The following is a 144,179-nucleotide window of genomic DNA, read 5'->3' on the forward strand; positions in this document are numbered from 1 at the left end:
TCTGCCGCTGTCACGATTCCAGTCCACTCTTGGATGTCGCGCAGCCAAGACTTTTTTCTGCGAACTACGCCTCTTCTTCCGGCAACTTTTCCCATCATGATGTGTTGTAGGAGTTCATACCTCTCGTGCCTAAGCATGTGCCTCAAATATGCGACTTTCCTCATCTTGATGGCTTGCATGGGTTCGCGTTTTGATTAACGCGGCGCAGTACTTCCACATTCGATACCCACTTTTCGAAAGCTTCTATACGTATCCTGGGGTCTTCTTTAATAGTCCACGCCTCACTTCCGTTATTTATTAGTTTTTTTTAATGATAATAATGGACGAAACGAGCTGGACGTTCAGCTGATGATAATTGAAGTGCCATGCCTCTTACAATGCAGTGCCACTCAGGGTTTTTGAAAAACCAAAAAATTCTGAGCGGCACTACATTTTCACTCGTCACCCTGAGATATGAGATGTTAAGTCTCATTTGCCCAGTAATTTCACTAGCTACGACGCCCTTCAGAACGAAACACAGTAATGCTTACACATTACTGCTTCACGGCAGAAATATGCGCAAATGGGTGTAAAGCGAGGACTGAAAGCGCTGCCAATTTTGTTTCAAGCGCACAGAGACTCAAGCCTTGATCAAGCTGATCGTTATGGGGAAATAAAATACAGATATCTGATTCGTGTATTTGACGATGATGTTCCTCACCTTCTTTGTCGAAGACGCTGTGTATCTACCGTAAGAGCGCTTTCACGTTACGTCCTATCCGAATCCGATGTTTACACATTACTGCTTCACACAGAAATAGACGCCGTTGTGGCACCCATAATCTAGTCGGCATCCTATGCAAAGGAGCCTCCCACTGGTTAGTTATTATTAAGTTATTATCACTTCTTACATAAAACATTGTGTTTTTTTTAATTTTACTCTAGTTAGTATCAAAAATTTTGATTTAATGTGTTTGTGATTAAATAGTAAACACAAAAACTTACAATACTCATTTATTGATCTCAATCAACAATGGAAATGGAGAATTTTTATTCAAAACGAAGGGGAAATTGGAAAACTGATTCTGTGTACAGATATAAATATTATTCAGTGCTGAAATGATTGGTTTCATGAATAATTTACTTTTTCTAATATATACCAACAAATAGTGCGCAAATATCATATTTCAGGATAACGGGAAGTATAGTACCTGTGTTGGCGAAATCCTTTGAATAATAATTTTTTTTATTTATTTATTTTGATTAAAACGGTTACAATACCAATTACAATAATCAATAATGGCCAGGGGCGCGGAGAATGTTCAAAATACTATCTTCGCGCCTCAATAAGGCTACTGGAAACCCAAGCGCTGGCAGCTATTTCGGTCAACGGATCAGCCTTGCTATCCAACGCGGTAATGCTGCCAGTATTCTTGGTACGCTTCCACGTAATGATAGTTTTAATTTTATGTAGTCGTAGTATTGTAAATATAGTTTATTATAAGATTTGTTTTGATTAAATGGTATATATAAAATAATCAAGTACATTCAACTATTGTTAGACGCTATTATGCGAGGACTCATAAAGTTTAAGCAGCAACTGCACCAACACCTCAAGTCTATTGGTAAATAGATCACAATAAGGGCGGGCTTCGACGAGGTGCTTAAACAATTTCAAGAATCGCGGCACGGGCGCCGCAGTGCGTGCAACCGTGCGACACGCGGGTAACGCCACCAGACGGTGATTTCTACAACGAATATAATTGTCAGGTGTATACAATCCAATCAGCTCATTATGAATATCAGGGGCATCTATTAATGATTCGATACAGTTACTCTGCACGTAAGAAAAAAATATTTTGGTAGATATACAGCAAAGTAAACTTCTAAGAGTTCCATTTTTCCTTTGAACTCTATTAAAGTGAAACTTTCATTACATCGTCTCAAACTTTTTGTCTGTGTGTTGCCTGACGGTCGGGCGGCGCCTATATTTCGCAGCAGCTGACCGTGTAGTGTATAGACTATCACTCATTTGTGCTAGTGCTTCACGCTATTTTTAGTTAAATGTCTACAATGTGCAAGTTTCACTTTTACCTTGGTTTAATAAAACCACACAATCCTTCTTTTTTATCTTATTATTTTATTTATTTATCTTAGGTGCCACTATAAACTTACAACATACAACCGTGTAGAAAAATTGTTTTTTTATGACAGTAAGGAACGACGTTCAGCTGATGGTAATTGATACGCCCTGCCCATTGCAACACAGTGCTGCTCAGAATTCTTGAAAAAGCCCAAAAATTCTGAACGGCAATACAATTGCGCTCGTTACCTTGAGAGATAAGATGTTGTCTCATTTGCACAGTAATTTCACTTGCTACGACGCCCTTCAGACCGAAACATAATAATGTTTACACATTACTGCTTCACGCAGAAATAGACGCCGTTGTAGTACCGGGCTTTCAGGTCGTCTATACGTTAGTATATTCTAAACGTATGATAGCGTGAGTCCGTGCTTCTATCGACGAGCAATCTCCCGGGACCATCATTGTTCCTTCGACTCACTACGGAGACACTGCGCTCCGAGGCATTTGTGTTTGTGTGTTGTGTAAGACTTTGCTACAAATAGAATATTTGATACTATACCCTGGCCTATGCTGTGTTAGTCATGCCTATGCTATTATGCTATAGTTACGGCCATTCCCAATATACTATCTACAGATAGAGATAAATTACTACCTTCTACTGTCAGCAATTAGCTGTCAATAATCTGAAACTGTCCCAATATACCCGATAAGTCATTCTTATCGCCTTATATTGGGACGCGTGAATTGCAATTTCCATACAAAAGTCTATCGCTGGTAAGCTATACGTCGTCCCATTGACAGACAGCGTGTACGGATGAGGTGAGTTACCGTCGATAAGTTTATTGGGACAGAAAAGTAAACCATAGTTACGATTTTTATATCAAGTAGGCCACAACCGGAGATATACTGAATATTGGGAACGGCCGTTAGTCTTTCTGTTGCAATGCCTTCTACCGTATCTATTTACCTGATTCACCTAATAATATTATTATCCCAAACGTATCACAAATTACCAATATCAACATATGAGTGCATTTTTATAGGAAGAGGCAAACGGGCAAATGGATGGTAAATTCACCAAGTCAAAGTCAAAGACAAACAAAGCGCTTTTGCACTACGTCTGATCAGAGTCCGATCCGTATTCGTGAAAACACGGCCCGCAGTAATCGTAGAACTATTTCTGTTGTAAATTACGCACTAGTTCCGGCTTCCATGTTCCGATTTCTTTCCATCAACCGTAGAACTCATTTTATGGTAGTTTACGCACTAGATCCGGCTTTCATCTTCCGATTTCTTTCCATCAACCGTAGAACTCATTTTATGGTAGTTTACGCACTAGATCCGGCTTCCATCTTCCGATTTCTTTCCATCAACCGTAGAACTCATTTTATGGTAGTTTACGCACTAGATCCGGCTTCCATCTTCCTATTTCTTTCCATCAACCGTAGAACTCATTTTATGGTAGTTTACGCACTAGATCCGGCTTCCATCTTCCGGTTTCTTTCCATCAACTGTAGAACTCATTTTATGGTAGTTTACGCACTAGATCCGGCTTCCATCTTCCGATTTCTTTCCATCAACCGTAGAACTCATTTTATGGTAGTTTACGCACTAGATCCGGCTTCCATCTTCCGATTTCTTTCCATCAACCGTAGAACTCATTTTATGGTAGTTTACGCACTAGATCCGGCTTCCATCTTCCGATTTCTTTCCATCAACCGTAGAACTCATTTTATGGTAGTGTACGCACTAGATCCGGCTTCCATCTTCCTATTTCTTTCCATCAACCGTAGAACTCATTTTATGGTAGTTTACGCACTAGATCCGGCTTCCATCTTCCGATTTCTTTCCATCAACCGTAGAACTCATTTTATGGTAGTTTACGCACTAGATCCGGCTTCCGTCATCCGATTTCTTTTCATCAACCGTAGAACTCATTTTATGGTAGTTTACGCACTAGATCCGGCTTCCGTCATCCGATTTCTTTTCATCAACCGTTAGAAATAGTTCTACAACTACGTCGGACCGTGTTTTCACGGATACGGATCGGACTCTGATCGGACCTAGTGCGAAAGCGATCTTAGGCTTAAACTTAGCGTTTTTGAATCGTCACTATAAATATTTAATTTAAAATGACTGAATCTACCAATGTTAGGAAAAAATAGAGCTCGCGAGAATCTTTTTAATCACATATAAGTACTTTGGCTGTAGTATAACAAATTAGTTTGTAAGGTGCTGCATGGAATAAATGAATGACGCTCAAAGTTAAAAAGCTTTTTAAATATGAAATGTTTAATAAAAAGTAATAATAAATAAATTGTTTAAATTATCGTTTATTGGATGCATCGAGTTTCGCAGCTTGATTTCTCTGTTTGTGTAAGGATGCTTCATGAACATGATGGTCGTGATTATTGTCGTAATTAGTTAACTAACTAACAAATACAATTTTTAGTTACTGTAACCGATTTATACTAACTGGTAGTGCAGGCAAGTATGCTCTAATCTTGAAGGTCCTATTGGTTAGAGAAAACTCCAGATGGTATTTATTGAAAAAAGAGACGGTTAAGTGACGTAGATACAGTTCCCTTAGCATAATATGCTATATTAGGTCTGAGAATCAGCTACTATCTATTTTTCATACCCCTAAGTGATAAGGGTTGTTCACCCTTAACATTTTTCTTTTAATTTTGGACAACATTTTTGTTTGTATATATCTATAATGTGGTATAAAAATACATACAACCCTAAATTGTATCACGATTTTTATATTATTCTGTTCCATCCACAAATCCGCTATAGGGTTGCAAGATGGCAATGGATCAATACTTACAATAATTGTAGTACGATAAATTTGGTAGGTCTGAGAATCAGTTGCATCTACTTTTTACACCCCAAAAATTTTTATTACTTTATATGACAATACAACGTTTGCTGGGTCAGCTAGTTATAAATAATAAACTGTTTTTTTTATGAATTCATCAATAATATTTCGTAACATCAAGAAATATTTTGTAAAGTATGCTTGCTGTTGTTGAAACGAAATTTTTTCACAGCAGAGCTGTCAAACAGTGCGTTAATAAATTCTCTCATAGAAAATATGTCCATACAAAACAAATATTGGAGATAAAAATAATTATGGGTCCCAAAACGAAATAGAAACTATCCTATCTCTCAAGTTGGACTTAACTGCACTCCATGAAGTAATCCCAATTAAAATCCGTTCATTAGTTTAAGAGTCAAACAACGTGACACGTAATTTATATATATTAACTGTCCTATTCATAATAACTTAGCGGAGATTTAAAACATCGCTAATATACGCTTGTTAAAAAATGGTATTCATAATCGCATATTAGACCTAAAACGCTCATTATCTCTTCGATAAAGCTGACGTGACTTATAGTAGCTAGGATACTTCTATAAACCTATTTGAAGCATTCGAACGCAAAAAAACATGGCCGACATCGATCAGCTGTCTCTTATTTGAGTTTAAATAATGTGATAAATAGCTTCCCGCTCAAAGTTGTTGGATATCCGTCATAGATTGAAAACCGACAGACTTCAAAACTTTGCTTTTCTATTAAACAGCTTGCCTGAGGACATCCGACTAGAAACCAGTAAAAGAAAATTTAAAACTAAACTTAAGAAATATTTATTGTCAACACTGCCTTAAAATTAAAATTAGATTTTTATTATATTTTTATCAATATTTGTTAATTACACTTGTATAAAATCAATGTTCTAATAAGCATTAGTGTATTACAAGAGACTTGATCCTGCAGACAAACTGTCCAAACAGTTTTGCGGGACTCTGTTAGCTTTTAAGATTCTTTCTTTAAATGATTAATAGTATAAATAAATAAATACTAATAATAGTAATGGTAAAGATAATAATTGAATAACTATTGAGCAAATATCTACTGTTCGTGATCCAATAAATAAATAAATTAGTTAACGTAGAAGTATTTCGCAGTGTATGTTGTAGGGATTCAGTAAGGAATGAATAATTCAACCGACCTAGACCAGACTCATTAAGCCGATATTGTAATCTTACCGGAACGAACCAATCACCACATCAACGGAACCACAGGGAGGTTCCTTTGCACAGGATGCCAGCTAGATTATAGGTACCACAACAGCGCCTATATCTGCCGTGAAGCAGTAATGTGTAAGCATTACTGTGTTTCGGTCTGAAGGGCGACGTAGCTAGTGAAATTACTGGCAAATGAGACTTAATATGTATATCAAGGTGACGTGCGCAGTTGTAGTGCCGCTCGGATTTTTTTTTTCAAGAACCCTGAGTGGCACTGCATTGTAATGGGCAGGGCGTATCAATTACCATCAGCTGAACGTCCTGCTCGTTTTGTACCTTATTTTCATTAAAAAAAAACGCAATAACTTCAGCACAAAAGTACACGTTTATACCGAAGGACGCCTTGCAAATATTATTTTATAGCCGTGATGCTATAAAGATTGTTGATATCACCAGTAAGTCGAGCACGCTTTGGTATATATTTTGGTATTTATTGATTGTAACTAATTCTAGTAGGCTTCATAAGATACATAATAGCTTTATTCAAATTCAAATATTTTTATTCAAAATAGGATGTGAAATCACTTATTATAAGTCAAAAAAACTACCACCCATTCCAAAGTGAATGCCTCAGGCCTGAGAAGAATGGGCGCAACAAACTCAGCGGGTTTTTTTTTTCATCAAAAATATGTTTTACAATTAAAGTAACATTTACAAAGTAACATTGTACAATTAAACTTATTATTTAATAGCCTGAGGGCGGTCGCTCCATTCCCAATCTGTGGTATCATTAAGAAAGTCATTTATGTTATAGTAACCTTTACCACACAAACGTTTTTTAACAATTCTTTTGAATAACGTAACACCTTTGTTTTGAACATTTTCTGGGATCTTGTTGTAAAAGCATATACATCGCCCCACAAAAGACTTACTAACTCGACTTAGCCGAGTAGTAGGCATCATCAGTTTATGTCTGTTCCTGGTGTTAACATTATGGCTATGACAGTTTCTGGCAAATTCACTTATGTGCCTATGAACATACATTACATTATCAAGAATATATTGAGAAGCAACAGTCAAGATGTTAATTTCTTTGAATTTTGCTCTCAATGATCCTAGGACCTAGGTTATATATAGCGCGAATAGCCCTCTTCTGCAGCACAAATATTGTATTAATATCGGCAGCGTTGCCCCATAGCAATATACCATAGGACATAATACTATGGAAATAACTAAAGTATACTAGTCGCGCCGTATCTATGTCAGTTAATTGTCTAATTTTTTTAACCACTCATTTAAGATCATTTATATAGATAAGGAAGAGGAACGGTCCAAGAATAGACCCTTGTGGTACCCCCATACTGAGAGGAGTCCCAGGAGATCTCCTGCCATTCACGTCGACCCTCTGAATTCTATTGTTTAGATATGAAGTCAGAAGTTCGAGCGCAGTTCCTTTTATGCCACAGTGGTATAGCTTCCTGACCAGCGTTGAATGTTGAACACAATCAAAAGCCTTAGATAAATCACAGAAGATGCCAAGTGCATTCTGCGATTCCTCCCAGGCATCAAAAATATTCTTGAACAGCTCAACACCTGCATCCGTTGTTGAACGTCCCATAGTAAAGCCAAATTGTTTCAAATGAAGTAACTTATGAGAGTTAAAGTAAGTAAGCATTCGGCTTAAAATTATTTTTTCAAAAATTTTACTAAGGGTCGGCAAAACCGACACAGGACGATAGTTGTTCGGGTCAGAAGAGCATCCCGACTTAAATATTGGTATAATTTTACTATGTTTCAGAAGGTCAGGAAACACGCCACGATTAATACAATTATTAAATACTATTGCAAGATATGGTGCTATGACATCAATTATTGAACTTATTATTTTAACAGAAATGCCCCATATATCAGCAGTTTTTTTCATGTCTAGAGATTTAAAAGTTTTAATTATTTCTCCAGGGCTAACAAAACTAAAATTGAAACTTTGTTGACATCCTATAACATTTTCCAGAAGAAGTGACTCAGCAACACTGGTGGAGGAGATTAGAGTGTTTGTGATAGAAACTGGAATCTCAGAAAAAAAATCTCAAAAGCAGTAGCAACTTCCTGCTGAGATTGAATTATTGTATTGTTTATTGATAGATTATATTCAATGTTGCGGTCTTTCAATCTTCCAGATTCCCAGTTAATAACATTCCAAGTCATCTTTATTTTATTTGGTGCATTTTTAATTATTTGTCTGATATGCATAGACTTTGCAATAGAACAAATACTTTTAAATAATTTAGAGTATTTTTCAACATACTCGAGAAAAGATGCATCATGATTATACAATGATCTCTCACTATACAGTTCATATAGCCTTTGTCTGCTCCTATGAATGCCAGCTGTTGCCCAATCATTAAATGACAGGAGACCACCTGATTTGACTGTCTTAGAAGTAAATATAGAAGCAAACTCTGTTTTAATTATTTTAAATAACATATCATACATTTCATTTGGATTAATATTATATTTGAATAAATCCAAATATGAGAGTTTAACTGACACATTGCCTCTATATTTCTCCATTCGCCTATTATTCACAGGAACAAACGTAAACTTTTTAATTTTAGTACATTTATTGACCTCAATATTAAAAGAGGCTAACTGACCAAAGTGGTCTGAACTCAGTTTGTTAATTATTGCCTGAGAAATGGGTTTATAATTGGTAAATATGTTATCAATACAGCTTTTGGAGGTGCCAGTTACTCTAGTAGGCTCTAAGAAAATATTGGTTAAATCATATGATTTGAATAAAGATCTGAATCTAATACTGGTTGAGGATTTTTCTAATAAATTAATATTAAAATCACCACATATCATGATATACTTTTTAGACTCAGATACTTTTAATAAAACCTCCTCCAATACACTTTCAAATAATTCATATACTGCATCTGGGGGTCTGTATATACTAACAACAATGGCGTGCTCGAGCTCTGCACAGGCTATTTCAATTGTTGAGAGGCCCACAATATCTTCTCGTTCTTTGAATTTAAATAATTTACTTACAAGAATAAGAGAGCCACCACGTGTAGCTTTTTCTCTGCTAAACGCACTTGCCACCTGATGACCACTGAAGTTAAAGATGAGCTCATATTTTCTGAGCCAGTGCTCTGTTAAACATAAATATGTATATCTTTATGATTTATAAATAACTCCATTTCAAGTTCTTTACCTAATAATCCTTGCATGTTTTGGTGCATCAGGTTTGCAATTTTACAATTATTACTTATTCTAGTACTTGTTATATTACATTGTGTTTTTACACTGCTAGAGGAGTCCCCTATTGTCTTATTGTTTAATTTTTTGGAAAATATTCCAAATCTTTGCTTAAATTAGTACACTGCTCAATAGAAGCAGTGGTTATTAAATTAATAATCTGCTCAATAGAAGCAGAGTCCACAAAGTTATCACACTGCTCAATAGAAGCAGTGCTTATCGACTTACAACTAAACTGCTCAAAAGAAGCAGGGGTTGCCAAATAGTTGGCTGTGTTATAGTATAAATAATATGATAGCGATTTTGCTATCTGTCTTTTATAGAAATTAGATAGGTGTAACCTATCAAATGTCAAAACCTTACATTTTTTATAATTAATTATGTTATTAATGTCTATTATCTGTATTTTATTAGATAATATATTATTATTACGGGTAAGGGTATATTTAAGGGTAAATATATACACTTCTATAATAAAGTCCCAGCCACTGTTCAGGCATTATCTATAAATAAATTTAAATGTTTTGTAAAAAAAATGGATCTGTCGTTAATCCTATTACTCCACTGCTGAATATCTAAATGATCGGACAGCCTGGGACTAGATTGTGATTATTTTATATCGATAGAAATGACTGTACAATATTGTATATTTTTATTGAAAAGAGCGCAAAAAAAGAATGCTGGGAGAGTTTCTTGCGCGGCTTCTTCTCTCTCAGAGCGCCATTTGTTTCCGAAGCGGTAGTAGTATCTAGTAGTTATTAGAAATGACATCAAAAAGAATTCTAAAGGAATCAATTTTGAGAAAATAAATGCCTTTTATTATGCTGATATTCTAATCTTACCGGAACATAATATAACTTCAGCAGAAAAGTACACGGTTAAACTGAAGGACGCCTTGCAAATATTATTTTATAGCAGTAATGCTATAAAGATTGCTCATATCGCCAGTAAAACGAGCACGTAACGTATATTACTACCTTCAGCGTCGATTTCATTATAATTGCATAATACCTGTTTGTATGCCTTTAATAAAACTAGAAGACTACTTGTATTATAAGTACCAGTTGGTCTAACTTTGCATGGGCTAATTTCATACATAATTATAGTTTAAAAACCATGCTTTGATAAACTACTAGATATTTTTTATGGATAATTCTTTCTTTAGTGATTGATATAAGGTCCTTGAATTAAATATTAACAACTGTCCATTATATTCTACTTTTCAATTTATATTTTTCGGTATTTTAATTTTTTTTATTTAAATAAGCAACGAGACGAGCAGGACGTTTGGTTGATGGTAATTAATAAGCCCTGCTCATTACAATGCAGTGCCGCTCAGGATTCTTACAAAACCCAAAAATCTGAGTGGCATTACAATTGCGCTCGTCACCTTAAGACAAAAGATGTTAAGTCTCATTTGCTCAGTAATTTGACTAGCTACGGCGCCCTTCAGACAGAAACACAGTAATATTTAGACATTACTGCTTCACGGCAAAAATATGCGCCGTTGTGGTATCCAGAATCTAGCCGGCATCCTGTGCAAAGGAGCCTCCCACTGGTAAATAATTGACTAACGCGAGTGTTAACACTTATTTATTCAGGGGGATTGAAAACGTGAGACTTTGAAACGTCGAGTTTAAAAAAAAAGATAAAAATAAAAATGTTACATTTATGCAAAAACCTAATTCAAAAGTTCAACTACAATTATATGTAATTTACTCCTTTAAATAGTACACTGTGATACAAGGGTTGAAATTAGGTTGTTGCAAACGTGGCGTTTTTAATGTCGCGCGTTTTTAACCTGCACCCATGTATTACAAGACTTTTTTCAATACAGTGGTCGCAAATAGTAAAAATTGTTATATCAGCATGCTTTCATAAATTGTCATTTTTTTGCAGTTGGATTTTTTTTTTCAAAGAAACTAGGCAACAGGATAGTCTATTAGATTTTGACAAACGTTGATATCAAAATAAATAAAGTAAAACTGGTTATTAAATTTGATAGGCGCGACTGGTATACTTTAGTTATTTCCATAGTACTATGTCCATGGTATGTTGCTACGTGGCAACGCTGCCCATATTAATAGTAAAATATTTGTGCTGCAGAAGAGGGGTATTTGCGCTATTTATAACCTAGTTCCTAAAAAATCACCGAGAGCTAAATTCAAAGAAATTAACATCTTGACTGTAATAATAATGTAATGTACGTTCATACGCACTTATGTGAATTTGCTAGAAACTGTCATAACCATAATGTTAACACCAAGAAACAGACATAAACTTATAATGCCTACTACCCGGCTACGTCGAGTTAGTAAGACTTTTGTGGGGCGATGTATATACTTTTACAATAAGATCCCAGAAAATTTTCAATACAAAAGTATTACGTTATTCAAAAGAATTGTTAAAAAACGTTTTGTGGTAAAGGTTACTATAACATAAATGACTTTCTTAATGATATCACAGATTGGGAATGGATCGACCGCCCTCATAATAAGTTTAATTGTACAATATTACTTTGTTATCATATTTTATCGATGAAAAAAAAGGCCGCTGAGTTTTCATCTCAGGTCTGAGGCATTCGTTTTGGAATGAGTGGTAGTTTTTGACTTTCAATAAGTGATGTCACATCCTATTTTGAATAAAGATATTTGAATTTGATAAGCAACCAGCCTAGCGAAACTCTCTGAGAAAAAAGCGATTAACTCGATTGTATGAAATGTGCAGTCATTGATAGATGACGGCTATAATCTTGTATAAAACGGAGAGATCCGAAATCCACTACGTTTAAAGCAACTGTTCGCTTTCAAACTTAGCCGGATTAAACTTCGTCGCCATATTGTAATAACTATTTCAAACATATGTCAAATCTCAGTGCACGTTTCATACTAAACTAAATTTCAATTTTTATTGCAATTTTTATTTAGGCAGTCTCGCCTCTTATTACGAAGTATTTACATCCTCTTTGATTCAATACTAAGACGCGTACGTATTAGCTTTGAGGCCGTAGCCTCATTAATTTTTCCTTGTATAAAGTCTATCTGATTTTCTTCTATATATGAAAATTCGAAGCTTATTATATCATATATATATGAAAAATATGTGACACCGGATGTAACGTGATATCAGAATTCGGGTGATCTTCACCCTCGTGTGAAATCATCTTATTTAATCCCTAGGGACTAGTCACACAATATAGGTACTAATTTAATATTTTTTATGACAATAAGGGATGAACAGGACGTTTACTTGATGGTAATTGATACGCCCTGCCAATTACAATGCAGTGCCGCTCAGGATTCTTGAAAATCCCAATAACTCTGAGCGGCACTACAATTGGGCTCCTCACCTTAAGACGTAAGATGTTAAGTCTCATTTGTAATATGTGTCCCAGTAATTTCACTAGCTACGGCGCCCTTCAGACGGAACCACAGTAGTGCTTACACATTTTTGCTTCACGACAGAGATAGGCGTCGTTGTTGTACCTATAATCTAGCCGGCATCTGGTGCGAAGGAGCCTCCCACTGTAATAGCAATTATACTATGGCTTTATTGATAATCTGTTGTTATTTAATTTGGTTAAAACGGGATATTATGTACCTGTATCTGTACCAGTACCTGATACATTATATAAACTAAGAAAACTGAAATGAAATTCCTTGCTCACTGTCCTATATCTATACATTGTCCTTGAAGGACGATATGATATGATTAGCTTGAAAAAACCTACAAATTATTATTATATTATCATACTTCCGTGGTGAACAATATTGTTCACCACGGAAGGGAAGACAGCAATTTGTAGGTTAGTAAATTTACTAAAGAATTGCGCATGATTTGCGATGTTAATATTAACATCATTCGTCCACGCGTCCTAGAGAAAAAGGGTTTTCTCTTCCTATTTCTTATCAAAACTTAAAAAGTAAACTAAATATTTACTCACCTTCAGCAGTTTGTACCAAAACTTTTGTTCTGGTACAAACAGCTGAATATCTAAGTGATCCGACAGCCTGGGACTAGATTATGATTATTATATTTTGTATATTGGATTAAAAAGAGCGCAAAAAAAATGCTGGCAGAGTTTCTTGCGCCGCTTCTTCTCTGTCAGATTGCCATTTGTTTCCGAAGCGGTAGTATTGTCTAGTATATTAGAAATGACATCAAAAAGAATTCTAAAGGAATAAATTTTGAGAAAATAAATGCCTTCTATGCCTTTTTATGCCACACACAGCCTTAGAATTTATTCGAAGGTGTAGGTTGTGTTTCCTCTCCAAAAGAGCGTCGAATAAATGGAATACACGAATTCGGAAAACCAAAAACCCATTGATCTGTGAGGGTCTTAAAAGCAAAACCGCAACTGTCCAATAATTCACCCATATCGAACTAATAATGACATCTGTTATATCGTTCGAGTGACGTATAATTTTAAAATCTTGTATGCTTTGTTCAACTCTCAGGTTGTGGCTTCATCTACAGGATCTACTTTACAGTTGATAACCTGCTCAACTCCAATATTTGCATATAAGAAGAAAATCTCTATACTTTGTTTACAAGTAATGTTAGCACTGTGCCATACAAAAACGACTCTTAAAATACATTTTGGGTGCAAACACGCTACTGTCCCTGAACGCTTAGAAACAACAACGTCGGGGATAAGATCGGCGCCTCGACAACAATAGGCAACGGTACTATAGTCCGTCTACTAAGTGCGCGACCGTCCCACAGGATAATGGGGTAGCGGGGACTGCGTACTAACGGCCTATATTCAGTCTATCTCCGTTTGTGGCCTACTTGAGATTAAAAAATCGTAACTATCGTTGACTTTTCTGTCCCATTAAACTTATCGACGGTAACTCATCTTATCCGTACACGCTGTCTATCAATGGGAGGATGTATAGCTTACAAGGGATAGAAGTTTGTATGGAAATTGCAACAGAGAACTGGTGATAAGAATGACTTATCAAGTATATTGGGACAGCTTCAGATTATTGACAGCTAGTAGTAGTAGATAGTATATTGGGAACGGCTGTAAGAAGTTAGCGGGTAGCGGGTTACGGAAGTCTCATGCGTTGCCCTTCCCCGCTATCCGCTGACATCTGTCACCCCGTGGGGCGGTCGCGCACGAAGTTGTCAGACTATGCTTACAACAACGATAGCAAAGATGTAGCCAATATTCTCAATGCTCAAAAAAGATAAATCGGCTTCATTTTGTAAACAGAATGGAGTGATATTCGATCTTGTGATAGCAGCTTAACTGACTGGCTTTATTCCAAGCGCAGTAAACGGAGCGACCGAAAGCAATCTCCAGAAAGAATCCACAGCAGTATTGCGATGGGCATATAATTTAAAATAAAATGTACATTTATCTAGAATATTGTAAAATAAAGGTATAATCATATTTGCTTGCATTTATTTTTATATTTGACGGATATTCTTTACACGCCATTTGAAATATATAAAAATATCCGTATTCCAGAAAATATTTATGTCCGAAAATTTATTGAAGTAGGCGTTACTTTGCGGAAATCCATCATTACTTAATACAAATGATTTAAGTTTTCTTTAGTGCTAATTCCGCCAATATTTGTTTTTAAACAATTCGAAACGTGTTTCGCCTCTACACGAGGCATCCTCAGGACGTGTTGTCTCGCTAAAATCTGGCACGAGACTCTCAACTTGATGTATAATTTCGCCTGTTCAGCTATACCTGCCGATTTAAGAAAATTTATTGAAATAGGCGTTACTTTGCGGAAATCCATAATTATACAAATGATTTAAGTTTTCTTTAGTGTTAATTCCGCCAATATTTGTTTTAAACAATTCGATACGTGTTTCGCCTCTACTGAGGATGGCGGAATTAACACTAAAGAAAACTTAAATCATTTGTATATTTATTTCCGTAAAAAAATTGCACAGACATAGTAGTGGATGTGACCTTCTATTAATAGAGGCTTATTACTTAAGTAAGGAACACCTGAGCCAGAACAACGCTCTCAATATTAATAAAATTTAACAGAACCGAAAATCGTAGGCTCACAACAGCTTCTATAGGAAACATAAAACAAAAATATTATAGGACCACTGAACAGGATATTTGTGTGTGTGTGTGGATGTGTGTATGGGTGTGCGTATATGTGCGTGTTTGTGCTTGTATGTGAGGTGTGTGCGTTTGGTCTCTTCTTGTGGCATTATTTTTATTCAATTGTAGCTGTTTAGCTATGCATAAAATAGACAAAATACACTCACAGATTGTGTACTGATAATACGGGCCTTAGTATGTAATAATTCAAATTCAAATATTTTTATTCAAAATAGGATGTGACATCCCTAATTATTGAAAGTAAAAAAAAAACTACCACACATTCCAAAATGAGTGCCTCGGGCCTGAGAAGAATGGGCGCAACAAACTCAGCGGGCTTTTTTTTTACATTTTTACTAAGTAATATAGTACAATTAAACTTATTATTTAATAGCCTGAGGGCGGTCGCTCCATTCCCAATCTGTGGTACCATTAAGAAAGTCATTTATGTTATAATAACCTTTACCAAACAAACGTTTGTAAAACAATTCTTTTGAATAACGTAATACTTTTGTTTTCAACATTTTCTGGGATCTTGTTTGTCAAAGCATATACATCGCCCCACAAAATTATACACCTAACAAACTTATTATAATCGATTTTATAATATATGATTTAATAATATATATATATATATATTAAATTCGCATTCATACACATAATATTGTTCTTATAATGTTTAAACTAAATATATTATTATGTTAAAGTAGTTTAAGTTGAAAACTCATTGGTTGATTTTTTGTTTATATAGAGAGACCTGTAATTGGCTATTTTATGTACACTAATTTTTATGACTCATTTGTAATATTTATGCTGTTGGTTTTTTCAATAAATAAATAAATAAAAAAATTATACTTACCCATAAAATTTTAATGTTTATTATTTATGGCATCAAAACAACAGTTTTTGATGAGGATGAATACTGACTATTTTTAAAATGTCTATCTGTTTCGGAGACTATATTTCTAATATTTCATTGACAATAAAATATGAAATAGCTTATTTTAAAAAAATATGCCGAATATTTATAAGCACATCGACATTTGATAGAGTATGTCGGTATATTACACACTGTATCATGCACCCAGCCAAATTGAACACCGCAAACTTTGTGCCAAGTAAGTCCTGTTAACGTACGTGGATACTGTGCTCTCTCTGGCATGCACCCAAATAATAGTCTATGATATATTATGTCATAACTACGGTTTCTTTGAAAAAAAAAAGTATCTTCTCATTAAAGATCAATCTTTTCCGAAGAGGTGGTAGATGTTACTGGCACGGACCCTAGTCTTCTCGATATTTTCGTACGGCGCTGAGACTTGGACACTGAAAGCTGCAGACCGCAAACGCATTGACGCCTTTGAGATGTGGTGCTGGAGATAGATGCTCCGTATCCCCTGGACAGCATTTCGATCTAATCTCTCCATACTGCGTGAACTCAGGATCTCCTCGCGATTGTCTTCCGAATGTTTGCGCAGAGTTTTAAAATACTTCGGTCACATCGCAAGGATCGCCGAAGCCCATGCTCTATTGCTAGACTTATGAAAGCGCTTTGTTTTTTTCCATTTGTATTGGTTATTATTATGGTGGCTTGGGGACGGGAAAGAACACTGGTGTGTGGGACGTCTTGCGTCGATACTCTCGCTCCTTCTTATGTCCAAGTTATTTCAGTATTTGATGGGGCTACTGCTTCGACTGCCGACAGCAAACCTTGCAAATATGTCGGTCTCAGCGAGTCATACATCTTTGTGCCGTTAGCTGTCGAGACTCGTGGCCCGTGGGGCCCAGAGGCGCGGAGAGGCTACTGGAATCCCACGCGCTGGCAGCTATTTCGGTCAACGGACCAGCATATCTATCCAACGAGGAAATGCTGAAAGATTTTTTGGTACACTTCCCCGTGGTATGACTTCAGTTTTAATTGAATGTTATCATAGTATAGTAATTATAGCTCTAAGATTTGTTTTGTTTGAATAACAAAAATACCATGCCTTCCTCTTAGTCCATTAGTTCTTGAAACTCACAATTTGTTACCGTCTTCCAAAGGCGTATTAGGCCGAATCCCCATTTTATGAGCAACAGTGACGATATGAACATTTATATACAAAACTTTGTTGATATGAAGATACGCTTATTATAAAAATTTATGGTTTTTTAGGGTATGTTTAAATTTAAAGCATTATAAAGAAATTTTATAAATATTGCAAAATAGAAGTACCTACTAATTCACAAATATGTTCGTTGTTGAAAACTTGTATTACCTTTAACAAAGGCTTGGCATTTATAGGGCCTTTGGGTTATGGTTTGGCCTACACTTATTAAATGAAGAGGCCTTAATAATTATTTTATTTAATTTCAAAAACTAAACATCTCACCGTTATTAAAGTGAAACTTTTATTACATCGTCTCAAACTTTTTCGCCTGTGTGTTGCATGTCGCGTGACGATCGGGCGGCGCCTATTGTTCGCAGCAGCTGACCGTGTAGTGTATAGACTCATTTAGTTGGAGACTTTGTCTACTTTTATTATTTCCCATTATCGTTCCAATCTTCCAAGTATAAAACTAAGACTGATAAAGCAATTTTTATACCCTTAATGGAATTTTATTCCAAAAATTTTTAGTTAAATGTCTATAATGTGAAAAAAAGTTTCACTTTTACTGTGGTTTCATACAACCACACAAATCTTTTCTATTTTTTTGAAATGTGTAAAAAGGCATTTATTTTCTCAAAATTGATTCCTTTAGAATTCTTTTTGATGTCATTTCTAATAACTACTAGATACTACTACCGCTTCGGAAACAAATGGCGCTCTGAGAGATAAGAAGCGGTGCAAGAAACTCTCCCAGCATTCTTTTTTTGCGCTCTTTACAATAAAAATATACAATTTTGTACAGTCATTTCTATCGCCATAAAGTAATCACAAACTAGTCCCAGGCTGTCCGATCATTTGAGAGCCATTTTTTTATAAAACATTTAAATTATTGTATCGTTGTACAATAATATAATATTATCAGAGTGATTTATTTACCCTTCCAGAACGTCATCGTATTTGAAACAGAGATGTTTTATTTTAAATAACCCCAGCTTACGTATTTGATTTATAGCTCGCATCTCCTATGCATAATTCATAGCATTTATATCTACCGGTTGGAGCTGGTACGCTCCAAATGGAAGCAATTCCAACGAAAATTCTTCAACGTTATTTATACTTATTTGTTTTACACTTTTCATCCACTGCATTTTACATTTAATTGATCGAAAATGAAATGAAATGAAAATGGAAGAAAAACTGATACACTCACACAAAAAAGTTAACGAAAACAAAATATATGCTTAATCTTAATACTTAACTTACTTAGTACAAAAGAAAAGAAAGCAATACTAAATATGGCAGTGGTCCTCCAAAACTAGAGTCCACTCAGTTACAGTTGTCTCCGTACATACAAAATGAACATAACACTGATTTTCAGTGACTCCATTGTGTGACGTTTGGGGCTGAACTGACATATTTAAAGAGCATAACATAATTAATTATTTTTGTTATAATCGAAAGTCTAAGATTCAGCAATAAGGACTTGTTATGTATATCAAATCAAATCAAATCAAATCAAAATAACTTTATTCACGTAGGTCACGAAAATGACACTTATGAATGTCAAAAAAAAATTTTTTCTTATTGGATTCATACCGCTACTTCGTAAAGGGTTGAGCTAATGAGAAGAAGTAGCAAGAAACTCGTTGCCACTCTTTAAAATTCAGATTTATAATTTCATAGTTTTACAAATCATTTAAATTACACTATAATATGTAAAATGATGCAACAAACATACTCAAACGTTAAATAGTCAATGCATTACACGAGTAAGTCAAAAAAGTAAATGTAAATGAAAACAAAAGCTATTGAGTACAGTAGCTCCATCAACCACATACACCATAAATAAATAATGGTATTCTGTGAGCATTTTGTAAGCGATTCTTATATATATACTAGCAGACCCGACAGACGTTGTTTTGTTAAAAAAAAACTCTCGCTGATGGAATTTTGTAAAATCCGAAATTCTAAGCTGACCTCTACTCGACGAAAGACATATTCCTACCAAATTTCAAGTCTCTACGCCATATGGTTCCAGAGATATCGCGATGAGTGACTATATATATAGATTGATCATGGGAAATGGATTTTCTAGATTCAGACCACAAACTTTCAAGAATTGGCCTTGAGATTTGTTTATGGTCACGGTGAATGCAAGACGGATCGGAAATTAAAGATTTGCGGGCTAACTCGACATGCAAAATGTTCATGAAGTAGTTGCTGCAGATCATGAAGAATTGCTATTATTATTGCTGCATTGATCTCTTCATATCGTTGTTCCTTCATGAAATATAATTGTTCAAATTTATGGTGTGCTTCTTCGAGAGATTGCAATGATTCAATTCGATGGTGAATCTGTCCTTGTATCTACAAAATTAAAAGCAAAGTCCGTATTACTGATTTGTAAACACTTATTTTTAGAATTAGCATACATAATACATAGGAATAAGTATAGTAGGTATGTTATTCTTCTACTGTATTGTGCGTAAGAATATAAATAAATTAATACCCTGAATGTCGGATTAAATCGTCGTTCTTAGATAATGTCTGCCCCAAATGAGGACATTTGGAAACAAACATTGTATTTTTGAGTGTTTGCTAGAAAATGTCGTGATTCGGTAGTTTCCCACTAAGGCAGCACAATCCTGGCGTTTCTCCGGAAAAATATTTGCAAACAACGTCCATTGACCCAATGTGAACGCTAGTATGCAAGCGGTAATCAGTACTGCAATCGTATCGAAACGCTGCTCGATTAAAATCAGTACTTCATAAATTTCTTCTTGTGCGTCGAAAATTATCTAGTTGTTGATCTCTGAGGTTTACTGGCTGCATCGCTTTGCTCTTGTGATTCAGAAACATAACGTCGAGCCCATACTAACGCGGTTCTTTTCACCTGCAATTTCTTGTTCTTCTTCAGTCCTTTCATTCGCAATGTTTCGAATCCTAGTTGCATTACGTCTATGACGGGAAAGATGGCACAATAAACTAATAGAAACTCGAACACACCCACCCAATGACATTTTATACATAAGAACGTCATTGCACCCACCAGTCAACGTGAATAACATGACGTGCACTGTCAGTTGTATTTTATTACTAATGTAGCGTGAAACTAACAAAAAACTTCATTGAATTCTTTCTATTCTCGATATGTCATGAAAATGTCAATCCAGACAAAATGTATGAGAATATAAATGTTTTTTATAATAATATTTTTTTGTGATTTTTTCGATATTTTATTTCTTATTATCCTATTCCGGACTAAGAGAAACCCAAAAAAATCAAACAACAGAAAAAATGGTTTAGCCGTTCTTAAGTTATAAATAGTGTAACTAAGACGACTTATATATATAAGAATCGCACCACAAGCAGCGCCCGTTCACGAGCATGACGCATGAGCCAGCCATTGCCTCCCTCAACCATATTTTAGGGAAGGGGACGACCCGCCCCATGTCGCCGCCACAAGCAGTGACAATTAAGCGAGCATGACGAAACCTGTTACGAGAACTCAAGCAAACAACAATAAAATAATCCTAATCTACATATCATGGAATACTCACCAAATACCTCTACTTACAATTTGCAAATTTTGCTTAAACTTGTAATTAATATTATCATCTGGAAAATTTAATTGTAGATGGTGGCGGTATGGTAAGAGTTTTACAAATATATTATTTACATAGTAAGATTAACAAATTAAAAATAGGAAGTCATGAAAAAGACACCCACTCAGCATATTTGGAATTTAAATAAGTACCCCAATTTCAACACTGATTTTCAGTACGTACCTACCAAGTCGACCTGTTGACAGAAGTCGTAGACAACACGGTTCCTTATGTAGGTCTTTAAAAAGTCCGTCTAAAAATAGTAGAAAAGAGATGAAACTTAAAATATTGAATTCGAATGGGGTTTTAAATTTTTTTTTTATTTTAATTAATAGGAAATAAAGATATTTTGATCTTTTTATTTATTGAAGCTGTTTATTTCTCTCTGAACCCTTTTGTTTCTCTAATACACAAGATTTCACTTTGTTTTTAAAAAAGAACAATTTTTCTTGATCTTTAATAGGTGGCGGCAAATCATTCCAGCATTTGGGGGCACTGTATTTAAAGCTATCTCTAAATTCTGCGGTAATTAAAGAGCAATGGCCATTGAATCAATTTTTGAGAAACCATTCGATAAGGCATGTGGCAATGTATAGTACAAAACACCAGATGAAAAAATATGGACTCCGTGTCACCTTAGATAACAGTGTAGCACCAAAACAAGCCGATTAACGTGTAAATACATAGCCCCACGCATACACTCACACTACTACAGGCCGATAGGCCATTATGAGAATTGTCATCGTCTGTGACAGATCAGTTTACGTTTCAATAAAATATTTTAAAAATGCCGTCGTGCGTTGTGAAAAAGTGTATAAACGATACTATATAAGTATTTGTGGCCATATATGATTATTTAAGGGAGAATAAACTGTGTAACTAGTATCCCCCGTAACCGCACACACACTAGCATAACGGTGCTTCACTTGGTAATATCACGGCACGGAGTCCTTCTTTTGTTCTCGTCCGTGATCAAACTGTATAATATTTGTCTTGACGTCGTTACGCAGGCCCAACACGGCTAAACCTGCATACGTTGCCAACCCGTACCTCGACGTAGTGCTGATCGAGCACCCATTGTCTTATAGATTTCTTTAGTTGAATTATAATATTGTTTAATCAGTCTTGTTCCAATTTATATGTGAGTAACATTAAATATTGTTAAATAAAGTGCTTTTTAAAAACTTAATTCCCGACGCCCGATACATAACTCGTCTCTTAACTTTTTTTAAGAGCAATATATACCGAACTATTTTTGCGTTGTGATCGTAGTACTATCTAGGCGTTCGAACTTGCGAAAGGGAGAAATACAGCCCATTGGCAGTGTGGAAGAAAGCTATTTTAATTTTGATATCAATCGGTTGGGCAAAACATCCCTTTGTCTGGGTACACTTTCAGCCGTACACAAAGAGACCATAGTGACCATCAGTGAGTCGGAAAATGCATTGTAAGCATGTTTCATGGTTTTCTTATTTAGTATTTTCTTTCATTGATAAAGCTAGAATTAATAGCCTTCTGCATATATAATAATTAGTATGAATTTTCTAGTTAATATTAATGTCAATATATATACTAAAATCGCTAACTATAGTCATATATACTTATAATCGCCAAAGTCCGAAAGTCCACTAACATAGCCCAAATGTTTGTGAAACTGAAGTGGCAGTGGGCAGGGCACAAACATATATAAACATACATACATACGCTAGATGAGGGCAGCGCAGGACCGATCGTCGTGGAGATCTTTGTCCAGTAGCGGACGTCTTCCGGCTGACGATGATACCTACTTGAATATATTTTTATCATATTCCAACAACTCTTCTATACGCAACAAATATGTGGCCAAATGTACTTCTTCTTCTCTTTCGATAATCTATTGGCTTTCTGTTTTTTTTTTAATGGAATAGGAGGACAAAAGAGCGTACGGGTCACCTGGTGTTAAGTGATCACCGCCGCCCACATTCTCTTGCAACGCCAGAGGAATCACAAGAGCGTTGCCGGCCTTTGAGGAAGGTGTACGCGCTTTTTTTGAAGGTACCCATGTCGTATTGTCCCGGAAACACCGCACAAGGAAGCTCATTCCATAGCTTTGTAGTACGAGGGAGAAAGCTCCTTGAAAACCGCACTGTGGAGGACCGCCACACATCCAGATGGTGGGGATGAAATCCTAACTTGTGGCGTGTCGTGCGAAGGTGGAATCTGTAGGTACATGAATAAATCATCCATTACGTGATGAACACATCCACGTGAGGATAATAATTAAGTTTGTGCTGTGTGGTGGGAAGACAGTATTGGGTGGAAGGGATACAGTTAAATAGCTCTTCAGAATACTTCCCGTGATAAAAGCGGGAGTAGACATTCAACTAAGTGACGGCTCTTTGCAGCGCCAACTGATAAAGCACAAGTGGTTTGGCGCACCCTTGTATCAGCTAAAACCATGTGTCTTCTACCGTATGATTCCTGCCGCCAAATTCCACCTCCGTACGACGCGCCATATCATCCCCACCATCAGGACGCGTGGCGGTCCTCCACAGTGCGGTTTCAGGGAACTTTCTTACACGTACTACAAAACTTTGGAATGAGCTTCCTTGTCCGGTGTTTCCAGGACGATACGACATGCGTACTTTCAAAAAAAGCGCGTACATTTTTTAATGGGCCTGCAACGCTCTTGTGATTCCTCTGGTATTGCAGGAGTATGTAGGTGGCGGTAATATAGAATACTGGATTTTAAAAAAGCATACCTGCGTTGCACGCGGGTAAATTCGAGGTGAAAATGGTGAGAACCAGATAAGAGAGAACAGAGATGGGTACAACTCTACATTTGTGGTGGGAGTGCTAGAAAATGGGCTGACTTGAAGAAATTAAGCAATTTTTGTGCTCCTATTTTCTTCAAAGCTAGTTTAGCTTTGCCATCCTTTTTTTCCTGCGGAATTGCCAATTGTTCGAAATTTCAAGACACATTTTGCCAATACTAGGCTTGACATAAAGGAGAATGTTACAGAACTCTGGTGATACGACAAATGTGGTGTTTGATGGTTGTTAAAAGGAACAAGGTTTTTTACTATACATTTATTATAGTTTAATGACATCCACAATGATATATAAGGAAAATGGTACAATATTAATTTGTACCAAAACTCATGGTCAATGCGGGACTCAAACCCGCGCCTCTTCGGTTAAAAATAGGGATGCCACTTAAAAATAATAAATTGCTTTGATTTGAAAGAGCAAGTTTGCAAGTCATTATCTTAATAATATTAAATTTTTGCAGTTGAGCAGGTTATTAACTGTAGAGTAGATCCTGTAGATGGATCCACAACCTGAGAATTGAACAAGACATGGCATTTGACATGAATTTTGGTCGATGTGTCACTCGGGGTTTGGGCTCAGTTTGTAAGAGCGTCGAGCAGAACCCGAGAGGGTTCGGTTCCCGCATCATCCATGAATTTAGGTATGAATAAAATTTATATATTTATTATTAAAATCCCAGAAGTCAGGGTTATCACTTAAAAATAACAAAATGGTACAACTTGAAATAAGACAACGTCATTATTAAATGTTCCTTTTAATTCTCACAAAATAAATAACTTTTTATTACAATCTCAGCATTCATTCATTCAACAATAAATAACAAAAATAACTAAGATAGGTAAAGAAGAGCTACACTTATTAGTAACACCAAAACGCTGCCTCTGAAGAGCATAGCAGAGCTTGGTTCTGGACAGGAGTCGTCTTGGTCTACCTGATCGAAGTATTCTGCTCTAAATTCTTCCCTGCCTGACATGTACTCGTTTATTGCAGTCTGGCCAGCTTCTAGCAGCGACCGGGTACGACTCAGTTTCCAGACGCTTACTGTAAAAGAAAGTTTTTATAGATTAGAGAACGATAAACAAACTTGCAAGTGAGTTCATGGAGCACTTAAGATCAGACGCAATGGGTGAGTATAAAACGAACTATAAAAATAATAAATTTTGCACAAACCTATGCCTTTGCTGACTAATTATATCTAGATTAGAGCCCGGTATCCACCGGAGAAGAGAGAAGATGTATATAGATTACCAATCAGATTTCGTTATTATTATATCTTCTCTCCTCTTAGCTTCGGTGGAAATTGATCAAGTGGAGAGGAGATGTCTCATTTGTCTATAGAATATTGTGCCGCATCGAGCGATCACGCGGCGGCACAAAATTCGCTCTCGCTCGCACGCCCTTTTCCCCTTAGCCTTCTCCCCGCGCCTCGCACACCTGAAAGCGTTTCTATAAACACCGCTCACCGGCGTAGGAACGTCGCTTCATTGTGTTTCTTTTACCGTATTTATCATGGGAAGTGTTCCGAAGAGCTGTTTCACCTTATTCCTGCCGCCGAATTCCACGTTCGCACTACACGCCACAAATTAGGATATCATTCCAACCATCTGAATGTGTGGCGTTCCTCCACAGTGCGGTTTCAAGGAACTTTCTTACAAGTACGAGTAAGCAGTGGAATGAGCTTCCTTGTGCCGTCCAGGACGATACGACTTATTTACTAAGGCAGCCCGCCCCCGTAGTGTTTACATCCTCTTTGCAATTAAACTGGCTGTATCATAGGTTAAAAAGAGTAAGAATAGCACTAAGCAACTTACTTTGACGTCGGAAACTGTCAAGGTTCCGACAGTTGTATACCAAAGAGTAGGAAACGTAGTCAGTCGTGAGAATATACAGACTAGTTGATCGTAATGCAGTTGCAGTGTCTGAAAAAAAATCATAGAGATTTATTGATTTTAAAACGAATAAGTAATTGTAATAACGTTGTCAGAAACCTTTACCACACAAACGTTTTTTAACTATTCTTTTGAATTTCGTAATACATTTGTTTTGAACATTATCTGGGATCTTCTTGTAGAAGCTCATACAACGCCCCACAAAAGACTTACTAACTCGACTTAGCTGAGCAGTTAGGCATTATAAGTTTATGTTTGTTTCTCGTGTTAACATTATAGTTATGACAGTTTCTAGCAAAATTCGCTTATGTGCCTATACATACATAGCATTATCAAGAACATATTGAGAGGTAACAGTCAAGATGTTTATTTCTTTAAATTTTTCTCTCAATGATTCATCAGTAATTGAAAGTACTCACCATTGACTCGGTTTAAGTTCACTTCCAGATAACCGCTGCCGTCAGTAGAGTTCACGGTGGCAGTTCCATCAATAGTATTTAAGACGCCGTTGACCACCTCCCAGTTAAGAACGGAGACCACTTCTGTGTTGGGGATCAAGGTGTATCTTGCACCAGTGCAGTTACCACTTTCAAATGGTTGGCGATACTTCTCAATTTGATACCACGTGCCTGAATACTATTGAAAAAAAAAAGTAATGTAAGTAATAAAGAATTTGTTATGTTTTTAAAATGATTACCCTCACTTCTAGGATTAATACTCAAATAAAAATTATGAACGATGCGGGACTCGAACCCACGACCTAACCGTTCGAGTGACGTATAATAAGTGAAGCCACAACCTGAGAATTGAACTAAGCATACTAGATTTTATGACGATACGTCACTAGAACAGTTAGCTCACTTGGAAGAGCACTCGCATGATACGCGAGAGGTCGTGCGTTTGAGTCCCGCATCGTTCATAAAATTTCGTTTTAAATTTTGTTTATGTAATAAAGCACAAAGATGGCGTTGGAAAGTTACCATCAGTGGGAGGCTCCTTTGCACAGGATGCCGGCTAAATTATGGATACCACAACGGCACCTTTTCTGCCGTGTAGCAGTTATGTGTAAGCATTACTGTGTTTCGGTCTGAAGGGCGCCCTAGTTAGTGAAATTACTGGGCAAATGAGACTTTCCATCTTATGTCTCAAGGTGACGAGCGCAATTATAGTGCCGCTCAGAATTTTTGTTTTTTTATTTTTTTTCAAGAATGCTGAGTGGCACTGCATTGTAATTGGCAGGGTGTCTCAAATACCATCTACTGAAAGTCCTGCTGGTCTCGTCCCTTATTATGATAAAAAAAGGTATAGGACTCCTTATAATATTTCGTTGGAAAGGTCTTGATGAGAAAAGCTTCAGATCGTTGAATTTGATTCACTTATTTAGGTTAGGTTAGGTTAGGTTAGGTTAGGTTACGTTAATAAATAATTCCTATTACATTATTGAGTTACATGGAAAATGACGTTTGTTCACTAGAACTTGATCTCTATCTACTATATATATATATATATATATATATATATATATATATAATGAAAATGGTCTTTGTTTGAGGCTCAATCACGTCTAAACCACTGATCGTATCTACATGAAACTATCACCATTCGATAGAAAATTTATCTTAGATGGTTCATGGCTACTTATTTTTTTATTGTCTAATTTCTTTCCTTTTAAAATTTAACATAAAGCGGGCGGGAACGACTAGTAACAATATAAAATAAAAATGAAGGGGATACGCGAAAGACGAGCGTGTCGTCACTAGTTAATTAATATACTTCTTAATGACGCGAGTGGTTGTTGAGTTGATTCTTGAGGATATAATTTAAACTTCGGCACAGTAAGTGCACAGGTTTTCTAGCTTTTGACTTTTTAATAAACTTTCTTTAATGAGGTTTAAGCTAAGCGCTTTTGAATCGCCACTACACAAATATTTCTTTTAAATTAGTGAGTTTACCATATGTTCGTAAATAGTTGAGCTCGCGAGAAGAAAATATTATTATAAGAAGCTCAACGGTCACTCTTTTCAATCAGAAAGAGTATTTTACAAAGGCTGTAATGTAAATAACAAATTAATTTCATAAGGTGCTGCATATAATATATGAGTCGTGTTTAGATAATATAAACTATTTCATAACTAGTAGCCTAGATTTTCACAGCTCATTTTTTTAGATATAGTTGAGTTGAGGGTAGACCGGCTAGCGCAAGCAGGGGACACAATAGATTCTAGGATTTAAGCACGGCGTGCATATCATATAGGCATTTAGGCATTGTCTAGCTCGTTATGAACCTAAATAAATATAGCACTTGTGTTAAAGTTAATTTAGTTTAATTTGGTTCCGTTATTTTACTACCAAACTTCTATTGATCACCCACTCATAAAAATTTTTCTTACGCTAGATACTAAATACCTGCGGTAAGCAATCTTTGCTTCTTCCAAAGCTCAACTACGACTAGTTAGATCCACAGTGCCTACCTTACTTGAAAACCAATGAACACCTCTGGATTTAAGTATAATTTAATTCCCAAATATTATTAACAAAGATAACAGTAATCTTGTATGAATTAATATAATGAACAAAAAAAAATTTAAAATCAAAATATTTATGAACGATGCGGGATTCGAACCCACGACCTCCGGCGTTCCGTGGTGGAGCTCCAACCAACTGAGCTAACCGTTCGAGTACCGCCTCGTTAAAATATTCTGTTTTCTTTGTTCAACTCTCAGGTTGTGGCTTCATCTACAGGATCTACTTTACAGTTGATAACCTGCTCAACCCCAATATTTGCATATTAGGAAATTGACTTGAGATGTCGCTCTTGTAAATCTAAACAATATGTTATGTTTTTAAAGTGATAACCCTCACTTCTAGGATTAATACACAAATAAAATTTGAAAACCAACTGAGCTATCATATGACGACCCGTATAGCCCTGTAGTTAGTGACCCTGCCTACTGAGCTAAAGGTCCAGGGTTCGAATCCCGGTAGGCGCAAATTTATGATGAATGAATGTTTGTTTCCGAGTCATGGATGTTTATTTGTATTTATGCATATTTAAGTAAGTATATTGTATTAAATATATCATTGACTTGTACCCATAGTACATGCTGTGCCTAGTTTGGGGCAAGATAATTTGTGTAAAAGTGTGTCAATATTATTATTATAATTACCTCAGGTACGCTAAACTGCTGTTGTAGCGGCAGATCTCTGCACTGACCAGGTATGACAATGAAGGCTCCGGGTTGTTCAGGGTAGTGGAAGCAAGTACTGTCACTCTGATCCACGTTCACGAAGAGGCTTTGATCCAAAACTCTCTTGTTATTGATAACTTGGTTGATAGCGTTCTGTGCAGCAGTGGTCAACGAGCGAGTTTTGCTGAGCTTTGCACTCCATACTGAAATGAGACACTTTTATTAAACTACCAGTAGGAGGCTGCCGTGAAGAAGTAATTTATAAGCATTACTGTGTTTCGGTCTTGTAGGTGTCGGTGAGACTTACATCTTATGTCTCAAAGAGAGGAGTGAAATTATAGTGCCGCTCAGATAATTTGGATTTTTCAGTAATCCTGAGCGGCACTGTATTAAAATTGGCAGGACGTATCAATTACCATCAGCTGAGCGTCCTGCTCGTCTCGTTCCTTATTGTCATAAAAAAAAACTATTATTTACTTTATACTAATATTATTTTGAAGGTGATAGCCGACAGACAGGACACATACAAAGCGCACTGGATGTCTGCTTTAGTTTGTAAGTTTATTAATTATATCAACTAATATAGAATAAGTTTGTTACTAACAGGTTAAGACTATTTCACTAACATTTAAATATGGACCTATTGTTGTCTAAAGTAAATAAATAAATAGTAATAAAAATTATCCAATAAATGGTTTTAGCCGGAAGACGTCCACTGCTGGACAAAGGTCTCCAAAGATCACCATTACGATCGGTCCAGCTGCCCTCATTCCACCTATTCTGGCCATCTTAACCAGATCGTCAGTCCATCTTGTGGGGGGCCTACCAACTCTACGTCTTACGAAATATTTCATTTACTACATTTTTTAAATTTTTCTTTATAAATTAATTTAATTATGATTAAGAAATATTTTTTTCAAATATAAAATTATAGTTAATAACATGCATATAAAAATATGGTTAACGAGTATGTGTTTGTGCTTTATTCAAATTTTTGCTTTGCGAGATAGAGACACAACACACTTCCTGTAACTTTGTATTTCTATGTTTGATTTCAATTGTAATTTTAGTTACAAAAACATTGTTGTAACTTATTATATAATAAAAAAATAAAAAAATGAATCAAATACCCACTTTAAATCTAAAAACGCCAGCCGTGCTATTCACGTAATTTCAAAATCATTGACGTTAATTTCCGATCCTATTTTTGTTGTATGTACTCTTTCGGTTGTGATTGTATTCTCCTATCATTTCCTTAGAAATTTAACTGAATCAGAGCGGCGTGTTACATTATTAATCTTACTGTGGTTTTGTGTTATTATTTAATAATAATAAAGAAGTAAATAACACTGAATAAAACCTAATGTTAATAATTTAAAGTTAAAAGAGTTATGTTTTGACATCTTAAAACTAAAAAGTAGCTCATTTGTATTTTAAAGTCAATACAGCCAATGGGAGCTTGTTCCTGATTGGCTGTTCGAGCTAGGATGGCCAACCTAAGTCTACTAAGGTTTCGTTGGTGCAGCGCAGTGGTGCATTATTATTCAGTTTTATTTAGTAGTTTATGTTTATTAAATAATAACATAAAAGATTAACTATGATTAGATAAGCTTAATAATCTAGCACGCACGCACAACGACATCTAAAATATATCTATTAGCTACTATTAAGAAGGTTATCTACGCTCTTGAAGTTTCTCAACTAAACGTCAAAATTTTGCAGAATTCGCATCTCCCAACTGATGTTCGATATTATTACGAGAATACGAAATTTAGCTTTTTGAAATGATAGATAGAGAATAGGGTCTCTGATGCATACATTCAATCTAAGAATTCTTTAGAACATACCTCGTTTGTAGTCGCTGTTTGCGTTTTGACAAGAGTAAAGCAGCGCGTACGATTCATAGTCCGTTGCCAGCACCCAGTACTCTGTAAAATAAAAGATAAAATTAAACATGAAAATATACTTCACACATCCGTCTTAATATTATAAATACGAATGTAAGTTTGTTTGTTATGCTTTCACGCCTAAACCACAGAACCGATTTTGATGAAATCTAGTACAGAGTTGAACAAAGCATACAAGATCTATCTAGACAAGAGCTTGGGAAAGGACATAGGCTACCTTTTATCGCGATTAAAAAGTTAGAGGGTTTGAAATAGGGGGTAGAAGTTTGTATGAAAGTTTGTCATTATCGAATATAACACCGTGAAATTCAGTACTTAGGCACTTGATAAGAAATAAATAAATATTTGTTCTAGCGTTTTTAAATTTAGACCTTTATGGCGTGAAAAAGGGGGATGAAAGTTCTATAGATGGTAGCTTATTAACATTTATTAACTACAGCAGTTTGTAGTGTATTATTTGCAAAGTGACTACTTATATTAAAATTAAATTGCTGCTCAAAATAACTATTGCACGTGCACGAAGTCGTGGGTATAAGCTAGTAATATATAGAACAGAAGAAGAAGATATAGAATTTATCTTCTAACTAGGTTCGGTTTTATAACCAGCGGTGATCATTTAACATCAGATGATGTTGGAAGTCATCAGTTGGATGACGAGGAAGATTGCTATAGCAAACTAGACCTACTATTGGTACCAATAGTTATAGCTAATCGACGTGAATTTCAAATTTTCACAAATTCCGCGGGAACCATTAATTTTTCCGGGATGAAATGTAGCCTATGTGCTTTCCCCAGCTCTGATGCTCTCTGGCGGTGATAATATAACTCTAATTCTCTAATTCTGTACCTCTGTACCCTCGTTTGTACACGTCTTTCATAAAGAAAATTATCATGTAAGTGGTCTTCTTCTCTATTACTTCAAGAATCGTCGGTAGCCCAATAGTTAGAACCGTTGACTATCACCGCACAGCCCCCGGTTCAATCCTCGCCCGCCACGTACCAATGTACGGCTTTTGAACTCATAATATTATGTACGTTTGTACGACGCTTTATAAGGTCAGCAATGCTCCTGTGATTCCTCTATTTGTTATTATAGAGTAAAGGTCGTGCTGATCACATACCATTATGTGACCCTTACGCTCGTTTGTTCTCATCTTCCATAAAAAACATTGCTTTCTTACTTTCTGTTACGCAATACATCCTTCTTATAAATAAAAAAATACCCCAAGAATTCTACCATAATAAATAACTATTCATTTCATATTCAGTAAGTAATATTTATCTGGTGTTGTAAATTTTACTTCAATTCATTAAAAACTATAAAGAATTAGGCCTCAAACTATATATTTTTAAATAAGCGGACAAAAACTAATAACAAAATAACAAAGAAAGATTTTCGAATGTTTTTTTTTTCGTTTTTGACGCCAAAACTAGCTAGTCCTATTTTCGTCCTAGATTCTAGTTCAAGTCAGTACCCTAAATGTTATATTTACCTGCTATGTGTCAAAATATTGCTTCAAAGGAAAATAGAACGTACTTTAAAAAAAAGGTCATTTTTATACGCTTTATATTAGCTTCACTTGTATGTTTGTATGTTTGTCTGTAACTGACTCCTTTAGACGTGATTTTGACCCACTTTAAACAGTCAGATTTCATTCAAACTTTGTAGATTTATCGAGTACCCATGACAATACACTAATTTGATAAGATTATTCCATTATTCAATTTGCAAAACTGAGTTTTTTGTCAATTTGTATAGTTTTTATCTATAGTCGATAAGTCAGGAATTGATGTTAAAGTACTTAATAGTTTAAAAAATACGCTTTTATAGAAAATTTTACTAAAAAATAGTTTAAGAACTGGAACATACCGACAACATTTCCATTACTGTACGTCTTTCGCAGCAATCCATTGTTAGAGACAGTCACTGTGCTAGTAGTTACATTAGCGATATTGTTGATGACATTTGTGTCAACAATCTGGAAGCCGTTGTCGACCTGTTGGAAGGTCAAGCTGATGCAGGAGCCAGGGTTGGTATCCGTTGGGTAACGTTCAATCTCATGCCACCAGCCAACAAACTGAAATCAGTGTACGAGGTAAAATTATTTTTACCGAAATAATCAAAAGATGCGTAGAATGAAATCTAATTAATTAAAATTACTGGGCTACTGAGGTTCAAGAACTTCTGTCTCTAACGGCCGAAATATGGAACATGCGACAAATTCGAATTCATGACAAGCTCGAATTTCTATTTCTATACATTGCCGCATTTACTCCAGTTGTTTAAAATATTTTTGGTCAATAAGCAGCAATGTAACACGCATTCACTTGAAGTTACGCGTGTTGAATTTAGAACCCGATTCGAACAGTGACAGTTGTCACACTACTAACGGCCGTTCCCAATATACTATCTACAAACAGAGAAAAATTACTACCGTCAGTAATTAGCTGTCAATAATCTGAAGCTGTCCCAATATACCCGATAAGTCATTTTTATCGCCTTATATAGGGACGCGTGAATTGCAATTTCCATACAAACTTCTATCGCTGGTAAGCTATACATCGGTACTATTGACAGACAGCGTGTACGGATAAGGTGAGTTACCGTCGATAAATTTATTGGGACCGAAAAGTCAACGATAGTTACGATTTTTATCTCTAGAAAGAGATAAATATTGGGAACGGTCGTCAGACAATTGTCAATCAGTTATTCGTGCAAAACTATATTTTTTCCCTTCAATACACAGTTATGAAAATAGTAACGAAAAACACTTTATCACAGTTTACGTAATTTGTTATGTTTTAAAGTGATAACCCTCACTTCTTTAATTGCACAAATAAAATTTATAAGCGATGCGGGACTGTAGCCACAACCTGAGAGTTGAACAAAGCATACAAGATTTATCAACAAAACGTCATTCGAATAATGGCTCAGTTGGAATAGTTCATAAATTGTGTTTTCAAACAGATTACGTATTGGTTTCAGGTATCACCTTATAGAATTACCAGTGGGAGGCTCCGTTGCACAGGATGCCGCCTAAATTATGAGTACCACAACGGCGCCTATTTCTGCCGTGAAGCAGTAATGTGTAAGCATTAATGTATTTCAGCCTGAAGGGCGCCGTAGCTAGTGAAATTACTGGGCAAATGAAACTTAACATCTTATATCTCAAGGTGACGAGCGCTATTGTATTGCGCTCAGAATTTTTGTGTTTTTCAAGAGTCCTAAATTTTTATTTTTATGCATCACAGAAGTGGCTCTAATGATTTTTAAATTTTATGATTTTAGCGCCATCTAGTACAAAATTAAGGCACTTGAACTGTTGCATTAATGGTTGTCAAACTCGCGTTTGAACCTACTCTCTAGAGTTCATGGCGAATCTAAAGAGATGTCATTGCTATATGAATATCGAAACTGATCAACAAGTTGATCTGTCAAATAAAGTAGTTCTAAAAATAGTAGATAACGAAAAGACGAAAAAAAAAAGTAATTTGTTCCAAAAATAGGAACCTACTTTATTTCTAAAAAAATATTTTTCTTACTTTAAGCCTTTATTAATAAATTTTGAAGTGAAAATTCTTTAGCGGCATTGAGCACTTTTCTTGGGATGGGTATAAAATGTACTGACAGTCGTTGAAATTATGGATAAAAGTTAATTTTTCTGAAGTGTTATTTTTTTTGTAATTGTAAATTGACATTTTTGTTAACATTAGCGCAATAAATGAACATTATATTTAACCACATAAATGCTAGTATTTTTATACTAATAAATAAAGCAATTCGGGTGAAACTATTCCCTAAATAAAACTTATTTATTCATTTATTTTTATTTTTAAAGAATTCCTCATAGCTTTTTTTGCAATTTAAATTTAAATTACAAAATACCAAAGTAGCTTTAAAGTTAGATAAATATTGTTTAAGTGTCAGTCTTAGTTCTATTTCTTTAATTATTAACATTATATAAAACTACATAGCAGACGGTAATCACTGGTTGGCTCTGCACAGGGTTTCCTAGTGAGCCATCCAGAGGAATTTAATTTAAAGGTGTAACTTTGTTTCTGTTTTTGAGATTGAGACTGTAAATTTATATTAGGCATGTAGAACAATGTATTTAATTATAATATATATATAAATAATAAATAAAAAAAAATGAGCTCAACTTTAATTAATTATAGACTAGCTCTATTGCGCTCATCTCTCCATTTGTTATGTTACAGAAAATATACCTCCGCTCTGTATTGTTGCCCGAATTAGGAGGAGAAATGTTATTACTTTCAAAGTATTTGTGAAATCTGCTTACTGAGAACTTATTGCCATTTTTCAACTGTAGTACTTTCTAGTAGTCTAGTAGTTATTCATTTTAGAAATAGAAAATAATCAACTTCTACTTTTCAATAATGGCTTTTGTGGGAGAGACAGAAATGACCTCTAATAAAGTGGGAAACTATGTTTATAGGGTTGGTAACTCTAGACACAATATATTGTATATTAAGTGCAATGACATTCTATACATATAGACAAATCACTTCGTACTAAAACAAAGTCGAAATAATATGAAGCATTCCACAAATTAAGCCATAATGAGCTTTGACTACTATATCTATACATTGCCGCGTTTACTCCAGTTGTTTAAAATATTCTTCGTCAATAAGCAGCAATGTAATGCAAACATTTATTTAGTTCAGTGTTGATTCGGACAGTGATACGACTAAGGAGAAAAGTGAGCTTACATAGTCTTTAAGCACACTTTTGCCGTTCCGCTATCAGACTGGCAATGATATGTCCTTATAATAAATAATAATATTGACACACTTTTACACAAATGATTTTGCCTCAAACTAGGCATAGACTGTACTAGTATAAGACAACGATATCTTATTATATATAAATAACGTGACACGTTTTTTGTCCGCGATGGATTCCTAGACTAATGAACGGATTTGAATGTGGATTACTTCATGGAGTGCAGTTTGGTCCAACTTGAGAGATAGGATAGTTTTTATTTCGATTTGGGACCCATAATTATTCTTCTTTTCAATATTTGTTTTGTATGGACATATTTTCTATGAGAGAAATTAGTGACGCACGGTTTAAGAAAATTTATTGAATTAGGCGTTACTTTGCGGAACTCCATAATTATACAAATGATTTAAGTTTTCTTTAGTGTTAATTCCGCCAATATTTGTTTTTGAAACAATTCGACACGTGTTTCGCCTCTACACGAGGCATCCTCAGGACGTGTTGTCTCGCCAAAATCTGGCACGAGACATAACGACACGTAACACGGTTTGACAGTTTTGCTGTGAAACACTTTTATTATAACAACAGGGAGCATATTTTACGAAATAATTCTTGATGTTATGAAATATATATACTTATTGACAATTCATATAAAAACAGTACTTTATTTAGTATGTACAGAACAATGTCTGTCGAGTCAGCTAGTTGTATATAATACAATAAACTTACATAAACATATATAAATAGTTATAAACATCCATGACTCGGAAACAAACATTCATATTCATCATATAAATGATTGCACGTACCGGGATTTGAACCCGGGACCTCTAGCTCAGTAGGCAGTGTCACTAACCACAGTAGATAGGGTCACTAACCACTGGGCTACAGGGGTCGTCTATTTATTGTTGGTATATGTATATTAAGTGGTTTAATTTTAATCACATACCCTTGTAGCATCAAATCCTTGGACACCTTGAACCTCTATATCTTCGCATTGACCTCTGAACAACGGTGCCTGGTCTCTGTCTAATTCCGGGACATAGAAGCATGCTTCATCGCTTTGACTCGTGGGCTCGTAGAAGTCCTCACTCAGGCCTCTTGTGTTACTGATGACGTTTGCCATTACAGCATTAGCTTCAGCACTCAGCGAGCGGGTCCTACTTAGCTTCCAGCTGGTAACTAGAAATTTAAATTTTATAATTTTAAAAACAAAATTTTATGAACGATGCGGGATTCGAACCCACGACCTCCGGCGTTCCGTGCCGGTGCTCTAACCAACTGAGCTAACCGTTCGAGTACCGCCTCGTTATAAAATTCTGTTTATAATTTTATGAATCATTTCACATGTGTAATACTCGTAAGAGTGTTTGCTTGAAATGGTTCACGCAAATGAAACTAAAAAATCAGGTATTTATTTAATTTCAAGGGATAAGTAACATCTGCTGCTTCTTCTGGGAGACAGGTGTGATTACAGGTATTCCTGTCCCAATGGGAGACTCCATCTTCTTTTTTCCACTAGCTTTTTAGTTCTGACAAATCTTCCTCATAATATTTTTAGAGCTATAAGCAGATTCTGTCTCAGATTTTGAAACAATAAAATGCACCCTAAACTAATGCGGGCATTGGAGTCGGAATTAGTTGATAATGAAGTTATTATCACAGTTACTTTGAAATGTGCTATTCAAAATTATTTGACAGTTGGACCTATTTCATTTATGGTTCTAAGAAAGTACTTTTGGGGGTATAATCTAAACCAAACTCTTTAAGCAATTATTGATAATCAATTCAATAATCACCTTCCTGATCTTCGTAGGGATATTAAGAAAATACTTTACCTTGACTTCTTCCGCCTTCCAAATTTCGACAACTGTACACTAGGGCGTAACTTGAATAGTCCGTAGCCAATATATAGTAGTTAGCAAGTGCTGAAACTGCAAAAAAAAATAATAACAGTTAATTTAATAATTTGAATGAAAACAATTAAGAACTTGCTGATGGTATGATACTTTCTAAAACTTCCCAGAATACTTTTTAATTTTAACACAGTAGGACAGATTAACAGGTTTATATGTCTTCTGTCTTGAAAAATTTATTTTAATACACAAAGTATTTAATTCTTCTACAAATCTTGATACAAATTTATTTGCTAAATATTTTGTTTCCTTAAATTTAATTTATCCCACACGTTCTATAGATAGTTACGTCTTATAATAAGCCGAAATATTGAACATGCCACAAATTCGAATTCATAACAAGCTCGAATTTCTATTTCTATACATTGCCGCATTTACTCCAGTTGCTTAAAATAATCTTGGCCAATAAGCAGCAATGTAACACACATTCACTTGAAGCTACGTGTGTTGAATTTAGAAGCCGATTCGAGCAGTGACATTTGTCACACGACTAACGGCCGTTCCCAATATACTATCTACAGAGATAAATTACTACCTTCTGACAATAATCTGAAACTGTCCCAATATACCCGATAAGTCATTCTTATCGCCTTATATTGGAACGGGTGAATTGCAATTTCCATACAAACTTCTATCGCTGGTAAGCTATACGTCGTTCCGTTGACAGACAGCGTGTACGGATATGATGAGTTACCGTCGATAAGTTTATTGGGACAGAAAAGTCAACGATTTTTATCTCAAGTAAGAGATAGACTGAATATTCGGAACGGCCGTAAGGAGAAAAGAGTGCTAACATTGCCTTTAAGCACACTTTTGCGGTTCCGCTATCAGACTGCGAATGATATGTCCTTATACACATATAACATATGTGACGTTCTATACACACATAGAACCTCATTGGTCCCAATACATATATGACATACTGTCAAATTAACTACATCGACGCATTATAAAAAAAATGATTAATACTCCAAAAACAAACAAAATATAATTACCTCCACCAGGGAAATTGAAGGTTACGTTGAGAACTCCTGAGTTATCATCCGACGCAACGACAGCAGTTCCGTACATCACATCAAGTGATTGGTTGTATACTTGTGTGTTTATTACAGTAACTACAATTCCATCTTCAGTTTCGTAGCGTGCGCGTGCGCAGTCACCAAATTGGAACGATTGAGGGTAGCTCGCTAATTCGTACCATTTACCAAGATACTGAAATAAAAAAATATTTTAATTTATATTTTTTACTTTTGCCGGATAAGTTCAGCATTAATGAGAGTCATTGACACGTCTCTTTTTAAATCAATATTTACAATTTCAACATTTCACATATTAAAATATTTTTATTCAAAATAGTATATGATATCACTTATTTAATACACAAATAAAATTTGAAAAACTAAATTTTATGAGCGATGCGGGACTCGAACCCACGACCTCCGGCGTTCCGTGCCGGTGCTCTTACCAACTAAGCCAACCGTTCGAGTACCGCCTCGTCATAAAATTCTGTTTGCTTTGTTCAACTCTCCACAGAAGCCACAATCTGAGAGTTGAATAAAGCAAACAGAATTTTATGACGAGGCGGTACTCGAACGGTTGGCTTAGTTGGTTAGAGCACCGGCAAGATGTCGTGGGTTCGAGTCCCGCATCGCTCATATAATTTTGTTTTTAAAATTTTATTTGTGTATTAATCCTAGAAGTGAGGGTTATCACTTTAAAAACATAACATATCATTTATTTAAGTCAAAAACTACCACTCATTCCAAAAGGTATGCCTCAGACCTAAACGAACGGGCGCAACAAACTCAGCGGGCTTCTTTTTTTGTTATAAAAAATATGGTTACAAAGTTATTTTTCTTTCTTTTCGTTTTGAGCTTTGGCTTAAACTACTGTTCGACTTTTACACCACAAAACGGCATAATTTATTATTTTTGTCGGTTTCCTATCAGGTTGCACGCTCTGTGTCCGAATGCCGACTGAACGCGCATCAAACGTCTCTTTGTTAGTAGAGGTCATTTGACCGCTGTACGGTTCAAGGGGAAAGCTTGGAGGCCGAGTTATTGTTAGTCTAATATCTTTAGATGTGTTAACTGTATATAATATAAGCGATTGAAGACAGTTTGAAGCGATATTTTTGTATGATTTTGCGTATCTAGGGTATCGACGGTATTAAGAGATCTTTGTATGCCTGTCAAGTAACGTAAAGTAAAGTTTGTGTTCTATTAGTGTTTGCTAAATATAAGCACATATTTTCAACACTCTTTCGATCTCAATAAGGGTTAAGACCTGTGGTGGAATGGTGGACAACGATGGAATTGGAAGTAATTAATGGAATTTTCGCTTGTAAGTTTATACCTAATATTCACATTGTGAATTTGGTGATCACATCCCATTACATAACCCGTTTGCATCATCGCGTGTCGTTCTCTTCCATTAAAAAAAAGAATATTGATAATATTAAAATATTAAGCAAATCACTCACATCACCAGCTGAAAAGTTAGGAACGCCGCGGATATTTTCATTACAGGGTGTTGAGAATACGATTTGATCAGGTAGAGTATCATATTGAGGATAGTAGAAGCATCCATCCGTTGTCTGGTTAGTATCTTCAAAGTAACCTTCGAATAAGTCTTCTGTTTGTGACACTATAGTGTTAATGTTAGACACAGCCTGGGCGGATAGTCCTTCCTGATTTCTGCTCAATTTCCAACTGTACACTGTAAATGATTTAAACAAGAATTAATTCATAGTGGGTGCTGGAATTCTTCCGACATATTGCTCGTTAAGATGGTCACAATCTTGAACAGCTGATGTTGACAGGCATGGTAGATGTCAAACGTCCCAGAGGACGCAGTCCCACTAGATGGTCGGACCAAATACGATCTTCTCGGAACATCAACTTCCACAATGCCGTTCATGAAGCTAAGGATCGCAGCAGATGGAGGGAAATCGTACGAGAGAAACTGATGCATCGGAGGAGTCACGACCCTCACTAATGAGGAAAACGAAGCGAGGAAGGCGAAGATTTCATAGTAAAAAAGTCATAATAATAATTAATTATAAGATTATATTAACACAGAAGAGTAAGACAAAATTGGCAAATTTATGCTGATAAAAATAGGATGAGCTACTTGACAAGAAATAAAAAATGCGTCAAAGCGTGTCACTATTTATTATCACCGAGATGGAAAAATAAGAAAAGTTCGTAAAAGAATTAAACCTTTTAAGGTATTGCTGGGAATAAAGATAATGCCAGAAATATAATGATTATGACAAAATTATCTTTTTTTCGCCTTAGTCTGATATTATTGATGTCAAAGAGATGTTTTTTGTAATATTGGAAAATATTATTTCAGTCACAAAAGGGTGTTAACACTTATAATTATATAAAAGAAATAAAAGTAAAATTTTTATTAATCGACATAACTTACTTTTTAAATCTAATCTAAATAGGTATTGCATTTTCAGCAGACCAAAACAAATACGTTTAACATCGAAACTAATTCAGAACTATAGCAGTCAAAACGGTAACAGAATAGCTGATTAGTTCTTTATATAATACAAAAAATAATTACCCTGTCTGGTATTATTTCCTACATTTCTGCAACTGTACAACAAAGCATAATCGTTGTAGTCGACGCTCATCACATACATTGTAGTCTCATAAGTAGCTGAAATAAAACAAAATGGACATAACTTGAAATATTGAAATACTAATTACTCATTGCTAGAAAAATTTCTCACATACATGAGACTGGGGACTGAACTTTCAACAGTGATGCTTTCAAAGGAACATACATTTCGTTTAAAAGATTTCTATAGTCTTCAAATTCCACTATTAATTACGCAATTCAATGAGCCATAAAATTGTTTATGTATTCAATTAAAAAAGTCAAGATGTAATTTGGACTGATTTAAGCTTTACCTCCAGAATTAATGGCCTATAAGGTATAGTATCATTCCGGGAACAACGCAAGGAAGCTCAGTTCAAAGATTGGTTGTGGTTGACTGAATAAAGAAATTTCCTTGAAAGCTACACTATGGAAGAACACAACACACTACTTTTACTACAAAACAAAACTCTGAGTATAGCCCTCTCCAATGCTCTCTGAGCTTACAGCTCTGACCTTTCTCAACAGGCCCATAGCTAGCGACCACGTAAGTCATCATTGGCAACATAAACTGTTTAAAAACCTTCGTCTTCAGACACTGTGGTATTTAATAGATTTAACAATGCATAAATAAGTGTTGCTTTTATTTCTTTGTTTTATAATTTCATAGTCAATTCTACAATTCATCTAGTGTTTTGGTACGCGGAATAAAAATTCACTGTAGTTATTTTTGATTTGTTACTCCAAAGAAGTAAACTAACGTCTTACGTGCTTTTTATATACAATATTAATTTAATTTGCTTAAAATAGTTTTAATAGAAATGTATCTTACCACCAGTATTATCCGAAAGCGATGCAGTCAAAACTCCCCTACCATCAGCAGCAACCGTAACAGGGCCATTGAATACAGATAACTTTTCTCCAACCACAAAACTCTTACTTCCATTGAATGTGTTTGCTGTGGTAATGTCGAACTCATTTCTAACACATGTGCCAGATGTCAATTCTGATGGGTAACGGGATACTTCATACCATGATCCAGCAAACTAAAATCATTTTATGTATTTGTTTAATTAATAAATGTTCATAAGACATGAGAAATTCTATCATAATACTGGGGGATAATGATCGGGAATATCGGAAGCCTTCGTGGTCCACCTTTCATAAGATGTGCTCATCTTCGTAAAAATTTATCCTGAGGTTTTGTAAGTTAATCACCAGCTTCTTACTTATCATTATCGACGGCTGCTGATTTGACCCTAAACTCACGTTCACTCACGTCTCTCTGGTACTCGCAAAGGTCAGATGCAAGCTTAGAGCTAAGAATATCTTCTGTATGTCAAGAGCTTATATGATAGTACTGGCGATGGCTAATATACTAATGATGCGAGAAATCGTTGACGGTTGCCGAAATATAGTTGTAGTTTCTTTAAAACCTTCCTTGAGAAGGTCGTGGGATTGATAAGTTGAGTTGTTTTCAGTGCAATGTGAATAATGCGGCATGAATTACCATATGTTTCAATTATGTTGATTTTATCACTACTTTAAGAGACTATAGACCTAGTAGACTATATAGATAAGATGTATGTTCCTGAAAAGTTTTCTCACCGAGTTCAGATTAAAGTTGGTTACAACGCCCGCTGTTACACTAGAATCACATTCTCCTTCAAGGAAGACTGGTCCTCCATTGTTATCTGGATAGTAGTAGCAGTCTTCGTCTGTATGTCCCCTTGGAATGTAGTACTGCTGTCTGCGTATCACATCTATTGTATTTGTGACAGTGTTGATGGCTGCTGCAGATTCCGCTGAAAGCGACTTGGTTCTACTCAATTTCCAAGCGCGCACTGAAACAGATTTTGATATTTTAGGCATAATATCATCACCATAGGAATCTACATAGTCATCGATTTGTTTAATATAGACAATTGAGCGATCATTTTTAGTATTTGAAAATGCGGAATTTTATCATTTGTTAATAGAAAGATCAAAGGTATTTGGGAAAAAAGGGAATTGATTTTTTTTTGCTGAAATAATCTAGTTAAATACACGTTTAATAATAAAAACTGTAGAGCAGATAAATTGATAAACTACTAGGTAATTTAGATTTTTTATTAATTATTTAAGTGACTTACCAGATCTGTATTCTGCATCAACATTCGTACAAGTGTAGACCAAGGCATAGTTGTTGTAATCTGTGGCGAGAACCCAGTATGGTGTTCCGGCCGTAACTGTAATACATTCAGCAAATTGTAGAAAATATAATATGACAATAATTAAGGAACAGCCAAAGTATGAATCATAAACGCAGAAATAATAATAGTGCGTCTTCGTTGTTAAAATCCTGGTTCTTTATTTATCAGACTTCTTTCTTTACCATTCATTCTTTATTTACCAGGAGGCTCCTTTGCACAGGATGCCGGCTAGATTATGGGTACCACAACGTCGTCTATTTTTGCCATGAAGCAGTAATGCGTAAGCATTACTGTTTTTCGGTCTGAAGGGCGCCGTAGCTAATGAAATTACTGGGCAAATGAGACTTAACATCTTATGTCTCAAGGTGACGAGCGCAGTTGTAGTGGCGTTCAGAATTTTTGGGGTATTTCAAGAATCCTAAGTGGCACTGCATTGTGATGGGCAGGGCGTATCAATTACCATCAGCTGAACGTCCTGCTCGTCTCGTCCCTTGTTTTCATAAAAAAGACTTAAGTTATTTAAAATTTTGAAATACTAATATTTATTTTGTTTGCATTTATATTGTTTATTGTAGAAGAAATTTGTTCTTGGTGTTATATCCTTAAATTATTTTTTTTCTTATTTAAAAATGTTTTAATATTAATTTCCTTAAACGTATGTGACGCTCTGTTTATGTCCGTTTTGTAACTTGATCTTGATTTGAACCTATAATTAGGGTGTCACCTAAATAGACATATATCTATGTAGTTATTAAAGAATGGTATTGGTGCTCACCCTTTTGGAGCAATAAATAAATAAATTCCGGAGCTCTAAAATTATTTTAACTTACTGCCTTGTCCAGGAATATTGAAGTAGACTGTCAGCTTTGCTGTTTCATCAGCTCCAGGTACAGCATATCCTTCAAATGTAATTAACCGTTGCCCCAATACTTCTGTGTTCACAACATCGACCACACTACCGTTAAGAGCATAATTAGCTGTAGAACAGCTACCGAATTGGAAGGCAGCTGGGAAGCTTTCGATATCGTACCAAGTTCCCATATACTAAAACAAATTTCTATTGTTAAATTGTGAGTTAAAAATAAGTTTACATTTATGTTTTGAATAATCCAGGTGCATGCATTGATTTTCTAGCAAGGTAGGCACAGTGGATCTAACTAGTCGTAGTTGAGCTTTGGAATAAGCAAAGATTGCTTACCGCAGGTATTTAGTATCTAGCGCAAGGAAAAAATTTATGAGTGGGTGTTCTATAGAAGTTTGGTAATTAAATAACGGAACCAAATTAAACTAAATTAAGTTTAATACTGCTGTATTTATTTAGGTTTATAAAGAGGTAGGCACTGCCTAATTGCCTATATGATATGCACGCCCCTGGAATAATCATATCATAATGTTAAACGTAGCAAAACTGCTTGTGATCTTGATAAAAACGAGTTATGAATAGATTATAATAAGATGAGAATTGTCAAATCAAATTAAAATATTATGATAATTCAAAATCACGTCAAAATCTAGCACCCATTCCAAAACGAATGTCTCAGTCAGGAGAAGAGTGGGCGCAACAAACTCAGCGGGCTTATTTTTTTTCATGAAAGAAATATTTTTACAAAGTAATATTGTGTAATAAAAGTTGTTATTTAAAAGCCTTAGGGTGGTCGCTCCATTACCAATCTGTGGCATCATTAAGAAAGTCATTTATGTTATAGTAACCTTTACCAAACAAACATTTGTTTTAAATGCTTTGGAATATCGTAATACTTTTGCTTTGAACATTTTCTAGGATCTTATTGTAAAAACATATACAACGCCCCACAAAAGACTTACTAACTCGAAATATTTAGGATGTAACATAGTGATTTCACATCCCAAATATTTGAATTTGAACAATTGACCTTCATTTCACCCAGAAGACTTCCAAAGCTGGACAAAAGCCTCCCCCAAAGATCGCCATGACGATCGGTATTGGGCTGCCCTCATCCAGCGTATTCCGGCAATCTTGACTAGATCATTGGTCCATCTTGTGACTACGTCTTCCGGTACGTGGTCGCCATTCGAGCAACATTACTGCCCCAACTGATCTCCGATCTCGATGGGATATGTTATCTGGCTTAAGGAAACTTAATTAGTTGATATTCAACTTACTCTTGTAGCATCGAATGGGCTGACAACCCTAATTGATTCATCACACTGTCCTCTAAATACAACAGGATTGCCGTCCGGTACTGGATAATAGAAGCAAGCTGCATCAGATTGGTCGGCAGCTATGAAGTATCTATTGTCCAACACATTGATACTGTTTATAACTCTATCAATGTTAGTGATCGCAGCTGCTGGTAATGATGCAGTGCGACTCATAATCCAACTCCAAACTGAAAAAGAATCACAATTTATAGCGTGATCATCTGCCAAATAAAATATAATTAAAAAAATGTAAAGAAAAAATATTACCTCTACGTTGATCATTATTAATGTTACTGCAACTATAGGCTATGAAATACGTATCGTAATCACTGTCGAGTATCCAAAAATCTGCTGTGGGATCTGAAATTAATAATGTTATAAGTATTGCTTAGATATGAATTATACGTTGACAAGTTTTAAAAATGAGGTGCTGGTGCAAAAAAACTGGAATATCATGAAAATATAGAGACAGCAGCGTCTTTTTTGCCTGCAATGAGTAGTCTAAGCAGAAAGTATTTTCTTTGATTAACGCGAGTGTTACTCATTTAAATAAAACAGCCCCCTTGAAAACGAGATCTGGAAAGGTCTTGAAACGTAAAATAAAAATGTAATTTTTACGCAAACATCTAATGTAAAACCAATTATATACATTTTAATGATTTAAAAGTATTTTATTTATAAGTCTAAGCAGAGTTTTTAAATTTGTATGTTATGTAAAAATTACTCTCAGAATTTAAAATTATTCAACAATCAAATATTTATTATTGTTAAGGTATAACATATTAATTTACAATCATGTTGAAGTCTTGTTTCCCTCTTCTTTTCTTATCGCATAAAACAGATACTTTAAAACTCTGAATCAAGCAACAATCTTTTGGAAGACCGCACATACTCTTCTGACGTATTTCATGGCAAATAAGCTTAATCCATAGAGAGCACCGTTGGCTAAAGTGATGTGGGAAGTTTTTTACTGGACCAAAATGAAATCTTATCAGATAAATCATTCTTAACTTTGAAAACTACATCAAAATTAAAGTGTTAATGCTTACTTGTAGAAATGTTGACTTGCAACTTAGCACTGTTATCATTTGAAACAACTGATGCAGTTCCAGCTACAGATTGCAACAGTTCGAACTCAACGTGTCGATTTTCCAAGTCAATATAATTGCCTCGTTCAGTATATATTGCTTCATTACATTCGCCTGATTGACGTTCAGAGAAATAGGATGAAATGAGACGCCATCTTCCTTGGAACTACGGAAAATAGACCGCATTAATAAAACAGCTTACAAATGTTCTTATTGATACAAAATTCCTACTAAAAATATTATAAATGTAAATTTAAGCTTGTTTGTTATGCTTGCACGCCTAAACCACTGAATATGACTATCAGTCATATTTATAGTTTTATCTATTTATCTATAGTTTTATTTAGTATAGAGACAGGGACATAAGCTACTTTTATTGCAAAAAATTAATAGAGGGGTTAAGAAGGGTGGCAGTTTGTAAATTCGTCAGTATCGAAGATAAAACCATGAATCTTTGAATTAAGAACTTGATAAGAAATAATTTATAAACATTTGTTCAAGCATTTTTAAAACTTTGACCTACATAGGGATGAAATAAGAGATTAACGTTCGCAGGAATATACTATTAAAGAAACTGCCAGCAGTGGAAAAAGCAGTTTGTATATGTATTATTTGAAAAGTATCCCAAAAAATAAATGCCCAAAGTAACTATACAACGCGAATGAAGTCGCGGGAAAAGATAGTAAGTTATAATTTCTTATTTAACACTAACGTCAACTTTCCACCATGTTTGTGATTAATATTCATGGTATCGTCTTCCCCTATTTGGATCTCTTCCTCTATCACTTAAATACCCCAATAAGGATGCTTACAATCATCTTGATATATATTGCAACATGTTTTATTAATATACGCAATACAATAACTTACCCTGGTCACATCAAAGTTCCTGAGTGCAGGAATAGTTTCATCGCATTGGCCGGGGAAGATAACGGGATCTATAGGAACGAAGGGTGGAAGGTAGAAGCAAGCGTCATCAGATTGGTCAATGAATTCATAGTACATATTGTCCAGAACTGGTATTGTATCAATAATGTTGTTAATCGTAGTATTCGATGCAGCCGAGAGAGCTTTGGTCCTACTTAGTTTGAAACTGAATACTGAAAATTGCAACATATAATTAGAATTTACCTTACAAATGAGAAAATATTATACTTTAGTTGCTTCACAGCGTTACAGATATTTTTGATTACCTCTTCTTGTCTCTTCCAAATTAACACAACCATAAGCTAATGCATAGTTGCTATAATCAGTGCTTAAAATCCAAAATGGAATCGCCATCACTGAAAATAAATGAGTTGTTTGTTAAACTTTGAATTTGATTTTTTTTTAATGAAAACCATTGCTGAACTTACCTCCAGCAGCAGTTTGTAAATTAAGAGTTAATCTTCCAGTATTATCGAAGCGGATAGCAGTACCAGGGATAGTAAATAGATCGTTTCCTTGTACATTCCTTACGGTCACTTGTAAGTTGTTTTCATTTTGAACGAGGTACTCAAAATTTATACATTGTCCCCTCTGACGACCTTCAGGATAAGATTCGATTTCGTGCCATAATCCCTCGAACTAAAAATTCATAATTTTTGATATGATATTTCAATAATAATCACGAGACTAAAGTAAATATGTATAAAAGATTTTAAAAAATTCAATGAAATTTTATGCTCACCAGAGTAACGTTAAAGTTTGGCATTGCCTGAATATTTTCATCACACACCCCCGGGAACTCCACGGGTACACCAGGTTGCGGCTCGGGGAAGAAGAAACAACCAGTATCTGAATGATCTCTCGTGATGAAATACCTCTCATCAAGCACCGGAATTGTATTCATTACATTATTGATGGCTGTATTGGCGTTTGCTGATAAAGCCCTTGTTCTGCTCAGCTTCCATGTGTTAACTGTACAAAGAAGATACAATTGGTATAGTATTTTATATCATTTTTAAAATTTCACCATATTGGAAAATGAAATCTATTACCTTGCATTCGTTCCGTGTCGATGTTTGTACAGGTATACATAAGCGCGTATGTGCTATAATCTGTTGCTAAGACCCAGTAGTCCAAATCTTCATTGTTGATTGTCACTATAAGTTTGCCAACATTCGCCGCGCCAGCTAATCTTGCAACACCAGTTGCTCGGAAGAGTGACTGGTTTATCACTTGACTGTTGACAACATCTAACAGATTAGTTCCATCTTGTTTCGTATAGGATGCGGTGTTACATGTACCGCCTTGGAAGTTGGAGGGATAAGATTGGATATCAAACCAGCGGCCTTCGAACTGCAAATTCCAAAATGATATTCATTAAATTTAAGGTTATTTGATAGTGAAATAAAAATATGTTAACTTAGCGTTCACACTCACGGAGTCAATATTGAAATTGTTAACCACATTGATATTTTGATCACATTGGCCTCTGAAGACAACTGGACTAGGGGTTGGTTCAGGGTAGTAGAAGCAAGCTGCATCAGACTGGTCTGCAGCTATAAAATATCTATTGTCCAAGACATCGATACTATCAATTACTGAATTAATACTGGCGGTTGCAGCTGCTGGTAGTGAATCAGTGCGACTCATTATCCAACTCCATACTGGAAATATACGTTTATTTACCAAAATTTATTATTAATATAACATCGACTCAATATTGATTAAGATATTCTTACCACGGCGTTGATCAGTGCCCTGATTGACACAACTATACGCAATGAAATACGTATCATAATCACTGTCGAGGATCCAATAGTCAACGGGTGGATCTGAAATTAGGTTAAATATATTAATTCACATTCTGTAATCTACGACATAAATTATCAATGATACGTAGTTAACCTGCATAAACTTACTAGTACCAATGTTGACCTGCAATTTTGCGCTTTCATCCGTAGAGACAATTGTTGCATTACCAGATACGGAAAGAAGCTGTTGATTGACGACATGTCGATTTTCCAAATCAATAACATTGCCCCGTTGAGTGTACTCTGCTTCGTTACATTCCCCAGATTGCCGTTCGGAGAAATAGGATGAAATGAGACGCCATCTTCCCGTAAACTGAAGCAAAGATGATAATTATACATCACACCGGCCATTGACAAATATATTAAACATTCGAATATTACTTACTCTGGCAACATTGAAGTTACGTAAAACTGGTATATTTGTATCACATTGACCCGGCATAATAACAGGTTCTCCAGGAACGAAAGGAGGCAAGTAGAAGCAGTCAGCGTCAGACTGGCCAATGGTTTGATAGTACCTGCTGTCTAATACTGGTATTGTGTTGATAACGGCGTTGATCGCCGTAGTGGATTGGGCAGTGAGTGTTTTAGTTCTACTCAGCTTAAAACTGAACACTGAAAAAATATAAAGCGACAATTATTTAAGTACGTCAAGTTTAATAAATTATTTTGGAGATAAAAACTATCAGTGTTTTGGATTATTACCTCTTCTTGTCTCTGCCAAATTGACACATCCATAAGCTAAGGCATAATTGCTGTAATCCGTGCTCAGTATCCAAAACGGAACTTGCATAACTGAAACAGTAATTTGGTTCAGATAGTTAATTACCAATGCAGTAAATTACATTTCAAAACATAGATTATTATTGAGGTACTCACCTCCAGCACCAGTTTGGAGGTTTAGAGTCAAGCGTCCAGAACTATCCGTTCTCACAGCAGTTCCGGGAGTTGCGAGTAGAGCTTGTCCTTGAACGTTATTTATAGACAACTGTAGGTTATTTTCATTCACCACGACATATTCGTAATTGATACATTGTCCTCTTTCTCGGCCTTCCGGATAAGACTCAATTTCATACCATGTTCCTTCGAACTGAAATTAATGAAATTTTTTTTGAATTGTCACTTAATTCTGAAGCGGTGGTAATGCTTTAATTTTTACCAAAATGAATTGCAAAATAATAAATTTTGATATAATAAATGCTTTTATTCCTTTTCCCTTAGTTATCATATGAATAATGATCAGGCTCCGTTTGTTTAATTGAAATAAGAATAATGAGGATTGCTATTAAAGATAATAAAACATTTATATTATTTTTAAGATTACCAGGTTCACGTTAAAGTTTGCCATAGCTTCAATATTAGTGTCACATTGTCCTGGGAACTCCACGGGTACACCAGGTTGCGGTTCGGGGAAGAAGAAACAACCAGTATCTGAATGATCTCTCGTGATAAAATACCTCTCATCAAGCACCGGAATTGTATTCATTACATTATTGATGGCTGTATTGGCGTTTGCTGATAAAGCCCTTGTTCTGCTCAGCTTCCATGTGTTAACTGTACAAAGAAGATACAATTGGTAAAGTATTTTATATCATTTTTGAAAATTCACCATATTGGAAAATGAAATCTATTACCTTGCATTCGTTCCGTGTCGATGTTTGTACAGGTATACATAAGCGCGTATGTGCTATAATCTGTTGCTAAGACCCAGTAGTCCAAATCTTCATTGTTGATTGTCACTATAAGTTTGCCAACATTCGCCGCGCCAGCTAATCTTGCAACACCAGTTGCTCGGAAGAGTGACTGGTTTATCACTTGACTGTTCACAACATCTAACAGATTAGTTCCATCTTGTTTCGTATAGGATGCGGTGTTACATGTACCGCCTTGGAAGTTGGAGGGATAAGATTGGATATCAAACCAGCGGCCTTCGAACTGCAAATTCCAAAATGATATTCATTAAATTTAAGGTTATTTGATAGTGAAATAAAAATATGGTAACTTAGCGTTCACACTCACGGAGTCAATATTGAAATTGTTAACCACATTGATATTTTGATCACATTGGCCTCTGAAGACAACTGGACTAGGGGTTGGTTCAGGGTAGTAGAAGCAAGCTGCATCAGACTGGTCTGCAGCTATAAAATATCTATTGTCCAAGACATCGATACTATCAATTACTGAATTAATACTGGCGGTTGCAGCTGCTGGTAGTGAATCAGTGCGACTCATTATCCAACTCCATACTGGAAATATACGTTTATTTACCAAAATTTAATATTAATATAACATCGACTCAATATTGATTAAGATATTCTTACCACGGCGTTGATCAGTGCCCTGATTGACACAACTATACGCAATGAAATACGTATCATAATCACTGTCGAGGATCCAATAGTCAACGGGTGGATCTGAAATTAGGTTAAATATATTAATTCACATTCTGTAATCTACGACATAAATTATCAATGATACGTAGATAACCTGCATAAACTTACTAGTACCAATGTTGACCTGCAATTTTGCGCTTTCATCCGTAGAGACAATTGTTGCATTACCAGATACGGAAAGAAGCTGTTGATTGACGACATGTCGATTTTCCAAATCAATAACATTGCCCCGTTGAGTGTACTCTGCTTCGTTACATTCCCCAGATTGCCGTTCGGAGAAATAGGATGAAATGAGACGCCATCTTCCCGTAAACTGAAGCAAAGATGATAATTATACATCACACCGGCCATTGACAAATATATTAAACATTCGAATATTACTTACTCTAGCAACATTGAAGTTACGTAAAACTGGTATATTTGTATCACATTGACCCGGCATAATAACAGGTTCTCCAGGAACGAAAGGAGGCAAGTAGAAGCAGTCAGCGTCAGACTGGCCTATGGTTTGATAGTACCTGCTGTCTAATACTGGTATTGTGTTGATAACGGCGTTGATCGCCGTAGTGGATTGGGCAGTGAGTGTTTTAGTTCTACTCAGCTTAAAACTGAACACTGAAAAAATATAAAGCGACAATTATTTAAGTACGTCAAGTTTAATAAATTATTTTGGAGATAAAAACTATCAGTGTTTTGGATTATTACCTCTTCTTGTCTCTGCCAAATTGACACATCCATAAGCTAAGGCATAATTGCTGTAATCCGTGCTCAGTATCCAAAACGGAACTTGCATAACTGAAACAGTAATTTGGTTCAGATAGTTAATTACCAATGCAGTAAATTACATTTCAAAACATAGATTATTATTGAGGTACTCACCTCCAGCACCAGTTTGGAGGTTTAGAGTCAAGCGTCCAGAACTATCCGTTCTCACAGCAGTTCCAGGAGTTGCGAGTAGAGCTTGTCCTTGAACGTTATTTATAGACAACTGTAGGTTATTTTCATTCACCACGACATATTCGTAATTGATACATTGTCCTCTTTCTCGGCCTTCCGGATAAGACTCAATTTCATACCATGTTCCTTCGAACTGAAATTAATAAAATTTTTTTTGAATTGTCACTTAATTCTGAAGCGGTAGTAATGCTTTAATTTTTACCAAAATGAATTGCAAAATAATAAATTTTGATATAATAAATGCTTTTATTCCTTTTCCCTTAGTTATCATATGAATAATGATCAGGTTCCGTTTGTTTAATTGAAATAAGAATAATGAGGATTGCTATTAAAGATAATAAAACATTTATATTATTTTTAAGATTACCAGGGTCACGTTAAAGTTTGCCATAGCTTCAATATTAGTGTCACATTGTCCTGGGAACTCCACGGGTACACCAGGTTGCGGTTCGGGGAAGTAGAAACAACCAGTATCTGAATGATCTCTCGTGATAAAATACCTCTCATCAAGCACCGGAATTGTATTCATTACATTATTGATGGCTGTATTGGCGTTTGCTGATAAAGCCCTTGTTCTGCTCAGCTTCCATGTGTTAACTGTACAAAGAAGATACAATTGGTAAAGTATTTTATATCATTTTTGAAATTTCACCATATTGGAAAATGAAATCTATTACCTTGCATTCGTTCCGTGTCGATGTTTGTACAGGTATACATAAGCGCGTATGTGCTATAATCTGTTGCTAAGACCCAGTAGTCCAAATCTTCATTGTTGATTGTCACTATAAGTTTGCCAACATTCGCCGCGCCAGCTAATCTTGCAACACCAGTTGCTCGGAAGAGTGACTGGTTTATCACTTGACTGTTCACAACATCTAACAGATTAGTTCCATCTTGTTTCGTATAGGATGCGGTGTTACATGTACCGCCTTGGAAGTTGGAGGGATAAGATTGGATATCAAACCAGCGGCCTTCGAACTGCAAATTCCAAAATGATATTCATTAAATTTAAGGTTATTTGATAGTGAAATAAAAATATGTTAACTTAGCGTTCACACTCACGGAGTCAATATTGAAATTGTTAACCACATTGATATTTTGATCACATTGGCCTCTGAAGACAACTGGACTAGGGGTTGGTTCAGGGTAGTAGAAGCAAGCTGCATCAGACTGGTCTGCAGCTATAAAATATCTATTGTCCAAGACATCGATACTATCAATTACTGAATTAATACTGGCGGTTGCAGCTGCTGGTAGTGAATCAGTGCGACTCATTATCCAACTCCATACTGGAAATATACGTTTATTTACCAAAATTTATTATTAATATAACATCGACTCAATATTGATTAAGATATTCTTACCACGGCGTTGATCAGTGCCCTGATTGACACAACTATACGCAATGAAATACGTATCATAATCACTGTCGAGGATCCAATAGTCAACGGGTGGATCTGAAATTAGGTTAAATATATTAATTCACATTCTGTAATCTACGACATAAATTATCAATGATACGTAGTTAACCTGCATAAACTTACTAGTACCAATGTTGACCTGCAATTTTGCGCTTTCATCCGTAGAGACAATTGTTGCATTACCAGATACGGAAAGAAGCTGTTGATTGACGACATGTCGATTTTCCAAATCAATAACATTGCCCCGTTGAGTGTACTCTGCTTCGTTACATTCCCCAGATTGCCGTTCGGAGAAATAGGATGAAATGAGACGCCATCTTCCCGTAAACTGAAGCAAAGATGATAATTATACATCACACCGGCCATTGACAAATATATTAAACATTCGAATATTACTTACTCTGGCAACATTGAAGTTACGTAACACTGGTATATTTGTGTCACATTGACCCGGCATAATAACAGGTTCTCCAGGAACGAAAGGTGGCAAGTAGAAGCAGTCAGCGTCAGACTGGCCAATGGTTTGATAGTACCTGCTGTCTAATACTGGTATTGTGTTGATAACGGCGTTGATCGCCGTAGTGGATTGGGCAGTGAGTGTTTTAGTTCTACTCAGCTTAAAACTGAACACTGAAAATATATAAAGCGACAATTATTTAAGTACGTCAAGTTTAATAAATTATTTTGGAGATAAAAACTATCAGTGTTTTGGATTATTACCTCTTCTTGTCTCTGCCAAATTGACACATCCATAAGCTAAGGCATAATTGCTGTAATCCGTGCTCAGTATCCAAAACGGAACTTGCATAACTGAAACAGTAATTTGGTTCAGATAGTTAATTACCAATGCAGTAAATTACATTTCAAAACATAGATTATTATTGAGGTACTCACCTCCAGCACCAGTTTGGAGGTTTAGAGTCAAGCGTCCAGAACTATCCGTTCTCACAGCAGTTCCAGGAGTTGCGAGTAGAGCTTGTCCTTGAACGTTATTTATAGACAACTGTAGGTTATTTTCATTCACCACGACATATTCGTAATTGATACATTGTCCTCTTTCTCGGCCTTCCGGATAAGACTCAATTTCATACCATGTTCCTTCGAACTAAAATTAACGGAAAAAAAATTTGAATTGGGACTCTTTTGAATAATAAGAAAAAGATAATTTACACCATGTGATCTTTTTAGAATGTCAATTAGATTTACTAGTTCTTCTGTCAATTTAACTTTTGGATAAGATGATAGCAAACTTGTTGGACAGCCTGGGACTTCTTTATTAGTTTATTTGTTTAGTAATATGAATTATGTTACAGTGCATTGTATAATTATTTTTTAAATAGAGCGCATAAAGAATATTGGAACTGTTTTTTTTCTCTTTGAATTGTCACTTAATTCTGAAGCGGTGGTAATGCTTTAATTTTTACCAAAATGAATTGCAAAATAATAAATTTTGATAAAATAAATGCTTTTTATGCCTGTTCCGTTTATTATCATATGAATAATTATCGGGTTTCGTTTTTTTAATTGAAATAAGAATGATGAGGATTGCTTTTAAATGTAATAAAATAGGCAAACCTATTATTTTTAAGCTTACCAGGTTCACGTTAAAGTTTGCCATAGCTTCAATATTAGTGTCACATTGTCCTGGGAACTCCACAGGTACACCAGTTTGCGGTTCGGGGAAGAAGAAACAACCAGTATCTGAATGATCTCTCGTGATGAAATACCTCTGATCAAGCACCGGAATTGTATTCATTACATTATTGATGGCTGTATTGGCGTTTGCTGATAAAGCCCTTGTTCTGCTCAGCTTCCATGTGTTAACTGTACACAGAGGATAAAATTGATAAAGTATTTTATATCATTTTTGAAATAACACCATATCGGAAAATGAAATCTATTACCTTGCATTGTTTCCGTGTCGATGTTAGTACAGGTATACATAAGCGCGTATGTGCTATAATCTGTTGCTAAGACCCAGTAATCCAAATCTTCATTGTTGATTGTCACTATAAGCTTGCCAACATTCGCTGCGCCAGCTAATCTTGCAACACCAGTTGCTCGTAAAAGTGATTGGTTTATCACTTGACTGTTCACAACATCTAACAGATTAGTTCCCTCTTGTTTCGTATAGGATGCAGTGTTACATGTACCACCTTGGAAGTTGGAGGGATAAGATTGTATATCGAACCAGCGGCCTTCGAACTGCAAAATTCCAAAATAATGTTCATTCAAGTTAAGATTATTTGATGACAAAATAAAAATATATATATGTTAACTAAGCATTCACACTCACGGAGTCAATATTGAAATTGTTAACCACATTGATATTTTGATCACATTGACCTCTGAAGACAACTGGACCACTGGTTGGTTCAGGGTAGTAGAAGCAAGCTGCATCAGACTGGTCTGCAACTATATAGTATCGATCGTTTAAGTCAACATAGTTGCTGATGACTTGGTTAACGGCATTTCGTGCAGTGGTTGAGATTTCACGTGACTTGCTGAGGATCCAACTAGTTACTGTAAAATGATAAAACATATTATTCAAATTATTATTAATTAATTAATTAAAATTATGCAATATTTACTCTTCGGAAAGAGTAATTTTAATATCAGCTTGCCCTCTGTAGTGTTTAAGGTTTTCAGTTTGGGGTTCGTTAGTTGAGCTGTATAAGTTTTCACATTGTCGGGGTTTCAAACTGATATTATATTAGATGATATCATCTTATAGAATCACTCAAATTTCCACCGTTGCATCTGTTCCTACGTCAAAACCCTTTTTAAGAAACATACATGGCATTTTGTTGATGAATAAGTTGAGATTGTCATCAAATACTAGCATGCGGTCTCTTGAAGCAAAAAAATCTAACGATTGATAGCTAATAAAGCCTTGTCATAGTAATATCACCTATACTTAGGAAAAATATACTAATGGTAGTGTTTTTTTTTTCTTTTTTGTTCAATATTAAAAGTATTATAGAGAAAATACATATATATACCCACAAGAAACCATGTAAGGCTTAACCGTGGGGATGAGATCGCTCTTAATTAACATTTTTATACTAAATTCTAATACTAATTATATTAACACGCCTTCCATACATAATTACATTGAAAATTGTTTGGTTAATAAATACTTTGCCTTTTCCGGTTTTTTCTCAATACTTTCTAAAGCGTTTGCTGGCAAACCATTTAGTGTGTCTGGCAATAAATACTCCCATTTCCGCCTACCATATGCATTGTTACATTTAGGTAATATGTATGTGTTTAGGTAGGACAGACTACGGAGGTGTGGTTTCCGTGACCGTCTTATTAAAGCCTTAATGTTTGAGATCTCTTCCATTATAACAGAGATTTTTATCTTATCGTAGACATTTACAATTCTGCAAAATTTAAACAAACCCATTTCGTTATTTTTATATTTCTTTCTAATGTGTTGCGGTACTATAGTTTTTAATATTTTAAGTTGTAATTTGTTAATGTTCTCAATGTAACTGTTATAAGTACGACGGTAACTACTCAAGCAATAATTAATTATCGACTCTGCTAATGCCATCTAGATAAGCCTAAGAGTTCTATAGGGTAACTTATATTTTAAAATATACAACTTGCCGAGTACTGATCTTAGCCTAGCGCAGACACTGTCAATATGAGAACTCCAGTTGAAACGATTATCTATAATAAGTCCCAAATACGTATGCTTATCTACTATCTCTAATGGCTCACACTGGCAATGTGTACGCGCATGATGGAAACAGTGGTGGTCATGAGCCTATGAGTATTTTTGTTCATTTTATAACGTTGCAGATCAATGCGTTTTTAATTTTTTTATATATTATTAATAAATTAATTACGCCCTTGTCCAGCAATGGTTATCTTCCGGATGAAACGATAATGATGAAGATGATTAATAACTATTCTATCTATCTTTTTGTTTAGCTTGATAGCTATTTCTTGTAACGAACTCATTTATAAATTATAATAATCATATTAATTATGGCCAGTGACCTGATTCTCATTTGTGACGTACGCTAATAGAAATCGACAAAAAAGTTTGTGGAACAAGAGCTAAAGAAAACATTTTTATAGTAAAATGTCAGCTGACGTATAATGATCGTCTTGACAGCAAGCACAAAAAACTGAATTTGCAAACTGCAAATTAGGTAGGTGTTGTGCCCCGCAACGAGACATCAATTAGAAAATTGCAAAAGGATTAAAGTAATATAATATTCTCTAGAACGAAAGGAAGAAAATTGTATTTAAAATAATCCCAAGGCGCTCTAGACTATAAATATTTTATTTAGCAACGCCTCTATTATCTATGTGTAAAATAAAAATGCAAATATATGCTAAATGTGAAATAAAAGCATAATAGTGTCTAGTTGTACGAAAACAAAACCTGAGAAACTACGTTTTAACATTTAGGATAGATCCCCCTAATACTGTCCACATAACCATCACATCATAACTACTCTTTGAAAGCGACGTTCGAAGTTCGACTAGCACTTATTTCTTCTTACTATTTCGTAATATTTATTTTAATTTGTTTGCCAATAAATGCTATGCAGCGTTATTTATTAAAAAAAGACAGCTTAAGTAGGTAATCGGGGAGCCACAATACATCCACTCTCGCTCAACACCTTAGGGAGGAGCGGATGGCTGAAAAACAGCGCATGGAAACATAAATCCATGATTCCATGTCAGGTGAAACTGAGCCTTTCCCTTTTGCCTTTTGTTTCATCGCGTATCCTAATTGTTCATTTTATATTTGTAACGATTTGTATGGCAATAAAGAATTTATTTATTTGGCATTGAAAAAATAATTTCAAATTTCCGCGACGGCACAACCTTAAATTTATTAATGTTGAATGAATTTACTGCTATGTTTTTGTTTTATGTTGTAGTAGTTTTCAACTAGTATATTAATTTGATGTACTTGACACAAACTGCTGTTTATTGTATATAAGAATGCAATTTAGTTTTAAAATGGTATAGTATGCAAGCATGTTGATATTTTATATTGACGACTTAAATTATTTTTTATAAGCTAATTACTGTTACAACATAATTTAACAAATATCTACTTTTATTTATCATAAAAAACTATAGGCTTACGGCCGGTATTGGATACATTCACCCTACGAATGTGTTAAGAACTTCTTGCCTGATTTCCGTTCATTTTATGATTATTGATTAACTTTTTGTGGGTGTGTTTTATGCATTTATTTTTAAATACTTTTAAAAATAACATAATTATTAAAAATAAACTGGACCTTTATCTGTTATGCTTTTAAGTCATTATATTTGGACTTCCTTTGTTTAGTTCCTGGTTCTACTTACAACAAAACAGGATCACTAAATGCAAATATTAAACAAGATATAATATTATTAGTAACTAGTTTAAAACGGTGTGCAATAAAAATCAAAACTCGCATTACATTTGAGCTTTGTTGTAAATGTAATCATATAAGGACATATTGTAATGTTTAGCAATTTAACAGTTTCTCAAAGGAAAATTTCATTTCTGCTCATTACAATGCAGTGCCTCTCAGCATTCTAGAAATATTCTGAGCGTACTAGAATTGCGCTCGTCACCTTTCCGCATAAGATATTCAGTCTCATTTGCCCAGTAATTTTACTAGCTACGGCACCCTTCAGACCGAAACACAATAATGCATACACATTACTGCTTCACGGCAGAAATAGGCGCCGTTGTAGTACCAATAATCCAGCCGGCATCCTGTGCAGAGGAGGTAAATGGTAAATGCCCTCAGCCTCTTACGATACCCTTGCGCCTGGGACTTTTTATGCCGCGGGGAGGGACAGGGCTTGTCTATTTAAATTTACCTTGCTTTTGGTTGCTATTCAGGTTCCTGCATGTGTAGGTTATGGCGTAGTTGTCATAGTCCGTCGCCAGAATCCAGAGTGATGCTTGATTGTATACTAAAACAAACAATAATGACAATTAATATATTTTAACTACACAGCAACCGCGATTTATATTTTTTTTTAATAAAGTCGGTGGTTTTTTATATGGCAAAGGAGGACAAACGCGCGTACGGGTCACCTGGTGTTCAGTAATCATCGCCGCCCATATTCTCTTGCAACACCAAAGGAATAACAGGAGCGTTGCTGGTCTTTATGGAAGATGCTTTTTTCCACAGCTTTGTAGAACGTGGACGAAAGTTCCTTGAAAACCGCACTGAGAAGAACCGCCACACATCCAGATGGTGGGGATGATAATATCCATTTTTTTTCAAAATTATCCTTTTCTTATTATATGTAAGACGTCAACAACAGCTGTACCTTTTTATATAATATGTCGTAGTCGAGAACGTCGAGCATAAGAAATAGCGAAGGTAGGTATAATCGACATGCGGTTCGAGAGCGGGCGAGAGAGTACGCCGGGCGAGCGTCAAGCAGTCAGTCATTAAAGAACTATCGAGCGAGGCGGTTGTTTCGCACGCACACTTAGGCAACAGTACGTCGTTATTACATATTCATGAGGTTTGTAAAGTGTACCTACCATTAAGATTGTAACGTTTGTTGCTAATAATGATACGATGTGTTTGTATGGCTGTATTTTACTGTCTTAAATGTCTTGTCATATTTCGTTATATATGTCTTGTGTTAAGAGATTAGGTATTGTTTCTTCGTTTTTTCTTCTTATTTCTTCTCCTTGTCTGAGAGGCGTAGAGGGTTCGTATTTCAAGTATACTGAAACTTAGCATGGGGACAAGACCAACTCGTGTCTTTAAAGGATAATATGAAGATAACTATAGTAGCAGTAGAACTAACAATATGTCAGATCGGCGTGATTATGGCGCGCGCTGCGTTCTTACTTCTGTCATTGCGTATTATTTTGCTTACAATTATGATGATGTGAGTGGATGTATAAAAAAAGCTACTGAAACAAGCTATAAGAGCATGCAAAATAAACCAAATGAAGGTCAGAACATGGTCAGGGCGTAGTGCCATACGACACTTTCGATTTTGGTGTATCTGAAACATCTAGTGACGGTTTGGAAGGTTAATCTGAAGCATCACCATTACCACACTTATTTATGCTGCAAATAAGTTATGTACCGTTGTTGGTGTTGTGACTGTGATAAGCATAAGAGTTGATACAATGGAAGAATTCATAACACAAACATTTTAGCATTAAAAGTTTGCTTAAATCCACACTAGAAGGAAAACTATATTCAAGACATGGTATGCACATAAATTGTCTTTTTATTTTCGGGCCAGCTGCGAACAGTAAAATAGCATACAACGTAAAAAAAAACTTGTTTTAATGTCAAATATTTACAACATATAGGAAGGTCGTACATCAAGCTGCATAAAATAGTTCTCAATCACTCTTTTAAACAAGATAAATTCTGACAAATTTATATCTAGACTTTGAATTATGACTGGAAATGGATAAAAAAAACTTGTGGGGCACTTCCGATCACATAAACTTAATTCTTTCGTATTGCGTTGAGATTTCAGTTCTCACTGCATTTTCTACTACATATATCACGGGGAGAACTCTGAGGAGTTCTTTGGGTTGATACCAGCGGTCAAATTCCACCATCTCATCATCATTAACGTCTGCCATTCTATAACCGCGCGTTTTGGAAGAAATATGCGCGTATTGCAACAAGGCGTTCTTATCCGCATATAAGAACTCGTTGTTATTTATTTATTTACAATATTAAAGTAAGTAATTAATAACAAATCAAAAGCTAAACATATTACACAAATAATCATTAATAAATACAAAGGTTACTGTAACTAACTAACAATTAATAAACATCCGAATACCGTTAAACCATTCCTCTCGCAAAAACGCAAGCACTCTGTTAAAATCGTCTGCCATCCATCCGCAAATATATCAAAAGCAGGGTTGGCTTCGAGAAGAGCGTTGAGAGCAGAGAGAGACCTCGGTATAGGTGAGTTGGTGCGAGTCACACTACGATGTAGCGGACTCGCGAACAATCTATGCCTGCGCCTCGAACAGTAATTGTTCGGTACAAAGATTCTACATAGCTTATCATGCAAACTCGGCACATTAAGGTTCGCCGTAAAGTTAAATAAAGAATGAGATTTAGTTCAAATTCGAAAATTGACGTGACTAAGAAAAACAATCGAGATAGATAGAATAGAAATAATTAGAAGTGAAAACGGTCGGTCTTCAGTCTAAGATATAATTAATATTTTTTTACATTATAGTATTATTTAGAATCAATTATACCAGTTACCAATCGCTCAGAATTTTTGGGTTTTTCAAGAATCCTGAGCGGCACTGCATTGCAATGGGCAAGGCGTATCAGTTGACGTTACCATCAACTGAACGTCCTGCTCGTCTCGACCTTTATTTTTATAAAAATAAATAAGTAATCAGTTAATTAAACAAATTTTAAGTTACTATAATATTGACACGGGAGTGGGTCAGGGATTGGAAATAATACTCCGCTTATAGGAACGAGTCTTTATTTGCGTTCACTTTTTCTGAACTTGCACTTGCCGGTCTGCCGCTGTTCCTTTTGTGGGCGGCAGTACCTTCAACGCGTCACACTGCACCGAACACTAGGTCTCTTCTATCTTCTTATTCTTGGAACACTTCCACTTTTCACTACTTCTTCTTTTATTCTTCTTCTTCTTCTTTACACTTTCGAGTCAGAACTAGAACTTATTATACTAGGCTTATATACCCCCGGATCTGTTCCATTTTCAAAATGATTCCCCCATTCCATCTTTAAATTTAAATTGTACTAGAAAATTCTTTTAACTATTTTTATCCTGCTTACACATTTTCCATCCCTATTTTTCTGTTCTATTTGATCCTGAACTTACTAGAAATTTCCATTAACTTTACAAAACCCAAAAAATTCCATACACTGGTAGGTGTATCGAACCCGGGTCTACAGCGTCTAAAGTAAACACTTTTCCGCTGAGCTACGAATATTGCTGACGGAGCTGTTGAAATTAACAATGTCTTGAAGTTTGACAACTCTCGTCATATACTTCAAAGCGTTGCTACACAACAATATAACGAAACCAAGTGTGAGGGAGGACTCATGCGTTACAATACTCAGAACTTAATGGTGTCTCTTGACCCCTGGTGATGCAGATGTTAGCCCCTTGACTGTTTGCCCCCTCTTATACAAAAATAAACAATACAAATAATGAATGCGATCACAAATCACCTAATTCGCTCGAAGTGTATGAAATAAGTACAACATTAATATACTAAGTATGATGATACAAAAACTTCTAAAATGTTTTAGAGAGAGACATTGAGATACATAAAATCAAAGTAATGAAGCAAATTATCTGTTAAAATTAAATATTATTGACAAACAAGATCAAGATAAAACGTCTGAGGCTGGCACATATATTATGTGGACGAACGAAACCAATGCAATGGCATGATTTGTGTGTGAGGAGAGTGAAAGAGTGGAGAAACCATTAGTTTTTATATGTGGGCAAGCCCATAGGTAAACCTTATGTTTTTGTATGAGTATCCGATTTCAAAAAGCAAGAAAAATCACACTAAGAAACAAAACCATGGCAATATATGAAGACTTATTAAGTCTACGCTTACAATGGAAATGGGCTGAATGTTTACAAAGATTTAACGCCGATTTATAGTCCAAAGCAGTAATGAACTGGTACCCTATAAATTGAAAACGTAATCGAGGCAGACCTCATTAAAGATAAAGATAATATAGCAGATATTGCAGAAAAATAGTGAACTAGACTTGCAAAATTTAGAAACATTTGGAAAGAAATGGAGACGGCTTCTGCCACTAAAGGCGGTCCTTATATAATGACAACTAATACCACTAAGAAAACACTTATATTATCAATTTTACAATAAATTACCACATGATGTTATAAGAACGTTAAATGCAGAGAAGGCAAAATTGCACTGAATAAAACTTCAACTCACTTCTATGCGTGATATGTAATAGAGGGAACTTATCAAATTTTATAGGTTACGTTATTTTCAACAACTAGAATTTGTGTACAGGAATAGAAAATGTTGTCAACTTACTAATGGAATTCTTGCAATTAAATTTTCTGTATTATAATTATTTCGTAGGAGAGGTGAATCTAGTAAAGAAAGTATAACCAACAAAATTGTAAAAGTTTGACCGTTAAACTGGTTTGAATGAAACCAGAACGTGGGCATCTGAACTTGTCTCTAGATTATTCTACCACATTTATAACCAAAAAGTGTCAAGTTAAAATTTCACAAAAATAATCTGGAAACATTTTTATTTAAAACAAAACTAAAATTCATGAATATTCTGTTCAACATTCTTAATTATAGAAAAGAAAAACAGATGAAATAAAAAATTGTATCAGTAAAGGTAAAAGGTGTCACTATCAAAGGTATAAATATCTATATCATATTATTTTCTGACATTAAAGGCACATCAAGACCAATTATTGCATATTTGATAACCTAAGACTAACCCAAGATACCTTTATTGATTCCATTAATCGAGCACTCAACTCGTGTTATCAACCGTTCAGGGATAATTTCCTGAACCATTGATAACGTAGAAGATCGACATAAATTGCAGCCAATTAATCAGCCTGTTTACAATAGGGCTAGCACATTATTTTAATAAAATGGCTGAAAAAAGCCAAGTCATTAAACATAACGTTTACACTTTAACTTTTACAACAAGATCCCAGAAAATGTTCAAAACAAAAGTATTACGTTATTCAAAAGAATTGTTAAAAAACGTTTGTGTGGTAAAGGTTACTATAACATAAATGACTTTCTTAATGATACCACAGATTGGAAATGGAGTGACCGCCCTCAGGCTATTAAATAATATGTTTAATTGTACAATATTAATTTGTAAACATATTTATTCGATGAAAAAAAGCCCGCTGAGTTTGTTGAGCCCATTCTTCTCGGGGTTGAGGCATTCATTTTGGAATGGGTGGTAGTTTTTGACTTTCAATAAGTGATGTCACATCCTATTTTGAATAAAAACATTTGAATTTGAATTTAACAAATCCCATATTTTAATTTGAGTTAGTAAGCTATGTCCAATGTGGTACCTTAGTTTATCTATGAGAAGCCAAAGCTTAAACTTTGAATAATGATAGCTCAATCAACTACCGGCCGGTATTCAATTGAATGCAGGCATTCATTTATTAACTGAATGGCTAAATAATGCTTAGCTATCGAGTAAACCAATTTCGCTGTTTGCTATTTAGGAATTTCATTCAATGCCAGCGTCATATTTTCACAAATAAAAACTAGAGGTTGAAACGCTGTCCTGTTCCTTAAAAAACACTAATTATGGAATTAAAAATTTAAAAGTACTTGCAACATAATTTCAAATGCCATGTTATTAACATTTCTATGCCTGAGCCAAGGTGGATGTTCTAGTGTGCTTCTAACAGTTTGTATGAGGCCGGATCTTCATAAAACTAAGGACGGCGAAAGAAAGATATTGTCAGAAAGAGAAAGAGTACGTGTAGCGAGGTGAATGAAAGAGATGGGAGACCCTTATCTGACTTTTGTTCCTCAGGCCACGTAATCGACAAGGCCTCGACCAAAAATTAAAACAACTCGTTCATATCTATCTCACTATGACGTCTAGACTAAAATATGTTTTCAATCGGATCCATTCATCATTTTAAACATTTAGTTTTTATTTAAATTACTTCGACACGTTCATGTTTCCAATCTACATATTATCTGCTTGAGTTGCAGAAATGAGACAAATTAAAGAACTCCTTTTAACACGGTGTTAAGGCACTTGGTTCCGTGAAATGATCATCTTTGAGGGCCTAATGCTCTGCAATGAGTTAGCTGTGAGATTAAAAAATATTTATTCTAGGGACTGATATGGTGACCAGTGGGAGGCTACTTTGCACAGAATGCCGGCTAGATTTTGGGTACCACAACGGCGCCTATTTCTGCCGTGAAGCAATAAGGGGTAAACTACAGTGATTCGGTCTGAAGGGCGCCGTAGCTAGTGAAATTATTATTATGTCTCAAGATGGTAATTGAGCCGCCTTACCCATTACAATGTAGTGCTGCTCAGGATTCTTGAAAAACCCAAAAATTCTGAGCGGCACTACAATTGCGCTCGTCACCTTGGGACATAAGATGTTAAGTCTTATTTGCCCAGTAATTTAGCTAGTGAGCTACAGCGCCCTTCAGACCTAACACAGTAACGTTTATACATTACTGCTTCACGGCAGAAATAGGCGCCGTTGTGGTACCCATAATCTAGCCGGCTTCTTGTGAAAAAGAGCCCACTGGTGTAATTTAAAGTGCTCATTAAAAGATATTATAGACTTCAATTAGAAAATGATGACTTTTATAGGATTAAAACGCGTACGATTGTTATTGTGTTTTTACGTTCAAGTTCGCGCAATTTTTATTATTATTTTATTTTATATATAAGAGGACGCAACCAGGCAAGAGACTCACGGGATGGGAGTGGTGAGGCAAGCGCGCATGGACATCCGCAACAACAGGTCTCAAGAGATCGGCTTTTAAGTTAGGAGTATGCTCTTTTCTTGAAGCTCCCTAAGTCATATCGGTTCGGGAAAACACAATTCCTCAAAGTGGCTGTGCGTGGCAAGAAATTTCTTGCAAAACACGCGGTTGTGGAATACCAGATGTCAACGTGATGCGGGTGGTATTTTGCATTTTGAAGTAATGTCCGGTATTGGAATTCGACCGCTGGAAGCAACCCGAACAGCTCCTCCCCGTCATAAATGCGGTAGAAGATGCAGAGAGAATCCACATTTCTACACAACGCCAAAGAGTCAAGCCGATCGGGGATGACTTGATCGTCTATGATTTCAAGCCGCTCTTCGTTGTACCGGGGAGCTGGGAGCAACCGCACAGAGCTGAGTGAGAGGCCGAATTTGCGCCTTATATAGTGGCAGTCATTGGCGTATAGTGAAGTACTGTCTCGCCTAACTGAGTACACCAAGCTTTTAAGAGAGTTTTGCCTTCTCTTTCAAGTGACCACGGAACTGAACGTCGCTCGATACATCGACGCCAAGTATGCCGATACAGGCTGTGGCAGTTAGAGGAGTGATCTCGAATTGAGGCGACACGACAAAAGGAGACTTTTTAGCTGTAAACGCACAAACTTGTGTATTCTTAAGGTTGAATTGGACTTAATTTTGTCAGTATCTTTGCGTAACTTTGCAAAGCATAGTCTCGATTTCAGACACAAGTTTGTTCCGGTTTTCGTCGACGCTATCCCGGGTCATGTTGGCACGGCCGGTATATGAAACATACTCTGTGCTGTCGTCTGCAAGCAATGAATACTGCTGATTTGCAGCATATCATCATATCAATGAAACTATCACAAGAAACAGTATGGGGGATAGCACGCAGCCTTGCGGGACACCAGCGTTTTTAGCTTATAAGTCGGAGCATAACATTGATAACACCTTAATGCTCCGATCGGCCAAAAAGCCAAAAAGTCACTCACTAGCACAACCTTTCAGGAAGCCCATAGTATGGCTGTTTCGCTACAAGCACTTTATGCCACACCCGATCGAAAGCCTTCGCTAAGTCCAGAGTTCAACATTTATACCCACCCGAAAAAAAGTGCTCAATGCCGCTAAATATGTTTTCTCTTCAAAAAACCAAATAATTAAATTTCTTGCGTGTTAAAAATGTTAAGAATAAAAGCTGTTGTAAACACTTTGTCATTAATTACGACGCGCGGCTAATAATCAGTAATTCTCAGCCGGAGGTAGAGAAAAACAAATCGAAATAACTAGGTTATCGCAGCATTGCCTAGATAACCTTAGTGTTTTTAGTTACCAAGATAATAATAAAGTTCACGTGATAGGCCACTTGATAACCCACCGTACTCTCCCAAGTTTTTTTTTTTGAAGGAAACAATCGTGTTTATGTGGAAATATGTTGAAATAATTTATTTATGTAACAATAGTTACATGTTAATGACCTACCATGAACTGGGCCCCATACTCATCTGTTGATGGCTGACAAAACATATAATAAGCTTTAATTTTTAAGAATATGAAGCAGAGTTTCTGGTGACACGAGTCCCGTTCACGAGCATGACGCGTGGGCTAGCCATCGCCTCCCCCGACCATATTTTAGGGAAAGGAATGACCCGTCCCATGTCGCCGCCACAAGCAGTGACATTTAAGCGAGTGTGACGAAGCCTGTTACGAGAACTCAACCAAATAACAAGAAAGAATGTTCATTTACTTATATATTATGCAATACTCCCTCAATTCCTCTACTTACAATTTGACCATTCTGCTTAACTTTATAATTATTAATATTATATTTTTATTAACAATAATTAAAATATCAAACTTTTCTTTATGATAATAAGGGACGAGACGAGCAGGACGTTCAGCTGATGGTAATTGATACACCCTGCCGCTCAGGATTCTTGAGAAACCCAAAAATTAAGCAACCAAAGAAAAGCGGCACCACAATTGCACTCGTCACCTTGAGACATAAAATGTTAAGTCTCATTTGCCCAGTAATTTCAGTAGCTACGGCGCCCTTCAGGCTGAAGCACAATAATGCTTACACATTACTGCTTCACGGCAGAAATAGGCGCCGTTGTGGTACCTATAATCTAACCATATTCCTGTGCAAAGGATAAATAATATTTCATCAGGATTTTAACCTTAGCATTATCTTAACCTTGATTATCAATCAGCTTATCTCGGTTTTGATATTTACGAAGTTCTGGTATGATGCAAGATAAGCGATATTACGCCTTGAATACATACAATAAAGCTGTTTATCGAGTGTAGTTGCACCCACACCTATTTTCTTGATGTATTAGTGACTATTCCGGTGCAGGTTTAATTAACGAGGAAATCTGATTATTTAATTGTAAATTGTTCACAATCTTAAGGTTTTTACGATGTTTCCCGATACGAAATGATGAGAAACAAAAGTGTGTATGTATGCACGCTAGAAGTTATACATCTTTGGCCTAACGAAGCAAAAATCGTTATAAAGATTTATTTGTCGTGCTATTCTACGTTTTTAGAAAGAACAATTTTGTAAAAAGATGGCTTTGACAATTAATTATTAAATAATGAATACGGCTAAATGGGCTTGAACCCTTTCCCTGTCCTAAGAATGGACGAAGAAAGCAAAAAAAAAAACGAATGACGCAAACGACAGAAAATTTTAGGAACTAACTTCAACCTGTTACTGTTTTTTTTTTATGAGAGGGGGCAAACGGGCAAGAGGCTCACGGGATGGGGAGAGGTGAGGCAACCGCCCATGGACATCCGCAACAACAGGTGTGTCAAGAAATGCGTTGCCGGCCTTTAAGGTGGGAGTATGCTTTTTTCTTGAAGGTCCCTAAGTCGTATCTGTTCGGGAAGACCGCTGCCGGTAGTTGATTCCACAAAGTGGCTGTGCGAGGCAAGAAATTTCGAAGAAAACGCGCGGTTGTGGAATGCCAGACGTCTACGTGATGCGGATGGTACTTTACACGTAATGTCCGATGGTGGAATTCGGCCGCTGGAATCAACCCGAACAGCTCCTCTGAGCACTCCCCGTGATAAATGCGGTAGAAGATGCAGAGAGAACCCACATCTCTACGCAATGCCGCAATAGAGAATCAAGCCGATCGGAGATGACTTGATCGTCGATGATTCGAACCGCTCTTGGTTGTATGCGGTCAAATGGAAGAAGCTGGTACTGGGGAGCACCCGCCCAGAGGTGAGAACAGTATTCCATGTGAGGCCGAATTTGCGCCTTATAAAGTTGCAGGCGGTGGCTTTTAGTGAAGTGTTGTGTTCCAGTCACGCGCACGAATCTTAAAATTTCACTTTCATCATTTTTTCATAACGAGCCTATAGAAGTATAACTTCAATAAACTACTTACTATATTTATGCAATACTTCAAATCCAAATGCATTCAAATTCGTATTAATTTATTCAATATAGTATTTCAAATCATTTATTGAATGTCAAAAGCTACTACCCAAATATATGTCTCAGGCCTGAGAAGAAAGGGTGCAAACTAACCGTCCTTTTTGTTATATGGGAATGTCGAAATAGTAAGTTATCACCATAGCTCTTAGGCCTAGATCACTATTAGAGAAAAATAAATTCGAAATACTCAAACATTATGCTAATGTGAGCGTATTGGAACGTAACGAAATTTTTGCAGTATATTAATATCAGAAAAAACGCTCAGGTCAGTGACCCCTTAGTGATATATAAATGAATTTACAATAGTTTTTTTATAAGTGACTAAGCGAACAAAATATGTCAAGCACAGTTGTTGTCAACCGAAATTATTTGCCCATAAGAGCACGTGTAGATCATAGATGATACCGTCGCGCGCTTACATCGCTCCGCAAAACTGTGTTCACGCGACGTTGCCAACTCTCTTTCACACTGCCGCGACTTTGTTGCCACACCGTTAGTAATAGTTGCCGTAATAAAAAAAGCTATTGTTAAGGAATCAATTTTGAGAAAAAAATGAATTTTATGCCTTTTTATGCCTTTTATAAACTTTCCATGGAATTAGATAGATAATAATAGTTAATAATAAAAGTAAATTTGAACATTCGAGACATTAGATAAGTATTGTTTATACAACTTTGATTAGAATAATTTTTTTCTAAACATCACGCAAGAATGATAAGACTACATATTCTAAATAATGTTAGATAAAACTAATTGGCTCTTTCAATGCTATCGCTAGGCGGATTCTCAATCCGCCTAGAGAAAATAAATAAAAAATTCTGTTTACGAATAATATTATGATAACCAAATGTGGAAAAGGTCACGTTAAAAAATAATAATATATATTATTAAACTATGTTTTTAAGCTGTATTTACTTAGCTAAGTTTGGTGAATACATATTTATAAATCACATTGCAATGAAAGAATTTGAATATGTCTAGTTTCAAGTGTAAGATATGTATAGCTTCAGGTGTAAAATATGTAAGGTTTCAGGTGTAAAATGGCCATATAAGTTAAAAATTACCGTTTGGTGTATTTAACCAAATATGAAAAATGTCACGTTAAAAAATAAAACATATTATTAAACTATGTTTTTAAGCGGTATTTACTTAGCTAAGTTTGGTGAATACATATTTTCAAATTCAAATTCAAAAACACTTTATTCATGTAGGTCACGGAAATGACACTTATGAATGTCAAAAAATAAATAAAAATATTGTTTCTTATTGAATTTACCGCTACTTCGTAAAGGGTTGAGCTAATGAGAAGAAGTAGCAAGAAACTCATTGCCACTCTTTTAATTCAAGATGTACATTTTAATTGATTTACAAATCATTTCAATTACAATATATGCGAAGTGACGCAACAAAAATATTCAAATGTCAAATACTGAAAGGCTTACACGAGTAAGTCAAAAAAAGAAAAAATAGTAAATTAATACTTATATACACAAGAGTTATTGAGTATAGTAAATGCATCGATCCACACATACCGTAAATAAATTGAGGCATTTATAAATCACATCGCAATGAAAGAATCTGAATATGTCTAGTTTCAAGTGTAAGATATGTATAGCTTCAGGTGTAAAATATGTAAGGTCTCAGGTGTAAAATGGCCATATAAGTTTAAAAATTACCGTTTGGCATCACTTCCAACGTCACTGTAAATCTTGCGCTACCGTCAGAGCCTGAAAAAGTGGCGTTTCCGCTAATTGTCTCCAGTTGCTGCCCAGAGACCTGACTGTTCACGACATCGACAATGGCTCCATTCAGAGTATAGCGAGCCCTTTGACAGGTTCCTTGACCGACGTTTGAGTGATAAGCAGCGACTTGGTACCACTCTCCTTGGAACTGTATGAAAAATAACAATGAACTTAGTTATCAGCAAATAAGTGATCACTTCCGTCTACTCGCAAAATCGACAACGATATATTCGGAACGATACGATAATAACCCGAATGGTCATATTCCATATCGTTTATCGTAACAACATCGTAACCTTAGACTAATATTTTGGTTTTTTTACGATGTTAGAATGAATTAATTTTGCGCAAACTATGTGTGTGTCGCTGCTAAGTGTCAAAAGTCAAAACATAGCTTAGGCGCTTAGGACCGTGCCAGACTCTGCACCACCAATTTGCATCATTTACACAAAATATAAATATTCAAAAATTATGTAATGAATATAATATGACTTGAAATAAGTACCATGTTAAGGGTGAACAATCCTTATCACTTAGGGGTATGAAAAATAGATAGTAGCCAATTCTCAGACCTACTGAATATGCATATAAAATTTACTAAAAATCAGTAAAGCCGTTTCGGAGGAGTAACGTAACTAACATTGTGACACGAGAATTTTATATATAAGATTTTGTATAGAATTGTCCCTTATAAAATGCTCACAGAATTCCTTTATTTAATTACGGTATGTGTGGATGATGCAGCTACTGTACTCAATAACTTTTGTATTAATATACATTTACTTTTTTGACTTACTCGTGTAAGGCATTGACTATTTGACGTTTAAGTATGTTTGTTGCATCACTTTACATATTATATTGTAATTGAAATGATTTGTAAAACGATGAAAATGTAAATCTTGATTTAAAAGAGTGGCTATGAGTTTCTTGTTACTTCTTCTCATTAGCCCTTTCCTTTACGAAGTAGCAGTAGATTCAATAAGAAATATATTTTTTTTTGTCTTTCATAAGTGTCATTTCCGTGACCTACATGAATAAAGGGATTTTGATTTGAGGTTTTGTTGATAGCACGCCTTGACTTAAACGTCAAATCTAAATCACCGTTTTCAATTGCCTGAAATGAACTTACCCTTTCTAGGTCAATTCCATTTACAACCGGTAAGTTAGGGTCACATTGTCCTGTTAAAATTACATTTTCTCCTGCCGGTATTTCTGGTAATTCTGTGCACGCATCAGCTGAATGCGAAGTGCCTGTCAATATGTCTGATGTGTACCCAAAGTTCGTAATTAACGTTTGATTCATCAGATTCAATATCATCTCACTTGGGAATGAAGTTCCTCTTCCCAGCTGCCAGATGAATACTGTAATAAAATTTTAAAGCCATCAAGAAAGAATCTTGTAAAAATTAAGTTTAAGATACTGTATAACCATAACAACAACAGGAACAGACATAAGCTTTTAACGCCTACTACTCGGCTAAGTCGAGTTAGCAAGTCTTTTGTGGGGCGATGTATATGCTTTTACAACAGGATCCCAGAAAATGTTCAAAACAAAGGTATTACGTTATTCAAAAGAATTTTTAAAAAACGTTTGTGTGGTAAAGGTTACTATAACATAAATTACTTCCTTAATGATAGCACAAATTGGGAATGCAGCGACCGCCCTCAGGCTATAAAATAATAAGTTTAATTGTACTATTGTATTATTTTGTAAACATATTTTTTGATGAAAAAAAAAGCCCGCTGAGTTTGTGTCGCCCGTTCTTCTCAGGCCTGAGGCATTCATTTTGAAATGTGTGGTTGTTTTTTTGACTTTCAATAAGTGATGTCACATCCTATTTTTAATAAAAATATTTGAATTTGAATTTGTGACGTACGCCAAAAACCTCTTAAATATGAAGTATTATTTTACATAGACAATAAATTAACACAGTATTGAAATATAGATCATTTTTGTGTAAGGATTGTTTCGTAAAAATGACAGTCCTGATTATTAAATAAAAATAAAAATTCAATATTTTTTATTAAAAATAGGATTTGAAAGTGAAAAACTACTCGGATACCCATTCGGAAATGAATGCCTCAGACCTGAAAAGAACGGGTGCAAGAAAGTCAGTGGGATTTTTTTTAAGAAATTTTGAAAGCAACAAATTTATAAGTTAAATAGCCTGACAGCCATCGCGCCATTCCCAATCTGTGGAATCATTAAAAAAGTCATTTATGTTATAGTAATCTTTACCACATCTTTTACCCCCTTATTGGTCCGCTAACTTTAAACAGCCGCTAAGGAGTGTTTTTGCTCACTCTGACTTAGGTCAATAGAAGAAGACAGAGTGAGAATTAGCAATGCTTTAAGTTAGCAGACTATTATGAATAAGGTTAATCTTTGTTGTTAATCTTTAGCAAGTCTTTTAACAATTCTTTTGAATTTCGTAATGCATTTGTTTTGAACATTTTCTGAGATCTTGTTGTAAAATCATTTACATCACCCCACAAAAGACTTACTAAAGTTAGAAATTAATGGTAAATAATTAGTAATTGCATCAATGAAACACACCAAACCATCGATTTATTAACTACAACCATTACAAGCAGTTCACAAGATAATGTATTTACCCGTCACCCATATTTAAGGAATGGAGACGACACAGCACACACTACAGTGGCTTTTTAAGTCTCGGAATTAAATAGAATAATATAGAATATCTTCAAACATTTTGTGACCAGGTAATAGGTAACAGAAATAAAATTTACTGCATTCTGGATAACATTTGTACGTAGTAATAAACCAAAATCATCTTAACAGACAAGTGTGCAAAATTAAACATATCGCTTAAACAGGGATAAGAATGATCTTCCTAGAAGTCAATAAGTGAGTGTTAAAAGGTAAAATACCCCTTTCGAATTTGGGTATAGATGATCCACAGTCATGTACGGTTTTGTTTGCGGTCTCAACATTAAACAACAATGATTTTAACAGACTAGTGTGCAAAATTAAACATATCCATTAAATAGAACTAAGAATGATCTTCCTAGAAGTCAATAAGTGAGTGTAAAAAGTTAAACTACACCTTCCATAATTGGGTATAGATGATCTACAGGCATGTACGGTTTTGTTTGTGTGGTCTCGACATTTTGGCTAAAGGTGATCTTTCAAGAAGTCAAGAGCTGATGTTTTCTACATAACTCTTTTTATAATCGGTAGAGATGATCCAGAGGCATTTATGTTTTTTTTTCCAGCATTTAGGTTAAAAATTATCTGACAAGAAGTCAAAAAGGTAACCCCATTTATATTTAGGCAGAGATAATACACAGGCACTTACGATTTTTTTGTGTGGTCCCAACATTTTGGCAACTGTACGCTAGAGCGTAGTTCTCATAATCTGTCAACATAACCCGGAACTCCAAAGCTGAAAAATATTAATTGGTTTGAATACAGGTGAATAAAATTATAATGAATTTGTTTAAAAATGTTCACAGTTGCACTGAAAAACTACTTATTTGAGTAAAATCTTAAGATTAATCGTCATAATATAAAATCTTTGCATTTTAGAGTATTTTGTACTTTTTTTCTTTGTAGAATTTTTAGGCCTACTGATTCTGTGAAGCTGATCATTTCTTTGGGACAGAAGACTTGAAGACGGAAGAATACAGTCCATTTCCTCATAGATGTTGGCTGTGCATTGCTTTTGCTTAGGATGCGACGTAGTGATTCATCCTTTTCCTGACAAAATCTTTATTATGGGACTTCTTCTTCCCTCCAACCCGATTCATCGTCATTCATACTGGTCCACTGGTATGCGTATTGGTATTTAGGCATGTCACAACCAGTTGTACTTGCTCTTAAAGTGCATCACGTCTTTGCTAATTCAATAGTGTATTCTTTTTAAGATATATTATATCAGAATCTAATAAAATTCACAACAAATATGTTTCAGGTGATTTTTATCGTATAGATATGTGAGCTACCTACTTAATCACAACAACAGATAGGATATAACTTGCGCTACAGATAATTATTATCATTTGCCGGTGAAGCGGCCTTGAATTTGTTTTCACTGCCATTGTACTCAAAATTTAAAGTTTCATTACCCAGAAAAGTAATGAATTTAACAGTTTAACTCTAACGACGTGGATAGAGAACTATTCTTAAATGGAATGATTGAAATGAAATTAAATAATTTCTTATGTTTTTAAAGTGATAACCCTCACTTCTTCCCGGATTAATACACACATAAAATTTGAAAGCAACATTTTATAAACGATGCGGGACTCGAACCCATGACCACTCGCGTCCCGTGCGAGTGCTCTTCCAACTTAGCTAACCGTTCGAGTGACGTATCGTCACAAAATCTTGTATGCTTTGTTCAACTCTCAGGTTGTTGCTTCATCTAAAGGATCCACTTTACAGTTGAAAACCTGCTCAACCCCAATATTTGCATATTAGGAAAAAAATCAAATTAAATACCTTGATAGCCAGGAAGGTTCATTGTGTAAATTGCATTTCCATTCTGAGCTGTTGCTGCTCCGGTGATATCTTCAGGGAAATTATCGACAACTGACTTGAGAACAACATTGAAGTTATTAGTTCCATCAGTTACGGGGGCTACAGCGTTGATATCAATATAGGAACATTCTCCTGTTTGCAAAGGACTGACAGTTCTTTCGATTACGTTCCATCTTCCTGCGAACTATAAAAGAAAATGACAGTTTAATATGTACACAAATAAAATTTGAAAAACAAAATTTTATGAACGACGCGGGCCTCGAACCCTCGACCTCCGGCATTCCGTGCCGGTGCTCTAACCAACTGAGCCATTCGTTCGAGTAACGTTTCGTTACAAAATCTTGTTTGCCTTGTTCAACTCTCAGGTTGTGGCTTCATCTACAGGATCTACTTTACAGTTGATAACTTGCTCAACCCCAATATTTGCATATTAGGAAATTGACTTGAGATGTCGCTCTTGTAAATCTATGTAAATCTAAACAGTATGTTATGTTTTTAAAGTGATAGCCCTCACTTCTAGGATTTATACACAAATAAAATTTGAAAAACAAAATTTTATGAACGATGTGGGACTCGAACCCACGACCTCCAGCGTTCCGTGCCGGTGCTCTTACCAACTAAGCCAACCGTTCGAGTAACGTATCGTTACAAAATCTTGTTTGCTTTGTTCAACTCTCAGGTTGTGGCTTCACGGCACGGCACGGAACGCCGGTGGTCGTGGGTTCGAGACCCGCATCGTTCATAAAATTTTGTTTTTCAAATTTTATTTGTGTATAAATCCTAGAAGTAAGGGTTACCACTTTAGAAACATAACATATTGTTCAGTTCAATATGTATCACCGTCCGCTGTTTGGCTAAAATACTAGCTGACCCAACAGATTCTGTTCTGTCAAAGTATGTTAACCTTAATAGATAGTCATATGCCATCGCAGACTTTTCTGTAGACCTGTATAAGATACACAATTCCTCTATACATTACTTTATATGTACTACGAATAAAAATAAAATTAAATCTTTGCAAATGAGAACATTGAAGCTATTAGTGAACAGAAATACAAAAAACAAACATAACGGGAACTATGAACGCTTGTTTAAAATATGTAATATTATTCCAATTGATAGAAAGATAAAATTATAAACATTAATTGAACAATATCAAGAATTAAATTTCGTAATAAAGAGCGTGCATACCTACTCAACTCAGCTATCTAACAAAAAGATACTAGTGGTACCTAAAATATGTAATTATTATGGTATGCGTACCATGCAATGGTATACCTACATTAATTTGTCACAATTGTCGAATTGCAAAACAAAAAAACAGGTAAAGAACTCATTGCGAAAGTTTTACTTAACACAATGTCCATAATAAATATACTTAAGAAATATTGGTAGGGACTATTAAATTGTCACACACAAAAACAAATTATTGGTTTGGAGACAAATATTTATAATATGCGAAACACTAGAATTGCTGCCGACAAACTGCTGCGCAGTTTGGCAGAATAGTATGTATATATCGCTATGTAATTTTGTTTCATAAAGGCATAAAGGCATAAAAGGCATTTATTTTCTCAAAATTGGTTCCTATAGAATTCTTTTTGATGTCATTTCTAATAACTACTAGACACTACTACCGCTTCGGAAACAAATGGCGCTCTGAGAGAGAAGAAGCGGCGCAGGAAACTCTCCCAGCATTCTTTTTTTGCGCTCTTTTCAATAAAAATATACAATATTGTACAGTCATTTCTATCGCTATAAAATAATCACAATCTAGTGACAGGCTGTCCGATCATTTAGATATTCAGCCACTGCTCCACTGAAACTGAGCCATTTTTTTATAAAACATATAAATTTATTTATAGATAATGCCTGAGCAGTGGCTGGGACTTTATTATAGAAGTGTATACATTTACCCTTAAAGCTATTATGTATCTTATGAATGTATGTAATGTATCTTAAATAAATGTTTTACAAAAAATTTCTTTTTAGATATAACAAGATATTTTTTTTTATTTTAAAGGGTTCGGACAGCGTTTTCGTTGAAAGCTCCCAGGTGGCTTTTTTTCGACACCTCTAAAAATACCATTCATATATATAAAAATATATACAAAAACTTAACAAATTGTATACTAAAACCTTCCCCGAGAATATCACTATCCATTGATGATAACAACACGAGAATCATTGCTGTTGTTTTTGAGTTTATCGCGAACAGACAGACAAACAGATGCGGCAGAGACTAGCTAAACTGCACTTCGCTGTGCCTTGAATTAATCTCAATTCCCTATTAATATTATAAATCTGAATGTTAGTTTGTTTGTTACGCTTTTACCCTGGACCTACAGAACCTATTGTGATAAAAATTGGTACAGCGATAGTCTGGACCTTGGGAAAGGGCATAGGGTACATTATATCTGGGAAAAATCTATGGTTCACCCAGGAATTGTGAAAAACTGAAATTCATGTCGATGATTTATAACAATACCAATAGTAGGTTTACTTTGCACATAGCAATCTTCCTTGAAATAAAATTCATCTCGGGAGCGAAAACGGGAACCGGAACATATTGTGATAATCTTCAATGCCAAAATTGCTTATTATTTTTAAAAATCCTTCATATACGCAGGCGAAGTCGCGGGCATCAGCTAGTATTATTATATATATGTATATTTCTTTTCGCTAAATTATTTTATGCAGTTGAAAAATCTTAATATCATTGATGTCTGGCATAGTATTACGGCGCGTTTTGAGGGAAACATTTCGCTACGCACAGCCATTTTGTTTATTCAAGTACTGGTCCCGACCGAGTGTTTCTTTTTCTTGTCCGTTGACGTGACTTTCTTGCCCGTTTATAAACCTATTTTTGAGCGGGTTTATAAACGGGCAAGAAATAAATTGTATGTTATAACAGATAATAAATATATATTCCGCTTTATTTCCGTTTCATGATTTCCTACTTCAGCTATTACAACTTCGATACCTCGCAATTACAAATCAGTTTTTGATATTATTGTGAGGAGGAAAACGCTTCTCGGACACTATTACCAGATTTATTTAAATCGGAATCCGAGTCGCAATATAATTGCAGAGTGGGAGGCTCCTTTGCACAGGAAGCCGGCTAAATTATGGGTACCACAACGGCGCCTATTTCTGCCGCAAAGCAGTAATACTCTTATAACTCTTTTTCGGCCTGAAGGACGCCGTAGCTAGTGAAATTACTGGGCAAATGAGACTTAACATCTTATGTATCAAGGTGACGAGCGCAATTTTAGTGCCGCTCAGAATTGTTGGGGTTTTTCAAGAATCCTGAGCGGCACTGCATTGTAATGGGTATGGCGTATCAATTACCATCAGCTGAATGTCCTGCTCGTCTCATCCCTTATTTACCTAAAAAAAAAGAGTGAAAAATCGCCTTACTAAGATATCCATGAATCATGGTACCATTACTAATACGAATTAGATCTGTTCGAATCTATTTCCCTTAAAATTTTTCCATTTTAGTAGATATGTAACAACTATACTTCGTTTTAAAACAAAACGCGCCGAGTCTGTTTGTCTATTTGCATGCTATAAACTATTTTATTATTATTTTTGGTAATGTATATATCTTAATATTAATTATTTATAAATCCAGTGTCCTGATGATTGTTCCCAGTGAACTCCTAAACTAATGAATGGATTTTGATGGGGATTACTTCATGGAGCGCAGTTTAGTAACATATGTCTACTGTGGTTTAGTCCATCCTTCGTATAATTATTTTTATTTCCAATATTTGTTTTGTAAAGTAAAGTATGCATTTATTCATGACAACAAAAAACATATAATCTATACTCTAATATTATAAAGCTGCAGTGTTTGTTTGTTTGTTTGAACGCGCTAATCTCTGGTACTACTGGTCCGATTTGAATGATTCTTTCAGTGTTGGGTAGTCCATTTATCGAGGAAGGCTATAGGCTATGTTTTTTTTTCAAAATTAGGGATCCGTAATAAAATTGCTATTTTGTAACACAAGGTGTAAAATCGAAAACCTATTTTTGCGTGCGCTGCAAAATCTATTGACAATAGAACAGAATGATGTACAGGCTATAATATAGGCAATATTTTATTACTTATAAAACTATCGCGTGAATTATACTTTATATGGCAAAACAACGTTTGCCGGGTCAGCTAGTAAATAATATACATAGTAAAATTAACAAATTAAAATGGACACCCACTCAGCAGTTTTGGAATTGAAATAAGGATTACCTTAATTATTTAATTTGTATTGACACATTGTCTATAAGCCAATTTATTGACACACGGTTTGACTTTTCTGCTGTGAAACAATTTCATTATAACAACAGGGAGCATATTTTACGAAATAATTATTAATGTTATGAAATTTATTAAAATTATTGACAAATTCATAAAAAAACACTATTTTAAAAACACATTTATTATGTTCAGAACAATGTCAGCTGTCGGGCTAGTTACAATGTATAAAACCACATTTTCTTCATTGCTATATCAAAACAAATTCCAAATTATTTTGAGTTAGGTCCATAAATAGTGTAAATAAAAAAATTATTTATTATATTCGTTATGCGTGTATGGAGATCTATGAGATCTCAGCAATATAATATTTCAAATATTACTGAGTTCAGTTTTATATTCGCTATTTTTTGCGAGTGAATTAAACAGTAACGTCTACAAACTGTGAAGCATATTCTAAAATACTCGTAAATTAGTGTATTCAACAATGTGATTTTAGTCAATAAATCATGTCGAAAGACTCTCGTTTTTTTAAGAGTCTATGTATGCCTAAAAAAATAATTTTGAATCTAATCTGATCCTAAGTCTTTTGTTTTAATAACCTTCTCAAGCTCAAAGTTACTTATGTAATCTTAATATATATAAATCCTGTGTCCTGATGTTTGTTTCTAGTGAACTCCTAAACTGATGAACGAATTTTAATGGGGATTACTTCATGGAGTGCAGTTTAGTCTAAGTTGAGAGATAGGATAGTTTTTATTTCCATTTGGGACCTACAATTATGTTTTTTCAATATTTGTTTTGTGTGGACATATTTTCTACGAGAGAATTTATTAAAGCACAGTTCGACAGTTTTGCTGTGCAACATTTCATTATTACAACAGAGAGCCAAGGACGAGTAAAATAAGATGAACTCCTTGTCACCTTACATAATAGTGAGGCACCAAAATAAGCAGGTAAACGTGTAAATACATAGCCCCACGCACACACTTACACTACTACAGGCCGATAATCAGCCATTATGAGAATTGGCATCGTCTGTGACAGATCAGTTTGCGTCGCAATAAAATATTTTAAAAATGCCGTCGTGCGTTGTGAAAAAGTGTAAAAACAATACTATAAAAGTATTTGTGGATATTATTATTTAAGGGAGCAAAAAAAAATGAGTATCTGGTATACCCCGTAACCGCACACTAGCATAAAGGTGCTTCACTTGCTAATATCACGGCGCGGAGTCCTTCTTTTTTACTAGTCCGTGCAGGGAGCATATTTTACGAAATACAGAACAACGTCTGTCGGGTCAGCTAGTATTAATACCATGCTTATATGCAAATAAAGAATTTGATCGATTGATTGATAATATAGAATAATATTATGTAGAAGAATAATTTATAACTTTAGGTCATTGGGAAACAATGAAGGGTAAGAATAATGAAGGTGATTGTTATAATATGAAGATTTTTATGCGGTAAATGCGGTACATAATACCCCAGAGAGTTTTAAACATAATAAATCGAAAATGTTAGTTTTGAGTTTGACTAAGAGTTCTTTAAGAGCAGTAATAAGTGCAGACCCGGCTTAATATTTATGAAGTATTGCTCTCATCTTTATTGTCGTACCTCAGCAGCAAAGGTTCGATATGGTCGAACCTTTTGACCGCTAATTGTATGGGCATATTATGATGACAGTTCCGTTGCAAAATGTTTTCTTGACAACAATATTACCATATGAATGTGTTCTTTTATATATATTTCCTTATTTAGGTAATATTATACTTTTATCATGTGTACTTGTTATATCACCAACGTGATGCGGATGTTGATAAGAATATTTTGTGGTACTACTAATGTTCGATTAATAATCTATAAAAAAATAATCTTTATCATTAAGTACACATTCCGAATTTAGATCTACATTCACAAATTTTTCAAGGACTTTTAAATTAAATGCCTTTGAATTTGAAGTTTTGACGATATTAAGCCAGTTGCACACGTATAAATTAAGTACTTTACAAAAGGATTAATATATACGTATTTATACATAACTGAATTTTCACATTAAATATAGCCGACGTTACGTCTGCTTTACAGGCTGCATGGTCTCAACAATTATACAAATTTTCTGAAATAGCGAATGTTAAAGTTGCAGGTATTTTTTTCTAAATGTTATATTTTTTTTTATTGGAATTGCAAAAAACAATTTCATTATCAATACTAATATTATAAAATGATAGTAAGTATGTTTGTTTGTTACGCTTTCACGCCTAAAATTTGGTACAGAGATAGACTAGAGCTTGGAAAAGGACATACAATTTTTTTTAAAAATGGGCATGGGATGTAACTCTGCATGGGAATTCTGCATTTTCAAAGATAAAACCATGGAACTTGGTATAAAGGCACTTGATAAGAAGTAATTTATAATCATTTGTACAATTTCAGAAACAGAATTTTTATTAAAAGACTTTCCACAGTGATATAGAAAAACGTCGCCAGTAGAGAAAAAGGAACAGTTTGTATATATATATGTGTATTATTTGAAAAGTAACCTAAAAAAAGCCCAAATTAAGTATTCCACGTGGACGAAGTCGCGGGTAAAATCTAGTATTATTTTATATTATATTGTGAGTAATAGGAAAGTTATTTTTGAGACTGCTATACGGTTTGTTTTTGTTTTATTATATTATTTTCTGTATTTATTTAATTAGACTCTATTTTGCGGACATCCATAATTAACCAAATGTTATCTAGACAGTCTCGTGGCAGAATTTGGCGAGTCAACATCTCCTGAGATGCCTCGTGTAGAGGCGATACACGTGTCGAATTGATTGAAGACAAAACTTAGCCCAATTTACACTCAATAAAAATCTTAATATTTGGATACTTAATTAGTGTATTTTATCCATAAGTCAATTGGTAAATCTACAACATGGTAAATGGTAAATACAACATGGTATGTATTTGAAATTTTAAATTGATATGCCACTAGTATTGAACTTAATTTTTTTATTATACACTATGCTTAGATTAAGGATTGGATATAGGATAGATACCGCAGGTGTAGTTGCAAAGTGCGGCAACTTGAGCCAGTCTCGAACAATGTGTGAAGTTGACGTTTCACATGTTCTATTAAACTTTGCTAACAATTGAAACTAAAATGCCGGTAAGGCTTTATAGAAAGAAAGTGGGATCACATTTAATCAGTATTTTGCATTTTATTAATTTCAATGTAAAATAAGACGAAGCGTATGTTACAAATTTTGAAAGATGCCATTGAGTGTCAAGATGTCACGCACACAAGCATCTAATAGTCGCCGAATATGAAAGCTATTGTTCTTAGATAGTACGGTATTTAGTTAGAACGCAGCGGAGACCAATCCAAGTCATTTAGTCTATTAATAAAAGAGCATCGTTAAGTGAGTTTAAATATATTATTTTGAATTAAACTGTGTATGGAATGAAATTTGTGATTGATTTGATATTTACGCGGGATAATTTATCACCATATTTTTTGAAGTGAAGACTTCTATAGCTGCATTGAGCACTTTTCTTGGGTATAAATATATGGGTATAAAATATTAAACTCGCGTCAGGACACGTGGCCTGATCGAAAAGTCGTAAGACAGTCGTTGGAATTATAGATTTAAGTTGATTTTTCTAAGAGATAAACTATTTAATGTAAAATAATTGTAATAGTTCGGAAGAATTTTTTATGTACTATATATTGTCATTTTTGTGTACGATAGCAAATTAATATTGTATTTTACTACAAAAATGCTGGTATACTGTTAAAAAGCAACCATTCAAAAATGCACAACTTTAATGTTCAAGTTTTCACTTTTGCTGGCACTCCCGGAGTGCAACCCGTTATTTTTTCTTTGCATATAAACTTTTATATTTTTTGTAACATTAACTGATATATTTTGTATTTTTAAAATAATTGTGTACAATCTGAAAGTCATTTTAAGTTTTCGTTATGTAAATATTAAAATGTAAAATTAAGTTTTCTAATAAATGTTTTTAAACTTTCATCATCGCGGAACTTTAACATTGTAATTATTATGAAGAATATTCACGATATATATTTCATTTTATTTATTTATTTATTTATTTATTTATTTATTTATTTATAACATTACATAACATAACATTATTTAAATTTACATAGACTAAGAAATCACATAAAACATTACGAGAAAAAAGGTACTAAAATTTTGGTGCCTACTTTCACTAGGAAAACTATTGCACTTATTTAATAAATGTACCTATCGAGTTACTAAGGCCATTGCAAAATAAATTAATTACTATTTGGTACCACAAAAAGATTTCAATCTCCGCACTAGTTTTAAAAACTGTATTTCGGTTTGATCGTTCTTTGTGAGACCAGAAAACACAGAATCGTTACCAGTTAGGCAAAACCCTAAAATGGATTCAATAAAATTTTAAATTCATAGAAATAGTTTGAATACAAAGTTTCTTACTTTATCCAAGTCGAAATTGAGTTCCAATGGTACGTTGGTATCACATTGTCCATTTCCCAGTATTTGTGCACTACTTATGCCTATAACACTAATTAAATATAATATTAACATGTTGCAAATCATGGGCTCATTATTCTTCCACTGCACTTTAGATAGGCACACAAAATGTCGATATTTTTTCATTTATCATTTATATAATAGGATCTTATCTAATGATATTCAATGATAGCCTTAATCATATCGGGGACTCATTTTTATGTAGACAATTATATTGATATTTTTCGTTGTAATAATTCTAATGGCATTTTATCGTGAATTATAATAATATCTATATAATAGAGCCCTGAACCACCTCCGATTCATCGATGATCTGATAATATAAAAAGGGGCGAGACGAGCAGGACGTTCCGCTGAAGGTTCAGGATTCTTGAAAAACCCAAAGAGTCAGAGCGGCACTACAATTGCGCTCGTCACCTTGAGAAATAAGATGTTAAGTCTCATTTGCCCAGTAATTTCACTAGCTATGGCACCCTTCTGACCGAAACACAGCAATGTTTACACATTACTGCTTCACGGCTGAAATAGGCGCCGTTGTGGTATTCATAATCTGTGCAAAGGAGCCTGCCACTGGTAAATGAAGTTAATTACAGACAACCCAAGTCAACTGCAGGTCATGCTTAAAGAACTGGTATCAGAAAGCAAAAAGGTGAGTCTGCAGATGAATGCAACGAAAACCAAGCTGATGAGGAATAGTTCAAGGTCATCGATTGAAGTAAACAATATAACAATAGACTACGTTGACGAATATACTTACCTTGGACAGATAATCTCAACTACGAATACAAAGGAAATACAAAACAGAATAAATATAACATGGAAACGTTACTGGTCCCTGAAAGAGAATATGAAAAACCCGTCAATAGCACTAAAACTCAAAAGTATTGTTTACAACACCTGCATACTCCCAGCCATGGTGAAGGGTTGTCAAACATGGCCGCTAACCAACGATATTCTCAACAAACTAAAATATGTCAGCATAACATAGAAAGAAGTAGGTATACTAAGGATTAAGTATAGTGATAGAATAAACTTTAAATAAATAATAAAAAGGATAAAATAAAATAAGATAAACATTGCAGACGTATCACAAACTTTTAGTAAACTCAAATGGCAATGGGCAGGAACCTAATACGGGACAAACAAGAAAAATGGGCCAAAATAGTATCAGAATGGTCCTTGAGAAGGAAAAAGACAGAGAGGGAGACCAAGTCGTAGATGGAGCGACGATTTTAAAGATGCCGCTGGTATAACGTGGAGCAGATCGTGTCATGACCGAGGCCACTGGAAGAGCCTGATGGAGGCCTGTGCAAAAGCAAAACAATCTGTGCCGATGTCTACTGCAAACTCAATATAAATCTAATGATTGTTACAAAGGCTATTATTATTATACACTTTATTACAACTGAAACTTATTTCGTGTATTTAAAATTATAAAATATTTGTAAAAAACAACATTTTCAATATAAATACAAAAAATAGAGTCCGACCGGCTTAGGTTCTCTACAATTCCGCCTGTGGTCAGGCGCCTAGGGCGATAGACTGAGGAACTTCGGCACGATACGTGCCGTTCCCAAAATTACTACATTCTGTATCTAATCCTTAATCCAGTTAATTAGCGAGAGCCTCTTGAGATTATGGTCAAGGCTCGTTGCTATTTACGGAAACGACTATTGAGACAATTACTGTTGAATCAACATTCTACATGTCAGTAACCTCGTGTTCTAGGTCTAGATACTTCGACAACTTGTCTATCTCAGCTTTCACAAGGTTATCATTACACGGAATCGTGATATCAGCAATAAATGCCCGACACTCTAACCGATCTACCAACACAATATCAAGTTTATTAGCAATGATAGTTCTGTCCGTGATGATCGATCAGTCCCAGTAGAGCTTGGCACGGCTGTTTTCCAAACTGGCGCATTATTATTACTTTAAAAAAATAGTGATTCAGGTTTTGTATCTATTAAAGTAAGCATTAATGCATCAGCTCTACAAAATCTTTCCTAGCATATTCTGCGAGTTATTTAGAAATTAAAATTTTGTATTATTGATTACAATCGCTGTATCAGATGGCGAATCTGAAATAGCCGAAATTCTTTTACTAAAGAATTATCTCTTTCGTTTTACTGTACTATTAAGCGAACATTTATTTTATGCTCAGAAACAGCGTGCTTATAAGCATGTTTTGCAACTGCTCACATATGCTATAAATAAGCGTGCTAAGTTTAAGCATGATTTAAAATAAGCATGCTCATATTTTATGGAAAATTAGGACACATGAGCGTACTGCAAACGTCACTTCATGTTAAGTGATCACCGCCGCCCACATTCTCTTGCAACACCAGAGGAATCACAGGAGCGTTGCCGGCCTTTACGGAAAGTGTTGTGTACGCGCTTTTTTTAAAGGTACCCATGTCGTACCGTCCCGGAAACACCTCACAAGAAAGCTTATTCCTCAGCTTTGAAGTACGTGGAAGAAAACTCCTTGAAACGACCTCCTGTGTACGACCACGACACACCTAGAAGGTGTGTATGAAATCCTAAATTTTGACGTGTCGTGCGAAGGTGGAATTCGGCAGCAGGAATCAGGTGAAACAGCACTTCGGCTCTTCTACTTCTTCATATGCCAATACTTTGTACAGAATGGAAGCAGTGCAAGAAAGAACAAATCAAAATTGCGTTTTCTTAATTTTCAAAGATATTATAGTTTCAGTACTTGCGATTTTACTCTCGAAAACTTGTCAAAAAAATTAGACAAATAAAAGGGTGATAGAGATAAGTAGTGGACTCCCTCTTCATATTGGTTCTCTTTCACGTCTATTTCGAACATAATTACTGTTCTTCATTTGATTTATTGGAAATAAATAAGATGCCTGAACGGTAATCTAAGGTGGATCTTATCTGTCTGGTAAATTGTGGTCAATCATTGTCATGGTGAGGTAGGTATCCTAATTCACTACTTATCCTGGTTAGAGGGTGCTGCTAAGCATTTTCCAAGATAACTGCCAAACAGTCACTTTCCTTTTGTCTTTTAAACCAACTGTCGCGAAATGACCCTTCCATCCAAATCATCTTTTTCCCTTCACTTCTTTCTTTATTAGCTAAATATAGTTAAAAGGAAACACCCACTATAAAAAGCAATGTATCAGACTGTCATCACATGTGATAATGTCATATACAGTAAGTAGGCCCATTCATTCAAAATCAAATATTTTTATTCAAAATAGGATTCAAAATCTTATTGAACGTCAAAAACTACCACCCATTCAAAAAAGACTGCCTCAGACCTGAGTAGAATGGGCGCAAGAAACTCAGCGGGCTTTTTATCGTAAAATTATGTATTAAAATGTAATATCGTACAATAAAAATTTATAATTAAAGAGCCTGAAGGTGTTCGCTTCATTCCTAGTCTCTGGTATAATTAAGAAAATCGTTTAAGTTATTATGACCTTTCAGATACAAACGTTTTTTAACAATTCTTTTAAATTTCGTAACGCATTTGTTTTGTACATTTTCTGGGATCATATTGTAAAAGCTTTAAATTTTTCTTTTCTTTCGTTAATTACTCCCAAAATGTAGTACGTTATTTTTAAAAAGTACAGAAATATTCATTTCTTAGAATGTTAAACTGCAGTTCGGAGACAGGTGCTCAAACTAGGTAGAACTAGTGCTATGACTCTCCTGTCCCCCCACTCTTAAGTAGTTATAAAATATAGTTATGCATTGTATTGTCTTTGTTATTGAGACCAAATGTAACATATTATGTTTTTCTGTACGCCTATGTGTACGTCTTTGTATGATTTGTGTGAAAGTTTCCAGTAGAGTGCCTTTTTTTTCAGTTTGGGCTCAAAAGGATGTTAATTTTGGGTTTCCATAGTGAAAATAATGTGTTATAACTATCGTAAATATATTTCAGTAGTTATTTTGTCCGAATATAGCATAATTATAAATTATATCATACACAAGCGATCTCGCACTTCAAGGTCGATCAATTTCAAGGGATTTTTCTTAGTTTTTCAAAATGAATATTATCTCAAATTATTACCACGAAAGCATATTTATTATGTTTTATTTTAGAAAGAACATTTAGATGATCACAATACCATAAACACTTATAAATAAAACTAATTGGTTTAATTAAAAATACTTATTTATTCTAAAAGAAAATACAATATGAATAGCTTATGAATGGTCTTATAGCTTGTTTCGCTAGCTTTTAGATACATTGACTGAAATTATTGTAACTGCATTCTTTTGCTACACATAAAATAATACGCATAAAATTCTCGCGCGTAAAATTCGCGCGTTAAAATCGCTAGGATTGCTCGCTCGCAACGGAGTTGAAGCGAAGTTGAAGAGGTTCGGACCGCGAAAGATTAAAGTACATATATCGATTTAAATTAGCCGTTAGTCAATCCACTTTATGTCTGTCTCTCCATGTTACTAAACAACATAATTTTTTTATTATACGTTATTCTAATTTGACACGATTAGTGAATAAAAACACGACTAAAGTAATTTGAATTGTAAATATAGATAACACGTATTGCATAACATTTGGAAATAAAAGTTCTACAACAGAAACATACATAAAGCAGAAGTGAAGAACACGCGTGAACTGTCAATGCAATGGTTATTAATATGCAGATTTTGGCATTTAAAATGAGAAATTTAGTCATATTATAATCTCCGTTACCGAATGCGGTAATACGAGCGCGCTGTGGTTTCAAAGAGGATATTGTGACAAGGCCTGAAAAAGGAACGCTGAAATGGTTTGGACACGTGGAGCGAATGAGTGAAGAAAGAATGATGCATCAAATATATAAGGCAAGTGTGTGTGAGCAAATCGGTCGCGGGAGACCTCGTAGAACATTCGTCGACCAAATTGGGGACGTTTTGAAAAAAGGAGAGGTCCGAAGCACCCGCACCCGGCGAGCATGTATGAAAAGAGCAATGAATGTAGAGGAAGCGCGTGAGGTTTAAAAGGATAGAAGCAAATGGCATTCTATTGTCTCTGCCTACCCCGACAGGAACAAGGCGTGAGTGTGTATGTGTCATATTACATATAATCCTGTAGAATTTATAGGTATTAGTATTATTAATAATAATTAAAGATTATAGGTATGACTAATATATTTTTACGGAATGCTCGGCTATCGGAAGATAACAAAATAGCGCGAGTAAATATAATATTCTACTTCAAAGAGTAGGTATAAATTGATGTTGAAAAACAAGAGTTAACTCACGTGTCTGAGATAGTAGATCTATAATATAGAATAATATATTAAATACACAGAAAGTATTATAGTCCAAATGATTGCGAAACTGAAGTGGCAGTGGGCAGGGCGCATAGTTCGACTGACAGATGGCCGGTGGCACACAAAAGTCCTCGAATGGCGACCTCGTACTGGAAGACGTAGTGTTGGTAGGCTCCCCACAAGATGGACAACGATATGATCAAGATCGCCGGAATACGTTGGATGACGGCAGCCAATCGTCGTGGAGATCTTTGGGGAAGGCCTATGTCCAGCAGTGGACGTCTTCCAGCTGATGATGATGAGAACTTAATATAATAATATTGTATCTATGTACAAAAGAATCTTTAAATGTGATAGTCGCCCAATCTAAAAACATATGCGTCCAGTCTGTCCTATTCCACCATTTCGACAGGAACCCCTTTGAACATAATATTTCTATCATTTCAAGTAATATTTTTTAGTTTTTTAATAGTAATAATGAATATTTTACCTTTTGTGTGCTATGTTCCAATTTAGTGATAAATAAGGTTTCGATTGATTATTTTTTAAGTAATTACCGATAAGATGTGCATGTCCGATAAGCGATTTGCTTACATTTTTAATAGCTAGGAAATTTCGTCGGATTGACGTGAAACTTTGCACACTTATCAGTATTGACAACAGTGCAATATTTATATAATAATAATAATAATTTTTTTCAGAAAAAAAAAAACCATAATAATTGTTACTAAAATGTCCTTAATAAATTATGTTAGTATAATTATAAATAAACAGGCACGTGAAGCCGCATAAATGCCTTCATAATCGGCGCATCGTAATGACTGGCAATGGTTTGCAGAATGATGTTAGTGCTATCCGGCAACCTCTTCAGAATGACGCGGTTCTTTTGCGTTGGATGACATGGAAGCCGTCCACCCTCGCATCCGCGAACATTGCCGAAGCACTGAAAAAGTGGGGCAGCCCCAACATCAACCTGAAACCATTGATGTACTGAACACGCAAGGCACTAAGCGTTCTTTGAGTATATCTGACCCACAGGCTGCTCGTATAGAAGGTTTGACAATACGCTTTGAAAAGCGTTATCTTAACCTCACTGCTGTTTGATTATTATTACGTCTGTTCGTCTACTGATATAGGCTGTTCTGTATTTCTTACCAGGATCTTCAGGATAAGTGATTTTATTATGCCCAATACTTGGTAGAGTCGTTGTGCCAAAAATCAAGGCGCGTGATAAACACAAAAAGTCGATTATTCGTTGCTACGAATATATCATCATCTGTTGATACTAAAAGAGCATAAATAATAAAAGTTAAAAAATAAATAAAAATCATGTATTAATAGTTAACCAAATTAATCATTTGTGATTAATTAATTATACATTTAGGATGAATAATGATAGCTATTTTATAATGGTTCAAGACAAATATGTATAAATCTTTATGAAAATTCAATTTCAATATTAACTAAAATACACTATTAATTTATAATATCATCATAACAGGTCCAGACACTTCGTTATCAACTGGATGAAAATATTATGCAAAAATTTAATTGTTAACTACTATGATTTATTAAGCTATTGCATAGCTTCTATCGCGGGCCTTGAGCGTGGGACCGAATCCAGAAATCCCGTAACGAAAATAACCTAACACTTATTTACTCGATGTATATAGAGATTTCGGCACGCTTTTTACAGTTCCCGTGGAACAGCGGTTATCACATATGCTCGTTGTGCAGAAGGTCCCAGGTTCGAGCCTTTTTATCACGTTTTTTTAATTTTTATTATTATGACAGGCATTTTTATTTAGTTTCACCTGTCCCGTTGTCTGTCTGTAATCAAATCTTGCAAGTTAAATTTAATTCAGTTCCCGTTTGCTTTTTTTAAAATTAATTTTATTAAAAAAAATACTGCATAAATAAAATAAATAAATAATTATAATTGCATAAGTTGATAAAAAATGCTATGCAATAGCTTCACCGCGGCAGTCCCCGAGTGCCACACGTCTTTTTTTAACTATAAATAATTTTTTTGCGCACCATACAACAAGCGTCGTGGAACACATTTATACATAGTACATTCTTCAAGGAACTTTTTCCGCGTACAAGCACACTCTGGAATAATAATAGTAATAAAAACATTAAAATGTCCTGCCAGCTTTTTTGTACAATCCAAGTAATTCTTGGCAAGGTTTCATTCCATATATAATAGTTATTATAATAGTTAGCAAATAAGAAATTATTTATTATTAAAGACGACGCATATAGCCCCGTGATTAGTTAGTTACCTACTGAGCTAGAGGCCCCGGAGGAGGTTTTTGTAAAAGTGTGTAAATTTTAATATTATAAGTAATATTAGTTATAGGTTTCCTGAAAATTAAGTAGATTATTATTTAGTAATTTATTAATTAGTATTACATATCGAAAGACGCAGTGTTGGTAGATCCCCAACAAGAGGGACCAACGATCTGGTCAAGATCGACGGCATACGTTGGATGAGAGCAGCGCAGGACCTATCGTCGTGGAGATCTTTGGGGGAGAACTTTGTCCAGCTGTGGACTTCTTCCGGCTGATGATGATGATGAAGATGTCAGATATCCTTTGCCTTATTGAACATAAATACTTATATTGTGTCGTTTTTGTAGCCGTGAATTGCGGACCGTAAATTTAAATTCCTTGCCAGTTTAATCTCGTAAGAGAGGCGCTTGAAGCTGAAATCTATTCACCACAACAGGTAACTATCTTTTCAATTTAGTGGCCACTTGTAGATTAGGTAACTTGGAGCTCATCGATGTCGGACTTCGCTCTGGTGTTTGGTGTCGGCAAATCGCCGTATTAGTTACTGAGTTTTTCCTGACACCCATCTGTGAAGTTCACCTATCTTCCAATGCGTACTCTGTCCTTCAAACATATCTCTACTCGTATTAGTTCAAGTAATCACTTTTTAGTTCTTCTCGAATTTTAATTGTTAATTATAATATTTATAAAAATTACTATACATATTTTAATAAAATACTTTTTAAAGGATTAAAAGCGTGTAATTATAACTGCACTTTTCACATAGGGTATTTGCGTAAGAGTTACTTTTTTAAACTTTAATTATTTAACCCGACGTTTCATGGCCTATGCAGAGTACATTATCATAGTGGGACTACGGTTGACAGAAATTGAAATAGTATTGTTATTACAAAGTTTAGCACCATTTCTTGCCTCGGAGGTGTTAAAAGAATAATAATAGAAATTCAAGATAAAAAAATTATTAAGGGGGTAAAATTTAATACATTCCTGAAGGAATGACCCTTGTGGCTTGGGCACGGGGAAGGGCACTAGTGTGGGACGCAACTTGCGTCTGCACTCTGACTCCTTCTCATGTCCAAGTTATGTCAGTTGGTGCTGGGGCTGCTGCTTCAACTGCCGAAGACAGCAAGCGTGGCAAATATGACGCTCTGTGAGTCTTATATCTTTGTGCCGTTTATTGTCGAGACACTTCGACCGTGGGGCCCAGAGGCGCGGAGAATGTACAAAGTACTCGCCTCAATAAGGCTACTGGAAACCTTGGTTTCAGCGCTTGCGCTGGCAGCTATTTCGATCAACGGATCAGCCTAACTATCCAACGCCGAAATTCTGCCAGTATTCTTGGTACGCTTCCCCGTAATGATAGTTTTAATTTAATGCTATCATAGTATTGTAAATATAGTTATAAGATTTGTTTTGTTTGAATAAATTATAATAAAAGAAAATACATTGAATATTTTTAATGAATGTAAAAGGTAAAATATTTGGAGAAGTAAATAAATATATGTAAGTAATTAATATGAAACTAATTACGCCTAGTAATTTATTACTAATGGATCAAAGATTAACAATAGTATAAAAATCCTTAAGGCAGTCGACCGAGCCAATGGCCTTAAGGAATTGAGCGGAGCTAGGTTACCTCTCTCGCACAAAATCGCCATAGTTTTAATTCAGAATTAGAAGCATTCTTTATTTATTACAAACATAATGCAATTTTCTTTACGAATTTAACAAAACTATGTCATGTTAAATAATATTAGTGTACAATAAATAAATTAGCATGGCTCCCCAACTGTAAAAGGTTTTTGGTAATTTTCTATAGAATTGTAATGAAAAAATAAATTTTCTTCTCATATTCTGTAGATATTTAATATTTTTTTGTAAAAATATAAGCTTTATAAAAACCGTCAAGACATGGTTTCAATTATGCCCTTTTTTGGCGATTCCATGTGATAGCGGCCTTATAGAAGTATTTTATTTCAATGTTTAATCAACACTCACGTTAATCAAAGAAAATGACTGTTCATACTTAATATTCTGCACTTATTGTGTTTTGTTCCAATTTAGCGATAAAGTAGGTTTCCGATTGATTATTATTTTTGAAATAATTAGTGATAAGATGTGCATATCTGATAGGGGATTTGCTTACATTTGTAAATTGCAAGTAAATTTCCAGATATTTGATACCTGTAAATTGGTGATATTTTCTTATTTATACATTCTTATTTAGACAGAAAATAATGTTTTTTTAATGAATCTGTCAATAATATACCACAACATCAAGAATTACTTCGTAAAATATGCACCCTGCTGTCGTTATGAAAATGTTTCACAGCAGAACTGTCAAACCGTGCGTCATTAAATTCTCTCATAGAAATTATGTATCGACACATCAAAGGAAAAACAAATTTATTGTTTTTATTTAATTCCGAGCATTTTTTTATTTATTCACCTTTTAAACCTTCTCTGGACTTCCACAAATAATTCAAGACCAAAATTAGCCAAATCGGTCCAGCCGTTCTCGAGTTTTAGCGAGACTAACGAACAGCAATTCATTTTTATATATAAGATTAATATTTATAAGAAAGTCAACAGCTAGTTGTACATTCATTAAAATATTTAACAAATATAATTCATTCGAGCTAATTATAGGCTTCCATATGTACATAGGAACAAGTATAATAATATTAAATCTAAAATATTAATTACAAACAAACAACACAAGTATAATTAAAAGTTATTAAATAAAACTTCATAAAATTATTAAATAAAACTTCTCGCACTCCTATCGCCAGTTGAAAGCATGATAAAAAAGGAGTAATTTAATGTTAATTTGTTTAATCACTGCTAAATTGTTTTACCAAATCGGCTCTAATTGAATTAATACTGGAGCTAAAAATATCGATTTTATCCGTGTCACAAAAATGATTGAATGACTGCATAGCTCTTAAAATAAATGCGTTTCTTCTATAATTCGTGTGACAGAATGGTACAGCAAAGATAGGCTGTTGTCTTAAAATTCTATTTTTATTCTATTGTTCTTTTTTATGAGAGAACTTTGAGATCACTTTTAGAACACAAATGTAGACTTTTTAATTAGCATAACAATTTCACGTATACTTTTAACACTAATCAACTTGTTTACAAAACAGTGTTTAGCTTGTGTTTAACTAAAACGTCGTTAAACACAACATAAACTTAAGTGTACATGAACAAATAAAGGAACGGAACGCAATTTTTGACAGCTGTCATCTATAATCTAAATCTTCCATATGAATATAACAATATCTGTTCGACACACCTCAGACAAGCTTCGACTCGTGTTTAAATAGATGTAATATCTAAAGATTGCTGATCACTAAACAACATAAAGACACGGATTTGTAATAGTTACTAAGCTAACTAACTATAGTTACATGAGGGTAGGTTAACCAAGAAAGTACTTACCTGCTACCTAATATATTATGACGTGTAAGAAGTGTAATTAGAAAGGCGTGTGCTACTTATGGCATTCGTGTGTCTCGTCATTTACTGGTCCCACTGGAAGATCAGCGCTGGTTGCGACAGTAATCAGCATTATGCTGAAGTGTGACCAATTTGTGACAAACATTCCAATTTGTAATTTGTTTTGTATATATGTTTTTTTCTATTATATTATGTATGTTTGTGGAGCCGGCCCCCTAGATTCTTGTCGACCGCTATTTAAAAAATTGAAAATTCTATCGCTGCCATGCCTATACATTTTTGAGATAAGCCTATTTGTTCAAAAACATATGTGTGATTTCTATACAAAAAAAGCCAGAAGGTTTTAAACACAAGGTATCCAAATAAACTCATAATGCCCTTCTGTAGAACTGCATCTTTTAGTAGAAATTGTTACAGCATGTCTGTGAAAATATATAATAAATTGCCCAATGAATTGAAAGATTTACCGTTCAAAATTTTTAAAAGAAGACTGCATCAGTGGTTAACAAATAAGTGCTTCTATAGTTTAATTGAATTCTTCAATACAAAATGAATTAGTCTATTTGATAATAATATATGTAAATTAATATACTTTTATGACATTGAATTTGTTAATATTATACATAGGTACTAAATGAATTATTAAGTTATTTACGTCTCATATTATAATATCTTAAAATTTCATTTTATAAATATTATTGATATCATTGTGAAATCCAACATGTTTCGGTATAACAGTACGAGTAGTGTTTAGATAATTTTGTAACATATTTTACATGTCAATTGACGAAACATATTGGATTATACATTATCTTGTTAACATCTTAAGTAACTACAATGTTTCCTGCAAATACAATTTCATTCCATTTCATTTCATTTCAATAATTGTGTTTATTACAAATAAATATATTTCTTTCTAATATAACTTTTTTAAAACATGTGTTCAACACATCTTTTTGTTATAAAACAGTTTATGTTCTTCGCATTTGTATTATAATTAATCGAAAATAACTGTTTTCAGATAAGTGTAAAATTTTTAAACAAATACCCTTTGAAGTTACCGCAGTGATAGCACAGGTGCCTTTTGACCTCATATTACTGGCGGCAAGAAAAAAGCAAGCGGCATGCTTTTGTCATAATGTATACACAACTTTCCTTTATCAAATTATTTATAAGTTCTTATTATTAGTTTTGGTAAGAGACGCTTAATATGAGACCTTAGATAAAGGATTGATCTCCGCTGCGCTGCAACTAGATACCGCAGGCGTAGTTGTAAAGTGCGGCAACTAATAATATGCCCAAGTGAGCATACTCGAGCCTCTCGATCGTTGGCGTACCACATGTTCTGTTAAACTGTAGTGAAACTTTGTAAAATGAATACTACAAGAAATAAGAAAGACACTGGGATCACGCATTTTGTAATTTATAATTTTTCAATGTAAAATAGCACGGAGCGTATGTTACAAAATTTAAAAGATGCCATTGAGTGTCAAGATGCCACGCACACAAGCATCTAATAGTTGCCGTAATAAAAAGGCTATTGTTGTTAGGTAGTGCGGCTTCTAGTTAGAGCACAGCGGAGACCAATCCTTATTCTAAGCGTGAGGCAGAATCTTGTCAAGGCGTATCCCGATCTGAAGTTGTTTCTAAATGATGCATGGATATTTACAACAGTATTAACTTACAAAGATAGCCTTACATAAGGGTACCATTTATGTTGTATATACCAAAAGACGGAGTAATTCATGGATAAAGAAAATCTAGGAGATCAACAGGCGAAGAAACAAAAAAATTTAAATAGTTAATTTTGTATTCGGTAATTTAAATAGTTAATTTTGTATTTTGCATCATATTTATATAAAAACACATAAAAAACGATTATGTGGTAAATATTATATCGTAAATGAATTTATGAATGATACCACAGATTAGGAATGGAGCGACCGCCCTCAGGCTAATATAATAATAAATTTTATCATACGAAATTAGATTATGTTTCTTGCTTCTTGTCAAGGCTGAGGTATAAATTTTCGAATGGGCAGATATCAACGTTCAATATCTGATAAATAATTTTAAATCCTATTTGAAAGAAAATCTGAATTTTCGATATCTCTATCGAACATACTTCAAGCACCTTGCATCCTTAAAACATTGATATAAATGAGAGGTTTGAAACTACCGTTAAGATATTATTATGTTTTTTTTAATTTTATTTTAAGCTATTGCATAGCTTCTATCGCGGGCCTTGAGCGTGAAGACCGAATCCAGAAATTCCGTAACGAAAATAACCTAACACTTACTTACTAGATCTATATAGATATTTTGCCACAGTTATTACAGATGCCGTGGAACATCGGTTACACGTATGCTTTATGTGCAGAAGGTCCCCCGTCTTGATTTTTTTTATCACGTTTTTTTAATTTTTATTATTATGACAAGCATTTTTATTTAGTTTCACCTGTCCCGTTGTTTGTCTGTAATCAAATCTTGCAAGTAAAATTTTACTCACTTTCCGTTTGCTCTTTTCTAAATTAATTTTATCAAAAAAAATACTTGCATAAATAAAATAAATACATAATTATAATTGCATAAGTTGATAAAAAAATGCTATGCAATAGCTTTACCGCGGTAGTCCCCGAGTGCTACGCGGCTTTTTTTTGGTATATGTCGCAGGGATATGACAAAAACAGAGATTTGGTCAATTCCCTAAGTGATTTGATCAAATCACGGAAGATGTTAAAATAACAACAGGATTTTATCATCAGACATTATTTTTATCATTAAAGCAACGTTGTAGAATATGAGGGCAACCAACTTCCACGAATTTTTCTATTAGTTCGATTGCTACTTCAGCCACTCTTTTTGAAATCATTAATCGGAAAAAACTAAATTTTGTTGCGTGATCCTGGTAATGTAAAAGCCATTTATATCTTCTGTCGGGGTTAAACTGTAAGTTCAGCCTGATCGCGGTGGTTAAAATCAGTAGATACAATTGTACAAACAACGAAACCTTTTCTTGGGATTTTTTTTTTATTTTATGGAATAGGAGGACAAACGAGCGTACGGCTCACCTGTTGTTAAGTGATCACCGCCGCCCACAATCTCTCGCAACACCAGAGGAATCACAGGAGCGTTGCCGGCTTTTAAGGAAGGTGTACGCGCTTTTTTTGAAGGTAGCCATGTCGTATCGCCCCGGAAACACCGCACAAGGAAGCTCATTCCACAGCTTTGTAGTACGTGGAAGAAACCTCCTTAAAAACCGCACTGTGGAGGACCGCCACACATCCAGATGGTGAGGATGATATCCTAACTTGTGGCGTGTCGTGCGAAGGTGGAATTCGGCAGCAGGAATCAGGTTAAACAGCTCTTCGGAACACTCCCCGTGATAAATGCGGTATGAATGAAGCGACTTCTCTACGCAACGCCAAGTGAATTTCTTTTAGGATTGACACACCGTACACAGTTTCAAAAATTCCAATAAAACAGAAGTGGGAATTAAATATCTGGATTTCAAATTATACAGCATTTTATTTGATTGATTGATTCGACTGGTGAGTCTCACGAAGTATTATTATATTTTTTTTTATTATTTATTTATACTATTTATTATATACATTTACAGAAAGAATCTTAAAAGCTAACATAGTCCCGCAAAGATCAAGTCTCTTGTAATACATTAATGGTTATTAGAACATTGATTATATACAAGTGTAATTACCAAATATTGATAAAAATATAATAAAACTCAAATTTTAATTTTAAGGCAGTGTTGACAATAAATATTTCTTAAGTTTAGTTTTAATTTTTCTTTTACTGCTTTCTAGTCGGATGTCCTCAGGCAAGCTGTTTAATAGATAAGGTATCCGTTTTTTTAAAGTTCTGTCTCCGTAGTAGTTATTCATTCTAGGAACCTCGAACTTACCAGCGGACATCCACCGAGTATCGTGACACAATATTCATCTAGAGGCACTATTTTCTGGTGAAAATATTATACAGAGTCAGAAGAAAACTTTCTTTTCTAAATTAAATATTTTGTAGTACCTCCATTACATCATATTTATTTCCGTAATAATATTGCTTGTTTGTTCTCTTTACTTTCTTTACTGCAGCTGATTTAAATTGTTCAATCGCTGTTATAGTCTCATTTATCATTTCTCGAGTCCATACGGTTTTGCCTTATCTTGCCGCCGCTCTAACATTATCCCAATAGTTTCATTGATTAGCGGACGCTACCAAAACAAGAACTGTTCATTTTTTTTTTGTCATTTCACGGAACCAATTCTGGTATTTGATCAAATCACTAGATTTGCTTAGAGAAATGATAAAATCCTGTTGTAATTTTAACATATTCCGTGATTTGATCAAGTCACTCAGGGAATTGACCAAATCTCTGTTTTTATCATATCCCTGCGACATATGCGGTAGCAGTAGACTTGGGGGATTATTCTCGTGTCACGGTGTGCGGGACCGAACTCCGCCGAAACGGCTTGACCGATTCTCATGAAATGTTGAGTGCATATTGGGTAGGTCTGAGAATCGGACAACATTTATTTTTCATCCCCCTAAATGTTAAGGGTGGTCCGAACAAAATTTTTATTTTTTTTATTTTTTGACAGTTTTTTTTTTTAATTTGTTTGATTATGAGTTAGCATTAAAAAATACATACAACTTCAAATTTTCACACATCTACAATCAACAGTTAATTTTGTATCGCGATTTTAATATTGTAGTGGCCGAAGGAGTTCGTGTTCCGCAAGTATCGCGGACGTCGCCGACCGCCGGAAGTTTCCGAACCCGCGCCTCACATCGCCGCAAAAATGTGACGTAGATTTAAGTTTTAAAAATATGTATGTTAGATTACAAGGTATTTATTTTATGGGCCTTGTAGCCTGAAATAAAATGATTTATTATTATTATTATTGTCATTATGTACTCAATGGAACGCCACTCCTTCAACCTTATTGTTATGTTAATATAAACCTTCGTTTTTAAATTGTTATGTGTGTGATATGTATTATACCACAATCCTATGCATACCGTTCTAAACATATAATTAACAATGTATGTGCTATATTGCTAAGATTATAAAATCATACAGGAATTCAATAAATAAATGTAATTAATGTACATGTTTCAACTAATGTTTGTATTTAACTATACTAACTAACGTTCTGTATTGAATCTATACTACCAGTAGGAGGATCCTTTGCACAGGATGCCGGCTAGATTATGGGTACCACAATGGCGCCCATTTCTGCCGTGAAGCAGTAATGTGTAAGCATTACTGTGTTTCGGTCTGAAGGGCGCCGTAGCTAGTGAAATTACTGGACAAATGAGACTTAACATCTTATGTCTCAAGGTGACAAGCGCAACTGTAGTGCCGCTCAGAATTTTTGGGGATTTTGAAGAATACTGATCGGCACTGCATTGTAATGGGCTGAGCGTATCAATTACCATCAGCTGAACGTCCTGCTCGTCTCGTCCCTTCTTTTCATAAATAAAATACTAACTCGAGACCTACTGAACCGGTATATGTCTAACTCCTTCTAAATTTAAAAAAGAATCGCCTATGGTATGCCAGGCATTAAGCTCCGACCCTGACAGATGTGTCTTTCAAAGATTGAAGAGTTCATTTCGAGGCATAAAGCCTGGATGTCATTCCCCATGCGCAACGAGATGGTAGGCATTAGTTACAAAAAGGACCCAAATAATATGTATTCTGGCCAAGAAAAAAAGCTGCTTACCTATGTCGACTTGTCTATGGATTTTGCTAAGATAGATGATGTTTCTCCTCTTTAGAATATAGCATCCTTTGTGTCAAGCGTCATAAACTAGGTTGTAACGCCAGTTGTTTTTTTTTATGAAAATAAGGGACGGGACGAGCAAAACGTTCAGCTGATGGTAATTGATACGCCCTGCCCATTACAATGCAGTGCCGCTCAGGATTATTGAAAAACCCCAGAAATTCTGGGCGGCACTACAACTAAGCTCGTCATTTTGAGACATAAGTTTTCAAGTCTCATTTGCCCAGTTATTTCACTAGCTACGGCGCCCTTCAGACCGAAACACTGTAATGCTTACACATTACTGCTTCACGGCAGAAATAGGCACCGTTGTGATATCCATTCTAGCCGGCATCCTGTGCAAAGGCGCCTCATCTCCTTCATCATTGATCATTCGAGCTTTCGAGGTAGGTTCGAGATCATACTGGGGTGCACCAGACCGTAGATTTACAGCTTGATCCGTAGGCTGGACCTGTACCTGCGCTAAAATTTAAGTAACTCGAAAGTGAAACGCCTATTGTCAGTTCATGATACAACCCAAAGGACTAAAATTGACGAAATGTTCATAAGCTAATAACTTTTCACGATTAACTCCGAATTAAAACGTAAATACTTCTTGTTTACAGCGTTACAATTAACCTGATGTTAAGTGATCACCGCTGCTCACATTCTCTTTCAACACCAGAGGAATCACAGGAGGGTTGACACCTTGTACGCGCTTTTTTCAAAGGAATCCATGTCGTATCGTCCCGGAAACACCGCACAAGGAACCTCATTCCACAGCTTTGTAGTACGTGGAAGAAAGCTACTTGAAAACCGCACAGTGGAGGACCGCCACATATCCAGATGGTGGGGATAATATTCTTATTTGTGGCGTGTCGTGCGAAGATGGAATTTGGTGACAGAACCAGTTCAAACAGCTCTCCGGAACTCTCCCATGATAGACGCGGGTAGATGACATACAATGAAGCTTCGTCTCTACGCAACCCCAAGTGATAGAGCAGTTCACAGAGAACTGGATCTTCGATACTTCGAGCAAATCTGCCTTGCACGCGGTCAAATGGTTCGAGCTGATATTGAGATACATGTAAATATCGAATACCGTGATGCGTACCAAAAAACTTTATAATTAACATGAATTCAGGTTTTCAATCGCCATTTCAAGTTCGTTGCCACTAAATTTAAATGAATATTACTGCTTTCTAGACATACTACTCTACTAGATTTACTAAATTGTTTATTATGTTGCAATAGTTGTTTGTGCAAAATATATTTTCCCACGATTTCATATGCGGTTATAAATTATTCATGGGACTGCCAACTTCAGGGTTATTTTTGTATTTCTACGATCGACTTATTTCACTCTAAAATTAACAAAATCGTATACTTAATTACTTCAAGCCGTTTAACGGTTTTTTTTTTATAATTTACTTAAACTTTTTAATTTGGCTGAGCTTAGCTTAACTGAAGTAAATGAATACTTCAGTTGCATCGATAGAACTGTCAATAATGATTTATAAGAATGCCAATTTCTTGCCACTTCTTCTTAACTAGTTCAAAATGTAAATGGTAAAGTAAATGGGATAGTGAATAACTTTAACTTTAAAATGTAACTTTTTCTGCCTACATAAATCAATAAATTTTTATTTGAGTTTGAAAAACGGGTTATTAATAAAAAAATCCACATGAATTCCAATTCTTTTAATTATTTAATGCCCTCCTCTGTTTTCAAATGCGTCATTTATTTTACTTTGAGCTTTGAAAGAAGTATAAGTTTTAGATCCATTTATTAAACATCTTTCCGACTTATAAAATTATAAGTACTTTTTACTGTTGCTATTTTTCCTTCACCATAAAGCCCCTAATTAAATAATAGTTAATTCTAAATCAATAAGACTTGTGTAAGTTGGTAAGATATTTTTTTGCCTAGTAGTAAATGAGCTGATAGTTTCAAAATGACTGAACTGGTCTTCGTGTACCATCTAGTCACGCCAGCTTTCATAAGAGAAACATGCATTCATGCGTTTCATTACTTTAGAAGCTATAGAACAGACAATTACACAGATACTCACATTAAGTTATAGCCCTTCCTGTTCCAAGTTTTAAAACGTATTCCTTGCCTTTTTTTATTACAGTAAGGGACTGTGCCGCTCAGGATTCTTGAGAAACGCAAAAATTCTAGTGTTGTTAATGTTAAGTCTCATTTGCCCAGTAATTTCACTAGGTACGACACCCTTCATACCAAAAGGAGCCTGGTAAAATAGCACATACAGTGTTACCTGATAAAAAGTAATCTTCATCGCCCATTTCTTGCAGCATCAGAATTATACAGTACCAGTGCCGGCCTATATGAATCATAATTGGTCATTTTTCGTACAAACTTCCTCGACTGTATTCTCCTTGGCTTTTTAAACAAGAACAAATTAATATAATTAACAAAAAAGACTGCCGAAGACAGCAAGCGTCGCAATATTATTCTCAGTACATCTTTGTGCCGTTTTGTGTCGAGACACTTGACCCGTGGGGCCCAAAGGCAGAGAGAATGTACAAAGTACTATCTTCGTGCCTCAATAAGGCTACTGGAAACCCAAGCGCTGGCAGCTATTTCAATCAACGGATCAGCCTAGATATCCAACGCGGAATTGCTGCCAGTATTCTTATGATAGTTTATAGATAGTACATATTCTTTAATATTGTATTATTTTGTAAAAAGGCATAAAAGGTATTTATTTTCTCAAAATTGATTCCTTTAGAATTCTTTTTGATGTCATTTCTAATATCTACTAGATACTACTACCGCTTCGGAAACAAATGGCGCTCTGAGAGAGAAGAAGCGGCGCAAGAAACTCTCCCAGCATTCTTTTTTTGCGCTCTTTTCAATAAAAATATACAATATTGTACAGTCATTTCTATCGCTATAAAATAATCACAATCTAGTCCCAGGCTGTCCGCTCATTTAGATATTCAGCAGTGGAGTAATAGGATTTACGACAGAGCCATTTTTTTATAAAACATTTAAATTTATTTATAGATAATGCCTGAACAGTGGCTGGGACTTTATTGTAGAAGTGTATACATTTACCCTTAAAGCTATTATGTATCTTTTGAAGCCTACTAGAATTAGTCCCTTATTTCTAATGTTATAATAATGAAAATCACTATTAAGAGCAAAAAGGTGACGATTTTTGTGAACTTATATTAAATTTTCATAAATGTACTAACAATGAACAGTCATAATATTAATTTCTTTAATTTTTTCTTTGAGAGACTGTCTATAACCTAGCTGATATATAGCACGAACAGCTATCTTTGTAACAATTGTATTTGTCAGAAGTGCTATAAATAGAAACGTTGACTCGCCACGAGCATCTAGTTCGATCCTCGCTTCCGCGTACCTTTTGTCGGTTTTCGGAATCATATATACGGTTATTCGATGCTTTATAAGGTCGGTAACGCTCTTGTGATACCTCTCCAAGAGAGTGTATGGCCCGATATGGCCACATACTATTAGGTAACACGTTTGTATGTTCGTTTAATCAACTTTTCATTCTAAAACAGCTGAAATACAAAACCAACTGTGTTATTCGCTTAGTTTATGAATACTGACAATGACGTTCTATACATATAGACAATGCACCTCATACAAAATCAAAGCCGAAATATGGCACATGAAACAAATGACAACATAATAAGCTGCGACTTCTTTGTCTATACATTTCTGCGTTTACTCCAGTTTTCTAAAATATTATTGGTCCATAGGCAGCAATGTAAACATTATTTCAGTTTCAGCTGCGTATTTTGAATTTAGAACCCTATTTGGACAGTGACATCAGTGGAGTAGCAGTTAGGAATTATTTTAAACCCAGACGAAAAAGAGGGTTGCTATAAGTTTTACGTTCGTCATTCTGTCCCTATTTTCCGATCAAGATCCGTTCAGCCGGAGGTTTACCGATGATAAGTCACACCATCTTTTTTTGAGTCGTTAATGTATTATTTAAGTACTTTTTATAGCACACTTAGGCTTGTTAATTGACACACAGTTGACACATAGTCGTGTGGAGAAAATTGTGCTTAAATTGTCTTCAAGCACACTTTTGCCGTTCCGTTATCAGACTGCGAATGATATGTCCGTATGTATAGAACGTCATTGAATAGGTACTGATAAAAAATAACGAATCTCTAAATATAACGGACATTGAATTAATGTTGATAACAAGCCTAGGATTATTAATGTAATCAACATGTTATCGTAAAGTGTTTCAAACATGCTCGCAGTCAGGCCATAAGGCACACAGCTATCTATCAACAAAAGTTTATCTAACCAACGAGTAATACCTAAAAAATCATATTGTCCATAAAGATTATTTTTACGTGGCAATTGGATTATGATTACAATTTTTAAATACAAGAACTTTTTGAATATTCTATTTTTCTTCAACATTACTATCTACGGGTTTCAATAGAGCACCGCCCGAGCGCTATTTTTGAAGCTGTGAGCCTTCTTGAATCTATATTCCGCTAAGATTCAGCTTCAATCAATTCGACACGTGTTTCGCCTCTACATGAGGCATCCTCAAGAGATGTTGACTCGCCAAGTTCTGCCATTGAGTTGAACTAAGCCGCGTGACAGAATTAGGCGAGTACATTTTAACATCTGTTCATCAAAATAGCATGCAAAATAGCGCTTGGGAGATGCCCTATTACTGTCAGTTTTCTTGGTGTTTTTTTCGAGAGGAGTTAAGTATATATGACAATACAGGGCCCACATGTTGGACTCCCTATCTACTAAATACCTACTCTATGCTGCTAGCTCGAATGCTTTTCCACCTTAGCGATGTGGAGGCCAAATTTAAGCACACAGGCGCGAGGCGGGAGGAAGGTGACTCGAACCTCAGACCGACTGCTCGCTAGGCTGGATGGAGAGAAAATCACTAACGATTTATATCTACTAGGCAGTTAGATTCTACATTTGAAAAGTCTGCGCACTCGCCGGCGAGTGCAGTGATGAGTATATGTTTTATTTTAATGAAAATAAGGGATGAGACGAGCAGGACGTTCAGCTGATGGTAATTGAAACGCCCTGCCCATTACAATGCAGCGCCGCTTCCAAATTATTGAAAAACCCAAAAATTCTGAGCTACACTACAATTGCGCTTGTCACCCTGTGACTTAAGATATAAGTCGCATTTGCCCAGAAATTTAAATAACTACGCCCTTCAGACCGAAACACTGTAATGCTTACACATTACTGCTTCACGGCAGAAATAGGTGCCGTTGTGGTACCCATAATCTAGCCGGCATCCTGTGCAAAGGAGCCTCCCACTGGTGTGTGTGTATGTAGTGTGTAATTTATGTGAGTGTGAGTGGCGTTAAAAGTTTACAGGACGAGGACTATTTTGTCAGGCTTCTATCAAAGTATTCTTATTCTTAAGTAAATAAAGGCGGTAGAAGTCACACAACAAAGTGACGTCAGTAACGCTACGTGATTGAGCTATTCACAGATTACTGGATCTGACCTTTGTAACAACTCTGCGTTGCGCGCGGTCGAATATAGGTAGCCCGTCATAGTGGAAAAGGCTTAAGATGCTGCACCAAACATTAGTATTGTTTTCAACGTAGGTAAAGTTAGAAATACCACAGTGTCTGAAGACGAAGGTTTTTAACCAATGTGTGTTGCCAGTGATGACATCCGGAACGCAGACGTGGTCGCTAACTATGGGCCTTATGAGGAAGCTCATTGTCGCTCAGAGGGCTATGCTCGGAGTTTCCCTACGATATGAATCAGAAATGAGGAGATCCGTAAGAGAACCAAAGTCACTGACATAGCCCAAATGATTACGAAATTGAAGTGGCAGTATGCAGGTCACATAGTTTGACGGACAGATGGCCGTTCGGGCAGTATAGTCCTCGTGTGGCGACCACGTCCCGTAGTGTTCGTGCCCCCCACAAGATCTGGTCAAGATCGCCGGAACACGTTGGACGAGGGCAGCGCAGGACCGATCGTCATGGTGGTCTTTGGGGGAGGCCTTTGTCCAGCAGTGGACGTCTTCCGGCTGAATAAGACTCGTGAAAATAGGTAGGTATGAAGACAGAAATGTTGATGGATCGTATTACCTACGGTATCTCTTCAATATAATCCTTTTAGATCATTTATACGTCTAAATAAACAATGACAGATGTGAAAACGTCAAAAAAAATTGAGGTTGACAGTTAACCTTTATTTTGAACAATGCACACACACTAACACAAATAGACATACAAATCTCGAATGTAACTCGTATCTTGTCACGCACACTAAAGTAATAAACCTGCCCTGTTATCATCGGATGTCGAACGTATAAATTATCTAAGATTATCCATTTATGCTGTGTTTATGTTCTCTTGAAGATAATGATATCAAAAAATGATCAATGTAATAATAACTTGCAAATTAGCCACACCGTTTTTGGCTAGAGAAGGCATAGCAAACTCGAGATGTTTAATCAATTACGTAAGCCAAACCTACATAAACTAATTGTAATTCAAATCATGCAAACAATAAGTTGCTTACAATATAAATATTGACTTGGTTAATACATTTGAGAATACTTAATACTTTTAGAGAACTTACTTAGCTTAAGAATTGGTGTCTGGTAGAACTAGTAGAATAGGGTGTACAGAAACAAAACTAGGTGATGGTAAATCATGTTAATGAAAATAAAATCTATTCTTATAAATTTAGAGGCAGTATTTAAATTCGGTTATCCTTCCTAAATCGACAGTGCCCTAGATTTTTCAGGCACACCAAAAACCTAGTGTGCCGTAGGGCAACCTATTCCTAAGGGAATCTCAAGTTCTTCCCTTATTTTGTTTATAAATCAAATCAAATCAAAATCACTTTATTCATGTAGGTCACGGTCATGACACGAATGTCAAAAAAAATATGTTTTCTTATTGAATCTACCGCTACTTCGAAAGGGTTGAGCTAATGATGAGAAGTAGCAAGAAACTCATTGCCACTCTTTTAAACTAAGATTTACATTTTCATCGTCTTACAAATTTATTTATTTATTAAGGAAACAAACAGATACATCACTATAGTACAAATAAAGTTAAATAAATATACAAATTACAATATTGGATATATCCTAGAACAGTTTCACTGAGAACACAAAAGAATACAATTTTACATACATGACAGCAGAACGATAGGATAAGTAAACAATAGAATATTTAGGTGAATACACAGTATTATATAAATAAAGACACAGACAGGGATATAATAATGAATAAAGATACAAGGTTTAAGGTAAGGAGAGTAATTGTTGTTTTAACTTTGTCTTAAATGCAGCAGTAGAGGAGTGCGAAAACAGACGGACATTAATGTGAGAATCCAATGATGAACACATTCTGTGAAGAGGCGCGCGAAACCCAATATTGGTTCTAGGAGTCCGTATTAGTAACATTGAATGGCACAAGCTCGAGAAGTTCAGGACAAGCTAGTTCATTCACACATATTTTTCTTAAGGTGACACAGTCTATTAAGTGACGTCTTTGGCTAAGTGAAAGTAAACTGAATGTTTTTAAAAGTTCATTGTAGTTAGCCCTACCACAATTCATACGATAGTTTAAAATGCGTAAGAATTTCTTTTGTACAGCCTCCAGTTCCGTAACATATATAGCATAATGGGGATTCCAGATTGGACAGGCATATTCCAACTGAAACTGCACGAGCGTTTTATAAAGGTATAAAATAGGTATTAAAAGGTGTAAAAATATATGTGGCTTTATCTTTGAAAGGTCTGGTGACACGGGTTATGAAGCCTAACATTCGGTAAGCTTTATTAATAATTATGCCCACATGCTTGTCCAAGGTTAGTTTAGGGTCAAGAAGGACCCCAAGATCCCTGACAGAGTGAACAGATTCAAGGGCATGGTCTCCAAGGGTGAGGTTGGACGTGATTATATTATGGGTGTTTCTAGTAAAGACGACATGCTGACACTTATTATAATTTAGAAATAATTTGTTTCTTTTGCTATAGTCGTCGAGCCTATCAAGATCTTCCTGTATCAGTGACACATCAGAAGGTGTAAGTATCTTTTTATATAAGTTTAGATCATCTGCATAGAGTAAATAATTGCAATGTAGGAAGCACTTCGATATGTCGTTGATAAATAAGGAGAAAAGCAACGGCCCAAGGATTGAGCCCTGGGGTACGCCGGATGTCACTAATACTTGAGATGAAGTATACCCATTTATAATCACCGATTGAACACGATTATGTAGGTAAGCTGTAAACCATCGCAAAAGATTTCCTTTAATACCATTAAAAGACAACTTTTGTAAAAGCATTATATTGTCAACTTTGACAAATGCCTTCTGAAAATCTGTATAGATTGTGTCTATCTGATGTTTACTATCCAAACCGCTAAAAACATAATTAGTAAAAACAAGAAGATTAGTTAGAGTAGATTTGCCCGTTGCAAAGCCATGCTGTTGGTCTATAACTACATGCTTTAGGCAAGAATAAATGCTTCGGTGCACTTATCTTTCGAGGACCTTAGGGATTGCGGAAAGGATTGAGATTGGGCGGTAATTTTCAACATCACTCTCAGAACCTGACTTAAAAATAGGCGTTATATAAGATAATTTCCAGCAATGAGGAAAATCACCACCGGAGAGACACTTATTGAATAAAATCTGTAGAGGTATACATATTGACCGATATGTACGCTTGAGAAAAAAATCATTTCAATTACAATATAATATTATGTAAAGTGAGGCAACAAACATACTCAAACGTCCAATAGTCAATGCCTTACACGAGTAAGTCAAAAAATAAATGTAAATTGTTACAAATCAAAAGTTATTGAGTACATTAGCTGCATCATCCACACACACTGTAAATAAATAAAGGTATTCTTTGAGCATTTTATAAGGGATTTTATATGTATAATCATATATAATAACTTTTAAGAATTTGAAGCCGAGCCTACGGCAACAGGATCATCCCGCCACCACAAGTAGCGCCCGTTCACGAGCATGACGCATGAGCCAGCCATCGCCTCCCTCAACCATGTTTTAGAGAAGGGGACGACCCGTCCCATCCGCCACAATATAAGATGGTTTATTTTGCATACTCTTAAAGCTTGTTTTAATAGCTTTCTGATACATTCACTCAAATGATCCTAATTATGAGCAATCTTTTACTACACGTAAACTAACGCTACACTAGAACGCTGTTTGACCGCCAAAATCGCGCCGATCGGAGCTTCTGAAAAAGGCGAATAATGGAAGGCATCAGTAAGTAATTAAACTAATAGTTTAAAGGTGTCTAAGTTTTTTGCATTTTCTATGAAATATCAAGCTTTATGGTTCCATATATAAAGTTCTCAACGGATAACTATGATATTAAAAACACACAATTGTAGTGTATTTATTTCACGTAATTCATCAAAAAGTAAAATGTTTGGTTATTGATACCTAGATTTTGTTTAGTCATTAATTCTCGGGCAGATAGATAATTTGTGTTTAGTTCGCCTCCAATTAAAGAAACCAGAATAAGATGTATTTTCAAAAACACTGATCCTTGACCTTAATTAAAGAAGATAATAAACTTAAACATGATTTATTACGTCTCACCAATGAAATGTTACTTTAATTTATAGCTTCTTTTATCTTAGATCAATAAAGTAAGATTGGTGAATGATAATGCACTACATACATTGTTTCTATTTGTGACTCATTTCTTAGGTATTTATAAGCAGTTAACTGAACCGACAGACGTTGTTCTGTATATAATAAAAAAATACTGTTTTTTATGAATTTATCAATAATATTTCGTAACATCAAGAATTATTTCATAGAACGTGTTCCCTGTTGTTTTTGAAATTGTTTCACAGCAGAACTGTCAAACCGTGCGTCAATAAATTCCCTCATAGAAAATAATTATGTTCATACAAAATAATTATGGGTACCAAATTGAATTAAAAACTATCCTATCTCTCAAGTTGGACTAAACTGCAATCCATAAAGCTATCTCCATTGAAATCCGTTAATTAGTTAAAGAGTTCACTAGAAACAAACATCAGGACACTGTATTTTTATATAAAGATTTCCTCGAGTTCGAGGAACCAAAGTTAAAATTATAGGTATTCACGGGCTATTGTAGATATAAGAACAGATTCACCAACGGATTGGATCATTGCAACCTCTCGAAGATGTACGGCAAAAATTAAAAAAAAAATTACTTCATGGGCAACATGTAGGAACAACTTGATCGACGTCAAGAGTTCAATGCAGCAATGATAATAGCAATTCTGCTAGATCTGCAGCAACTACTTCATGAACATTTGGCATGTCGAGTTAGTCCGCAAACCTTTAATTTCCGATCCGTCTTGCCTCGCCTTGACCATTAACAAATCTTAAGGCCAATCCTGGAAAGTTTGTGGTCTGAATCTAGAAAATCCATTTCCCACGGTCAATTATATGTGGCATGTTCACGGGATGGAAGACCATCTGTGTTATTTGCTTTTGCGCATGATAATGAAACGGTAAATATCGTCTATCACAAGTGAAGCACTCTGAAGAGTGCAACCCAAGCACCAAATACACAGTCAATAAAGAATCATTAACGAACTTGATTTTTTTTTATTTACTTATATTTATTATCCTATTAAAATATTGAAATTAATTAAACCCAAAATCTGCTCATTTATTGCCTCTAAGGCGGAACAATTTTCGTTGGGTCAACTAGTATTTAAAAAAATTAATCTCAATACTTAGGTTCAATATAGTGGGGTTTATTTTATTTATTTTATTGTAGTTGGTTCCAGGAAGTTCTAATAAGAATAGTGAATTTCCAATAAATACTTGTTAATCTAAGAGAAACGGCTTATCCAACTCTTGATAGAAGTAACATTATGCTCCATAGATTGTTGCACCAGACCTCAAATCGGCGCTCTCTGATTCGCGCGCGGTACTGTAAAGATCGGCGCCATTTTGGCGCTCGCGCAGTGTATTGTCAATGCGTATTATTTTAGTGTAGCAATAGATTGCTTATAAATAAGATGATTAAAGTGTATGTATCTGAAAGCTATTTATACAAGCTATCACACCATTCTTAATAAACCATCTTATAAACAAGATTCAAAACCACTTATTGAACGTCAAAGAACTACCGCCCATTCAAAATAAACTGCCTCAGACGTGAGAAGAACGGGCGCAAGAAACTCAGCGGGCTTTTTTTATAAGAATATGGATTACAATGTTATATCGTACAATAAACATTTATATTTAATTTCGCTTCATTCCCAGTATCATTAGGAAAATCGTTTATGCTATAGTAAGTATACGTGGACTTTTGCAATATCAGGGGAATTCACTCCAATTTAAACGCCGTCCACCACCACCTTGAGACGACGCAGCCGGCCTTGTGTTTCCTTACGGAGACGCAGATATCTCGACCTAGCGATACGTCATATTTAACGTACCCCGGGTACAAAATTGAGCACAATTTTTTGCCTCATGCCGGGGTATGTGTGTACGTTAGGAAGGATATCTGCTGTCGCCGTCTCGGCAATTTTGAGGGTAGGGACCTGTGCACTCTCTGGCTCCGCGTAGATTTAGAGGACCGCGTCCGTATCTATGCGTGTTTCTACAGGTCCCATAGTGGTAACGCAGAAACCGATCATCTCATGGGCTGCGTTCAAGCGGCAATTGACGACGTGGTTGCACAGATCTAAGTAGTACTCTTGGGTGATTTCAACGGGCACAATGCCGAATGGCTTGGATCACGTACCACAGACTACGCAGGGCGATCTGTGCATAATTTTGCATTGGCGTGTGGTCTGTCCCAATTGGTTAAGTCGCGAACGCGGCTCCCGGATGTGGATAGCACCATGCCGTCCTTATTGGATCTTCTGCTGACTACACATCCCGATGGTTACCAGGTCTTTGTCCACGCCCCTCTCGGAACGTCCGACCATTGCCTGGTCAGGAGTGTAGTGCCTATTCGACGCCAACGTCGTAGACCACCAGCGATCCGCCGCGTTTGGCACTACAAGTCAGCAGATTGGGATAGGATGCGTTCCTTTTTGCATCCTACTCTTGGGGCAGGGTTTGTTTCCCTTCGGATGATCCTAGTACCTGCACCGTTGCAATAGCCGATGTGATACTGCAGGGCATGGATATTTTTATACCAAGCTCTGTAGTACCGATCGGTGGCAGATCACAGCCCTGGTTCAATGCGTCAGTTAAAGCAGCATCTGACTGCAAAAAACAGGCGTATCGAACTTGGGTTGCGGCGCTGCGCACAAAGGATCCGGACTGCATAGTTCTTAAGAGGAAATACAACCGTGTCTCCAGATTTTTTAAGCGGCAAATCGCCCGTGCAAAGTCAAAACACGTCGTAAAAATCGGCGAGCAGCTTTCCAGTTATCCGACCGAAACACGCAAGTTCTGGTCGTTGTCGAAAGCTGCTCTTGGTAACTTCAGCCAGCCGTCCATGCCGCCGTTGCACATGAGGAACGACACTCTGCCCCAGACGGCAAAAGAGAAAGCCGATCTCTTGTGCGCTCTTTTCGCCTCCAACTCGACTCTTGACGACAACGGAAAAACACCGCCCACCATCCCACGGTGTCAGAGCTCTATGACTGAAGTACAGTTCAGACAGAAAACTGCATTTCTCCAATCGTACTTAGAACGTGTGCCCCTGAGTTGACGCCGGTGCTAACGCGTTTATTCCGGCACGCTTATTCTAAAGGCGTAGTCCCTGACTCAGGGAAGTCAGCCCTTGTCCATCCGATCCAAAAAAAAGAGACAGTTCGGATCCGGCAAACTACAGGCCTATTGCTATTACCTCCCTGCTCTTCAAAATCATGGAGAGCACAATAAGCTCTTGGTATACCTAGATGGTCTCCAGTTGATTAACGACCGACAATACGGGTTTCGCCATGGTCGGTTGGCAGATGATCTTCTGGTATACCTAACACATAGATGGGCTGCGGCTATTGAAAGCAAGGGGGAAGGCCTGGCAGTTAGCCTGGATATAGCGAAGGCCTTTGATCGTGTATGGCACAAGGCGCTCCTCTCAAAACTTCCATCATTTGGGCTTCTTGTGCAAGTGGACCTCCAGCTTCCTCACTGGGCACAGCATACAGGTCGTTGTCGACGGATATTGCTCGAACCCGAAGCCCGTAAATTCTGGAGTGCCCCAAGGCTGTGTGCTGTCTCCTACGCTGTTTCTTCTGCATATCAATGATATGTTGGACACCTCCAAGCACTGGTGATGCCGTATACATGGGCCATGCAGGTCTCTCTCGGGAAATCGTTGACCAGTGCCGGGAGAAACTTGTTTCTTCTATAGAGTCCTCTCTTGAGAAGGTCGCGGAATGGGGTAAATTGAACCTTATCCAATTTAACCCCCAGAAGACTCAAGTTTGCGCGTTTACCACTAAAAAAACCCCATTTGTCTGGGTCTGGGTCTCGAAATCTCGAGCGATAGCCAATTTCGTGGTCATCTGGAGGGCAAAGCCAAATTGGCTTCAAAGAAACTGGGCGTCATTAATAGAGCACGGCAATACTTCAAGCCGGCCCACATACTAGCGCTCTACAAAGCGCAGGTCCGGCCACACATGGAGTATTGCTGTCATCTCTGGTCTAGCGCACCCCAGTGTCAGCTCGATCCATTTGACCGCGTGCAACGCAGAGCAGCTCGAATTGTCGGGGACCCAGTGCTCTGTGAACGACTGGATCACTTGGCGTTGCGAAGAGACGTCGCTTCATTGTGTGTCTTCTACCGCATCTATCACGGGGAGTGTTTCGAATAGCTGTTTAACCTGATTCCTGCCGCCGAATTCCACTTTCGCACAACACGCCACAAGTTAGGATATCATCCCCACCATTTGGATGTGTGGCAAATCCAAATGGTGGGGTCCTCCACAGTGCGGTTTACAAGGAGCTTTCTTCCACGTACTACAAAGCTGTGGAATGAACTTCCTAGTGCGGTGTTTCCGGGACCTTCAAAAAAAGCGCGTACACCTTCCTTAAAGGCCGGCAACGCTCCTGTGATTCCTCTGGTTTTGCAAGAGATTGTGGGCAGCGGTGATCACTTAACAACAGGTGACCCGTACGCTCGTTTGTCCTCCTATTCCATAAAAAAATGTAACATTTCCCACACAAACGCTTATTAACAATTGTTTTAAATCTCGTAACATAATTGTTTTGTACATAATCTGGGATCATATTATTTTAGAAGCATGTACATCGCCCGATAAAAGAGTTACTAACTCGAATTAACCGAATAGTAGGCATAACAAGTTTATTCATCCCTACCCTGTGGTAGTACCATGTAGGTTGACATTTATAAAGACCCTTACACAATTACGCATAAACTGTCGCATCGTCGGAATAATTCAAAGTGAACATTTGTGTCTATTATAATCGCGTTACTGCAAGATAATACGAATTATCACAATGGAACATCGGCGTGTTTTATCTCTAACTAATTGGCTGATATAAGTTTGTTTGTTTTTAATTATTATAAAATATAACTAGACCTTTTTGAAGTTATTTATTTATTTATTTAATTCAGAGACATCTCCATATATATTAGTAAATGTATTATCTAACTACTACTACTATTATCTAACTACTTCTTTACTACTATTATCTAACTACTTCTTTAGAGGCGTTATGGAAAAATGATAAGAGTGAAATATTATGATGAAAATAATCATAATCTAATCCCAGGCTGTCTGCAACAATATATCACACAGAACTGTATCTACAGAAATGGAATAAGCAAGCCCGTAGCAAATTCTTTCAAAGGGCTCTTAATCTTTATTGGAATTTGGAAAAATGCGGATACCGAGTGTCTGACGAGAATTAATTTGTAGGGTGTGTAGGTTAGGTTAGATTCTATAGATGAAGTCACAACCTGAGAGTTGAACAAGACATATCAAGATTTATGAACGTGACGTCAATCGAACGGATCACTAAGTGGAAGAGCACTCACACGGAACGCGAGAGGTGGTGGGTTCGAGTCCCACGCCGCTCATAAATTTTGTTTATAAATTTTATTTGTATAAATAAATAGGAGACTACCAAAAATTATAGAATAAAAAGTAAAAGACTACAGACTAACTAATAGTTTCTAATCTAAATAAATAGGAGACTACCAAAAATTATAGAATAAAAAGTAAAATACTACAGGCTAACTAATAGTTTTCCAACTTTGCCATCGACACTATATTTATGCGCTTTTAGGCTTATCTGTATATATTATGTATGTACATTGTCTGGCCATAAATACTGTTACATTTACAAAAAAAATAAAACATTTGAAATTAGAATCTGTCAGTTTTATGTTCTTTGAGTTAGCTCATTTTGGCGCCAATACATTGTACAATATTTTGCGAAATTAAAATAGAGTGGGGTGATAAATAGAACGGAATCGCTGTGATTGCATTACACAAAGTAGGTATGGAGTCAAATGTAATTTTTAAAACTCTCTATACGCTTGGTATTAGTAAAATGTTTGTGTACCGGGCTGTTAATAGGAACAATGAGACTTCCTCTGTTTGTGACAGAATTAGATCTGGCCGACGTAGTGTTCGTACAAAAAAGGTGGTTAAAGCAGTAAGCGAAAGAATTCGAAGAAATCCTGTCTGAAAGGAAAAGATATCATCTCGGGAGATCAAGATAGCACCTAGAACCATGTCGCGTATTTTAAGAGTTGCCTTAGGATTTGCAGCCTATAAGAGACACTCTGGTAATGTCTTAACTGATAATTTCATAAAAGAATAGGGTGGTAAAATCGAAACAACTATTGAAGCGGGACGAAAAATTTTGTTTACTTGACTTTGGAGTTTTTTATTAAATTGAACCACATTTTAACAAACAAAATGACCGTATGCTCAAAACTCTAAGGAAGCTTCCTAATTAGTCGACAGAGTGAATACGTGGGTAACACTGAAAGTATTTAGAACTGGCCAGTTACAAACATTGCTAATGAAAACTTTTTTTGAATTTCAATTTTAGAACTCCTTGGTAATCTAATGTAGTATATTGCATTCATGTGACTTTTTTTTTTGTGAATTGGCGGCAAATCTCTTGTTACACGTGAAAATGAACCTTACGCGAGTAATGAGTCGGTCAATGATTTATTATGACTTTCGTTGTGGGCTTACTCAACAACAAAGCTATGATAGGCTGCGATTAGTATTTCTTAATGAAGCCCCATCTCGTGCCACTATTTACAATTGGTTTAACGAGTTTATGCGTGGACGTTGCAATATCAATGATGATCCGTGTGAGGGACCTCCTTTAACAGTGACTACTGAAGATAACATCAGTGCTGTGCGACGCATGATAGAGGAAGATAAGAGAGTGACCTATCATCAGATACGGGCAAGCCTAGGCATTGGTATGAGTCAAGTTCAAAAAATATTACACGAACATTACAGGCGTCAGGAAGCTTTGTACCAGATCGATTCCCCATACTTTAACCGACGACCAGAAACACCTTCACATGGACTGGTGTCGCCAAATGTTAGACAAGTTCAACGGCGGTGACTCAAATGCTGTATTTGACATTGTCACAGGTGATGAAAGGATATATTGCTATGAACCTGAAACTGAAAGACAATCAGCTGATGACTGGCAAATGACTGGTGTTTCTTTTCGAGGTTCAGCCAAATTAGGTAAAGAAAGGAATAAGTCAAGGAAAAAAGATGATTGCCTCATTCTTTGGTCGGAAAGATTTCGCGACAGCTGTGCTAGAAGATGGAAGGTCAGTTACTGCAGATTGGTATGTCAATCGCTGATTGCCTGTTGTCTTGGAAAAAATTCGACAGCAGCGCCCTCGAAGCAGGATCCTCCTTCACCACGACAATGCTTCAGCGCACTCCGCAAAACGGACTGTTGAATATTTGACTATGGCAGGTGTCGAGATAATGAGTCATCCGCCATACAGTCCTGACCTGGCGTCCTGCGACTTTTATTTATTCCCAAGAATTAAAGTTAAAATTCGAGGTATTCGCTTTAGGAGCCTTGAAGATGCGGTGAAAGCGTACGAAAATGCCATAGAAAAGACCCCTAACGAAGAATGGGCCCACTGCTTTTCTCAGTGGTTCCATCGAATGCGACAACAATAAAAGTATTGGCAATTTTCACATGAAGCCGTTTTTCATTTTCTAAACATTTTCAGTGTTACCTAGGTAGTGGGCATTAATCGACTTCAGTGATAGTTTGGTGGGGTTTCCGCATCGCTCATAAAATTTTGTTTCCAATTGTATTTGTGCGACTGTATTGCAGCCAATGGAACTTTTAATAAGCTTTTTACATTTTCAATTGTTTTATATTTATGTATTAAACGACGACGAAAAAGACTAGGTATATAATCTAATGTTTAAACGCTATTTTCACATGCTTCAAGACGTCAAATATACTTGAACACATCCTTAACAAGGGTCAATGATAATCATATATTTTTACTACTTTGGCGTTGTAAGCAAAGCACTAGGCGCCGCTACGGTTCGGTACAGATGTAGATACGATCCGGCGAATGCACGATATATTTATTCGTAGTTACATATTTTTTTTTATTGAATAGGAGGACAAACGAATGTACGGTTCACTTGTTGTTAAGTGATCACCGCCGCCCACAATCTCTTGCAACACCAGAGGAATCACAGGAGCGTTGCCGGCCTTTAAGGAAGTTGTACGCGTTTTTTTTAAGGTACCCATGTTGTATCGTCCCGGAAACACTGCACAAAGAAGTTCATTCCACAGCTTTGTAGTACGTGGAACAAAGCTCGTTGAAAACCGCGTTGTGGAGGACCGCTACACATCCAGATGGTGGGGATGATATCCTAACTTGTGTCGTGCGAAGGTGGAATTCGGCGGCAGGAATCAAATTGAACAGCTCCTTGGAACACTCCCCGTGATAAATGCGGTAGAAGACACACAATGAAGCGATATCTCTACGCAACGCAAAGTGATCCAGCCGTTCACAGAGCACTGGGTCCCCGACAATTTGAGCTGCTCTACGTTGCACGCGGCCAAATGGATCGAGCTAATACTGGGGTGCGCCAGACCAGTGATGACAGCAATACTCCATGTGTGGCCGGACCTGCGCTTTGTAGAGCGCTAGAATGTGGGCCGGTTTGAAGTATTGCCGTGCTCTATTAATGACGCCCAGTTTCTTCGAAGCCAATTTAGCTTTGCCTTAATAAATATTTAAATTGGGAATCGCTCGAGATTTCGAGACCCAGTATTCCGATACTAGGCGAGGCTTTGAGGGAAGTGTTGTCGAAGAGCGGTGATACGACGTTCCGAGAGGGGCGTCGACAAAGACCTGGTAACCATCGGGATGTGAAGTCAGCAGAAGATCTAATAAGGACGGCATGTGGCTATCCACATCCGGGAGCCGCGATGGTGACTCATCCAATTAGGACAGACCGCCAATGCAAAATTATGCACAGATCGCCCTGCATAGTCTGTGGTACATAATCCAAGCCATTCGCCATTGTGCCCGATGAAATCACCCAAGACTACGATTTCAGCGGAGGGGATCTGTGCAAGCACATCGTCAATTGCTGCTTGAACGCAGCCCATGAGATGATCGGTTTCTGCGTTACCACTATGGGACCTGTAGACACACGCATAGATGCGGACGCGGTCCTCTAAATCTGTGCGGAACCAGAGACTAGACAGGTCCCTATCCTCAAAATTGCCGAGACGGCGACAGAAGATATCCTCCTTAAAGTACACACATACCCCGGCATGAGGCAAAAAATTGTGCTCAATTTTGTAACCGGGGTACGTTTTATATGACGTATCGCTAGGTCGAGATATCTGCGTCTCCGTAAGGAAACACAAGGCCGGCTGCGTCGTCACAAGGTGGTGGTGGACGGCGTTTAAGTTGGAGTGAATTCCCCTGATATTGCAAAAGTCCACGTTGAGCGTGGAGCGGGGTGCCGTGGTGTTACTGCCTCGTTTGTCCTTGGTCATGCGCGGTTCTGCCTACCCGAGAATACGAAGGGCAGCCCGAACTAGAGTGCTCGGGGAGGGATTCTCCAACGGGAGCCGGTACTCTCCTGGGTACCGGTTCTACCAGATGTATATACCTATCAGATATCTACCAGGGTATATATAGAATATGCGGTCCGGACCTGGTAAGGCTCCGGCGTCATATTACCTACAAGGAGCATAACTGTTGTCAAACTAAATACAAAAAAGTTTTTGAAAATCCAAAAGTTCACGATGCATAATCTCATTTTCCACAAAATTTTATGGTGAGGAAAAAAATACTATCATAAACGGTATAGATAGAGATATACATAAAAATACTCAATCGTATCTCAGTTGTTTATAAATAATAATTAAAAGACAGTGAATTAATTGCTCGTATTAATTGAGAAGGTATGTTACTATAGATAATAATAAATAAAAATTATTCTGGTACGTTATTTCTTCCGGCCAATTTCACTGCCACATAAACCTGAAAAGTAAAAAAAATATTATTTTTAATGTTATTATTATTATGTTAAATAGGATAATTGTTATTAAAATATATTCTATGATCCTTACACATTATTTGACTTGGTATAAGTGCAATCATAATATCAATTTGTAGGTGCGATATAAACAAAAAAAAACTATTACAATTTCAAACTGTTCGGAGAATAGCTTCATCGTTTTTAAAAAGCGCGGGAACCGTGGTTGCTATGTGATATGTACACTTTATTTTTTAATGCTAATGACTCATTGTATTGTAAACTCTATGAAATAATGTGTTGACTGAATCTTATTAATTATCTATTCAATAGATACGCACACATGAGTCTTGTCTGTTGCTAAGGTATAACCAATGAAGTTCTAAACACATAATATAAGGACATATCATTCCCATAGCGTAACGGCAAAGAGTGTGCTTAAAGACATTGTAAGCACACTTTTCTCCTTAGTCGTATGTTAAATAGTCGTATCCATATAAAACCTGAACTGAATAAATGTTTTACATTGCTGCTTATTTACCAAGAATATTTATAACAAGTGGAATAATTGCGGCATTGTATGGATACACCAGTCGAAGCTTCATCGTCATCAGCCGGAAGACGTCCACTGCTGTTCAAAAGGCCTCCCCCAAAAGATTTCAACGACGATCGGTCCTGCGCTTCCGTCATCCAACGTATTCCGGCGATCTTGACCAGATCGTCGGTCCATCTTGTAGGGTCCTTGGCCTTGCCTACCAACACTGCGTCTTCCCGTACGTGGTCGCCATTCGAGGACTTTACTGCCCCACCGGCCATCTGTCTGTCAAACTATGTACCCTGCCCTCTGCCACTTTAGTTTCGCAATCATTTGGGCTATGTCGGAAGCTTACTATGGTGTAATTTGTGGCATGAATCATATTTCGACTTAATACGACCTGATTTCTCTTTATCTAATATATAAAATTCTCGTGTCATGGTGTTAAACATTGAACTCCTCCGAAACGGCTTGACCGAATCTCAAGAAATTTTGAGTGCATATTGGGTAGGTCTGAGAATCGGACAACATCTATTTTCATCCCCCTAAATGTTAAGGATGGTCCACACGATTTTTTTTTTAATTTTTTGTTTTTTTTTTTTTTTTATTTCTTTGATTAAGTCAGCATTAAAAAATACATACAACTTCAAATTTTCACCCATCTACGATCACCAGTTACTTTTGTATCGCGATTTTAATTACGGCAATACAACGTTTGCTGGATCAGCTAGTCATGTATAAAATGTCATTGCAGCTCTCTAAGAAAAAAGCGGTTCACTCGATTGTATGCAACGTGCAGTCACTGATAGATTGACAGATGACGGCTACAATCTTGTAAAACGGAGATAGCCTAAATCCACCACATTTAAGGCGAATGTTCGCTTTCAAACTTAGCCGGATTATACCTCGTCGCAAATCGCCATACTGTTATTACTACTATTTCAAACTTGTGTCAAATCTCTGCACGTTTCATACTAAAATAAATTTCAATCATTGCTTAGTCAGTCCCACCTCTTATAACGTGGTATTTACATACTCTTTGCGTCATTGGGTATAACGATCAATTTAACATCGCCCAAATAATGATGAGACGTTCATTGAATTGGCTGAGCATAATTTACTATATTATATCATAAAAGCCTCATTCATATCAGTAACAGATAAAAATACATATCTCAGGCATATTGTCGTAAATATTGTAATTAGTGGTGTCACCATTCCTCTTTAGGTTATCAATAGTAACAGACTTGAACAAGGTTTATTAGTATATCGAACGATAATGAATTAAAAAGAGGCCTTAACATAACAAAAAAATGTTTTTTTTTATGAAAATAAGAGACGAGACGAGCAGGACGTTCAGATGATGGTAATTGATACGACCTGCCCATTACAATGCATTGCCGCACAGGATTCTTGAAAAACCCCAAAAAATCTAATCGGCACTGCAACTGCTCTCGTCACCTTGAGACATAAGATGTTAAGTCTCGTTTGCCCAGTAATTTCACTAGCTACGGCGCCCTTCAGACCGAAACACAGTAATGCTTACACATTACTGCTTCACGGCAGAAATAGGCGCCGTTGTGGTACCCATAATCTAGCCGGCATCCTGTGCAAAGGAGCCTCCCACTGCTTGTGTGATATTTCGTAAAACCGCCTAATAAAATTATTTGTTGGTTGATTTACATTTAATTATTTTAAAAAATCACTGATTCATTCATACGCGGTCAAAGTTTTGAAGAATTTATCCATGTATTTTTTTTTGTCATCATAGAACTTATAGCCGCAAGTATAAATATTTATTATTTAAACAAAAGAAATCTTATAACTATATTTACAATACAACGACTACATAAAATTAAAACTATCATTACGTGGAAGCGTACCAAGAATACTGGCAGCATTACCGCGTTGGATAGCAAGGCTGATTGATTGACCGAAATAGCTGCCAGCGCTTGGGTTTCCAGTAGCCTTATTGAGGCGCGAAGATCGTATTTTGAACATTCTCCGCGCCTCTGGGCCCCACGGGCTAAGTATCTCGACGCCAAACGGCACAAAGACTGAGACCAACATATTTGCGACGCTTGCTGTCTTCGGCAGTCGAAGCAGCAGCCCCAGCACCAACTGACGTAACTTGGACATGAGAAGGAGCCAGAGTGTCGACGCAAGTAGCGTCCCACACTAGCGCCCTTTCCCGTGCCCAAGCCACCAGCGTCATTCCATCAGGACGCTTGCCATCGCGGCGGGTAATATCATTTGGCTCTAAAACAGCTGGTATAAATGTATAAGAAATAGGCATATGGTATCATCACATGGTACACCTATTTAAAATGGTACATTTTGTAGGCGTTTTTTCTTACGAGTTATTTCACTAATATCTAATTTTAATTTTAGTTGAAATGTCTATAACTGAAAGACGTCCACTAATGGACAAAGGCCTCCTCCAAAGAACTCTATAATATATATACCTTATTAGACTTATACGTCTAGATAGAATTTAAAACCAACCTCTATTTTGAGCAATTCACGCACACTAACACATACAAATCGCGAGTGTAAGACGTAGCTGTCACGCACACGTAACCAATATTCCTGGCCTGTTTTTATCGTTTGTCTAACAGCATGAGACTATCTAGACGTATTAAATTATCTTAGATATATTTTTGTATCTATGCTCAAAAAACGAGCGTACCTGGTGTTAAGTAATCACCCCCGCCGCCATTCTCTTGCAACACCAGAGGAATCACAGGAGCATTGCTAACCTTTATGGAAGGTATACGCGCTGTTTTCGAAGCTACCCATGTCGTATTGTCCCAGCAACAGAGCACATCGAAGCTCATTCCACAGCCTTGTAGTACGTGGAAGAAAGCTCCTTGAAAACCGCACTGTGGAGGACCGCCATACATCCAGCTGATGGATTGATTGGGAGAAATTCATGGTATAATGTATTTTTTTGATTTGTACACATTAATTTGTAGTTTTTGTGTGAAGTCTTGTATCAACGGTTATTATACATATATCGATGCATTATTCATAGAGAAACGCTAGCGGCGAAGTCAATGAACTCCAAATTACTATGAAGTCAATGAACAAAAATTGCTAATGTTCACGATGACTTGCACGTGAATATAACTTATTTCGTCCATTCGAATGATTTAAGCTGGTCCACATTCTAGCGCTCTATAAATGCTCTATGTGGCCATATATCTCTGGTCTGGCAGACCTCAGTATCAGCTTGAACTACTTGACCACGAGCAACGCAGAGCTGATCGAATTGTCGGGGATCCAACGCTCTGTTAACGGCTAGATCACTTAGTGTTCTTTAGTTCTCTTTATTGTCTGTCTTCTACCGCATTTATCACGGGAAGTGTTCTGAAGAGCTGTTTCACCTGATTCCTGCTGCCAAATTCCACATTTGCGCGACACGCAACAAATTAGGATATCATCCCCACTATCTGGATGTTTCCTCCACAGTGCACTTTTCAAGGAACCTTCTTCCACGTAAAATAAGGAAGCTGTGGAATGTGCTACCTTGTGCGTTGTTTTCAGGACCATACGACATGGGTAACTTAAAAAAAAATTAGGAAAACGGTTGACCCTAAGGGTTATTCCTGCAACTTTCCGTAGATTCCATACCTAAACGCTTCAAATTGTACTTATGATGAAAAGAGCAACCTTAGAGTTTCTTGCTCGTTCTTCTCTAAGAAAATCTGCCTTCCGAACGAGCTGTAAGAAAAAAAGATGACATAATATTCCAAGTGTAATTTACCTACGAAATAAAAATATTTTTGTTTGTTTATTTGACGATTTTGAACCTTTTGAGCTCAAAAATATCATTTGTGTTGTTTTGAGCTCTCGAAGAGCTCAGAGTTCAAGCTCAATGTGAGTTCAACTTAACTGTTATATGTTTTTGAGTTCTTCGAACTTCAAAAGTCTGGTATAAGTTTAATAAAACACCATTTTTTGAATTTTCAAATGGTTATAACTTTCGAATGAATGAACTGATTTTCACACTAAAAAATAATCTATATATATAAAAATGAATTACTGTTCGTTAGTCTCGCTAAAACTCGAAAACGGCTGGACCGATTTGGCTAATTTTGGTATTGAATTATTTGTGGAAGTCCAGAGAAGGTTTAAAAGGTGAATAAATAGGAAAATGCTGCTAAATTAAATAAAAACAACAAATTTGTTTTTCGTTTGATGTGTCCATACATAATTTCTATGATAGAATTTATTGACGGACGGTTTGACAGTTCTGCTGTGAAACAATTTCATTACGACAGCAGGGTGCATATTTTACGAAGTAATTTTTGATGTTATGATATATTATTGACAAATTCATATAAAAACATTATTTTATTTATTATATACAGAACAACGTCTGTCGGGTCAGCTAGTACCTTATAAAAATTCAATATTATAACCCAAGGTGTCAAAAAAATTTGTCATAAAAAGTCTCTCATCGCGTGCGCTGCGAAAACTATTGATGATAAAACAAAAAAACGTCTTAAGTATTATAGAACGTATCAATATCTATAAAAATATATAAAAAGTCGTCTATACCATATTATGTCCAACTACTGTAGTTATGCCACTATAACTACTTTTTTACATTCTAAAGTTCATATAAGTGCCGACCATAATCAAACCAGATTATTCATTACTCTGTATTGATCTTTATCCCATTATTGTTCTTTATACTATTATATTAAAGACCGTTTCAATTCCTGTAAAATACCTTTTAAATTATTAAAATCGGACATTTCACTTAAAAGATATAACGAATTTAAAAACTTCAATCTAAAGAACATAATGCAATAAAAAAAATTGGAAAATCCAAAAGTGTACGCCTCCAAAGCTCATGCTATATTTTTTTAAAAGTTAAATTTTGAATAAAATCGAATCACCTGGGTTTTTTTTTTTTTAAAAAAAGCAAGAAGGCGTAGTGATTTTCGACAGGAACCTTCTCTGCTTACATCCGAAAACCACAGACTAATGGACGTTCACGATATTTTTTTTAATGAACTTTTTTTTATATTAATACGTATTCGACAATTCATGTGCTTTTTATAATGTGTAAGAGTAATAGAAAAAAAATGCAGTTTAAAGAACCAAAATAGTGTGACCTTGACAGGTCGGTTATAAAGCACAACCTCGCCACTTCGCGTTTGAGGCGTGCAATAAAATAATAACTTAGTGAAATAAAACTTTTATTTTAACAAAAATAAATCCATAGTCCGACTTAGCAGACTTTCCACTACCACGAGATTGGTATCTAAGCGAGTGAAACCGCGGAGCGGAGTAACACTAAATAACTTGATCATCTTCCCATCCCTTTTTTTTTAATTGGTAACCACACTACAAAATTATCTAAAGTTTCTTAATATTGCTATAACAGCATCTGTTATGCAGTAATGCATTTCGTTTCTTAAGACTTACGAGTCTAAATAGCCATTACGTTGAGAGTCTCGAAGCTTGAGGAAGTAAAAAAGTCTTACAACAATAAAATCAAATAAAATCTACCTAATACGTAATATCTAATAACAAATAAAATCTATCTCATAATATCATCATAGAGGTTATCATTTTCAATTTGATAATAACTTTTTTGTTACTTTATGGTATTCGAGGCACCCACTTTACTTGCTTGTCGGGTATTAATTAACGGTCGTTTTCAATAACGTATCTCTAGTTTCGGATAAATTTCTGTCGCCATTTAATGACAAGATCTTATCTATCCATAGTTATGTCCAATATAGTTTAGATATTAGACGATAGGTTACTGAAATGTCAGTAAGCGTAAAATGATAGATTTGTCTACCTCTAGTTAGTTAAACTAAGGATAGATAACTTATTGAAAACGGCCGTAAGTTAGAATGCATTGAATAATTACTTTTTCCTTACTATATTGAGGGTTGAGCTTATTTATAGAAGAATAACCTCAAGCAAGTTACTCTCAAGACCTATTTTACTATCGCTGTTTAGAAGCCATTGTTACTTTGCGTTGCTTAGCCTGTTGCTAGGCGAAGATTAGTTAGGTAGGTACTTAATGCTAATACGAAATGTATTGGTCTCAGAGATATTAATCACCATCAACTTTACAATGTTGTAGGTAATATTTATTTTTAGTTACCTAGCTGTTTCAAAATATTCCTTTGAATTTTTAAAGTGATAATCCTCACTTCTAGGATTAATATTTCGTGAGTCAAATGGTTGGCTCAGTTGGAAAGAGTGCTCGGGTGGAACCTGAGAGGTCATGACCTCTTAAGTTAGTGTTATATTTCTTTTGTCAAAAGTTTTTTGAAGTGGGTTGAAAACAATTATATTAATTAAACTAATAATTCTAAGCTTCTGAATTCTGTTGTTTATATATTGTAATTGTAATACTCTATTGGTGTATTTTTTATTTAAAACAACTGGTCATATGGTGATACTCGTAGCAGTACCTATAGATACAGCCTCTATTGAATTAAGCGGTAGAATCCACTAGAATTTAGAGACGAATCTGGCAAGTCAATTTCTCCTGAGGATGCCTCGGGTGGAGGCGAAACACATGTCGAATTGATTATGGGCAAATCTTAGCGGAATTTACACTCAATAAAACTTACAATATTTGGATAATTATGGATACTTATAATCCAGATTGTCATTTCTAATTTGTCTTATTTACTTATATATATATATACATTTACTACAGCAACAATCCATATAATAATGACACATTCCACAGCTAAATAATGCTGATTCGTGATAAAAAAAAAATATAAAATTAAAAAAAATCAAGACGTACTCCAGGCTCGAACCTGGGACCTTCTGCACAGAAAGCATACGTGTAACCGGTCCACGGCAACTGTAATGACCGAGGCGAAATATCTATATAGATCTAGTACGTAAATGTTAGGTTATTTTCGTTACGGAATTTCTGGATTCGGTCTCCACGCTCAAGGCCCGCGATAGAAGCTATGCAATATCTTAAAATATGTGGTAGAAAATAAAATATTGTATTAAATAAAGACCAAAAGCAAATTACTATACACTTAACTAACTCACTAATACATCTGGAAAACTATCACACATGAACCTTTTAAATTTAGTCTCGCCCTAATGAGGAGCGTGTTTGTGTGTTACGCTAGTATACTAAGTTTATGCATGAAATAGAACTCTTCAAAGTCGGATAAAAATAACATTAATTTGAATCATTCACCATTCGTTCACGAATATTTTCTATGCTTTCGAACTTCGTCGGTTTGTCAGAAAATAATAGAGTAGGGTAAAGGGTAGGTAAACGTAAAAATAGAACACTACCGAAACTTCTCTTTAATTTCGTTCGTTTACGAAGTTAAGTTTGAGTGAAAGAGAGTAGACCCCCTTGACATACCCGCTGTTTTTGTAAAAAGAGTTATTTACAAAAACATATCATAGTTGTTCCTTCTTACTACATTGTTAAATATCGTTGAATGATTTATTCATTTAGTAACAAAGCAATAAAGTGTACTGTCTGGGCGATATATCTATACGAGCGAATATTTATGAGTAATAACTAATATTGATATATTAGTTATTGGTACCATGTAAGGAGTATATCACTCACTTTGGCGACGTGTAATTTAAATTAAATTATTAACTAATAAAATTTAACTACTAAAACATTGATTATAGATCAATTTGAACCTACCAAGTTATATTTATAAGTTATATTTATTCGTTTTAAATCGTACAAACATTTGTGACGTTTTATAAAGGCGCTATAGTCCTAAAAAGTAATATTTTTGAAAATCTGCTTAAAATACTTCTACAAATACTACGGTTCCAATTTTTTGACATTTTTATCTTATCTATCTAGTTATTATAATTAATTGTAATCTTTGTGGTTTTTTTATATGCTAAGTTGACCTAGTTTGTATATCAGTAATATGTAATATGATAAATGAATTAAAAAAATAATAATCATTTACAGAATTTACTGGTATTTCCCGGATACTGTAGTCTTTAGACGATACAATATTGATGCAGACAGAGCTACCTAGTCATTTTTAATTATACCCAATTCTCTAATCGTACTATGACACACAAAAATGGGTTTTTATATAGGCAAATTTTTATATAGGTTGTTGAACAGGACTGACAGGGTGTTTTTTTATCGAAACAAAAGCGGTCATTTAAAGTTGTAACTTACAAGGTACATGTTTCAAGGTTTGACGGGGCATCTTGAGCAAAAAATCTTAAATCATGTATACGTTTAGATAGACTATGACAGATAGACTATGAACTAACCTCTATTTTGAGCAGTGCACGCACACTATCACATAGTGTCATACAAATAGCTTGTCACGCACACTAAAATAATATTCCTGGCCTGACTCTATCTAGACTTATAAATTATTTAAGCAAAAAACCATTGATGTTATATTAAGACCAGATTGGAAACTTATCATAAAACAGTTACAGATAAACAGTGGGGGTCTCTTTTGCAAAGGATGCCGGCTAGATTATGGGAACCACAGCGGCACCTATTTCTACCGTGAAGCAGCAATGTGTAAGCATTACTGTGTTTCGGTTTGAAGGGCGCCGTAGCTAGTGAAAATTACTGGACAAATGAGACTTAACATCTTATGTCTCAAGGTGAAGAGCGAATTAAGATGTTGAGCCAAGGTTTATTTATTTCAAAAATTACATGGGAAGTCTATTATAAAAACAATGCTCCATTAACTAATTCCAATCAATATATACTTAGTTTAATGCTTACAAATAAATATTCCCCACTCTTATGTTCTAGTTAAAGTGCTGAGGGGGTATTGCACCTAAAGCAAATTTAGGTACGGCTGTCACTCTTAACTCCCCAATCCTTTAGCGAGAAATGATCGGAAGACTTCCTCCTTAAATTGTAATGAGGCTCAGATTTTTTGGGCTTTTCAAGAATCCTGAGCGGCACTGCATTTTAATGGGTATGACGTATCAATTATCATCAGCTGAACGTCCTGCTCGTCTCATCCCATATTTTCATAAAAAAAAACAGACAACGAATGACCAAAGTCATACATAACTGTTCTCTGATAAAGTAAATTAGCACAGCCAATAAAGTAACCCAACCTATTAACCTGTTGTAAGGTGCCCACTATCAGATTATATGTAAATATATTATGTTGATACATTGTTATTAAGTACACATCTCGTATCAATCATTTACAGTTTGCAATAACAGTTTCCGCAGAGATTTGAGACAATTTATTACACATTGATAAGACCTTGCAGAAACATAATGATTGTGTCTGTACATACAATGTGAAAACTCCAGTCGGACAGGATCCCGGCTAAAATTTGGGTACAACAACGGCTGCTATTTCTGCCGTGAAGCAATAATCTGTAAGCGTGTAAGTAAATTATTGTGTAAAGGGCACCGTAGCTAGTGAAATTACTGGGCAAATGGGATTTAACATCATATGTCAAACAGTGACGAGCGCAATTATAGTGCCAATCACAATTTTGGAGTTTTCAATTTTACAAAAATTCATAAATGTTTCGTATGAAATCAATGATATTATAGTATTAAAAGAGGTAGATATGTCACTAGCGCGCCGAAAATCAATCGCCTAAATTGAGTCAATTGGTCCATTTGGTCGTAGTCGCTCTCTCGATACTTAAACGGTACACATGCGTTTGTTGTTGACATAATTGCTTACAATTTGATATAGGTACAACATTAAAATACCGTCTTGTGTTATGGGTAGATGCACTAATTACGAAAGTAAAAAAAATCATAGAATTACATACCACAGTTAAGAAATCATGAATTATTACATTTTATTTGATTTCATTATTTATCTAACAAAATAAATATGTCGCCATGACAACGTCGATCGCCGCCAAGCTGATCATAGATTAACGTACAGAAACGACAAAATATTGATGCTGTCTGTTGCGGGATGATCGAGGTAGAATATTTTAAGAAATGATGTAAAAAAGTCGTTGTTGCAGTGAATGTAATATGAAATGTAATAATTTTTAATAAACAAGTGCGTATATAGGTAGCTGAACTATCAAACTACTAAAACAAATTTAGGGTAGGTAGCGGATGTAGACAGTGAGTGCTATTTGTTTACGTAGGAGTTTTTTCAGTAATGCTGTTCCTTTCAATATATCCCTTGCTAACTGCAGAAGAATCAATGGATCATTTTCTTCTTCTCCCATTACCTTATTGTAATAAACCCTCAACAGAACAGACATTCATAAATAATATAAGATACAAAAAATAATAATTGTATTCTTAAAACTTTTTGGGAGTCGTCGTTAGTAAAATTGTAAAAATGGGACCTTTACTATAGACCTTTCGGTTTTGTTTTGGTGTCTGTATGTTTTTTATTATTTTATGTATAATTAATTGATATCATCAATGTGGTTATATATTATAATAAATAATTTTTATAAAATCAATGACACATTATCTACCTAAGTTCAATGCAGTTTCACTACTTTATAGCTTTTACTACATGAATGAATCGTAATTTAGGCATAAATCACAATGTACGGTAAAAAATCATATCTGATGATCTAAATGTATTTTTTCTATACAAATACGAAGCAATTAGCAAATTAGAGTTATCTCTTTTTCGCTTGCGATAATTGCATTTACTGTCCTTCTTTGACGTGTAATCGTAAAGTAGTGTGCTATTGCAATGTTAAATTATTCATGTGTGCGTTAGTGTATCATATTCAAACACCAAATGTTGTCTACGTAACCTATATATATTTTTACATAGCATTGTATCAAATACCATCAGCTGAACGTCCTACTCGTCTAGTCCCTTATTTTCATGACAAAATGCTAGAAGAATGTTCGTATCTTCATAAGATACATAATAGTGTTGCGTAGCAACGCTTCGACGTATATGACGAAAATTGTCAAACTTCATATCGTGCAGCGACGTAAATGACGAGAGTTATCAAACTTCAAGACATTGTTAATTTCAACAGCTCCGTCAGCAATACTCGTAGCTCAGCGGAAAAGTGTTTACTTTTGACGCTGTAGACCCGGATTCGATTATACCATACATACTAGGTATGGAATTTTTTGGGTTTTGTTAAGATAATGGAAATTTCTAGTAAGTTCAAGATCAAATCGAACACTGTAAAGAGGATGGAAAATATGTAAGCAGGATAACAATAGTTAATAGAAATTTCTACTACAATTTAAATTTACAGATGGAATGGGAGAATCATTTTGAAAATAGAACAGATCCGGGGGTATATAAGCCGTACTAAGCGTGGCCTACGGCAGTTCTAGTTCTGACTCTAAAGTGTAAAGGAAGAAGAAGAAGTTGTGAAAAGTGGAAATTGATCCAGGTGAAGAAGAAGAAGAAGAAGATAGAAGAGACTTAGTGTTTGGTGCGGTGTGACGAGTTGAAGCTACCTCCGCCCACAACAGGAACAGCGGCAGACCGGCGAAGTGCAAGTTCAGAAAAAGTGAACCCAAATAAAGACTCGTTCCTATAAGCGGAGTATTATTTCCAATCCCTGACCCACTCTCGTGTCAATAGATTTAAGGGTAAATACACTTTTATAATAATGTCCCAGCCACTGGTCAGGCATTAAGGCTTTATCTGTAAATAAATTTAAATGTTGTATTAAAAAATGGCTCTGTCGTAAATCCTACTACTCAACAGCTGATATCTAAGTGATCAGACAGCCTGGGGCTAGATTATGATTATTTTATAGCAATTATTACAATGACAGTACAGTATTGTATATTTCATTAAAAAGAGCGCAAAAAAAGAATCCTGGTAGAGTTTCTTGCGCCACTTCTTCTCTCTCAGAGCGTACATGATTGTTTAATTGCTTGCAAGGCCCCATCTACTTTCACTCTCCTTTCAATGTCATTCCCACTTTTTTCATCTCTAATAAACAAACTTCCCAAATATTCAACTTGTCCTTTGGGGAATTTAATTTGAGTTCATTGGGGTAGGCTTTTGTCCAGCAGTGGATGTCTTCCGGCTGATGAAGATGATGATTCAACTCTTTCACTTGTTCTAATCTCTCATCATCAATCTTAATATTACATTCTGTCATCCTTTTATGTCTTTCAAATAAACTTTACACGTTCACATTAATCCATTACTAATTTAATTCCATTGAATACAGTGCAACCATAACCATCTTTTGAAGTGCCTCCAAGAATAATAATAAAAAAACTTAATCATCGGCGCACTGGAGACACTTTAAGATGACATCATTCGTAAAGTACAGGCATTATAATATTTTAGATCTGTTAGACAATTATCTACGAATAAATTATGTCTAAAAATAGAACGTCTTTTTAAATGAATACAAATATAGCATATGTATGTGGCACGAGTCTCTTAAACATGTTTGTGTTGGGAACTCACTCAAACGATCAAAATGTGAATATAACGCAAAAAATTGTTTTTAATGATGTCTTCTGAATTAATTTAAAAAAACAAATATGTATATTAGAATTTTATAGAATTTTAATATCATTCATAGATTACTTGAATAGATATTTATTTATGTATATTAATTTCCAGTTACGTTAATAGATGTACGAAATATTCCGACGGGTCGCGACTTAGCCTGCGTCGATTTCGCTTAAGCGGGTACTATTTATATAATTATTCTATTTAATTATCTATTTTTATGGAAAAGAGGACAAAAGAGCGTACGGGTCACCTGGTGTTAAGTGATCACCGCCGCCCACATTCTCTTGAAATACCAGAGGAATCACCGGAGTGTTGCCGACCTTTGAGGAAGGTGTATGCGTTTGTTTTTAGAAGGTAGGTATGTCGTATTATCCCGGAAATACCGCATAGGGAAGCTCATTCAACAGCTTTGTAGTAAGTGAAAGAAATTTCCTTGAAAACTGCAGTGTGGATGATCCAGACTGTGGGGATGATATCCTAATTTGTGAGGTGTCGGGCGGAGGTGAAATTCACCTGCAAGAATCATGTGGAACAGCTCTTCGGAACACTCCCTGTGCTAAATGCGGTAAAAGACACAGTGAAGTGACGTCTCTACGTAACGCCAATTGATCCAGCCGGTCACAGAGCACTGAGTCCCCGACAATTCAAGCAGCTCTGCGTTGCACGCGGCCAAATGGATCAAGCTGATACTGGGGTGCGCGACACCAGATATGACAGCAATATTCTATATGTGGCTGGACCTGCACTTTGTAGAGCGCTAGAATGTGAGCCAGCTTAAAATATTGTCGTGCCCTATTTATGACGCCCAGTTTCTTCGAAGCCAATTTGGCTTTGCCCCCCATATGACCGCGAAATTGGCAATCGCTCGAGCTTACGAGACCCAGTATTCCGATACTAGGCGAGGCTTTGAGGGAAGTGTTGTCGAAGAGCGTTGTCGGTATACCTATGCTATGGATATTATAGATATTAACATAAGATTATTATCAAATTAAAAACATTACATTAATTTTGAAAGCTTGGCTATCAATGTCTTATCCAAATAGGTACTACCTATTCCTAAATATTTTAGATTTCATTAACATAATCATAATATAGACGGACACAGCGCGCTGCGATATTTTAAATGGTGGACATATAAATAATTAAATAAATAATGTATTTTTTTAAGTGCTCAGCAATCATTGGCCAAAAACAAATAATAAAAAAGCTCTTTGATCTGCTTTACATAATTAAACAGTGTTATATAATAATAAATAAATAATATTAATAATAGTAATTTATACCAACTCAAATATCATAGGCCCTCCAAGAACCGCACATTTTAACCACCATAAAAATATACTGTTTTATGAGAACAAATTCCTAATATGTAAAAATGTTATTAATATCTAAATGATCGGACAAACTGGGACTAGATTGTGATTATTTTATAGCGATAGAAATGACTGTACAATATTGTATATTTTTGTTGAAAAGAGCGCAAAGAAAGAATGCTGGGAGAGTTTCTTGCGCGGCTTCTTCTCGGAACGCTATTTGTTTCCGAAGCGGTAGTAGTATCTAGTAATTATTAGAAATGACATCAAAAAGAATTATAAAGGAATCAATTTTGTGAAAATAAATGCCTTTTATAATTGTTAAATAATAACATCGATATCAATAATATTATTTCGACTTTACCAGCAAATGCCAATGGCTCCTGTAATAATATAAATGCCGTTGTATTCGATGTGTTATTGAAACCACGTCCAGCTGCATGTATTTCTCGCCCCAATACCGGTCATTTTGTTTATTTGCATACCCATTTAAAGCTCTGTTCAAACTGAGGCGAATAACGCGCGGGACGGTGTTTAGCGCAATTCGCTCGCTCGCTTAGCCTCTCAAACTGACACGACTTCCCGCGTGTCATTTTTGGTTGTTCAATGGAGAAACATCATGCATTGTGAGATTAAAAAATCCGGCCGGGCGTCCCGCTCTTGTTTTGCTTCAACTTAACGACTACTCGCGTCAATTTGAACACGTCCATACAAGTTAGCTGACACAATCGGCGCGAGCGACTTCCGTCCCGCTCTTGTTTTCCTTCAACTTGAGCGACTACTCGCGTCAATTTGAACACGTCCATACAAGTTAGCTGACACAATCGGCGCGAGCGACTTACGTCCCGCTCTTGTTTTGCTTCAACTTGATCGACTACTCGCGTCAATTTGAACACGTCCATACAAGTTAGCTGACACAATCGGCGCGAGCGACTTCCGTCCCGCTCTTGTTTCGCTTCAACTTGAGCGACTACTCGCGTCAATTTGAACACGTCCATACAAGTTAGCTGACACAATCGGCGCGAAAGACTTCCGTCCCGCTCTTGTTTCGCTTCAACTTGAGCGACTACTCGCGTCAATTTGAACACGTCCATACAAGTTAGCTGACACAATCGGCGCGAGCGACTTCCGTCCCGCTCTTGTTTTGCTTCAACTTGAGTGACTACACGCGTCAATTTGAACACGTCCATACAAGTTAGCTGACACAATCGGCGCGAGCGGCTTCCGTCCCGCGTCCCGAGCGTTATTCGCCTCAGTTTGAACAGAGCTTAAATGAAAAATAGCTCCATACAAATTTATATGTATCTACTACTAACTACATCTAACAACAACTAGTCAACAACTTACACTCATACTTTATGGTGGCTTTTATATGTTTTTTGGTGTTTTGTTTATTTAAATATCTTTTATTTATTAAAAAAACTAATACATAAGTAAAGTAGATCCTGTAGATGAATCCACAACCTGAGAGTTGAACAAAGCATGCAAGGTTTTATGACGATACGTCACTCGAACGGTTAGCTCAGTTGGTTAGAGCAGGTCGTGGGTTTGAGCCTTTCATAAAATGTTGGTTTTTCCAATTTTATTTGTGTATTAATCCTAGGAGTAAGGGTTATCACTTTAAAAAACGTAACTAATCGTAAAATGATTTTCTCTCTTCCAGTTAGATGGCAAATGGTATCTAGTAGTCGTGGCAACTGACCTGAATATCGACGGTGACTGCGCTATGGTGGTGTTCAACCACAAAAGTATTAACACCACAGATATCTCTATTAGTTGGGTGGTAAACAACACTGTTAGCTTCTATAACGGATCTCGAACGGTTAGCTCAGTTGGTTAAAGCACTAGTTGGTGAGAGATCGTGGGTTCGAGTCCCGCATCGTTCATAAAATTTTATTTTTCAAATTTTATTTATGTACTAATTCTAGAAGTGAGGGTTATCACATTAAAAACATAACAAATTGTTAACAAAAGTAATGATAAATATATAAAAAAAAGTACTTAGTACTCATTATACACAGTTTAAATTTCAATTAAATTCCATTTATAATAATAAATAAATAAATAAATTTCTTCCAAACTTGCCACATGAATTATATCTTCATTCATTCCACATGTCTCAACATCGCGATGGTATATTCCACGTACAGTTCACCTGGATGGATGGATGCTCCTTTGTACTGGATGCTGGCTAGATTATGAGTACCACAACGGCGCCTATTTCTGCCATGAAGCAGTAATGTGTAAGCATTACTGTGCTCGGTCTGAAGGGCGCCGTAGCTTGTGAAATTACTGAGCAAATGAGACTTGATATCTTATGTCTTAAGGTGACGAGCGCAGTTGTAGTGCCTCTCAGAATTTTTGAGTTTTTCAAAAATCTACTAATGGCTTATTACTATAGGTATTAAAAAACTGTAAAGTTGTATGTGTTTGTATGTTTTATAAAAGTAGGAATATACTATCACGTATCATCAAGCCTTGATGAAGTGGCTATCCCGAAACACCTCGTCTGCTATCTCTTTAGCCTCTGATTCCCCCGGGAAACCACTACTAGGCGTAACCACGTGAGTAACTCAACGGGTAACGACCGTTTTATTTACTCAAGTGGCGTTACTTCAAAGGGCGGGAATCCTCGTGAAGCCACTCCACTCCGCTAATACTCTCCCTTCATAATATGGTCACAGAGTCCTATCTTTCACTTGCTGCCTTCCAATTCGACGAAGCTCTCGAAATGTGTGTGTGTGTGTGTATTTTTTTTTTTGAAAGAGGAGGACAAACGAGAGTACGGGTCACCTGATGTTAGTCACCGCCGCCCACACTCTCCTGCAACACCAGAGGTACCACAGGAGCGTTGGCGGCCTTTAAGAAAGTACACAGTGCTTTTTACACGCTTTATATTAGCTTCACTTGTATGTTTGTGTATTTGTATGTTTGTATGTTTGTAACCGACTTCTTTGGGCGCGATTTTGACCCACTTTAAACGGCTAGATTTCGTTCAAACTTTGTAGATTTATCGAGGACCGATGACATTACAGTAATTTGATAAAATTATTCAATTTTTCAATTGCAAAATAAGATTTTTGTTAATTTATATAATTTTTAAATAAATAAATCACTAATAAGCGCCATCTAGTAATTTATTGTGAACTACAAAGGAAACGCGCGACATTTCAAGACAGTTCCACAAAATTAAAGTATCTAATTAGTTTAGAAGCTAATAGATGGCGGTGAATTTATATTTCCATTATAAATTATTAATGCGTGATTTAACTGAGCTAATTATTATAAGAGCTAGTTCGGGGATCTCGGGCTAGCTGAATTAAGTGATCATTCAATATAACTAAAATATTTTTATTCGCAAATATTAAAATCCTTTCATTCAATCTAAAAAAATTAACTAAAAATGAAAAATAAATACTAGTTTAAAAAAAACTAAAGGACACAAAAAAAGGACTTATATAAAATTCAATAAAAAAATAGAAAATAAATTTAAATTGAAAATAGTGTAAAAAAATATTTCATTATAATAAAAGCGTGGGGTGCTTTTTAAGATATTATTAAAATAATAATTCTTCTTTATCCCACGCTTTTTTATGTCGTATTGTACCGAAAACAATGCACTAGGAAGCTAATTCCACAGTGTGTGTATTTTAATAATAAAATACCCTAACTTGGTCATAATATCCGTATGTAAATATTTTATTAACGTTACATTACTTTATCATTACAAATTGATTTTTATACGACCAATCTCCAAACATACTTTCACTTGAAATCATTCAAACTTTATCAAGATATGTTATCGCCACCCGTTAAGTACTTATCAAAGAAAATTCCTTCGGTATTCGCCATACAATCATACTTTGTGTATCCAAATGCTTTAAATAGTTTGTTTTTGTAAATACTAAAATATATTTAGTGATGGAGTAAAATAGTCACTGGCACAGTAGAACCATTCATTCTCACCACAGTACTCCGGTTAGATCTCCACCCGTCACGTACCAATGTATATTCGGATGCGTCAACTCGTGAACGGGTGCTATTTGTGTTGCCAGGTCGGCCTTATAGTTAATAAATTATTATATTTGTTGGATTCAATCATTAATTGTGACAGTAATCACGACCATCATGTTCACGAATCATCCTTACACAAACAATGAATTCAACTTACACATACCAGTGGGAGGCTCCGTTGCACAGGATGCCGGCTAGATTATGGGTACCACAACGGCGCCTATTTCTGCCGTGAATCAGTAATGTGTAAGCATTACTGTGTTTCGGTCTGAAGGGCGCCGTAGCTAGTGAAATTACTGGGCAAATGAGACTTAACATCTTGTCTCAAGGTGACGAGCGCAGTTGTAGTGCCGCTCAGAATTTTTGAGGGATTCAAGAATCCTGAGCGGCACTGCATTGTAATGGGCAGGGCGTATCAATTACCATCAGCTGAACGTCCTGCTCGTCTTGTGCCTTATTTTCATAAAAAAAAAAGCTTTACAGGTTGATGCATCCAATATACGAAAATTTATATTTAAACAGTTTATTATTTAATACTTTTTATGAAATAGTTTATATTATTTAAACAGGGTTCATATAGTGCATAGTTTCTCAACCTTATTTTGCTCACCGCCCACTTTGAGAATATGTTCTCTTCTAGAGTATTTTCGTGTATTTTTTTGCCTTTTTAGACTATATTTTTTAATCTACCCACGCCCCATCTGCGCCATCTCAATGCCCCCTAATTTTCTCTGGGTCTTCTACTGCCCCCCGAAAATCTCAAACGCCCAGAAATTCAAATTCAAATATTTTTATTCAAAATAAGATGTGAAATCACTTACTGAAAGCTAAAAAACTACCACCCATTCCAAAATGAATGCCTCAGGCCTGAGAAGAATGGGCGCAACAAACTCAGCGGGCTTTTTTTTTCATAATATGTAAAAATATCATAGTGTATAAAAATATGTTTTACAATTAAAGTAACATTTACAAAGTAACAAAGTAACATTATACAATTAAACTTAATATTTAATAGCCTGAGGGCGGTCGCTCCATTCCCAATCTGTGGCATCATTAAGAAAGTCATTTATGTTATAGTAACCTTTACCACACAAACGTTTTTTAACAATTCTTTTGAATAACGTAATACTTTTGTTTTGAAAATTTTCTGGGATCCTGTTGTAAAAGCAGATACATCGCCCCACAAAAGACTTGTTAACTCGACTTAGTCGAGTAGTAGGCATTATAAGCTTATGTCTGTTCCTGGTGTTAACATTATGGTTATGACAGTTTCTGGCAAATTCACTTATGTGCCTATGACAAGGGGGCGTTATCGCCCACGTATTATATTGGATGTAGCACCTTACAAATTAATTTGTTATGTATATTACAGCCATTGTAAAATACTCTATTTGATTGAAAAGAGTTGCCGTTGAGTTTCTTGTATGTTCTTATCACGAGCTCAACATTTTCCGAACATAATATAGTAGATCCAGTAATTAAAAAGAAATATTTATAGTGACGATTCAAAAGAGCTTTACTTAAGCCTAATTTAATTAAGTTTAATTGTCTTTGACTTCGACATATATTGACCAGTTTATTTCATGCTTTACAGTTTATAAGATCAATGACTCTCTTGTGATTCTTCTAGTGCTAGAAGAGACTATGCGCTCTGACCAAAAATAATTTTCAAAGACGATTTGAAAAATACTTTTTCGATGAAAGACGAAGGAAGTTTTCATGTACCTTATATTTCATGTACGTATTTTATCATTACAAATAGACGCTTAACAGAGATATATAGGAAATTATGTAGTGATGAAAAAGGATTCAATTAAATTTACGATACTAGCTGACCCGAGAGACTTAGTACTGCCTCAATCGATAAATAAAAGAGCTTAAATTTTTGTACAAAATGAACTGGTGCGGTTAGGTTCACGAATTTTATTTTTTGACAAAACTTAAGATTTTTTAATACACTACTACATACAAATAATCTGATAGATAGTTAACCTATCTACTATAGTTGCATAAAATTAAGTTTATTTTCACCTCCTGAGAAAGTTAGAAAGATATAAAAATTCTAATAAGTTATTCATTTTAAACTATTATTTTAAATTGATTTCTGAACGACAGACACATCAATGAAATATCAAAATCGTTATTTTTATTTTTAATTCCAAGCATAATTATACTATTATACTATACTATACAATTCAAGACCAAAATTAGCCAAATCGGTCCAGCCGTTCTCGAGTTTTAGCGAGACATATTGACATTTTAGAGATATATATTGAGGATACAGAAGGTTGGAGTACGGTACCATTCATATCACGAGTCTCTGCGACCCTGTAGCATCCACTAAATTATTTTTAATTTACTTACGTTATTTACTTTTAGACGCTTTTGCGCACTTGTGAACATTTTATGACAATTTACAGATGGTTTTTGTAAGTTTTCGTAAATTTTTTTTTTTTTCATTTTCATTTTCATATGACGACTCATATAGCCAAGCGGTTAGTGACCCTGCCTACTGAGCTAGAGGTCCCGGGTTCTAAGCCTGGTAGGTGCAAACATTTATATGATGAGTATGGATGTTTGTTTCCGAGTCAAGGAAATTTATATGTATGTATGTTTAAGTAAGTATATGTAGTAGAACCAAAGTCGACGACATAGCCCAAATGATTGCGAAACTGAAATGGCAGTGAGCAGGGCACATAGTTCGACGGATATATGGCCGTTGGGGTAGTAAAGTCCTCGAATGGTAACCACGTACCGGAAGACGCAGTGTTGGTAGGCCCCCCACAAGATGGACCGAAGATCTGGTCAAGAATGCCGGAATACGTTGGATGAGGGCAGCGCAGGACCGATCGTCGTGGAGATCTTTGGGGAAAGCCTTTGTCCAGCAGTGGACATCTTCCAGCTGATGATGATAATGTACATCGTAATAAATATATCGCTGTCTTGTACCTATAGTACAGGATATGCCTAATTTATGTGTAGTCCTAGTCTTCTACCGCATTTATCACGGGGAGTGTTCCGAAGAGCTACTTAACCTGATTCCTGCCGCCAAATTCTGCCTTCGACCACGACACGCCACAAGTTAGGATATCATCCCCACCATCTGGATGTGTGGCGGTCCTCCACAGTGCGGTTTTCAAGGAGATTTCTTCTACGTACTACAAAGCTGTGGAATGAGCTTCCTTGTGCGGCATTTCCGGGACGATACGGCATGGGTACCTTCAAAAAAAGCGCGTACACCTTCCTTAAAGGCCGGCAACGCTCTTGTGATTCCTCTGGTGTTACAAGAGAATGTGGGCGGCGGTGATCACTTAAGACCAGGTGACCCGTACGCTCGTTTGTCCTCCTATTCCATAAAAAAAATAGGACAAGATAATTTGTGTAAAAGACGTGTGTGAATATTATTATATTATTTAAATAAAACAAAGAGTTATAATAAAATCCATTTATTACACATCAAGTACAAACAAACATGAAAGAAACTTATCATCTAAAATCTTTACCTAAATTAATTTTATATTACAGTTATATTAATCAAAGCTACTATTGAATGAACTGCTTTCAAAGAGGCGATTGGATTTAAATTAACAATATTTCGATAGCAAAGCCATTATCCCAACAAACTTTATTAGTAAACTTGCCAAAGTGAGAAAATTTCCGATTCATAATTACAATTATTATAACAAATAACAAAATTTGGAATAACATTACACCAACGAAAAAAAAAACATACTTACTATACTATACTTATTAAACTACTTCAGTCTTGGCAAATAAATTGCAAAAAAAAAAATTTACGTCAGATCATTTATACGTCTAGATAGACTATGACAGCTGTGAAAACGTCGAAAAAAATTGACTATAGAACTAACCTTTATTTTGAGCAATTCACGCACACTAACACAAAGTTTCGTACAAATCGCGAGTGTAAAACATAGCTTGTCACGCACATTAGACTAATTGTATAATTCGAATATTCCCGGCCTGTTTTATAAAATATCTAAGAATTCTACAATTTGCAAATACCTATAAGAAGGGTATATGACAGCTTTACAAGAATATAAAGGCCAACTCAAATAAGTTGTACGTGATAAGCGCACTTTTGGCTATTTCTAATTATGACATAATATAAAGGCACATTCAGAGAAGATGAATAAAAAATTAATTATTTAATTGGATAATAATGGCTATTGTAGCCACACATACCAAAATATTGCCCTTTATGTAAAGAGCACTTTTAGTCATAAAATTTTAAAATGGTTTCACAGGTTACAAAATAAAAAGTAAATCAACCATGTCTTACTAATTTCCACAGTCCTTTCTTAACAGCCTTTAACTGGGATCATAACTTTTAAAATACCCGAGGGCCTGTCTTATATAATAAAAATTGTGAATAATAAAGATATTCTACATGATTTAAACGTAGGTATATTTGGAAACGATTTAATATAATCATT

General features: G+C 35.6%; 1 protein-coding gene across 33 annotated transcripts; it reads right to left on the reverse strand.

Annotated features, from left to right (window-relative positions):
• Positions 1–24,686: 24,686 nt before the first annotated feature.
• LOC126965205 (uncharacterized) lies at positions 24,687–85,238 on the reverse strand. Of its 33 annotated transcripts, XM_050808645.1 has the most exons (54): positions 85,090–85,238; positions 76,316–76,538; positions 75,171–75,257; positions 72,977–73,209; positions 71,782–71,995; positions 60,022–60,117; positions 56,468–56,694; positions 56,076–56,376; positions 55,766–55,995; positions 55,066–55,276; positions 54,892–54,981; positions 54,572–54,801; positions 54,295–54,499; positions 54,115–54,207; positions 53,813–54,039; positions 53,428–53,728; positions 53,118–53,347; positions 52,673–52,883; positions 52,499–52,588; positions 52,179–52,408; positions 51,902–52,106; positions 51,722–51,814; positions 51,420–51,646; positions 51,035–51,335; positions 50,725–50,954; positions 50,280–50,490; positions 50,106–50,195; positions 49,786–50,015; positions 49,509–49,713; positions 49,329–49,421; positions 49,027–49,253; positions 48,642–48,942; positions 48,332–48,561; positions 48,018–48,228; positions 47,856–47,945; positions 47,533–47,762; positions 46,624–46,828; positions 45,842–45,934; positions 45,536–45,762; positions 44,224–44,437; positions 43,334–43,429; positions 42,810–43,045; positions 42,034–42,247; positions 41,166–41,261; positions 40,072–40,307; positions 38,585–38,801; positions 37,512–37,607; positions 36,623–36,855; positions 32,803–33,010; positions 30,873–30,953; positions 29,005–29,228; positions 26,257–26,473; positions 25,760–25,867; positions 24,687–24,989 (listed from the first exon to the last, which is right to left on the reverse strand). In XM_050808645.1, the coding sequence occupies exons 1-54, from the start codon at positions 85,210–85,212 to the stop codon at positions 24,778–24,780; spliced, it is 10,239 nt and encodes a 3,412-aa protein (XP_050664602.1). In that variant the 5' UTR covers positions 85,213–85,238; the 3' UTR covers positions 24,687–24,777. The 33 variants fall into 33 exon arrangements, with proteins under 33 accessions (XP_050664602.1, XP_050664620.1, XP_050664611.1 ...); XM_050808663.1 differs by lacking the exons at positions 53,813–54,039; positions 54,115–54,207; positions 54,295–54,499; ... (2 more) ...; positions 55,066–55,276; positions 55,766–55,995 and having other exon boundaries at positions 53,428–53,679; positions 56,328–56,376; XM_050808654.1 differs by lacking the exons at positions 53,813–54,039; positions 54,115–54,207; positions 54,295–54,499; ... (3 more) ...; positions 55,766–55,995; positions 56,076–56,376.
• Between the last annotated feature and the right edge of the window lie 58,941 nt (positions 85,239–144,179).

This window comes from Leptidea sinapis, chromosome 6, assembly GCF_905404315.1.
Source record: "Leptidea sinapis chromosome 6, ilLepSina1.1, whole genome shotgun sequence".
Classification (NCBI taxonomy): Eukaryota; Metazoa; Arthropoda; class Insecta; order Lepidoptera; family Pieridae; genus Leptidea; species Leptidea sinapis.

Excerpts from the sequence above, each read along its gene's own strand:
- LOC126965205 (XM_050808645.1), bottom strand. The coding sequence starts at position 85,212 with ATGATTTGCAACATGTTAATATTATATTTAATTAGTGTTATAGGCATA. Across the intron at positions 50,016-50,105 it reads TTTGGCAGAGACAAGAAGAG|TGTTCAGTTTTAAGCTGAGT; the intron begins GTAATAATCCAA and ends ATATTTTTTCAG. Across the intron at positions 43,430-44,223 it reads CAATATTCCTGGACAAGGCA|TTACGGCCGGAACACCATAC; the intron begins GTAAGTTAAAAT and ends AATGTATTACAG.